General features: G+C 41.7%; 2 protein-coding genes across 11 annotated transcripts; one reads left to right on the forward strand and one right to left on the reverse strand.

Moving 5' to 3' along the window:
• The first annotated feature begins 11821 nt into the window (after positions 1-11821).
• Positions 11822-80645, forward strand: SHTN1 (shootin 1). 4 transcript variants are annotated; one of them, XM_081863726.1, is made up of 17 exons: positions 11822-11927; positions 17849-17901; positions 24067-24127; positions 32553-32647; positions 39632-39800; positions 40775-40872; positions 42248-42329; positions 43804-43898; positions 47783-47929; positions 51332-51485; positions 54457-54562; positions 59475-59557; positions 60777-60883; positions 61764-61817; positions 63973-64093; positions 64779-64950; positions 74555-80645. In XM_081863726.1, exons 1-17 carry the CDS (start codon positions 11870-11872, stop codon positions 74757-74759), a joined length of 1860 nt encoding a protein of 619 aa, XP_081719852.1. In that variant the 5' UTR covers positions 11822-11869; the 3' UTR covers positions 74760-80645. The 4 variants fall into 4 exon arrangements, with proteins under 4 accessions (XP_081719852.1, XP_081719855.1, XP_081719853.1 ...); XM_081863729.1 differs by lacking the exon at positions 11822-11927 and adding an exon at positions 12233-12283 and having other exon boundaries at positions 17848-17901; XM_081863727.1 differs by lacking the exon at positions 11822-11927 and adding an exon at positions 12318-12488.
• Positions 79601-110750, reverse strand: ENO4 (enolase 4). Of its 7 annotated transcripts, none has more exons than XM_081863720.1 (14): positions 110198-110745; positions 108318-108446; positions 104174-104364; positions 103102-103244; positions 99234-99403; positions 98490-98621; positions 92820-92885; positions 92012-92068; positions 89213-89380; positions 88810-88935; positions 85811-86000; positions 84968-85035; positions 83696-83813; positions 79601-82037 (listed from the first exon to the last, which is right to left on the reverse strand). In XM_081863720.1, exons 1-14 carry the CDS (start codon positions 110384-110386, stop codon positions 81925-81927), a joined length of 1860 nt encoding a protein of 619 aa, XP_081719846.1. In that variant the 5' UTR covers positions 110387-110745; the 3' UTR covers positions 79601-81924. The 7 variants fall into 7 exon arrangements, 6 of the variants coding, with proteins under 6 accessions (XP_081719846.1, XP_081719847.1, XP_081719850.1 ...); XM_081863721.1 differs by lacking the exon at positions 110198-110745 and adding an exon at positions 109870-110083; XM_081863724.1 differs by lacking the exon at positions 110198-110745 and adding an exon at positions 109931-110082.
• Between the last annotated feature and the right edge of the window lie 33429 nt (positions 110751-144179).

Consider the following 144179-nt stretch of genomic DNA (forward strand, 5'->3'; position numbering starts at 1 on the left):
CTATGAAGAGGGTGAAGCAGAAACAGATGTGCCGATAGAGTCTCAGATTGCTTGGGAAGGACCCAGGGACGGAGGACACTTAGAGAGTTGTGGGAAGGCAGAGACCTTCAGTCCTCACAACTGCCTCCTTTGGGCAAGATCTACCAAGAAGAGTTGCTGTGCTCACTAGGCCTGTCCTCCTAAGCTGTTTGTTTCTTTGAATATAGAGTTAACTTCACTGACACTGTGTGAGTTATTACTGACCTGCTTCCGGCAACCACCCCTGACATTTATTTATTTGTGTGAGGTTATGATGTTATATTTAGCAATTTTACAGGGTGAAGGTTGTGCAGCAGAAGTCATTCATTTTCAATATTATTACAAAATCTGTAATTCGAAAGAGTGGTGGTGGCAAGAAATGGGTGAAACTTGCGTGTTTCATTCCAGGTGGCCTAATTCTATATTAAAAGCAGCCACACAAATAAATTTCCCATTGTCTCTGACACAAAGGGAGTAAGAGTAGTAAGCACTGCAAGGCAATGTGCAAAGGTCATCAAAGTCATAAATATTCAAAAGAAAGCTGCCATTGTAGAGTATTTATTTTGAAGGCAGGCCAGTGGCTTTGCTTAGAATTTCTTTTTAAAAAAACAACAGCAAATTAATATAGTGGGATAATCTAGCATTCTTATGGAAACTACATAATGAGCAGGAACAAATGTTAACAAGCTGCATCATAAAGATCAAGACGAAGTGCTGGCATAATGGATGGTATATGGCAAAACAGTAAAGAATACCAAACAGACCTTGACAAATGTGCAAATCTGTATCTGCCTCTGTGAAGTTGAATTTACTATATAGTTTTATATAACTACAAAGACCCTGATGTTGGGAAAGATTGAGGGCACAAGGAGAAGGGGATGACAGAGGATGAGATGGTTGGACAGTGTTCTCAAAGCTACCAACATGAGTTTGACCAAACTGTGGGAGGCAGTGGAAGACAGGAGTGCTCTGGTCCATGGGGTCACAAAGAGTCAGACACAACTAAAAGACTAAACAACAACAACAGCAGCTCATCACAATATAATAAGTGAATCCTTATTCTATCCATGTCTGCTTTGAAGTAGGGATGCATTAGGCATTCAGTTTTCTTTGAATTCCAATGGGAATGGACATTATTCACACTTCATTCTAATGTACAGATCAGAACATAATTAGTCTTCAGATTTCGCACTCCTCTTAATTTTGTACTACCATTCTCAGCTCAAAAAAATGCACCAGAAGAGGTTAGAAATGTCCATTTTGGGACAAAATGCATTTAAAAATACATACAATGAGATACAATATGTAAGAAAACATATATTTTATGATAAAATATATCATTAAATAGATCTTTAATGGTGCAAATTTTCATACAGTTAAAAAAAAATATTAAGCAGATAAATGCAGAAATGGAATGGAACAAACTTACAGATGAACAATTGTGAAACTGACATGAGCCAGAAATGTACAGTACTGAGTCATCCAATGATTCGCTCATTGAATTCCAGAAGACCTGCTGTGCAGCTGAATTCAATTAGGCCTACAACACAATCCCAGGTGGGGCCAGGGAGTATGAAAAGTGGTGGATCTACCCCACTTCCAATATCCTACCAGCTTTCCCCAGGCCAGGCAAGAAGTGGGGCAGACTTACTCAGACTTACTTTTCTTTCCTGCATCATTTCTCACTCCCAGATTTCCTAGGGAGCAATTATTCACACCAAGTCTGGGAGTACGCCCTTAAAATTGTATTTATTTATTTATTTATTTATTTATTTATTTATTTATTTATTTGCGAACTTTTTATACCGTACCATCAGCAAAATAAAAGTACAATCCAATGAGAAGATATATATATTAAACAATATACATACAATCAGCACAAAATCATAAGATATACTGTATCTTATAGGATGACTTCCATAGCTCCTTATGATATATAAATGACATGCACACATACCTTGTATATATCTGATTCAGACAAACAGGAGCCACACTCTAGCTCAGCTTTTCTCAACGTTAGTTCCCCATATGTTGTTGGACTACAAGTTCCATCATCCCTAGCTAGCATGACCAGTGGTTGGGGGATGATGGGAGTTCTAGTCCAACAACGTCTGGGGACCTAAGGTTGAGAAAGGCTGCTCTAATTGCTTTAATGCTTATCACGTGCCATAAGTAGACAGTCACCTATATTTTCTGGCTGTGTGTTTAGTACCATCCCTTTGTCTTCCCCTATATCCAAGACTGTAATCCAAGACACACTTGATGGGGAATAAGACTCAACTTAACTCTGTGTCATTCACAGGCCTATGCTCTAAGAGGAGGAGTGATGATGCTGGACGTAATCACCTGGATACCTTCTCAAGCAGTTACAGGTACCACCACCTAGTATGCTTTTAAAGTTCCTGCCTACAACCCCTAATTGCTGAACAGTGTAATCCAATGAATGTTTACTCAAAATCCCAACTGTCTTCAACTGGGCTTATTTCCTGGCAAAAGGGCACAAACTGACAACACTAAATCTATCTGGCATAACCGTAAAAAGGGGCAAATTTAGAATATGTTACATGCCCTACCTTTTCAACAACGAATTTCCCAGGAATGGAGAATTTGTCACCATTTAGCATCATTATTTCTCAGGGATGAAGGCTTTTGCTCAGACTTATAGTCTGCATCTTTGTATTTCTATGAATGACTATGACATCATCATCATCATCATCATCATCATCATTATTTTGCCCGTATAGCTTTAAGACTTCTATCACCATTCAACAATGTTCAACAGAGAGCATGAACACAAAGGGGTTCACACATGAAATTATGACACAGGTCAGCAGCTCAGTTAAGAAATGTAGTTGCCAGGATGGATACAAAAGAGAAACTGTAAGGAAGGCACCCACCAAGTCACCATATTTAATAGGCTGGACAGCTTCCGAAGCACAAGAGAATTCCTGTTTTAGATCAAGATTCAAAGTGCATGTTCTTATGTCTTATGTTCTTAAACGGCTCAGGACCGCAATACCTCAAGGAATGAACCTACCCGGACCCTGAGATCATCTTCTGAGGCTCTCCTTCGTGTGCCTCCTCCTCAAGAGCTCCAGAGGGTGGCAACACGAGAACAGGGCTTCTCTGCAGTGGCTCCCTGTTTGTGAAATGCTCTCCCCAGGGACGTTTGCCTGGCGCCTTCATTATACACCTTTAAGCAAAAACGTTCCTTTTCAACCAGGTCTTTGGTTGACCTGATCAACATTCCATACCCTTTTAAAATGTGGCTCTTTTGGGGGGGTGTATTATTGGGTTATTTCTTTTATTTTTATTTTATATACTGTAGGGCAGTATATAAATTAAAATAATAATAATAATAATAATAATAATAATAATAATGTCATATAGTTGGCTCAAAATTGCCTGGCAGAAGACTGACAATTCCAAAAGAAGAGGTCCTCTTAAGGTAGGGATGTCATATGTCCATGTCTTCCCAGACATATCCAGGATTCATTGTAGGATGTCTTGATTTTTTTGCAAATTTCCCTAAAAATAGTTCAAAAACTTCATAAACTTCATTTTTTGGGAGATGTTGCAAAAAAAGAAATGAATATATATTCATTGAATGAAGTACACATTGACACTTCCTTTACTGTATAAATGAAACATTTTTCAATTATACCCCCCCCCCCCCGCCGCCTGAATGATTCCTGGGGGAAATTCAGTTTACAGGCTGCAATTTTTTTTAGCAAGATGGTGTTTAAATTTTTGTGCCTGCAAAAAGCATTCTTGTTTAGGCAAGCCTACCCAGATGCCTAGAAGTGCTGACATGAATTTTAATGTTTTAGTGTTACAAATTTCTGTATGTTTTAAAGCAGGGGTCAGCAAACTTTTTCAGCAGGGGGCCGGTCCACTGTCCCTCAGACCTATGCCCCACAAATAACCCAGAGATGCATTTTAAATAAAAGGGCACATTCTACCCATGTAAAACACGCTGATTCCCGGACCGTCTGCGGGCCGGATTGAGAAGGCGATTGGGCCAAATCTGGCCCCCGGGCCTTAGTTTGCCTACCCGTGTTTTAAAGTATTCTAATTTTTTCTTGATTTTATTGGTTTATCTGTTTGTAAACCATTTTGAGGTGTTGTAGATTTTTTTACAACCAAGTGGTGTATAAATTTTATGAAATAAATAAATAAATAATTTAGGAAGGTGGTCTTCTTTCCAGATTTTGAGGCAGAATTTTTTCCCCAAGGGGCACATATGACCAGTGAGGTTTCTGAGAAGGATAGCCATGATAGCCATGCTCAGCCTCCACAATAGCTGGACCATAAAGAAGGCTGATCGCCAAAGAATTGATGCTTTTGAATTATGGTGCTGGGGGAGACTCTTAAAAGTCCCATGGACTGCAAGAAGATCAAACCTATCCATTCTGAAGGAAATCAGCCCTGAGTGCTCACTGGAAGGACAGATCCTGAATCTGAGGCTCCAATACTTTGGCCACCTCATGAGAAGAGAAGACTCCCTGGAAAAGACCCTGGTGTTGGGAAAAATGGAGGGCACAAGGAGAAGGGGACGACAGAGGACGAGATGGTTGGACAGTGTTCTCGAAGCTACCAGCATGAGTTTGACCAAACTGCAGGAGGCAGTGGAAGACAGGAGTGCCTGGCGTGCTCTGGTCCATGGGGTCACGAAGAGTCAGACATGACTAAATGACTAAACAACAACAATGCTTTGGAATACCAGTTGCTGGAAACCACCGGAGGGGAGACTGCTCTTGTGCTCAGATCCTGCTTGTGAGTATCCCACAGGTATCTGGCTGGCCATTGTGAAAGCAGGATGTTGAACTTGATGGGCTTTTGTCTGATCTAGCAAGATTTTCTTACATTCTCATGATATCAGTATATCAGAACTAGCCTCATACTTCCTGTGTGATGCTAATGTGAAGAAGGAGATACTATTTAGGTGAGAATTAGCAGGCAGCCTGCGTATGCTCCAACACTAAAGCGGAAGGGGATAGAGAATGTGCAACCCCCAAGTTCTCTGCAATATACTCTGGTTACAATAGTTTGTCATAATATCTGAGATGCTATAATGTCGGATTTAGCTCTCAGTACTTGAGGATAAAGAATTCAGTCTTGCTGGCAGCATATGGACATGTTTATTGTGTTTTATTGGTTTTGGCTTTGAAAAGGACTATATGTTACTGTATTTTTGTACCATTCTAGGAAAGAAAATCTGTAAAACCACCGCAGCGCTTGAAAATGTGGAGTCCAACTTGCTAGCCTTTATCTTGGTACAAAGGCTGAACATGGACACTGGCTCTTCTGTTGCAGAGATGTAGTGTTTAAAATGCTGTCATTCAGAAATAGATCAGCTTTGCCAAGGTTATTGTAATAAAAGGCTTCTTGTGCTGTTCTGTTATTTCCTTGGCACTTCCATCACCTAGTATTATAGAAATGCTGGTGACACACATAGATGAATTTATATTGCTGCCTGCTCATGGTCCCACAAATCCTTAGAGGAAAGGTTGGGTACAAATCAATAAGCAAACCACCACCTTCAAATTTCTTATGTAACTTCTAGGAGAAGCAGCTATTCTAGAAGCCTCTTGTGACACCCGCCATTCATAGCTGTACATTTCACAGACGGTATCGTTAATTGCATCGGAACAATGTGTTTTAAAACATTACATTATGTGTTTATTCTGGGCTTTCCCCCCTAATTTATCTTCTCATCAAGGTTGTAATTTATTTGCCTAGACAGGCAAAATCCGCCAGAGTGGGAGTGGCCGGCTTGCGAAAAATCATGTTAATGCTGCTAATCAAATAGTAAAGTTTAAAAGGGATTCATTGTCATTAGATTCTGCTACTTTAATCATAGAAGGTATTTGGTTATGAATGTGTTTTGATTAGTTAGTTTTCAATGTGGATAGATATACAGCTGACACTTACTCTCATATATTATGCTAGAGCTATTATTTGGTCCTGGCTGATTTGATAGGAAATTTGCATCCGTTAGCAACTCTGTAATAATATATGAGAGCAAATATGGGCTGCATTTTAAACTTATTCATGATGTTAATTATAGACTCAATGGTTTATTGCCTTTAATTCTTTATGGCATTTTGTATGAAGGTTTGTTTGTCTCTGCAATTATATTTCCTTACACCTACATAGATGCCTATGGGATTGACCTGCTATACAAATGATAAATGCTCTGCACTCATCCAACTTGTTGTGCAATGTCTCAAGTCCTGCACTTAGACCACCCCATGGACTGAATTAATAAATTATACAGTTTGATGTCTGTTGGACCATTGGCCTCCATTAAGGTTTAAGTCAGATGATCTTTGGCGATAGGAGTTGTAGTCAAACATCTGGAAGGCACCACACACTGCTGAAACTTTGTGCAAAAGATTTTAACTGTTACATACAAAACTGTCACATTTTCAGATGCTTTATTTGGGTGTCTTGGGTGACAGGCTGAGGAGTGTAGATGATGTAGAAAAAGAGAAAGAGAGTCTCATGACTTCTCTAGTAATCAGGGTATTTCAGTTTATGTGTATTAAACTTTGGTTCTCTAGCTAGTATGCTGGAATAACACTACTACATGACAGTTCTTTCTTGGCTTATTAAATGATCTATGGCCCTTTAAATGTGTCTGAGAGTGGGGTTATTGGGTTACTGTTATAGAATCATAGAATTGTAGAGTTGGGAGGGATCCGCAGGATCACCTAGTCCAACCCCTTGCAATCCAGGAATCTCAGCTAAAGCATCCAAGACAGTTGATCATCCAACCTCTGCTTAAAATCCTCAGACGAAGGAGAGCCCACCACCTCTCATGGGAGTCCAATCCCTTGTCAAACAACTCTTACTGTCAGAAAATCCTTCCTGCTGTTTAGTCACAATCTCCTTTCTTGACCTTGAAGCCATTGGTTCAGGTCCCACCCTTCAAAGTAGGAGAAAACAAGCTTGCTCCCAGGGGCGGAGAAAGGGGGGTGCGGTGGGTGCAGGCTGCCCCGGGTGTCACCACTGAGGGGGGGGGTGACAAAATGCCGGTCGGCACTCACTGCGGGGCCTGCAGCGCACCCGAGCCACGCGTCTCTCCTGGGAGAGATGCAGTGGCTTGGGCATGCGCAGGCTCTGTGCTGCCCAAACGGTCCGCCTGCTGCCTCCCGCCCAGCTGTAGGGCAGCTGAATGGGAGGAGGCAGGCAGACTCCGGAGTCTCTGCAGTATGCCCCGCCCCTATGGGCAGATTGCCCTGCCCTCGCCCCGCCCCTATGGCCGGCTTGCCCTGCCCCTGGGCACTCTACCCCAGGCACCTGAGCGGCTTCCTCCACTGCTGCTTGCTCAATTTTCCATGTTTCAGTCCTTTAGATATTTGAAGATGACTATTGCATCTCCTCTCAGTCTCCTCTTTACCAGACTAAACATAACCAATTCTCTCAACTGTTCTTCATAAGGCTTGGTTTCCAGATCCTTGATCATCTTGTTCTTGTGTTATATATTTTGTGTTTTTATACTGGAAACGGTCCTGGGTTCTTCAGATGATGGGCAGTATATAAAATTTAATAACAATAATAACAATAATAATTCAAACTACTCACATGTCCCTGATACAGTGTCAGTCCAGGGCATTATTGGGAAATAAAAACAGGTGGACCCAGCTGCTCAGAGTGCTGCCCACCACTGCTACCACCAAAGGGGCTCCACCCTCAAAGCTGGAGCTGATCTTGGAGAAAACTGGCTTAAGAGTGACAGAATACCAAAATGCAGAAGGATACACATATGGAAAGAAAAGGCAGCCTGAACCTTGCTTGTTGTCTCTCTCTTTAGTAATTTGGCTATGAAAACAAGTCCACTCAGGAAATCTAATGATTCTTGTACAAGGATGTGTGTGTGTGTGTGTGTGTGTGTGTGTGTAAGGGACACACAAATACCCATTTACATATAAATATATATTATGCTTCCTTCAACGGCCCGGAAGATACGTACATGTTATACTAATTCTGACATGGTAGAAACACAAGATCTGTGCTTATGCTGTGTAGAAGTATACATGAGCATCGCAAGTTGTGATTCATTTCAGAAATAATCTAGTTTTTGAACAAACAGGCAAGGGGGTGGCCTCTCTTCCGCATTTCTGAACCACATTCCTCTCCACCACAGTAGTAAAATGAATATGTTAAAATGCAGATGATGCATTACTGTTCAAAAATTACCAGTCATAGAATAAATATGTTTTTGGATAAGAACATATTTTAAAGCTGCAATCCTATATGCAGTTATGTGGGAATAAGCTCCATTGGATTCAGTAGAACTTACTTCTGAGTAGACATGCATAAGCTTGTGCTTTGAAACACCTCATAGATTGAATCACAGCCCTGTAATGCCTCTGAATGAAAAGAGATAGATACCATGCTGCTACATATTGATTCTTCAACAGACAGTGTTGTTTAAACATCATCAATTCAGTTTGTCTCCAGTGCTGAAGATCAATACAACAGACAACTCAGTAAAATGTGCTGCAAATTACTTTAACTCCTGTATATGAAGCTTGCCTTTTATTGCTGTTTGTTCCTCAATGTTTATTTTTTAAATGATTTTCTCCCTTAACTTGCGCAGTTTAGTATTCACACCTGTGGAATTACAGGCCCGAGAGGATTGTTTGTGCAATCTTTTCCAGTCCCTATTTGTTCTATATATGTGATCCATCGTGCAATGAGCATGTTTACTCAGATGCAAGTCCCACTCTTTTTAATAGGGCTTATTTCCCATGTAAGTGTGAAATATTGCAGCATGATAGTGTAATCCTATGCATGATTACCAAGAAGTAATCCTACTATGTTCAGTGGGCCTTACTCCCAGGTCTGAAAGTAAGCCTAAGTGCCTTTATGGACACCTACCTGGGAATAAGCCTCACGGAACATGATGGGACTTACAGATGTGAAAAGCAGTGTATGCCCCATTAGGAAGAGAGCTGGATCCCTGAATCCTAGGCATATGACCCTTCATTTCCCTCTAAACCCTCTCCCGCTCTGTTAAATGGGGGTATTTCCCTAAATCAGAGGTTTGCAATGAATACAAGAAAGATAGTAAATCATTTTGCAAACTTGAAAAGATTGCCACACAAATATGCAGCAGTGACAGCCTCTCCCCCAAGATGTTCTGCTCAATTAGTTACTGCTAAAATAATACTTAAATGGACAGACCTGGAAAAGTTCAGATGCCTTTGTGCCAGAACATGTAACAATTTGATGCTGTTGCCTAGTAGATTTTTTTAAAAAAAAATCTTTATTGGAATTTGTAATGCTAGCTCTGTGGGTTGCTTTCATATGTTGACTAATTGGTAGTCTGCCGTTTCATCCTGAAGTTGTAAGATGTCATGCCACGAGCTGAATAGGTCATGACAAGTCATGATTTGACCTTCTGATGAGTCAGCCACTCAGTAATCTTGAATGCCTTTGCCTCTTATATGTGCCATATAGTATTTAACTTACTACCACCCCCTTCTTTTTAAAAAAGGCTGTATCTCACTAGTACATCTTAGAGTCTATCAGTAAACATCACCCCACCTTTACACCCCCCACCTATGATCCCCCTGAAGCAAGCACACACTGCTTGTCCCATTAAGGCTACTTAAATCCCACTGAAGTCCTGAACAGCCCCAGTCAACCCTGCCCACCCCCATTTTTATGTTTGAGTAAAAATGCTTTGGATTGGACTTGGGCCTAAAACTTGCCAAAGTCCTGTATTAAATTCCCCCACAACCGGGAACATGGTGGCAGCTTCTTTTCCTGTGAAAACGGGTGAGGAGGAAAAGATTTCTCTGAGTTTATTGTCTGCATATAGGAGGGCTGGTTAATATATATAGCCTTTAATGTATGTTTGGTAGACCTGTAGGTGGTGTTTAGTGCAAAAGGTTTGCAATGAAATATGTGAGTTCATTTGTGTAAATCTACCATTTAAAATTCTTTTTTGCATTCCATACCTACAATATACATTACCATGATCTTATTTATGTCCTGTAATCACTGCTTTTTTTCTTTAAAAATGTTTAGGGGTACTCTCATTTTTACTCAAGAAAATCACCATTTTATGGTTCAAATCAGGAAAAATAAATACAGTAAATGGAGAAAGTACAGTGGTACCTCGGGTTACATACGCTTCAGGTTACATACGCTTCAGGTTACAGACTCCGCTGACCCAGAAATAGTACCTTGGGTTAAGAACTTTGCTTCAGGATGAGAACAGAAATCGTTCTCTGGCGGTGGCAGCGGGAGGCCCCATTAGCTAAAGTGGTGCTTCAGGTTAAGAACAGTTTCAGGTTAAGAATGGACCTCCGGAATGAATTAAGTATGTAACCAGAGGTACCACTGTACAAAGATTCACAAAATGCTTAGGGGTATGCGACCATACCCGTGTCCCCCGAGAAAAAAGCACTGCCTATAATACACTACAAATTTTCATGTACAGCCAAGATGTTTGCAGGTTTATTTCGGGGTTATTGTTTAGTATTAAGTGATGCATATAAAAACCGGCCCAATACATGCTCTTTTGACCCTCGCCCACCATGGCTTATTTGTGCCAGCTGGGAGTGGGGAGTTGACTACACTTGTGTCCAGGGAGTGGTAGTGCGACCATTTTCTGCTTGTTTGATATCTCAATGGCTTTTGATGCTGTTGACCATGTTATCCTCCCTTTTATTTGTTTTCCAGTGGTTCCATTCCTATGTATGGGACCAGGTTCAACACATTGGGTGGGGCTATGTGCATATCTCCTGTATGCTGGCCATCATTTGTGGGGAGGTGGAATGAGGTATCATGTTGATGACAACCAGGTCTGCTTCTCTGTTATATCTAAATGGGTAGAGGCCATAGCTCATTTGAACTGATGCTTGGATGCAGTGGTGTGCTGGATGGAGAACACAGGTGAGATGGACTCCTGATAAGATGAAGACTTTGTAGGTAAGTGGTTCCCAGGTTTGAGGGGTGCCTGTTATCAACTTAGATTGATATTCCAACTATATGCTTTCCTAATCAGGGATAGCTTGGCTACTGTGACTCGTGCTGATAACAATCTCATGAAAAACTTATGCACTTAATGTGGGGCTTTCCCTTGAGGTTGCCTGGAAGCTGTAGCTAGTGCAGAACACAGCTGCTGCTAGTTAGTTGAGTAGAGTACCTAAGCATGCACATACAGTCATACCTCTTCTTGCGAACGCTTCATGTTGCGTTTTTTCAGGTTAAAAACGCGGCAAATGCGTCGCTCTGATTACGGACTTTTTGGGATGCGAACAGCACCCTGGAACGGATCGTGTCTTTTCCTTTGAAATGATAGTAAGATTTCATCACACACTGTGTCCATGAACTCCCTGCCCTTTCTTTGTTTAACTGGGCTCATCCAATTTCATTCCACTGGGACCTTGCAACCACCACTGGGAACAGTGCGTGGCAAATATTTTGCAAGGGATGTAAAAGATGAAAGCTCATTCATTCCCAAAACAGGAGTAATGGCGAGGATAGAGCCATAACAGAAATGGTCTGGGCATGATCACTACATGTCCATGACTTGTTTGTTGTTTTGGGGGAAGCAAACTTTCTCTCTCGCTTCCTTAAAAAATAAAAAAATAAAAACCCAACCTGGCTTCCCTCCTGCCCTATACGAACGGGGCGAAAGCGGCCGCCAGAAGGCCGGGCATGTGCAAAAGCGGCGGCAGCAGCTGCAGCCGCTCGAGGGCTCTGCCCGAGCGCACGCGGCCAGCCTCTCCGCCCCTCTCGGCGCTCGCAGGTGAAAGCGGCGCCTGCCTGACGCGCTCGGGCGGCGTTTCCGGGTGCCGAGCCAGACGCTCTCGGGCGGCCCGGCAGCATGAGCGGCTCCGAGGCGGCGAGGCAGCTGGAGCTGCTCGGCGGCCTCAAAGACCAAGGTAAGCCGCGCAGGACGAGGGCGAGGACCGGGGGGCCCATTGCACCGGCCGGCCGCTCCTCCTGCAGCGCCTGGGCGCGAAGCCGCAAGAGGCTCGGGGAGCGGCTGGCGCGCCGCTGCCAAAACCAAAAGCACCCGGGCGACCTGAGCGGCGCTTTGGCCGCCCGCCTAGCGAGGACCCCCGGACCAGGGACGCCCCGCCCGGACCAGGGACGCCCCGCCGCCCAGTGTCAAAGGCAGCAGCCAGACGGCGAGACGCGGGGGGGGGGGGCGGGGGCGGGGGGAGGGGCCGCCGCGCGCGCGCGCGCGCTCCTCGTTCGTGAGCTCCGGCAACCGAATCCGCCCCGCATTGGAGCTGGGAGGGAAATGGGTCCCCCCCCCCCCGCGGGGAAGCGCTTGCTAATAGGGCTGGCGTCTCTGAACCCCGAGGCCTGGAGGCAGCTCTTCCACCCGCTCCACACACACACACACACACCCCCAACCGGATTCGGAAGATTTCCCGTTTGCCTCCTTGTTTCTCCCCGCAGGAAAATGTTGACAATCCCCTCTCCTCGGTTGCCGGGTAAATCGGGCGGGTTTGATTATTTAATCGGCTTGCGCCACCTCCTCCCATCGGCTGCAAAGGCTTATTGTTTTCTTATCCACCTGGCGCTGCAAGAGGAAAAGACGATTTGTGGGTTTGGGCGCAAGGGGTGATGAAATCCGTGGCACGTGGCTGGCTTTGTACGTCCCCTCCCCCTTACGAAAGAGCCTTATTCCCCAAAGTGAAACAATCCCTTTTTCCCAGTTGGAAGGGTTCCAAGAAAACAACGTTCGCCTGGTGTTTTTACGTTCCCCGCAGCAAAGCGCAAAATGATTCAGACTAGGGAGTCTCCCCACTAATTGAGCACAGAGCTGATGCTCATGTAGGAAGGCAACTTTTAAATACATGCCTGCTGCTGGTTAAAATTTAACTAAAGGAAGCATGGAGTAGTGGTTATAGTACTAGGCTAGGATTAGGGAACCCCAAATTTCTAAATCCCCATTCAGTGATGAAACTCAAGGGGTGGCTAACTGCCAGCTAATGCTCTCGCTGCATGAGCTACCTCGCAGGGTTGTTATGAGAATAAAAGAAGGGAACTGTACATGGGCGTAGCCAGGATTTTTGTGGGGGGGGGGGGAGGCCTTTTTTTAGCGGGGCCAGAACCTCAGTTTGCTGTGCATTTTTATTGATTTAGGGAAGCAGCTGCCCTTCCCTGCCCCCCTTGGCTATGCCCATGGAACTATATGAGGTCTTTGGAGAAAGGGGAAGGTTTAAAATATATATCATCTAGTAGAATTGGGTGGTGGTCAGCATGCATCCCTACTTCTTCCATCTATTCTTCCATTGCCTATTCAGGCAGTCAGCTCTAGTTTTCAGCTTGTTTTAAACTTCAAGCCATGTTACCAGCCTCCTGTCAGTTCTGTGCATGCTGATGGCACACCCTGGGCAGCTTGTGGCATCTGAAGGTTTTTGTTGTTGGCATCTGGCCTCATAGGGAGTCAGACTGTTGGCCTATCTAATTCAGTATTGACTACTGTGGTTGACAGCAGCTCTCCAAGGTTGCAGACATTCAAAATCACACAATATTATATTTTGTGGAGATCAGGGTCTTGCCTGCGGTCACATTTCCTACTGCCCTCCCCCTTCTGCTGTCCATGCATTTGGGGAAAGTTTGAAAAGGGAAGCCATGCATGTCTACAGAATGGTCATTCAGAACATGGTTGCAAATCATGAGGCGAAAGAGCAGGCTTGCATTTTCAGGCATTCCCCAGTGTACGGATATCACAAGGTGAGGCTCGCAGGGCATATGTGGGTGCCTGCTCTCCCACTCAATGCAGTGATAATAGAATGTGTGAACAGAGTTACTGTTCTAGGCCAAATTGACGTCATAGGTTTGAAATACAGTCGTACCTCTGGTTACGAACTTAATTTGTTCCAGAGGTCCGTTCTTAACCTGAAACTGTTCTTAACCTGAGGTACCACTTTAGCGAATAGGGCCTCCTGCTGCCGCCCCCGCACGTCTGTTCTCATCCTACTACTTCTGGGTTACTACTTCTGGGTTAGCGGAATCTGCAACCCAAAGTGTTTGTAACCCGAGGTACCACTGTACTATGATACCACTTTGAACAGTCATGATTTCCCACAAAGAGTTATGGAAGCTACAGTTTGTTAAGGAGAGCCCTCTTCCCCTCATGGAACAACCATTCTCAGAATTCCGTGGGAAGAGGGATTGTTAAATCACTCCGGAGGGCAGGAGGAGCCTGCTAACAACAGCTCTCAGAATTCTTTGAGGGAAGTCATGAATGTTTAAGGTGGTATAATGTGTCAGATGAATAGTGTGAATGTGGTCCTAAGGTACAGTGGTACCTCTGGTTACGAACTTAATTCATTCTAGAGGGCTATTCTTAACCTGAAACCATTCTTAACCTGAGGTACCACTTTAGCTAATGGGGCCTCCTGCCGCCGCCGTGCTGCCACCACACAATTTCTTTTCTTATCCTGGGGCAAAGTTCTTAACCCGAGGTACTACTTCCAGGTTAGCAGAGTCTGTAACCCGAAGTGTTTGTAACCCGAGGTGTTTGTAACCCGAGGTACCACTGTATAGGGAGTGGCAGGAAAACATTATCAAACACTTGATGCATTACAGTATTTTACACTTACCAGAGAATCTCAGTGGAGGAAATCATATCCAGGATAGAATGTGAAAAATCTACCCTCTCCTCCTTTTAAACTTTGGAGTCATCCAATGTCCCTTCAGCTCCAGCCATTATCACATATTTCTACATGTTCACACATCAGCTGCCCACATTTACTGCTGACATGCAACCCCTGAAGGTTGGTTTTTCCATTTTTATTTTTTTTAAAGACAGTTGTGAATAGAGAAGTAGCCAAGTATCTAGCCTTCTTTTGTGTGCTGGATACTTCTGACTGTTGTTTTTAACTGGATACTTCTGACTATTAGAGTTTAGTTCCCAGGTCCTTTTGATTTCGGGGAGATGGAGGATGTGAGTCATAAATTCATGGAAAATAAATCAATGGTTGATAGAAGATAAACCACAGGCTATTTGTCTAAATGACTATTTGGAACGTTCATGTTCAGAGACAGTATGTCACTGGCATACCATGAATGAGCAGCATGCTGGTGGTAAATAAATCAGAAAACCTTGACTTTCTATTGCGTATGAACCATGGTTTGTTGCTTCTTATCTATACCCTAAACTGTGGTTTGCTGCAGGCTTATGGAAGTTTGTGTTTTAGGGAGCAACAAACCACAATCTGTGCTTTTGACATAATTATGAACACAAAGCTTCCTGATTTGTGCACACTGCTTTTACTAGGAGGAGCAAAGTGAGAGCATTTGAGCAGTTAGTGTCAGCATGCTGCTTGTTCAGGCAAATCAAAGCCTGACTTCTGATTTGGGAATACCTAAATGGCATGGACACTAGTAGTTGCCTTTGCTGGCATTATAGCACAGTGTAGGCCAAGCCTACCCAGATGCTTAGAAAGTTGATGCTGTTTTAGTATTATAACTTTTGTATGCTTTTAAGTGTGGTTATATTTTTGTTTTGTTTTATCTTTTTGTAAACCATTTGACTTTTTTGTTTTGTTTTTTTACAATAAAGCAGTGTATACGTGTAAATAAATAAATAAATAAATAAATAAATAACATTAACCCTTGTTTTCCCACGTAAAGAAATCTCTTGCTTCTGGTGGGCCTCCTAGTACTTATTTGGTTGCTGGGATTCTTACAAAGAATGTTGGACTAATTAAACCTTAATCTAACTGTGCGTGGCAACTTATTGTGTAAATAGCAGTATATTCTTTGTATCAGTTAACCCAGATTACTTCGTGCGTGCTCCAGCAGATCCTGTATAGGCACTTAATGCTTTATAAATTTAAAACACAGATGAATGAGACCTTGTGGATTCTAGGCCTCACAAGGCTGAAGCTACCTCACTCCTTTTTTAAAAAACAAAGACCTAAGAGGCTATTTGTACTCTAGCCACAGACTCCTAGGCATGGCTTCTCAGAAGTCAACCCCATTGAATTCAAGGGGATTTAATGCGGGTGGCGCTGTGATCTAAACCACAGAACCTAAGACTTGCCAATCAGAAAGTTGGTGGTTCGAATCCCCGCGACGGGGTGAGCTCCTATTGCTCGGTCCCTGCTCCTGCCAACCTAGCAGTTCGAAAGCACGTCAAAGTGCAAGTAGATAAATAGGAACTGCTCCGGTGGGAAGGTAAACGGCGTTTCTGTGCGCTGCTCTGGTTCGCCAGAAGCAGCTTTGTCATGCTGGCCACATGACCTGGAAGATATACCCCGGCTCCCTCGGCCAATAAAGCGAGATGAGCGCCGCAACCCCAGAGTCGTCTGCGACTGGACCTAACTGTCAGGGATCCCTTTACCTTTTTAATTCTAAGAATCTGTATAGGCTTGCAGCCTGAGTCCATGAAGTTTAGCACTTCTGTTAGCCTTTTATACTTCCAGAACTTCTGACTTTTCGCCTCACACTAAGGTTACCTTTATAAATACTTTAGAAAGTGCATCAATAATTAATAGATGTTCTGAACATGTTGCAGACGAGACATTGTCAGAAGGAACAGTTTAAAGCTGGGCAGAAGACATGGTACAGGAATCATCTTGGGCTCCGTGACAACTGGTTAATCTTTCATGGAAAATGTCTCCACATAATTTGCTAAGCAGCAGGTTAAAGTCTGACTCACTTTTTTATATAAAAGCAGATCACAGAGTGATACCCAGTTGTGTGTCGTGATCAGAGTAGACCCACAGAAATCAATTGACAAGCCCAAGTCGGGCATCACTCATTGGGTTCATAGTGCCTCTATAGTTCTAGAATTACACATGCCTGGCAAAGACTTTTCTATTCTTTAAACATCTTTTTAAAACGTAATCTCAATATTATTTAATTTAGGCTCTTCTAAACTGATAGGGATTACCTGGTTTTAGGTTGTGTCTGGGTGTTTTTGCTCCTTTTGTATGATTAAATTGTTTGATATTTTCCCCTTGACTTGAATATTGGCTGAATTGTTTGTATTTTTTATGGTTTTATTTCTGGTTTTAGATATTAGTGTTGTATGTTGCCCAGAGACCTCTTGTATGAGATAACAAATAAATATAATAACTAAATAAATAGATACCTGCAATTTCTATGCAAGATTGCTTTTAAATGCTGCTTTTATTTGTTATTAGTTTTAGTGTTTCTGTAATTTTGTTGTTGATGTAAAGCTCTACTGGGAACATTTTAAAGGGCAGCTTATAAATGTTATAATAAATAAGCACATGACTTGCAGCTGGACATGTGAACTGAACCTGCTAAAAAGCATTTTGTTTGTGGTAACAATATCAAAGTTATATGTATACTGTCATAACTGTGACTGTGTGTGTGATGTTGTGTGAACCATCCTACAGTTATGCACCGCTATGCACACCTTGTGGGAAAAATTAGAAATCAGTAATTAAAATTAAGTTGAGGCTATAAAGTCAAAACACCATATTTACCATTGCAGTTACTGAAGATCTGACTTCACTCATGATGTGATTATACCAGCTAGTTTGATTGTGAGAGAACATGAGTTCAATAATGCAAAATTTCTAAATAAAGGGTATATTCTGCACGAGTAACAAAATGACTGGATATATAGCATCCTAAATGTCTTTTAATTGCTCAGATAATGTCTGTGATGATTCTGTGATATTACCTGAACACTCATTTAAAGTCCTGTATAAATGCTATGTGTTATTCCAGTAAGCAAAGTGATCTTTATTATAGACTTGCAACATGATGTTTGCAGCTGTAAAGTTTATGGATGTGTGAAAGTTAATGAGATGTCTATGAAGAGCACCACCAAGGTAACTTTTTATGTATCTTGTTTTTGTAGCTATTGGTGAATATGAAGATCTAAGAGCAGAAAATAAGAAAACAAAAGAAGAGGTTTGTACTTGTTTTCATGTGATATGAAATATTATTGTAACTATTGATTTTGATGGACCTTGGCACAATCAGCATTTCCCCTTACAAATATTTTATCCATATGAGGGAGTATTTGCAGCAACTTCCATAACCATAGTAGTACTTTGGTACCACTGTGATGGTGGAAATTACTGGTATGTATATCTGTGTATCACCAATTTGCTTAGTAATTTTGTCCTTTATTTACTTATTTGATTTATACAATGGACGCTCGGGTTGCGAACGTGATCCGTGCGGGAGGCACATTCACAACCCGCAGCGCCGCGTCTGTGCACAAGTTGCGATTTGGCGCTTTTACATGCGCAAAGCGCGATTTAGCACTTCTGCGCATGCGTGAGTGCCAAAACCTGGAAGTAACCCATTCCGGTACTTCCAGGTTTGGCGCGGTGCGCAACCTGAAAGCACGCAACCTGAAGCTTCTGTAACCCAAGGTATGTACCTGTCTTCCGCAAAAGGAGCCCAGAGCAGCAGCACTAAAACAATATTATTTAAAAAGTTCTAAAAACAGTTTAAGAATATTATTTTAAAGCATTCACATTCTCTCAGTCAATGATTTCCTTTTGCCAGATTCAGTGTTGTTCAGTCATCAAATACCTGGCTAAACAGGAATGCTTTTAAATTCCTCTTAAAAGTCAGTAATGAGGAAGACAGATGTACCTCTTCAGGGAGCCACCACTTAGAAGGCCCTGTCATGAGCCAATGCCAACCAGCAGCTCCCAGCAGTGGCACAGTGTATAGTCAAACTGTATATGTATGTCCCAGTGGATAAAAAGGCCATAAACGTCTACTTAGAAGTAAGCCCCATTAAGTTCAGTGGGACTTTCTCCCAGGTAAGTGTATCTTGGATTGCAGCCATAGAATGAGAACTGCCAAACTTGATATGTTGATATAAGAGAATTCTCATTGTAGTTAGCTATAGTTGACATTGCCCGTATTTAGTTCAGATAAGAAAATTTCTCATGCAAGTTTTCAGCAGAAACCAGTAACAAAACTACTTCCTTATTTACACAGTAATTTCAGACTGTCACCACCACCACAATGTGCCTCTTAGATCATGATTCCTATCCTAATCCTGGCCTGGATGCAGTCTGCAAGCCGGAGCACACACTGCAATCATTTTCTTCTCCTGCCTGTTAGAGGTGCAAAGCAAAAACAAATATCAGGTTTCTTGCAAACCCCTCCCTACCCTCACACACAAAGAAATGGATAGAAACCTAGTGCTCATGGTGGTTACTACAGCAAGTGAAACAGTGAATTATGTGGAATGACTCCCATCACCATTCCTCCCCTCCATCTGAACCCAGTGCCCTGGTCTAATTTAGTGGGAAGGTCTTTACCTCATTGGGAGAACATCTCCTTTGTATGCAGAAGATCCCCAGCATCTACAGGTAGGCTGGGAAAGACTGCAGTCTTGAAATGATGCAGAGCAACCTTCAGTCAATGTAGACAGTACTGAACTGGATGGGCCATTAATCTGAATGAGTATAAGGCAGCCTCCAACATTCCATTCCTAAAAGATGGTCTAAAGTTGCCTGTGGATTGGATGACTGTGAATAAATAGAAGCTTAATTTGGACAGGATGAAGAAATAGCTCATGGTGAGTGGTCCCAACGCCTGGGGAGTGATGGAAATGCCTGTCCTAAATAGGATCACACTCACCCAGAAGGGGCAGGTTGGCAGCTTGGGAGTGCTCCTGGTAGATGTCCATGCCAAGATAATGTCCACAATCACATTTTATCATATGCTCTTGATTCGTCAACCACATCCCTTCTTAGACAAGAGGGATTTGGCCACTGGTTGAGCATCCCTGGTTTGTGGTCTAAATGTGAAGTGCTATTTCTTTTAAGCTGTGATCCTATACCCACTTTACTGGTAATGAGCTTTGTTGAGCTTAATGGAACTTAAGTGAGTAGACATGTCAAGAATGGCACTGGTTTAGGTCTGGTATCCTTGAGGAAGCATCTTCTCCTATACGTACTCTATTGCCTTTCGAGATCCAGTACTTGATGGGCCATCAGAATATTAACACCCATCAAGCAAGTTTCCCCTGTGGTCTCCCAAAGTTGTGACAGCTGAGGGCAGATTTTGAGAGCTCGTCTTTTTTAGATCAGTTTAAATATTTTTCTTTCTTTTTAAACAGGCTTTAAGTTAATGTGACTTGATACTATTGAGGCTTTTATTGCTTTTATTGCTGCTGTTGGGTTTTTCCATTTACTGTTTTTGTGATTGCCTTTATTGTGTTGTGAAACTTGTACTGAAAGGTGGGCAATTAATCTTCTAAATGAACCATCGTTTGACCAACAATGCCAGTAGGTGGATCTTGCTGTGCTCCCCCTTGCCTTTACTGATGCATCGTGGTTGGGGCTTTCCAGGGTTGTGGGTTTTGTCATTGCAGCTTCCTAATTCATAATCTGTACTCTGTTTACATGCCATGATAATCCATAAACCTTGGCTTACCACCAACAAGCACTTTGCTCAAGCACACTGTTGAATTGTTCCTGTGTCACTCCACCCTTCATGGAGCTGGGAGCAACAAACCACAAGCCTTAGTTTACTGCAGGGTTTGAAGGGCTGTCAGGAGACATTCTTCTCTTTGCAGGAGGCCATCATCTGAAGGGTCATCCAGTCCTGGTCCAGTTTAAGATAAGCTCTACAAGAAGGGAGAGGGCCTTGAAGTTGTCCATTATCAGTTGGCACCTGGACAGAATGCACTATATTTCTGTTTGAATTACAAATTTGCACCTGTAAATATAAATTAGCACATTCAAAGGCCTTTTGTGTGATGAATTTTTTTGGCAGTAAGGAGCTACCCTAGACTAGTGTACTAATTCCATCGGTAATGTCGCAGATAAAACTATGAGAGGAGGCTACAGTGTTGTGTAGTCCTCTCCCCACTTTCCAGCTCAAAACAACTTCTTGTAGACTGCAGTACACCCCTACATCATCAAGACTAACGATCATCAACCCTATCCAGAATTGCTATCTGAATCAGATTTTGAAATTGATGCAGATTTGCACTCCCTAGCTGAGACGGAACCTGACAAGCGAACGTTGGAGGAAATTCATGTTGCAGGGCTTGGGAAGTGAATGGACATGATTGTGACTAGCTCCTGATCTTTTAACAATGAAACAGTGGCATTAACAAGAAAACAGTGGCATTAACATCTGCACTGAGACAAATTTTAAGAAAGTCAGAATAATAAGTCATTGGTTATCTCTAATCCATATTTCTGAACTTTTTTTTTTTTTTTTGCACATTGCATGTTTTTGTTCATGGAAACAACCAGTTTCTGTTGCTATAAAGCTATACATTTGCACTGGTTCCTTTTCTTTATTTCCACTCACAGTCTTCTTCCCATAAAGTAAATACAACATACTATTGATTTACAGCAAAACTATCCATATATTCAAGTCTCTGAGTCTGATCAATGTGAACCACTGACATGAATATTTCATCTTCTCTTCCATACCCTAAGAGGGTTTATCTTTTTGTGGATGTTTTCGTGTGTTAAGATTAGAGAAAAGAATACTACTTTGGAGGCAGGGGCAGCTGGCACCTCCAGAACTGCTGTCCTTGACCATTCATTAGCATTCTAAGACATAAAGGGTTTCTTTTTTAATATATTAAAAAACATGGCAGGCAACCCCATTGTTGTGGCAGGCATATCTGGTTTTTCAATGAGACATTTTAATTCTACAGTTGCTTATCATTTTGCTTTATTTCAATGAATGGATATGCAGGCTGCAGTCCTGAAATTTCAGTAGAATTTGGATTTTGCTAGGTTGAAATAACAGCTAACGTTTTCCAAACTCAAGTATTTCTATGACAGTTACCTTTCTATAACAATGCCTTGAAAAGCTGCAGAGCACAAATTAGATGTGATATGGGAGATCTGTGATTTTCTAGGTTGTCTTTCACTGGCCTGCCAGTAAGAACTACGAGGCTTGTGGGTGCTAGGGGCAGGGCCTTTTCAGTAGTGGCCCCACACTTTTGGAACTCCCCACCCAAGGAAATTTGTATGGCTTCATCATTGCTTGTTGTTATTCCCTTAAATGTGCATAGTTGATGGCATGTGTCAAAAGAATGGCTACTGATGTCTATTAACTGATTTTTAGTTTAATTAGTGTGTGTGTTTAAAATTGTAAGCCTCCCAGGTGATCTGTTTAACGGAGAAGGGGAGGAACTTCAGAAAGTCGTTTGCCAAACTGCTCTCTGAAGTACCTGCCCCTTCCATTAAACACAGCTGCAGTGAGGTTTAATGGAAGGGGAGGAGGTGCTTCAAATAACCGTTTGACAAACTTCTCTGTGAAGCCCCTCCCTTTCCTTTCCTTTGGAAGGGATAGGGAGGTTTGTGAGAGCTGTGAGGGGGTGAATGTTGTGTAAAGGGAGGAGGGGCTGGCCAGGTGATGTGAAAGGGCACTAGCAAAGGAGATGGTGAGTTGGCAGAGTTGGTGAGCAGAGCAAGCAGGGTCAGGAATCCTTTGTTAATAAACAAACAAATAAAGGTAAAAGGAGATATGAGCATGGTTCAATCAAACTTGGAAGTTGCATTGTGGAGATAGGATAGACATTTCTCCACACTAGTATTCCAATCAGCTTCTCCCCCTGTGCACACACCAAACAAAAGCTGTTGTTTTTCTGGTGCAATTCCCCCCTGTAAGGCAAATACGGTAAGTAGTTTGATTTATATTGTGGAAACTTGCATGTGGCAACATGTTTTACCTGCAGAATGGCCTTGATCCAGTTCAGCCCCCTCCCCCTATAGCTGCTTATAACTTAAAAGAAACAAGAGAGCCTGATCAAAGATCTCCTGCATCACATCTTGCTTGACTTTTAACCCTTAGCATCTCCTGTATGTGCACATACCATATATGTGTAGGGGAAGCAGATCATGTTGCTGGTCCTGCCCTGTCCTCTGTGCATTTGTCAGAAGGTGAGCATGGGACAAGTCAGGAGTAGGGCCAGTAGGCTGGTCCCCTTCCCCTTTCACTTGATCAGTATATATGCATATAGAAGGTGAGGATAGGTCTCTACTGCCTGATTTGTTTACCCATTCAAGGGATTAGTTGAACTTGGAAAGAAAAGGTGAGATACCCTAGGACAATTAGTCATTCTTGAATAGCTTATGACTGACTGAATAGATGTCATTCAAATGAAAGCAGGGCCATGGCACGCTAAGGTGGGTGTAATACTTTGTGATTACAAGTAACCAGAGATGGGTGTAGAGGGAGGAGGACTGAATCACCCAAGAATTTGTCTCTGTGGGCAAGGAAGGCTTGTAACAGCAATTCTTAACCATCCAAGTTTGATGAGTCTGAGCATCTGTGATTGTATAAACAAGCCCTAGAGCAGTGGAAGAATATGCTTTTTAAGGGCTGTACAAGAATCCCCTTGGCGTGCTTTGTGGCCCTGAATCAGGGCTACACATCCCACCCTGGATTCTTCTGCACAACAGTTGAGCGGGTGTGCATTAAAAACTTTTTGAAAAGGTTTGGATGCACATCACCATGCAGGATCAGGTCCTCTTGCTTAACTAAGCAGGAGCATCCGATCCTGCATGGTGCTGGCTGATCCTCCTTCATGAGTGATTTCCCTGCACATAAAGGAAGCTGCTCAAGAAAAAGTGACCAGCACCATGCAGGATCAGATCCTTCCACTTGACATTTGTTAGGAGGGAGGATCTAACCGGCTTAGTGCTTCTTCATAAGTGGCTTTCCTTACTCCACTTACACTAGCTGTGGGAAAGGAATTTCCTCTGAGATAAGAGCTGTTGAAGCTGTAATATTAAGGTGGAACGTTAAGTTGGGAAATATCAAGGTAGTCTGAGCTGCTAATAACATCTTTAGTGGAAACCTGTCCATTTTAACTTGCATGTCCTCTCCGCAATTGATGGTGCAGCTTATGAATCTTGTCATTTGAACCTTGACGCTTTTTGTACTGGAGTTTAAAAACCAAAAGCAGGAATTGGCTCCAAATTACCATTGGCCTTTCTTTAAAATTTAGTTTTAAGTTAAATCTGCTCTTTTAGCTTTACCCTAATTCCTGCTCGTTGTTTTGCTTTCTGTTGATTGTGGAAGATGATTTAATTATTTAAATTCTGAAAATGCCATTGTATCTTCCGGCAGTGTGACAAAATCAGGCAGCAGAGAGATGAAGCAGTCAAGCAGTTGGAAGAGATTCAGAAAAGTAAGTCGTGTTTTCCAAAGGAATAAGGGTTCTTTGCTAACAGATTTCTGTTGTGTTGTGACTCAGATCTAACTTTTGGAAATCTGTACAGTAATTCAGTTACTCTGGGGTTTTATCCTCACAGGTTTTTTAAAATTATTTTTTCATTTTCAGATTTAGCAAGGAAAGAAAAAAAGAAAAAAAGATAAAAGATAAATTGAAATTTAAAAAGAGAGTGAAGATTAGTAATAATAATGTACAAAAATACTACTACTAACAGTAGTCCAATTAAACAGAGTAAAATACATTACACAGAATGATTATTAAAATCAGACATTCTGTCAGATAAGAGTTTGCTCCCCTGAGGAATTCAGCTTACCATCCCTGCAAACTTTTCTCCTTACTTGTCCCCTAATAAAAAGTTAATCAGGTACCCAGTCAATCTCTTAACTGGGAGATTTAAATCTTTGAACAAGGCTGCTCTTAAGTCCTTGTGGATTAGGCAAACCAGTAAGTAGTGTGGTACTGACTAGGTGTAATATGCTTGGCCCAGGAGTGCCAACGTAAAATACATTTTGGGAGAGGGGGAGGTGGTATGCCCTGCTGCACATAATTGATCACATGACACAGTGCACGCACACCATTTGAATGGCAATGCCCATCAAACGGAAGGGGGGGGCGGCCCCTCAAATATTTTACTGAGCGGGCCGAAGTAACCTTGGCCCCTAGGAGTTGGCTCCTATGGCTTGGCCCCACAAAAGAATGGGTAACTTGGAGGAGGTGATCTTTGTTTTTGCTTTGCATTACCATCTCTGCTTCTTTAAGGTCATGCTCAGGAATGGGCAATGCTAATATTCTTATTGCCTTGGGCTGGGTTTTAGTGAGGGGTAGCAGCAGTGGGATAGACTTGCCCACTTCTGCCTTCTCTGAAGCCTATTGTAAGACCCCTTTGTGTCCCACAATTCCTTTGGCACATACAGAGACCTCGAGAAAGGGGGTCACTTTCTCCCCACTTTGCATCATATTCTTTCCCTCCTCAAAATACTACATTAAATAGTCCTAATAGTCCTCTTGTGGGATTTCCATTTCCCTATTGCAGCTGGTAAAATTTTCCAGATGTTGAACCGCCACGAAAATGTGTAGGAATGAAAGCAAAAGCTGAGACAAGTTGAGAGGCAGTTTTATGGCAGTTCCTTGAAATTATCCTTTCTCTCTACCCACGAAAAATGCGGAAGATAAAGGTTGACAAGGATGACCTTTTCTGGCACATTAGGCACAAAGTTTTTCCTAGCAGGGATTCTGCCAACCCTCCCCTGCTTAAATGCCTCATGAGAAGCATAAGTTGATGGAACTACAGTTAGGAGAAAGATTTTATTGTATAAGTTTTAAAGGTAATTGTAGAGCTTTGAAAGCATCATTTACTTCGTTCTAAATAAATAGGAAGCAAGCTGCATATTGTTTTTTTAAAAAAGTTATCGTAGGGCACAAATGCTGTTAAAAGTAGGCAGACATTCAAGTGGTATTGTTCTCCCTGTCACAAAGATGCAGCGATGAGGAATTTCTGCCTATTTTGCAGACTTTTGAAAACAATAAACACTGTTTTTGTGATGTAATGCCAAAAGCATATGTCAATATGCTTTCTAGGCACTTGCAACCTCATAGAAAACCTACATTTCAGTTCTGACATGGTGAAAGCATCACCAGTTCCATTTACATTTTCTGGTCAAAGAATCACTTCTGTTTACTGTCTTATTGCAAGCTTCCATCCTTCCTTCCTTCCTTCCTTCCTCTTTCTTTTCTTTTCTTTTCTTTTCTTTTCTTTTCTTTTCTTTTCTTTTCTTATCTGTACAGGGGAATGAAATATTCCTTTAAATACTTCCATTTGGATAGCATTACTTGGGTTGAAAAGTGGCAGGAGTATTTGTTCTCCAAAAGACTTATTCTTTTATAAGTAAAATTGCTTGAAACGAATACACTAAATGCCAGCTTTTGCCTCCTTACTTTCAACATTTGTCAACTGCTGAAGTATTATTATTTTTTAATTTTTGGAATACTCAGAATGCTAGCCAGGGGCTGATAGACAGAGAACATCTTCCTTAGTTCAAAGAATTGCAAGGAAAAGAAATCTCTGCCCTTGCCTTCTTTTATTTACATTTTACGTTTATTCATGTGTGCTTTTGCTATTCTTGCCCACATATGGAGGATTCTAATTGGAACTGGCTGTGACGGCTGTGTGGAACTCTTCCTTTGAATATCTCTGTGGTGGGAAATGGGGTGGGGACCCAAATTCAATATAGTGGAGAAGGCTTGTTTGCTTTACGTCTAAGGCTCAGGCTGCTGACTTCTTTATGAAGGATCAAGCACATCTACATAACCAAATTTAAAGTGGGTATGATGATGTCTCCCACTGGCGCAAGGAATAAATATGCTAACAACTCTCCACTCCCCCACCCCCTCCACCAAATATCCAGTTTTCCCTCTTGTGTGATAATGGTTCTATTGATGCCATGTGGTGTCTGGAGGTAACAAAGCACAGCTAATGGGAGTGGAAAGCCCTCCCGTGAATAGCTTCTCAAGAGAGGAGATGACAACAGTATTGCAGCCTGTTATGTTAGGTCTCTGTCACCATAGTATGTTTTGTTGCAGTATTAGGCATTAGCAATAGAGGGTTAAAAGAAAGAACCTGCACCTCATACATAGATGACAAAGAAATTTACACGGCTTGGGTTTGCATCGGTTCATAAATGCAGTAGAAAAACCTCCAGTGAAATAGTCCTAAACTTTAAGCTGTTTTGAAATAATCTGGTGGAGTGGCTATATGTTGAGGGGGGAAAAGGCCTAAGAAGTCAAATTCCTGTGAAAAGAAGTGGAAGGAATAGGGCAGGCACACACAGACACCTTGTGACTTGTTAATATGTGCTAGTGATACTGGGAATTCAAGAGCCTGGCAGAAAATGTCAAGGAGTGGAGTCTTAAAATTTGAAAGTAATATTTGCTCTTGTAAAATGCCGTGGGTTTTCCTTTATCTTCCTTTTCATGTGCTTCACCCCCTCCCTTTTAAAAAAAAAGAAAGGGGGGGGGGAGACATACCTTGTAAACATAGCAATAAAATGCCGGGAATATTAGGATTTTACAGCAATAATGGAGCCCATTATTTAAACGACAATATAAAAGGCAATTATATTGATGAAGAGCTACATGGGCTTTGTGTCTGTGAATAAACTTGGCCTGCGCTCAGCTTCTATTTGTTCTCCCGGCATAAACACATATTGTGTGTGATTCCTGTTTAATGGGGCCCAGTCTGTATGCCAAGCAGCTGCATTTTAGGCCCTATAGCGTGATTTCATAGCTCTCTGAAAATTGGTTCTATTCAGCAGAAGAGATAGGAGGTGGTGGTAGGGGGGGAAGCTTCAACACACAATCATTTCTTTTCAATTGGAGCCAGAAAGGTTGATGACAACATGACCATTGTGTGATAATGATAAGACCACTAAGGATCTGTACTTCTCATCAAGGCTTTCACACAACAGCAGATACAATTTAATTCACTGCTCTGTCAGCAGTGCTGATACCATTATGCCGTCTGTCTCCACAGTTATAATCACTGTCCTCCGAGAAATGCAGTTGAAATGATCTTGAGCAGTCAAAGAAACTCTCAATTAAGGCTGCCACTTCCAATGTGTCAGATTGTGTCTTATGCACTTGGTACAATTTTCACTTCCAATCCTGTTTATTTACAATGTCGGCCAGTAATTACGCTTAACGTGTCATTTAGTGAGGGTGCCCCTGCCAAGGAGATTGTTGGGTGCTGCAGTGCCATTGAGGGGGAGTTTCTTGCAGTCAATGCCATCAGCGGCTTTTAGTCCCTGATGGGATGCGGTAGTAATGTTGATAATGCAAGTATCACGCTCATCAAGTCATAATTAGATGCCACTCAAATGTGCCACTTGTAATAACAGTGTTGATTCATGTTTTCTCGGCGACTGCAACTACTAATTAGTTAAGTGGTTTTTGGTTGGCCTGCATTTGCTGCATATTATTATTACCCCTGAAAAAATGTTGAGGTTGGAGAGGTTTTTGGCCACTTAGTGTTGCTTTATGAATTTTAATATCAGCATAATAAGAACTTTGGACAGTCTTAGGAAGGGGGGTATATGTATGGGTGTGTATATATATGTGTGTGTGTGTTCAGATACATTTTACCTTTGGAATTTAATCATAATTGCAGGTTAACTAATCTTTAAATGAACCATGAGGTCTTAAAAAAAAACCCTTTATATTTTACATGAAAAATCTAGTTAATTTTCACCTCCTACCATTAATGTAAAGTGACTCTTTTTTTTTTAATGCACTACTCCTACCATTTAATGTAAAAGGAATCAGAACTTTCTTGGCTAACTTTATGAAACAACAAAGCAGCTTTTTGGACAAATGCCATGTAATCACTTTTTCTTTTCTTTTGACAGTGGATTAGACAGATGTCACAACTCGGTGACACATTAGCAATAGCTTATTTTTTCTGTTTGTTGTGATTCTTCAGGTTGGAATGCATTCTACGCTACCATACAGCCGGGTACCAAACCTAAACTACCTGGTCTGTGTATCTGCATAATACACGCTGGGTGAAATTCAGTGGCATCTATGTATGGACAAAACGGACATCTGCTTGCACAATGGGACTTCCCTTTCCTCTTCTCCCTAGTGCAGCTCCCTGAAGCTGGGGGTGCAGAAGCCAGCTCACTCAATGTTGGATTTTTCCCACATTTCCAAATGTACATTTTACACATTGAATTGTACATGTAAAACCTGTTTTGTATACACTTAGAAAATTGTAACGTGCCAGGTTGATGTGGTAGAAGACTACAAAATACCTTCTTTAGCAGGATCCAGCCTATGAGCTTTGCTTTCTTGGCTCAACATCTTTAGATTTCTAGGACATTGAAGTTGGTTTTCCATGCAGCCTGATCCTATATGTGTTTATTCAGAAGTGATTTGCACTGAGCTCAGAGGAGCTTCCTCCCAAGTAAGTGGGCGTAGGATTGTGGCCTAAGAGAGGTTGACTGATGACCATTTGTTTTATTATTCTTGCCTTCCACTGCAGCATGTGGCAGAGATTATTTGCGGCATTTCCCCACGCTTTGCTCAACTCATTCCATTTTCTGACAGTATGTCTGCAGCGCATGCAGTGCTTAGCCCTGTTCTTGGCTTATGACACGCTGCCAAATAGGTAGCCTGGGTTGACCTAATAGAAGATAAACCTCTTAAAGTACAGGGCTTCTGTGTTCTTTTGATTATTGGATCCCAGGGCTGAGTATTTCCCTTGGTGTCTCTGTGTTTCTACCTCATCTACATGGGAAACTACTGCCATGTGTTGGTTTTCTAGGCCCAGCTATAACAACACATCTAGGCTCTTGCGGTGCGTCTATGTATATCTCCTTCAGTTAAGGCTGTTTTCTTTCATCTTTCTGGTGGTACAGTGCCAGATGCTGACAGAACACGAAACATAAATAACAATTATAGCAAACAAGAGGGAGAAAGCCATTGGCTTCTTATTCATTTTCGAGCCATCGCTCACAGCACTGTTTTCCCACCACCACCAATAAAGCCCCAAAAAGCTTGGATTCAAGTGTGAAAGAATCATAAAACTGTGCTTCTTAAATTGTGGTGCCCAGAATTGGACACACTACTCCAGGTGTGGTCTGACCATGGCGGAATAGAGTGGGAAGAAAACACATCAACTCTAGTATCCCATAACGATAGACAGTACACATAAGAAGAGCACTGCAGGATCAGGCTGGTGACCCTGTGGGAAACCCGTAAGCAAGACATGAAAGCAGGACTTGTGATTCCCAGCAACAGATATTCACAACTTCATAACAATATTATTTATATGCAGTTGGGTGACTGTCCTACAACTGGAGGCTGCTTTTATTCTGAAGTTTTCTCATTTGGTTTGGAAGATGAGACAGTGAGACTTCTGTATTCAAGGCAGAGATGTCAAGGTTATAGCTCTGCCCTTGGGCATATACAAGGGCAATCTAATGCATTCCTACTTGGGAATAGGTCCTACTAAACGCAATGAGTTGCATTCAACCTAGTGCATGCCCCTAAATCTGTTCTGTGGGATTTCTACAACCTTCCCAAGCGGATTTGGGGATGCCGCAGGACAAGGAGAGGGTGAAAGCTCCAGTACATAAACATACTGTTCTGCTTGCACATTTTTTAAGTTAAATACCATATTTTTCCATGTATAAGATGCCCCCGTGTATAAGACAACCCCTATTTTTAAAACCCAAAATTAAGAAATTAACTTGTTTAGTTTTTTGGGGGAGGGGGGGTGAGTGAAGTCACTATCGCCAATCGCTCACCCGCCTTCCCGCCACTGCCAATCGCTTGCCACAGCCACTGCCGATCGCACACCTCGCCTCAGCCACCAATTGTCCGCCCCGTTACCGCCACCAACAGCCCACCCACCCACTTTCCACAGCCGCCAATCACCTGCCCAATGTCCTGCTTGCTGCTGCCATTAATCGCACGTCCCCCCCCCCTCTGCATTCACTATCTGTGTATAAGACGACACCCAATTTTTGTCTTTTTTTTTTTTTTTAAGCAAAAAGCATCGTCTTATACACGGAAAAATACAGTACCACCCGGTGGAACTCCTTAGTAAACATGTAAAATATTGCCATGTAAATTGGATGGCAGTGACGGCAGTTGTTTGTTTAAATATTTACACCCAACTTTCCATTTAAAAAATGCTCATGGCAGCTTGCAATAAATTTGGAAACAAAATTTCACCGAAGAGTTAAAGAATTCTTAAAGGCACTTAGAAAGGTTATATTTAATGCCTCAAAATAACTCAAGCAATTTTATCAAATATGTGTAAAATATCATAGACAGTAATGGGAAGTCAGGTTACAGATCCAGCAGTCTGGCCAGAAATATGGGTGCTTCTGAAGAATAGTCATGTGTGACCTTCTATGCCAAAGCTTCAATCTCCAAGTAAGGCTGGAAGAGAACCAGAAGCAGCTCTTTTTCCATTGCTTTCCTGGCTTCCCAACTCTGTCGCTGCCACTTATGGACGGGGTGAGGGGTGGGGAGCTCAGTGTGGTGCAGTGCTTAGTGGCAGGAGTTTTGGTTGGCTGCGTAGCTGCCATGCCTCACCCCCCCTCCAATCTCTCTTGGTAAGCAGCAGTGTTGAGATGCTGGGGGGGGGGCAACACCCACTCTGTGACACTGGCCACTCCTAGAGAGAACCCTGCCTGAAACCTCAGCAGGCTCAATGTAAACATTACTGAGCTAGACGGGCCAATGGTCTGACTCAGTGTAAGGCAGCCTCCTATGTTATGTTCGTATGAAGGAAGAGAGTCCACCAGTGTCACCCCTGAATCTTTGCATCTTGAAAACTCTGTTGCACCTTTCAGCCAGCTTTGGGGACGGGAATTAAGCCGTTTGGGACAGAGTTTAGGCTTTAGGAAATATTAAGCTTTGAAAAATATATATAGAAAGCTAAAAATGTATTAAAAAACCTTTATTTATAGAAAATAATTGTTTTCCCCGCCCTTCCAATTCCTACTGCGGTGTAGTGGTTTGACAGGGACCCGGGAGACACGGGTTCAAATCCCACCTCGGCCATGTAGCTTGGGCCTCGTCACTGTCTCTCCGCCTAATCGACCTCACAGGGTTGTTGTGATGATAAAATTGGGATGGGGGAGAACCATGTGTGCCAGTTTTGAGTGCTTGGAGGAAAGTTGGGATATAAATGTAATCATAACAACAACAGCAATTAGGATGATAAAAATTAGTTTGAAATTATTTTTGTGTTTGCTGTAATATAAGCTATAGGAAGTGGGAAGAGGTAAGTAAGAAAATGTGATTGTTATAAGAATGGAAGGCATGAGTTTTGAAGGGGTGGTGATTTTGGGCAGGGAGGATGAAGGCAAGCATGCAGAAGTAGAGGTAAAGTAGAAGGACTAGAAATAATACAGGATGCACTTTGGGGAAAGGTGAAGCACTGGGAAAGAAGAGTTAATGTTTAGTAGGTTCTGTTAGGAATTTCAAACTGCAATCCAGTGCTTTCTCTCTTGGTAATAAGTCCCATTAAAACAGTGGGCCTTCCTTCCGAGGCAGTCTGATCAAATAGCCATAGGATCAGATGGGAATCCTGTTTCTCCTTGTATTCAAAACTTTGGAAATACTATGTATCATTTTTGACCTTAATGTTTAGTTCTTTTTTTTAAATCATTCATAGACATCTGGTCCTTTTATATATATGTTTTGCTTAATATGGATAAAGTGTTAGCTTTAAAGAAGTAGTTGACGTGGAAGTTGAATTAGATTTTCATAATCATAGGATGAATGATCTGAGTAAAATAAAAATCAGAGTGAGGGAAGGCTTGACTCATTAAGCACTGTGTGAATCAAATATTTTCCCCTTATGCTTTAGTTTCTCACATGGTCATTGAGGAAGTTAGCTGCATACAGAGCCACCTTGAAATTGAGAAGACATGCCGTGAAAGTGCAGAAGCTCTGGCCACTAAGGTAAGAATATATATTTTATTTTTCCTCTGTGTGGAACACCTAATCTGAGGGTTTCTGAAACACTGATTCATCTTTGGCCTAAGTTGCATAACAATGATGCTGATCCTTTGTAGTCCACTTGGAAGGCCCGAGAAGCTGTAAGGTCAGCAGAGGAGACTGAAACCACAATCCTTTACACACTTATTTTGGAGTAAGTGCCTCTGAACAGAATGATCCCCCCCCCCAAGTAAATACGCAAAAGATTGCTCTCTAATGTTGAGATCCTACTTGGCACTGAGGCTCATGAAGAATGAGGTTTAATATCTGAGTTAATATGCATTGTGGGCACATTCAAATGTGTAAGTTAGTGTATTAGATCCCCTGACTAAAGTGCTACTGCTTCTGTCCATTTCCTTTCCTTTCCTTTTCTTTTAAAAATATACTGTTAAAAATTATTATTTTTTGCATAATACTTAGGAGAGGCTGCAGTTATAAAAACAATCTAACAGTGTACGTCAATTGCCCAAAGAGGTGTAAGAAGCCATGTCCAGACAAGCACATTCACACATATGTTTTCCTTTCACGCTGCAGTACCTATAGCATTGTGCAACTGTGGCTTTTTAACCGAGACACCAGCATGTTGTGCTAAATTTCATTCTGTGTCACTACTCCCCCACCCTTTCTGCGCATGTATGTGTCTGTTCCTGCACAATTCCCCCATGAGACCAACAGGAAAGAACTGTATGCCAGTATACCCCCCCAGATTTTGTCACCTGACTCTCTCAATTTTCTGGGTTTCTGGCTGCAAATGATTTGTGGTTTTTTCCCCTGGAACCAAGTAACACAGAATCAAGCACTAAATAGGTGCCATTAGTTTTCCAAGGGACACGGGTGGCGCTGTGGGTAAAACCTCAGTGCCTAGGGCTTGCCGATCGCATGGTTGGCGGTTCGAATCCCCGCAGCGGGGTGAGCTCCCGTCTTTCGGTCCCAGCTCCTGCCCACTTAGCAGTTCGAAAGCACCCTTAAGTGCAAGTAGATAAATAGGTACCGCTTTATAGCGGGAAGCTAAACGGCGTTTCCGTGCGCTGCGCTGGTGCCGGCTCGCCAGAGCAGCTTCGTCACGCTGGCCACGTGACCCGGAAGTGTCTCCGGACAGCGCTGCCCCCCTGGCCTCTAGAGTGAGATGGGCGCACAACCCTAGAGTCGGACACGACTGGCCCGTACGGGCAGGGGTACCTTTACCTTTACCTTTACTAGTTTTCCAGTAGTGGCTTTTACATTGTGTGAAGGCTCAATTATAATATGGAAATTAACAGTTAGGGAAATGCCAGGGAAATGGAATAAACAGGTGTGTGGATGCAGCCAGTATGTCTTGCACCCAGGAAGGGTGTGCCCAGCCCCTCCCAACCTGACACCCCAGTATATATGTGCAATCAGTTCCATACGTGTCAGTGCTGAAGGATGTGCCCTCAGACAGATTCAGTGCATGACAAAATTCCTACATGGAAAGCACTCCAATGTAGAATGTGGCCTGCAACTTAATGAAAAATAGTCATATTATGATTATAGATGCTTTTGTCGCATATACATATGCAGGGGAGTTGTCATTGTCCAAATATGTGTGTGCAGTCATGATATGTGACAATCTTGAGTTTTATGTTATTCCTGACAAAAAAGAGCTTTATGAAACGGCCCTGAATTTGTTTCCTTAAGTCAGGAAGCGGAGGATGGGAAGTTGAATGTTTACTTTTGGACGTAATAAAGGATTTTTTGCTTTCTTTCTTTCAAGCAATGCAATATGTATCTTAGTATTTTATTTGCTCAATATGTGCAGTCTGCTAAAGATAGATTTGCTTGACTGGGTTTTCAAGCTTTTAAAAAAACAAAGCAAAAAAAGGATAATTCATTGAATGTTTACTTTTTTATTCTGCCTCCCTTCACCACTACCTCCCACATACCATTTTATGCATCTGGGTTAACTGATAAACAAGTTTAGAAATGTCCTGAGTGTCTGCGACATGAAAGAATAATGAGCATTTCAGTGTGTGAATCAAATGGAAAAGTCAGCCAGAGTATTACATTTCAGGTGATTGTTTATGAAAGCAAACCGTGGAGCAAGCAAAAGGTGACCTGTACTGCTCTGTTGATTGCATCCAGGTTGATGAATTTACCAAGTATATAATTTTCTATATTCCATCTCATCAGAAGTGCATTATTATTATTACAGAATGTTTTTATCTCTTCATGGACACACACACACACACACACACACGGTTGTGAATAACACATCTGAGCCACTTCATAATCAGAAAATGGATTGTGGCAATTTTGAGCCAAATTTCATTAGCAATGCTGGCTAGTCTGTGTGCATTTGTGCATGTGCCCCCTCCCCCTGCAAAATCTCAAAGTACTTCTTCAGATGTAGCAGAAATCCCACCAGTAGGAAATCTTTTTAAATTTAGATTCATTAGCAATGTACTTTCTGGATATATTAACTTAATTGTTTGCATAATGATACTACATTAGGATTCATAATATAGTCAATCAACATATAACTAAGAAAATGAATTTATGACTGTAACTATCCTTTCTTTCCATTCTTTGCACGGAGTGACACACTCTGACAGCTAAGAAACTAGCACCTTCCTATGTCAAAGCTGACTCACTCTTTGACCAACCCTGGAAGGGTTTCTCACATTTTCTGTCTAGATCTTTAGGAGTGAAACACACTTAGAGGAACTAGCAGTGCAGGGTGACTGGGAAGATCTCCCTCTTTCAAACATCTAGGTTGAGGATTTGTGTTTGAGGACAAGAGTGGTGATCTCTTCTTACTATGTGGCGTCCCTTCCCAGAAAAAGAAGATCTTGTGTCTTAGGGCTCGTTCATGCTCCCACTTGCTCCCGTGCCTAGAAAGAATGGGTCCAAGTGGTTTTCTGCTTGTCCTGTGCTTTCCTCTGCTCTTTAGTGCTGAATCAGAGCAAATGTCAATCTGCAGAAAACCAGATTGACATTTCAGCGGTAAAGGCTGAGCTTCCTGAGGGGAAAGCAGCAGGACAAGTGAAGTCTGGATGACTTTTTGCTATTATAAATGTTGGACAGGGGATGTTATGAGAAAGCACAAGTGCCTTGTGTCCCCTTGGTGATTCTTGATATAATTCAAAATAAAAGTTGGACATCTCCCATGGTCAGATCTGAAAGCTGTCCTTGTGTTGTGACCTTGTGCACCCCAATGGGGGTGGTTCCATTTTTGATCATACAGACAGAACAAACACAAAAGGAATGGAGAATGCCACCTGTTATGGATCATGTGGTCCATAACTTTGTAAGATAGATTCATTTTCTTTTAGTTGATTGCCTGTATAGCTTTACATTGCTTGGCTGCCTTGCTTTGATGAGTTTAAAAGAGATTTAGACAAATCCATGGAGGATAAGGCTGTCAGTTGCTACTGACCCTGATGGCCATGTTCTAGACCAGAGCTTTCCAAACTGTGTGTTGGCTGCAGTGTTTAGGTGTTTTGTACAAACACTCCTTCACTCCTCCCAGGGCTGGAAATGGGTTGGCTTAACCTCTGGTATAAAAAGTGTGTCAACAATAGGAAAAGTTTGGAAAGCTCTGTTCTAGACTGCTGGAGTTTGCTTCTGAATACCATTTGCTTGTAGCTGCAGGAGGAAAAGTGCTGTTGTAATAATTTATTATTATGGTCAGAGACCAGTAAAGAGTGCTGTTGCACTCAGGTCCTGCTTGCAGGCTTTGCATGGGCATCTCGTTGGCCACTAAGAACAGGATGTAGTACTAGATGGGGCAGTGGCCTGTTCCAGAAGGACTCTTCTTATGCTTGGATAGAGGATATAATTGATGGGAAAATGCTCCTCTGAGCGTCTCCCAGTGGGCACGTCTCTAGAATGGCATGTCCCTTCATCTCCAGAGTGCCTCTCTGCGACACTTTTCATATGAAAAGTGCACACAAGTCTTGTAGCATCATACAGCAAGAAGAAAGAAACATCCGTAGATCTAAACTACATTTTATTTACACTCTATACACACAATCCATAATCACGTCTGTGTTCTCCAAGCTCTGGCAGAACAACTGTTGCATACTGCAAAAGTGAAACCACAGTTACAATAACACGCTCAGACAGAAGAGATAAGACAGTCTTCCGTTCCCACACTCTTCTCAGACATCTCATGTGACTTACACTAATCACACTAGCAGCATCGGTTGCATAAAATATCCTAACAATAATTGCATTTGTTCAGCTATCTATTTTATATATCCTCTACACTATACTACAGGGACGCGGGTGGCGCTGTGGGTTAAACCACAGAGCCTAGGACTTGCCGATCAGAAGGTCGGTGGTTTGAATCCCTGCGACGGGGTGAGCTCCCATTGTTCGGTCCCTGCTCCTGCCAACCTAGCAGTTCAAAAGCACGTCAAAGTGTAAGTAGATAAATAGGTACCGCTCCGGCAGGAAGGTAAACAGTGTTTCTGTGCGCTGCTGTGGTTTGCCAGAAGTGGCTTAGTCATGCTGGCCACATGACCCGGAAGCTGTCTGCGGACAAACGCCGGCTCCCTCGGCCAATAAAGCGAGATGAGCGCTGCAACCCCAGAGTCGGGTCACGACTGGACCTAATGGTCAGGGGTCCCTTTACCTTTACACTATACTACAGAGACAGGCAAGCTTTTTTTTCCTGCCAAGGGCTGCATTCCCTTGTGGGACAGCAGTAAGGGACCACATATAGCAGTGAGCAAAAAATGGGTAGGGACTAAGCAAAAGGTGGGCTAGGTCACTCATCTATTATTTATTTTTATTTTTATTTAATTATATTATTATTATTATTATTATTATTATTATTATTATTATTATTATTATATCTGACTAGGTTGCCCCAGCCACTCCAGGCAGTTTCCAGCAAAATATAAAAACTCAATAAAACATCAAACATTACATGTCAAACTGAGAAGGCCCTCTGCCTGGTTCCCTGTAACTTCACTACTCACAATGAGGGAACCACCAGAAGGCCCTCAGAGCTGGGCCTCAGTGTCTGGGCTTAACGATGGGGGGTGGAGGCGCTTCTTCAGGTATACAAGACTGAGGCTGTTTAGGGATTTAAAGGTCAGCACCAACATTTTTGTTTTCTGTCACCTCTTTTTCTCTCTTTCTGCAGCCCCTTTCTCTTTTTGCTGCCACTCTTTCCCTTGTCTCCCCATCATCTTCCAACCTGCATGAAACTGATTCACCCATCCCTAGCTACAAAACCAGATCCAGCTATATACTGTGTTTCAAGAAACCGGAGGCTGCCAGTCTCTCCCCCACCCTAAGCAATCAATCACTATTATGTGAGGACCTGTCCAAGAAATCAAAACTAATGTAACCCCTGCCTGCTACAGACAGAGATCATGCCATGCTTGCTGCTATAGCACTGTCCATGTGTGTGGCAGAAATTGTGCCTACATTTCACAATTCAAGGGTTTCCAGTGTCACATGGGGTACAGCTAGGAGCAGGGTAGTTGTTATGTCTTCAGGAATGCTTTGAAACTTTTCAGATTTTTCAGAAGTGGATGGGGAGGGAACTGTCCATCAGCCTATTCTCTGCACCTGCACTGATTTTTATTATGCATGCTTTCTGCATTATTAGGTCTATGGCAGCCTCTTACACATCTTGTAATACAGAATAATTTAGGGGGGGAAAGCTATGCAAGCCACTGAGCCCCCTCCACACCAAGTTGCAGGATTATGATACTTGTCTCTATCTTGCATAGATCATGGAGACTGCCTGCTATGATTTTAGCAGGTTTTTTCAGGGTTGCCCTAAGTGAACAATGTCCTCATTTGTAAGGCTTGGCCATGCTAGTATGTAGTGTTTTAGTGCAGTGCATATTTCAGAATATGACAAAAGCATGGCATATTATAAGGGCTCCCAATGTGCAAATGAGCAGGATAACCTTGTCAATTTCTGCTCTTTTGGTTTTATTAGACTTTGGAACTTGACTCCATATTTATAAAACCTCTTCCATTGCTGATCTAGAATAATCATGGCTGCTGTGAACACTTTCCTTCTGTTAATGAAAATGTACATTCAGGGGCAAAAACAGTAGAAATGAAAGGAATGGAGAGTGCTAAAATAAGCATAGTGATTGTCTAGCATAGTCTTTCTGTTCTCTCTCTTGTTCTGCTGACCTCCTTTCAAAATTGATTTTTCAGACTCTTTATGAAAACCTTTCTTTTTCTCCTAACCCCCACCCCACCTCCATTTCTGCAAAAAAATTCTTTGAAATTCAGAGAATCAGTGCAGCTTTCTGTGGTTTAAGTCAGGTAAGCCATTTAATCTTGAATCAAGATGCTTACTAGACAACCACCCTACCATTAGCCCTACCATTAGATATGATGGGGCAGTTGCCTCTGGTGGCAGGTGCTGTGAGGTGGGGAGAGCAGCATTATGAATATAGAGGATAGAGAGGTGTGTTCCATGTGGCCTGCCTCTGCCCCTCTGATCTTACCTGATGGGTGGAGGACATTGTCCATTCCCCAAAATGGCCCACTCCAGAGTTTAAGAAAAGCTAGGTAGCATCTAGAGCAGGGCTGGGCAACCTTTGGCTTGCCATACATTGCTGAACTACAAATTCCTGACCATGGCCATGATAGGTGTGATTGATGGGAGTTGGAGTGCAACAACATCTGGTGGGCACCAGGTTCCCCAGCCCTGACCTAGAGGTTCACTTCCTCTGGAGTAACTTTCTGTTGGACAAAGGGAACTGCTGGATACAACCCATTGCTCTGCTTCTGAAGTCTGAACATCCCACTCTACTCCAGCCACCAGAAGCTGATTTTTCTTTTTTTCTGAAACGCTTGCTTGATACAGTCCCATCTCAGCGAGTGTTTCAGATTCGTATCATTTATGCTTGGTGGCCTTCGGATGACTGACATGTTCTATTTCACTTAAGAAAGGAAAGAGAAAGGGCTTTTTTGTTTTAAGCAACAGAGTATGTGCTTGGAATTTTGTAGCTGAACAAAGAAAACAAGACTCTGAAAAGAATCAGCATGTTGTACATGGCAAAACTGGGGCCGGATATAATCACTGAAGAAATAAACATTGATGATGAAGAATCGTCCACAGATACGGAAGGTAGTCCAGGGGCATGTGACTCAGTGCTTTGCCAGCAGATGATAAAAGGTGGGTGCTTCTGAATTAGGGTGAGGTGCCTTTTCAAAAAGCGAGCGTGAATCAAGTTGAGTTGTACTGCAATGAGTAAATGTTTGTCTAGTTGTATAAGAGATTTTAGATGCAGTTAATGGGCATCCAGTATGATTTGAAACCAACCAATAGGGCCCGGACAGAGATGAAATTTTCATCATTCATGGGCTCTTATTTTGGACTGGGTTCAAAGCTGCCTTTTACTGAGTCAGCCACTGATCCATTATATTATTATTATTATTATTATTATTATTATTATTATTATTATTTCAAGTATTTTATGTTTTTATACTGTAAACCACCCTGTGATCTTCAGATGAAGGGCTGTATAATAATATATAATAATACTCTGGCAGCAGCTTTTTGGGATTTCAGACGGGAATCTTTTGCAGCCATACCTGAACACGCCAGGGATTGAACCTATGACCTTTTGCCTTCAAAGCATGGGCTTTACCACTGAGAACTGCAGCCCTTTCTAAGGGATGCCTGGTCTCTAAGGCAGGCTGAGAGATGCATTGTGCACTGCAGAACTGAACTCAAAACAGTTGAGAGCCTGCTGCATCAGGCCAATGGCCAATTAGTTTAGCATCATCTTCTCTCAGAGGCCAGCCAGATGCCTGTGGGAACCCTGCAAGCAGGATCCGGGCACAAGAGCGCTCTCCCCTCCTGTGGTTCCCAGCAACTGGTATTCAGAAGCATTACAGCCTCTGAATTTCTGGCTTTTCAGACTATGATGTCTCTGCAATGAAAATCAAACTAAGACAAAGGACCAGACAAGGCAAACTTGTAATGGAATCTGCATGTAAGGCACCTGCCTTCTTAATAATTTAAGAACCTGTTGATGACCGATTCTTCAGCTTTTCCTGCCGGTGTCTGTCTTTGTGTGCTTATTGTGTGTGTTTTTGTCTCAAATGAAAAACGAACTCTTCCCACCACCGCTCTTGAAAATGTAGATCTGCGGGATCAAATTATATCTCTTCAGGAGGAAAAGAAGGCCTTAGCCATTGAGCTGGAAAACCTGAGGAGCAAATTAGCAGAAGAAATTGTGGATGTAAGTATTGTGTCAGGAAAGCAGAGAGTTGGTGAATGTGACGTTGACTTTTTGTGCCTAGTTTTTGGTTTATGACTGTCCACTGTGAAGTTAATTGGATAATACCTAATCCCACAGGTTCATCAGGATTGTTAACTGCTTTTTTTTTTAAGGGTGGGAGACTTTCCGTTGTCCGCTCAAATCTATCTGTTTTCTTTTCGACAAATCATTGTCTATTGGATCCTAGAAAAAGGAATGTGGTAAATAATAATTTGTATCAGCATCTGAGTGTTTGTGCACTCAGATGGATTGCCCTGATATTACAAACTAACCAGACTCCAGTGCAGTCCCACACTAGGGCGGAACACTGGGGCTTTTATGGTAGTTTGGGAGGGGTAACCTCTCCCAACCAGCTTCTTCTCGGGTCCAGTGTCAGGATTTTGGAGCTTTGTATCGCAACCATCAGCTGGCCTCCAAAATCCATAAGAGGAGATGAAGGTAGAAAGTATGACTCAAAAGCACTCTTAACTTCACCAAAGTGGAGATCAGCAACCCCCTCATTACTGTTTGATGCTATTGTATTACCCTGTACAAATCTGCAGCCAGAGAGAGACTTAGCTGTGTGTCTATTTGACTCCTGCCCCCTCCATCTCCCACAAGCGATCTTGCTAGCTAAGATTCTACATCCTTGTATACAAGGGCTTTAAAATCTCCTTGCTGTGTATGAAGTACTTATTGCTACTTCTCAGCTCTCGGTTATTATTCAGTAAAGCACTTTAAGGTATTCTAGCTGTTTCTTTGGAGCTTTGGTTGGTATGCTGAGCAAACATATTAAAAAGTACGGTAAATTCCTTTGAAACCAAGGCATGTGTCAGAGTAACTTAAGATTTCTCGGTTAGCTAGAAAAATTATGAGCAAAAACTTCTTACAGGCACATCAGCAAGAGCAGAAAAGAACACGGAAGAACTCTGTACAGGCCAATACCTAAATGAAATACCAGTGTTAGCATATTGGTTGAGTTACAGCCAAGTCTCATACCATGTAAATCATTAAGTGTTTTTGTTTTCCTGATGATCTCTGTTATGTTTTATGCTCAGTCAGTAGAGCAGTGTTTCCCAACCTTGTGCCTCCAGCTGTTTTTGGACTACAATTCCCATCATCCCTTGCCACTGGTCTTGCTAGTCAGGGATGATGGGAGTTGTAGTTCAAAAACAGCTGGAGGCACAAGGTTGGGAAACACTGCAGTAGAGCATGAGACTCTTAATCTCAGGGTTGTGGGTTCAAGCTCCATGTTGGGCAAAATATTTCCTGTATTGTAGGGGGTTGAGCTAGATGACCCCTGTGGTACCTCCCAACATTTCAGTTCTATGATTCTATGTCTCCCCCTACTATGCAGGTAAATAAAGTCAAGGAAGAAAATGCAGTCTTGACAGCTGAAGTTCAGAAGCAGCAGAAGGTGTTGGAAAAATGTAACCGAAGTACGTATGTTTGCTTCATAGTCATCTTCTCCTCCAGTTTGCTTTCTCAGCACTGCCATTTGGAGAGCCTTGTTACTGCAGTTCCTCTCCTCTATAGATGCAGCAAGGCCCAAATCAGAAAACATATCATCTAGTTTTTTAAAAAAGCCTTCCTGGTTTTATTTGAATATTATTTATAATTGTTGTATATTCTTTTTATGTACACTGCTTAGGATTTTTAAAAAAGTAATTAGTTTATAAATTATTGTAAGTAAATAAAATAAAAGCCAGAATCAGGGGAGCAAGGCTGATCCAACAGACTCTTCTTACGTTCTTACCTATAGAACAGGTTTCTCCATTACTAAACATTATCAATACATAGCTCCCAGCCCCACAAGTTGATTGCAAAACACTGGTTCATGAAATTGGGGCCAAGCCTGCTGGCTAAAATTACCCAGAATGTGCACAGATATTGTGCAGGCTCTTTCGTATTGTTCTGCCCACACAGCTCAACCGGGACTTGAAAGTAGTAACAATCAACTCTTCAAAATCTCTTAATGACTGCTCACAAGCCCTGATTTCACAACATACTTCAGCTCTAAGAGTCAGTTTTCAGAATAATGGCATAGAATTTCAAAATTTATATACTCAGTAAATCCACTGTGTGCTTGGAAGCACTCCCTCGCCAGAGCCAAAACAGTCAAAGCACCATGAAAAGGCCCTTTGCAATATGAATTAGAAACTGCCAAGAGGCAACCCATTTTCAACTTGCATTTCATAAGGAAAGCTGTGACAGTGAGGAAGATTTAAAAGAGATTTGCTGGTCACGGCCAGAATTATGTACCTGATCTGCACTGCCAGAATATTGCAAACCAAGAATCAGGCCTAGCTGCAAAACTCAGTCCTAATGACCTGCAGTGGGCCAAAGCTGGAACTGGTTAGGACGCCCTCTCCTTATTGTCTCAATGCCTTTTTGCCCCTCCCCATCTACCTTCCAATAAGCAGCAGTGATGCTACGAATCAGGTGAGCGAGGCCAGCCCACAATGCTGCTTTGTTTAGATTGGGCTTAGATTGTGTTTATCTGGCTTGGGTGAAAGGCAGATTACAAATACTTCTAATAAATAACAACAACAAATCATTGTTTTGGGAAAAAGGCAAGACATGTTTCCTTCCCCCCAGCGAAGCTATTTGCACAGAAGCCAGTCTTCCACCCCACTGCACTACATTTCTGGGATTATTTATTCACCAATGCAGTATTGCAGCTAAAGCTTTTATGGTGGCATGCAACCATAAATCTTGTGTAATCTTGTTTCATGGCATGATACAACATGTCATTTTGAAGTTTATATATTTGATGCACTTTGTATGTGAATTGCAATGGCTTGCAGCTGATGGTCACTTTTATTTTGCTTCCTAATTTGTTGTTCATCTTTGTGTGTTGTTATGTGTTGTGGTGTGTTTGGATTTGTTTTGTCTTTTTTGTGCTTTAAATAGTGTCTGTACTGGCAGTAGAAGAATATGAAGAGCTGCAAGTAAACTTTGAATTGGAGAAAGATCTGCGGCAGAGAGCGGAATCCTTTGCACAGGAGGTATGTAAGCCAACAGAATCGACAGATCAAATCAGGTTTTGAAACATGGATTTTTAAAAATGACCTAAGTAAGGAATGAAGGTTATATATGCCACAGACATTAAATATGTGCAGCACACAAACAGTCTAGAATAAGGTGGGAGAGGGATGTATTCATAAGTAAACAAAAGCCAAGACACAATGGTCATCAGTTGGGGGAATTTTTGTTATTATTATTTGTCCTTTGCAATAATGGTCAATATTTTACAGAATATTTTTTTTTAATGTAAGAATACAACATTAAAATCAGTTAAGACCATTTGTATGTATGTGTCCAGTCAATCTGTCAAGGTTCATATATATGCCACAACTGTAGTATTTGTAGATTGTATGTCTACCCAATTGTATATTTTAGCTTGATACAGGTTTTCTGAAGTAAAGGGCCATTTACTCCATAGCGGCTTCTGTTTATTTATAAATAAATACTGTCTTCTTTCCACTCTGCAGAAGGGTGTACATTTATCATGCTCATTTTAAGAGTGTCTAGTCCCAGAATTGGACTAGAGTGCATCTGTGGCCTTGACCATATTTCTGTGACACTTTGGTGTCCTTTTGTGTAGTGCATGCTTTTAGGTATGCACAAGGGCTTGCAGGAAACAAATTATTATGTTAAATTGGAGGCCAGTTATGAAGTTTGCCATGTGGCTTACCTATCAGCATTGAATGTGGCTTATCTGTAAAGCTGGGGTTTCATGTGGTATATACTATATGCTCTCTGGGTTGTGGGTTGGGGTCCTAATCTGTAAAATGCACTCAGCTTTTGCTTCAGGGAGGGGCCATGACTCTGTGGTAGAGCACATGGCTTACATGCAGCAGGTCTCAGGTTTGATTCTGCATGTGGGGTTGGCAAAAACCCCAGGGAGGTTCTTAAACGAGCAATGCAAAGAAATAGAGGAAAACAACAGAATGGGGAAAAATATCCGATATCTGGTGCAGCCTGACACTGAGAGTGTATGTGGGTTGGGAGCTAGGAAAGTTCCATTGACCTGCCTATCATTTTGCTCAATTTGACTGCCTATGTGTAAGTAATAAAGGTTCCATACACAATTTAATATGTGCATAATACAGTTATTTTTAAAGTGCAATGCCTTTACTTATCTTGGTTACTTAGGATGCCCTTGTCATTGTGCAACACTTGGCAGACATTGTATTTAAAATCCAGTATTGAACATTTGCATACAAAAGGTCAAATGCTGTTATCTGCTTCCTCCACCCCCCTCAACAGTAGAGGAAAACGCTTATAATTTCCGACAGCCATGACCTCCTTGTATAAGAATGTTGCTCCTCTCATGAGATTGCATGCTATTGATTCAGAGATATCAATGGGCTTTTTTAGTGACGAGCTCCACAATAACTCTCATTTAGATGCATTAATGGCCTTTGGGTTATTTTGTAATAACTCTTCCATTAATATGTGACGTGTCTCTAAATGGATTGAAAAACCTGCACTTATGAAAAGATTCTTATGTATAGCCTAGTTCGCAAAGGGTGGGAGCAAGGGGACTTGCTATATGACTATAATTAATGTAACACCCCATAGCTTCAGTTGTCATATACAGGAATTGGGTGAGGTCAGGGGACAAATACATTAGCCTTAGAATCTGAAACCTGTCACCTGCAGAGTATAATGGAAGATTCAGCTTATTGGAGGGAGAGTGCCAAGGAATTCCATTGTAAAGGAATCTAATATTTGTCATACTATGGGGCCAATCAGATGGCAAGATCTGCTGGGTTGAGAAGCTTAGAATGCAGTTGATCTCCTGCTCAATCAGCTGATTTTAGTCTCAGCTGTCATTAAGTCCCCAATTGTGATTCAGCCGAAAATACATCGGTGTAACTTGCTCATTCTGGCTTAGCCAGGTAAGCCACAGCTGCCTGTCTCGAGGCCAGTTTAAGCTCCAAAAAGGGGTGTTCTTGGGGGCGGGACCAGAAAAGAGGAATTTAGGCTGCATCCTAAGCCCGTTCAGCTTGGTCACATGACCTGGTGACCTGGCATACAACACTGTTCTTTCTGTGTTTATTTCTTTCACTACATTTTTCACGTGAACTAGTTTCCGTGTAGGTCCTTGTCTATGGAACTGTGATCAGCACTATCCATCATGACAGTGTTGAAACACCTGTTAGGTTGAAGGGTGTAAGCCAATAAATGCCAAAATCTACCACTCAGCTATATTTTACCTCATTTGCAAACAGGTGATTGACAAAGGGCAGAGAGCACTGGTCATATTTCAGTAGATTTGGAAATATAGTCAGTTCAAGTGGTGCATGGGCTGTTTGTAAAAACAAGCAAGTGTCCAGATATCTGATTTTGTTTCCGTTTTTGTTTAATGATGTGTTAAGATTCTTACTATCCATTATATAACTTATTATCAGCCACCATGCTGTGGTTATTTACTGTGCTGGTAAACAAACAGCATGGAATTTGGACAAGAAATAATGTGGCATTCTGTTTCTAATACAGCAATCCTAAAACACATTTCTGCTTTTGCTGCACTACAAATGAATTTCTTAGTCATTTTTAAATAATTACTTTATGGAAAGAAAAAGTAAACAGAAGATCCTACCTTGTGCAGAAGTAGGCAATATTGTCTTTCATATAGATTTTTTAAAAAATCCCTCACCTTCTGATACCAGGCTTAGTGATACATCTGTTGTTCATTAAGAAGGAGTCTTAATGAAGTAGGAAAGCAACTTCAGCATAAGGAACGAAAGGAAATTGTTATCAATTTTGTTATGAGTGCTCAAATAGAGAGACACCATCTTTTAAATATAAAAGATTAATTTGAAATAATATTTCAGTACAGCACATATCCCAACTACCGTAGATTCTGGTGTATTAGGCGACTGGGCTTATAAGATGACCCCCCAACTTCTGCTGTTAAATTATAGAGTTTAGGCGCCCGCCAAGTGCCGCCAGGGGCAGAGAGCGCACCCCTCCACTGCCTCTGCCGTCGCAGCAGCAGCAGCAGCAGCAGCTCGTGGTGAGGCGTTTAATGGGCGGAATTCCCTCCCTCCCGGCTCCCTCCCTCCTTCCCTCCCTCCGGGAATCTGACAGTCCCATGGTGGCAGGGCCGGCAAGTCCCGGCCAATGCTGCTCACCACCTCGCCGCGGGAAGGGGAGGCTGCCGCAGTTGCTGCTGCTTCGGGAGGCGGCCAGGGATGGAGGTGGGGGCGGCTCTTACCATCCTTCTGCCCGTCGCCATTCCAAGCCAGCCGCCGCCACCTGCCACAACCATACCCAGCGTATAAGACGACCCCTGACTTTGGAGAAGATTTTCCGGGGTTCAAAAGTCATCTAATACGCCGGAATCTACGGTAATCTGAACTTCATTTATCTATGCCTGATCACAGAAACGTCCTTCACATATTCCTGTGCAGACCAGTGGGCGGCTCGCCCTGCCGCTCTGGGTGCCGGAGCAGCTAGCTACGCCCCGACTTCTCTGTGCCCAGAAACAAGCCATTCGAAACTATAAAAAAGGGGCAGTGTTTGGGAGTGAGTGGGGGACAGATCTGAAATTAGATAGTTCCATAAAGATTCCTAAGAGGAATGGGAAGCTTCTTTTCCAGCTTTTCCACCACTGTAAAATAATGCCCCTTTCCTTTGGAGCGAATCTAATAGAAGACTAGGCAGCCTTTGGGGTACAGTCCAGTCATTTGCTCTTAGCATTGACCTGCTGAGATCCTGAAGGTTCCTAGATAGAGGAGGTGACAAGATTCTGGTGTGTGCTTGTAGATTTTCCTGATGCCTGCTCCATCTGGATGCTAGATTACCAATTTCCCATATACCCGGGTTTGAATAAATGCTGGGCAAATGATCTAATTTGAAATTTGGTCATGTTTGGTAGATGTTTATTGAACAAAAAACACTGAAGCGGCAAAGTCAGCTTCTCCTGCAAAATGCTGGCCCCGACGAACAGCTTTTGAAAGCTCTGGATGAAAATGCCAAGCTGAATCAAATACTGGAGGAAGAGAGGCTGCAACACCAGCAAAAGGTAAGCACTGTACTTTTCAGTGACTGTGGTGTGGCTTTGTTTCTGAAACCTGTCTTCCCAAACTGAAGAATATATAGTAAGCAGAAGTAGCTCGCTGAGGGGGACAGAGCTTTGGGCCACTGTTGCTTAATGGGAGGGAGAAGGGGAGAGGTGAGGCAGTGGGGAGGTCAGTGCAGTGCAAACACACCAACTAAGCCAGGCATCCCCAAACTCGGCCCTCCAGATGTTTTGGGACTACAACTCCCATTATCCCTAGCTAACAGGACCAGTGGTCAGGGATGATGGGAACTGTAGTCCCAGATCATCTGGAGGGCCGAGTTTGGGGATGCCTGAACTAAGGCAATCTAGCACCCCTGCTAGTGTGTTCGCACCATGGTTCCCTTTCCCCAACTCCTCTGTTTCTTCTTCCCAGTAAGCAACAATGACCCACCTGCCAGAAAGCTAGGGTAGTGGCTCCGACCCACCTTGCAAGCCACTTCTGATTGTAAGTTATCAAGTTGGTTTAATTTAGTTTAGTTTATCCCATTGACATACCACTTCACACATCCAAAGGGGTCCTGAAGCAATTTACAATAATAAAATTTGAAATGCATTAAAAAGCCAATAAAACATTACAGATATGAAATACTAAAAGCGGTCGTCCAACTAAAAATTTGTCTAAACCAGTGTGAAATATCCATCCCCTTCTGCACCAAGACATTGTTAGTGAGATTCTGGACTGCACAGTGAAGCTGTAACAGTGTAACAGCATCACAAATAACTGGGGGGAGGTTCTGACCATCCTCCCAAAGTGGGTGCTGAAGGGGCTAAGCCAGAGGGGCAACGCAGCCAGCCGTTCTGGGGCTGGAAGACCGAGACTGTGATTCCTGCGATGCAGGGGGTTGGTCTAGATGACATTTGGGTTGATTCCAAATCTACAATTCTGTGATTCTTTGGCTTAATGAGAATGCCTGGGTCTCCAGAGAGGAGCTTGTAATTGTTTTGTAAACTCCCTGGTCCCCCCCTTTTTTTTGTTGCTACTGCAGCAAACTAAGGACCCATCCACACTACCATTTGTACTGTAATTTCAAGTCATGGGTCCAAGTGCTTTTATTTGTCCCATTGCTTTCCCCAGGGAAATCCATTTTTTCCTGCTGACTCAGAACAATCCACAAAAAGCTCAGCTGACATTTGTTCCAATTTAGCGGGTTCTCCCAAGGAAAGTGACTGCTAAAAAGAAGAATGTCTTGGACCTGTGACTTGAAATCATGGGACAAGTATGGATGGACCATAAGTCAGAGGTTTTCCTTAGTATGTACTCGAAACCCAGAGTCATAGTTAAGCTCTCTCCAGACTAATCAGGTGCTGTAAGTAAGAGCAAATTTTGATGCAGGTTGGCACAGTGCAGTAGTAGAAAGAACTGGGCCATGAGCTCTTCTCCAGAAGCCCCACATGCTCAGACAGTTGTCTAAGGCAGAGATTGGCCTAGCATAACAAGTAAAGCAGACCACTGAGACACCACACTGTGGCCTTTAAAAGGAGGAGGGAGCTTCTGGGTATCTCTTCAAATAAACAGGAAGTGTGTTCCCTTGTCTTTTAAGTCCTGATGAAAGAAAGCAAGCTAACAAGTAACATATGCAAAGTAGGTGATACACACATGAACAAATGGCACCGGAAGTGTTTGGAATATTCTGGAGATGAATTATTTGGATTTCTATTGGTTTGAATTTGGTGGATATTTTAGCAATCTACAGTACTGGAAGCAATTACTAAGTTGTTTGGATAATAGTTAAAATTGAAGCCATGTTATTTCCCCCAGTTTTTAGGAATAGTTAAAAAGAAAGCAGCGATTGCTTCAAAAACATAATGCACACATGTTTGTGTATTTATACATTGGGAGTAATTCCCAGATTCTGGGAGAGGATTGTTTTCCAAATTTGTTCAAATTGTGTACAGGGGCAGAGAGGTCTTTATTTTACCGTGTCTCAGCCCTTCAACTTGACTATTCTATAATTCACCCATTGCAAACAGCAGGGGTTAAAGAAAGAGTGTGCAAATAATAACATTTAACAAAGGCAACCATTTAATAACTTACATTAGTGTTTTATTGCTTGAGATAAAAAAAAAAAACATGTAAGAAGGTGTATGCTCCCCTCTTTTAAATCCTCTTTTAAACATTTAGGCATTTCAGAATTGAAGTGTTTTGTAAAATAATAATTGACAAAACAACATTCTAGTTGAATACAAACCAAATTATGAGGTCTTCATGGCTCTCCAAGGGGGAGATTTTTGTCCTGTTCTTCATATATTTTGATTAACTGCTTGTGCCAACATTGGGCTAGATGAATGGATTTTCTGATTTTAAGCAACTGTCAGGCATCTCAGGAAATTAACCATGCTGCAGGTATAAAATCTGGCTTGTGAAATGTGTAGTCCATGGTTTTCAGTAGTAGTTATTCCCAATGCTGTAGCCACAAGAGTGGAGTATACAATAGTTCAGACTGTAGCTTCAAAACAGAGTAATATCCAACTAAGTCATACTAAGAGCAGACCTGCTAAAATCAATGAACTTGAGTTTCTCAAGTCCAGGCATCTCCAGACTCAGCCCTCCAGATATTTTGGGACTGTGGATGATGGGAGTTGTAGTTCCAAAACATCTGGAGGGCTGAGTTTGGGGGTGCCTGCTCATGTCTATCGAGTTCCATGTGTCTACTCTATGATTAATGATTACTCTAAGCCTGGAGCTGATGTGAAATGGAAGGAAAAAATGTCAGTTCTCTTCCTCCGTTGATCTGCCCTCGGAAGACTTAGGATGTAGTCATGGATCCCACTCTCCCCTGACCACTCTTAGGATTGCATTATAAAACTTGGAAATTCTGGAGTAGAACAGATTTAAACAAACAAACAAACAACCCAATACATCCATAAATGCTACAGATGCTTCCTCATTTTGAGCATGTTTTTTAAACCTTGAACTATTAAGCACTGTGTTTGAATAACAACGTTTAGAGTATGGTGGTACCTCAGAAGTCGAATGGAGTCCATTCCGGAAGTCCGTTCAACTTCCAGAACATTCAGAAACCAAAGCACAGCTTCTGATTGGCTGCAGGAAGCTCCTGCGGCCAATCGGAAGCCCCGTCAGATATTCGTGTTCCAAAGAACGTTAGCAAAACGGAACATTCGCTTCCGGGTTTGTGGCGTTCAGGAGCCAAAACGTCTGAATACCAAGGCATTCGGGACCCAAGGTACGGCTGTATTCCTGTTACATATTGTCAGTATCCCAGTTTTTCTACTGTCAGATAATTTTTTGGGTTCTGGGGAATCATTAGCTTGACTTGGTTGGGTGTGCGTCTTTGTTAAGTTGGTGGGTGGGACAAAACAAGATGTTGATTTTCAATGCAATTTTGTATTTGTCCATAACAGGTTGAAGAACTGGAGGAACAATTAGCTAACGAAGTCTTGAATAAGGAAATCAAATCCCTTAAACAGCAGCTAGAACTTTTAGAAGAAGATAAAAAGGAATTAGAGGAAAAATACCAGAGTGCTGAAGAAAAAGTTAAAAACCTAAAGCATTCAGGTAAAATATTGAATAAATTTGATACCATGTTCAATCTTAGTATGATGGCTGTAAAACAGATAGAATTAAATGTGAACTCCAGTTAAGACATAACCATGTTGTTTCATGATAATCAGTGCTCGGAGTTTTCAAGCTTTATTTGTGACTTGAACTTCATAAATATGTGTTTTGTAATGTATGTTTACAAAAGAAAGCAATCCAACTGCCCCATACACCAGGCTGTCTCTCTCTGTGTGTTTTGGATTGAGTAGAAGTATCCCACTGCTCATTTCACCTGGCTGAGGGGCAGAAAGGCCTGTTGGTGGTATCCCCGCCATTGGAAAGTCCCCAAACAGGGTGTTCTAAGGGCAGTGAGGAGCTGAGCCAGCCCGGGATTGGCTGGATCTTGATCCAGTCCTCCAATCCTTGTGGCCAGCACTGGACTTGATCTGCACCCTATCAGTGCATCAGCCTGGAGCTTGTGCAGGGCTTGGTTGCCCTCCCACCACTTTCTCTGTGGCCACCGTGAGTGGCTGGGTTGTGGATGTAGTTGCTCCACAGGCAGGGGTGAGTGAGTTTGGATTGCAGCCTTAGCTAGGTGCACTTATTCCCCATTCAAACCAGCAGGACTTAAGTTGCATCACGACCACCTTGTCTAACCCTTTTGTATTCACTCAGTTGGTATTCTTTCTTCCAAATGCAGAAGTCACATAGGGATTAAAAAAAATATCCTCACGACATTCTAGTTGCAGAAGTTATTAGTATATTCCAAGAAATGATTTAGCGCTTTGCAGTGAGAGTTGGGAAGCAACAACACGTTATGTGCCCTTGTGCGACTGACATTTTAAAAAGTAAATGCTGTGTCGAAGGCTATGCAGAAGGAATTAGCTTTGCAACTCCCATGGGTGTTAATGGCTAAAATCCATGGGAGCTGCGTGGCTAATTCCCTGCACATCAGGCAAAACATTTACCCCTCACTATCTGACTGTAGAAACTGTCTGACTTGCTGGCTATTATTTGTCCAGTTTATAGGCTAAAGCAAGACATCAGGAGCACTGACAAAACCACTTAGAATGCATACAGTATGGATAAACTACTGTAATTTAGTTGTTACCAAAGACTTATTTGCCAGGATGGTGCCTGACCAGCTTACAGCATCGTGACTATTAAATGCTAAAAACTGTAATTTACTACTCTTTATCTAAGATTGCCATTTCTTAATAAATTCAAAATACAGTTACCAGCAGGGGAAGTACTGTTTAACTATCCTAAAGCAGCTGGATTACGTGGATGGAAAATGTCAAAAGAAAAACATACTAATGCCTTTGTGCAAGGTCCTAAAACTGTTTTACAGTGTTGTGTGTTAAATTAATCACAGCCTTGTAAAGTGACTGGAAAACCTATGGAAATTACCAAGGGAACCCACTCAGGGACCACTATAGGACACGAAATAAATTACCTGAGTATATGTATTGACTACATTTCAACTTGATGGCGTCCTTTAATGGCTGCCACATTCAGCTATTATCTGAACGATAAAAATAATGGTTGTTTACTGTATCAAAAAGAGAGAAGGAAGAAGCCACTAATGATTCTTCAGGGATTTCAAAGTGGTAACATGCCCACCAGAGCTACGTATTATGAAATACGAGTAAAGAAAACCAGTTATCAGTACAAAAACATTTAGTTTTAAGAGCCAAAGCTGGTTGCTTTTCCCAGCATGCAATTGTGTGTCCTAGATTTATCTTCCAAGTTTAGCAACAGAGACCAGCCGAAAAGGACACTATTAAGTTGGACCCATGAACTCAGAAAAAAGAGAGAAATGATGCTTCTATGGAATCCATACATTTTCATTTGACTTCAGTGATCCTTTATTTGCAAAGAACCTGTATCTAGATTTTTTCATCCCTCCTAATTGTTACTCCAACACGCCATAAACATTGAACATGCAAAAGGGAAACCATAGACTATATATTTAGGGAGTGCTATGGTCAGAGAGGTGTTTTCTCCAAGAAAACTAAGCAGACGGCTTCTTTACCTTCAGGAGCAAAAGTCTGGCACATGATGGTGACAGCCATCACATTTCCTCTCATACTTCAATAAAAAAAATTCTTGCTTCCTCATTAGGATAGCACTTGGAACTGCTGTCCCTGCTTGTGTTGCTTACCAAGCCCACCTACAGGAGGAAGTGGGTGGCAGTGCAGGGCAAAGAAGGAAAAGACTTCGTCTTCCTCATTCCCCTCTCCAGTGCAAATGGCAGTGGGCTCTTGGATTTGGGGGCAAGCTGTGAGGGGGGGAGTTTTGGGTGAACTGTGGTGTGTGTGTGTGTGTGTGTGTGTGTGTGTGTGTGTGTGTGTGTGTGACAACGACAGGGAGCGTGTGAAAGTCTGCCTGGACCCAGCCACTTGGCTGCCTGGACACTTGAGCAAACAGGCAGGTGGCAGTGGTAAAATAGGGAACATGGGAAGACTTGCCTGGGCCACCTGGCTGCCTGCTCACTCATCGACTTGCTCTGCCATCCTGCTCAATCGAGTCGTCTGCTTGCTTTTCTTGCTATTGGTCCACTTGCTATCATGCTATATACAGTTTGCATGGTCGCCTGTTGACAACCACACAAATGGCAGCGTGATGACATTTTCTCCTCACAAAAATACTAAGATAATAAGAAAACAGACAGTGATAGAAGAGAGAGGCAGTGATATCTTCATCCTAGATATTTTAATAAAATCTCCAAAATGCAGGGGGTTTTTTTGTTTTTTTTTTTTTTTTACAATGTGAAATTATTTCTGTATAGGATACTTACTTACTGACTCTCAGTACCTAATTGATTCTGACAAGCTGTATCTGGGGTTTCAGATAGTCCATTGGACTGTTAATCCATGTGCATTTTATAGGACTTGCTTTTTATTTTGCCAACCCCCTGCATGCATCATTTAAATACACATGGATAGAGGAGCATTTTAGCTGAGGACTCGATTTTGTTTCTGTGCAGTTGAAGAGCTTCAAAAAAGAATACACCAATCAGAAAATGTTATACCACCACCACCACCTCCTCCTCCTCCTCCTCCTCCTCCTCCTCCTCCTCCAAATCCAATAAGGTAAGTAAAATTATATACTTAACTGATTCTTAACACTGTTTGCTTAGACAGAAGCATGAGTGGCCAGGATGAAGGGGTTGCATTACAGCCCTGGCCTCCTGATAGTGACATTGCAACCACTTACCCAGGTGGCAGGGAGGTCAGAGCTGTGCAGGTGAGTGGCGGGGGAACTGGATTGTCTCCACAGGTGCCATGCTCCTCACCACCTCTATCCTCTATCCTCTCCCTTTCCCTTCTGGTAAGCGGCAGCAGTGCTACTGCTGCATTGCTGTGATCCTCTCTGCCCACTGCTCCTGGTCAGAAGTATGTGATTTTAGGACAGGGGTCGGCAACATGTGGCCCATGGGCTGGAAGCAGCCCATGGAGGCTGTTTAACCAGCCAACGAACCGCCACAGAACTGAGCCGAGTCCTGGCGCGCTGCGGTAACCCGGCACAGGTCTCTTCCACGGCTTCAGAAATTGCTTTTGTGCATGCGCAGATGCCCAAAATCGCTTCTGCACAGGCGTGATTTTCGGCATCTGGGCATGCGCAGAAGCGATTTCTGGCATCGCAGACATGCACAGACACGATTTCCGGCGCTGCGCCAGTCCGACCCACAATCTCCGCAGGAGTGATCCGGCCCAGGTAAGGTAAACCTTGCCCACCCCTGTTTTAGGAGTTAATTATAAGCATATTGAGGATAAACATGCACTTTTGCCTCCTAGGAAGAAAAACAGGTTGGGTGACTGGATGAAACCAAATTCAAATACATATAATCAGTTCATATGTAATTTCTACAATTTTAACCTGTTGCATAACCCATTCTCCAGGACAATCAGGCTGTTAATACCTGTCTGCTTTGGGAGTTGGTGAGCTCTTTGCTGGAGGTGTTTGGTCAGAGGCAGGGCAACCATCTTTCAAAGATCCTGCATTATAACAGGAAGCTGGATTAAATGACCTCCAAGGTCCCTTCTAACTCTAAAATTCTATAATTATATTAATCATCCAATCTACTAGCAGTATATCCCGCTGCCCATATGCAGGTGATCTCAGGAATCAGCCATGTACTGCCATTAAGAAGTTTGGAGTTATTCTCTTTGTCTCAAAGCAAAATTATGGCAGATGGTTTACAGGGGTCCTAGGACATTGCATGAATCCAAACCCATTAAAACATAGTAATTGTTAGCTGCGTGTGCTTAGCATTCAGCAAGAACAGACATTATAACATAGGGGGGGAATTGTAAGGATGAATGCTTCCTTGCAATTTATTGTTCCAAACTTTCTGAACAAGAGTGGTTTTCAATGCATGTATCAATGTGTAACTTAAATATGTGCAGTTTTAATGGAAACCTAGCCTGCCATAAAGCATCCAATTCAGTCACATGAATTCCCAAATAGCCCTGTTTTGTAAGCCTCCTGTTCCTACCTTCCTTTTGCCTCATGTGATTTGCTTAATCTTTTTACTCAGCCCAACTGCTTTATTTACTTCCAGTGCAATTTAGGTCTATTTGAAGAGAACAGCTACTCCGTTGATTCTTTGCATGCCATGCTCCCAGTGTGCTCAGTACTGTATCTCTTAAAAGCCTTTCTGTGGTATTCCAAAACCAGGCAGGAGTATAATCCGTTTTAAATCTATGAAGTGCTTAATGCAGAATAATATTCACACATGATCTAAAGCCCAGATGAAGGCATACTGTAGGTTCGTGTTTTCAACAGCTGAATGAATGGTATCTTAAATCATCATTATAAAGCTATTTACTGTCTGTTTAAGATATTCTGTTTTTTAATGTTTGATGTTTTATTGTGTTTTTATAGATGCTGTAAGAAAACCAAGCCAGACGGGTGGGATATAAATAATAAAATTGTTGTTGTTGTTTATATGCTGCCCATCTGACTGGGTTGCCCCAGCCTCTCTGGGCGGCTTCCAGAAAAATATAAAACACAATAAAACATCAAACATTAAAATGTTCCTCCGCCTTCAGATGTCTTCTAAAAGTCATATAGTTGTTTATCTTTTGGACATATGATGGGAGGGTGTTTCACAGGGTGGACGCCACCACCGAGAAGGCCATCTGCCTGGTCCCCTGTAACTTCACTTCTCACAATGACGGAACTGCCAGAAGGCCCTTGGTGCTGGACCTCAGTGTCCAGGCAGAATGATGGGGGTTGTTATTAGTTATTAGTTATTTTTATTATTTTTTTGTGTAACCTAAAACATTCCACATCTAAAATTGATAACAGATTATGGAAGATTTTTTGCATGCTTTCTTACATTTGATGAGCACAGTTACTAATATCTCAGAATAGTAGCTCTGTATCCATCAGATGGTCTGCTGGACACACTGATTAAACTATTATCGTAAAACTTAATTAACCCTTAACTCTTGTCTGGTTCCTGGTAGTGAGATTGAAGTTGAAAAGGGGTTTGATTCTAGCTTGGTATTATATACTAATAAAGAAGATATTAAGTGTTTAATGGGGGGGGGGAATCTCTTCTACTCCCTCCCCACACCCTAAACTTAGTCTTGTGTTCCTCCAACCATCTACCTTATTTAGCAATTCTTTTGTATGCATCTTCCTGCTGGTCTTTTAAATCATTCTGAACTTTCATGTAGTTGATATACAAGCCATCTCATTTCTACACAAAACAATGTCCTTTAATTTTTTTGAGGTTAACACTGGTGTTTGTGTTTTCATTTTTAGTCTCTAATACGTCTCTATTCACAGGTCAAGTGGCTGTCTTTATGGGGGTGGGGGTAAGCTGAAAGGAATTCTGTTTATTCTTTCTCCTTCCATAAAGTATTGGGTCAGCTAAGTCTTATTAATAAGTCTAGTATATATATAAAAAAATCACACCAATTACACCATTTCAAGGTGTTAAATTAACAAATTGTAAATTTGTTTTTGTAAAGGTGTTAAATTAGGAGATTGTAAAATTGTTTACTCATAATAAAGGATTTTTTTAAAAGTGATCCATTAAACAAATTGAGTAATGTCCTGTTGTAAGTGCAACACCCCATCAATTGCTCTCACTTGCTATGATAACATGATTGGCCAAAGAAACAGGAGTTATCCAGTTAATTGCAGTTGTTTCTTTACATGATAGAAAGTTTTAGGTGGCAAAGCCCTCCTGCAGACCAAACAGCCTTTTGCTCATGTACCTCTCCTCTTCTGTTGCCTTGTCAATGTGTTAACGTTTTGGTTATGTTGCTTTTGTTTTTGTTTCTGTGGGATCAATGGCGGAGCTTCATGCTCCGGCACCAGGGGGCGGAGAGCAGGCAGAGGCGGGGCTTGCGTGCATCCTGGGGGCGTGGTGTGCTGCCCGTGGGGGCGTGGCGCCCAGCGCGGGCAGGGGGGCAGCCGCAATGGCACCCCACCAGGATCGCGCAGTCAGGGACGGGGCGCTCCCCCTGCACGCCTCTTCCTCCACCAGTGTGTGGGATGGGCTTACTTAAAAAGAATAAAAAGAGGCCATATGCATGTACATATATGTTTGGAACAACGGTACTTGAAGAACCAACTTGTTTTGTTCAATCCTGCCCAAGAATTGAGATCTTCCAACTGCCTCTTCAGTGATTCAGAAGCTGATAGTGTGTGAAAGGGCTTTTTCTGTGGCGGCCCCACCACTTCGTGGCCTCACGCTTTTCTCAATTTGTTCATATTTTATAGTGTGTGTGGGTGTGGGTGTGTGTGTGTGTGTGTGTGTGTGTGGGTGGGTGGGTGTGTTGTTATTTTTGTTGTTTTACTGTCAACTTCTCTGATCTCATGGAGGGAGAATGGAAAATAAATAATTTTAAATAGATAAATAAATGCATCTAGATTCCTTTTAAGAGAGACAGGGATAGGCATCCTTTCTGTCCATTATACTTGTAATAGACATTGCACTATTGTCACTGGCATTCTTCACAAAGGATAAAATATGGTTGGGGCACACTTTGATCCTTTTTAACACAGAGAATGAAAATTGGTCAATTTCAATTTAATCAGCATGCAACCTGTCATGCAGGTTAGCCTTTATGCTTTGGAAGTGTTCTTGCCGTTCTCAAATGTGCTTATCCTCCAAACATTGCAGGCAATTGTGGTGGCTGTTTCAAAGATCACTGGATTGATTTATTCATTTGCCTGCCATTTAGCATTTTAAAAGGTGCTCAAGACATCCAGGTACAGACACATAATAATAACAACAGCTCCCCCTATTCCCCCCTTTAAGGCATGTTGAAAGCTTTTTGTATTAAAGTAAAAGGAAAGGAGGAAGGAATGACAGCAAACCTCTCATATTTGGTCAAATATTGACTTGGCAGTGCCTGTTTAAGATTAATATCATGCCTTGCAGATTGAACCAAAAGCATAGATAATGTGAGGGTTTTTATTTTCTGTTCTCATTTTGTTTGTTTACCAGTAGCCCTATTCCAGCAAATACATACTGTCGAAATGAGGGGACAATATAGAGGCTCCCTGCTGGGTGGCATTGTTCTCTGGAGTGTAATGCGTTATGTTAACGGTCCTAACCCTTCAATTTTTTATTGTGTGAGAAGGCTTTATTTTGTCACACATGTCACGGTGCCATGTTACCTTTTAATATTCAGATCTTGAGTGTTTTGCACTATGCCTTGTCAACAGCAATCGTATAACAAATAATACGTTCTGTGTATTTTTTAAATCTTTTTTTTAAAGGAGGTGTGACATTTCTGCCTCTGCCTGGAAGTGTTTGAACACTCATGTCAATTAGAAAGCTTAGCTGTTTGTCGGTTAATGCCAGCTCTTTCCACAATGCATGTCATAGGAACAGGCCCCGATCCTACGTGTGTTTGTTATGCCTTTTCGTCAGACGAGACTACGGGCAACTAAGCGTGCTAAGTTGGTTCTGAAAGTGCAGGTGTCAGGTTCAAGAGAAAGCTTGAGTGACTGTCTTCCATCTTTACTTTGTGAAAGGTCGCTGATGTCAATGATTCGTAAGAAGTCTCATGCAAATAGCAGTGTGGCGAAGAAAGAAAAGGCATCTCAGCAAGGCTCAGGTACAGCACATTTTCTTCCCAGCAAAATGAACCTTGTTCCTAGTTCAATAAGGTGATATCTGAGCTTTTCATTTCACTTCACACAGTGCATCATCGGAACTATGGAACCTTTTTGCGTTAGAGGTAGTGATGGCCACCATCTTGGATGGGTTTAAAACAGGACTGGGCAAATTCATGGAGGATAAGGTTATCAATGGCTGCTAGCCATGATGAATATGCTCTGTCTACATGATCCAAGGTAGTAATGCTTCTGCATACCAGTTGCTGCAAACCATAGGAGGGAAGAGTGCTCCCATGCTCGGGTCCTGCTGAAATCTGGTTGGCCACTGTGAGAATGGGATGATGGGCTAGATCAGGCATCCCCAAACTCGGCCCTCCAGATGTTTTGGGACTACAATTCCCATCATCCCTGACCACTGGTCCTGTTAGCTAGGGATGATGGGTGTTGTAGTCCCAAAACATCTGGAGGGCTGAGTTTGGGGTGCCTGGGCTAGATGGACCACTGGCGTGATCCAGCAGGGCTATTATGCTCCTATGTTCTTGAATTGTAAGAACCATCTTTAGCCCTTTTCAGTCATTCAAGCAATGAGGAGGAGATCAGGGTTGTGTACACTAGCTCCATCCATATCCCAGTGCCCATCTCCCGTGGCCTTCTGCATGTTGGACGACAAATGTGTGCAGCAGGGAGCCAATTTAGGACTGTAGCTGTGTGTCTTCAGGTTCTGAACCACCATCTCCACAGGCTTCACTGTGGCAGCCCCTAATCTGTAGAGCTCCATCCCCACAGAGGTGTATCTGACACCTTCATTATACAGCTTTCAGTAAATGCTGAAGATGGCACCTGTTCACCTTGGCATTTGACACTTCAGATGTATATTTTTTGGACCCACCTTATTTTTGTAAATCAGAAACTGCTAGTTCAATTCCAGGTTAACTTGGTAGCAAGTCAAAGCATTGAGTGAGTAGTAGCACGAGCACCTAATATGAGCTGGCAAAGTAATATGAAATATATTAAAATAATAAAATAATAACCATTTCCCTTCCAAATCCCATCCTTAATTCTAGCTTTATAACTTCTGTGGTACGGTTTGGAAATCAATATTCTTAAGCAGTGTGAGTCAGGAAGGCTCTTTCTGGCTCTTTGTTTTCCTCAATTTACAATGAAAGGAAGGAACCTCCTGAAAGAAAGTAATTTGACTTTTGTTTTGTTTTGCAACAGGAGAAGTATCGGATCTGAAGAGACAAGCTGTTGAAGAAATGATGGATAGAATTAAAAAGGGGGTTCACCTTAGACCTGTTAATCAGACCAACCGTTCTAAGACAAAGGTTTGTTAACAACTTGCATGTAAAACATGCCAGGGGGAGAACTGTGTTATAAAATACATGCTCTGTTCCAGGAGAATAGAAGGGTCCTGAAGCTCCTCTAGTGCAATGTGCTTCAACCTTAAGTCCCGAAATATTGTTGGACTACAACTCTCATTATCCCTGCCTATTGATAGATAAACTGTAGGTTGCTAAAAAGTAATCAGAGGGGCAGGCTCACTCTCCCAACTATCTCTTCAAACTGACCCCTAGCTAACGCCTGTGAAAGCAAGAGCTTGCCATAATTTGTCAGAAGGAATGGGGTTGATTATGTTGGGCAGGAGGAAAGGAGGGTAACAGCCACTGAGACACTCCAACCTGGATTGCAGAGTCAATGCAGCTAAGTTATGACTAAGTTATAAGACCACACTCATTTCTTTTCCCTTTCAAGGGGAGATGACCCAGGCAGATAGCAAAATAATAACTTTTTTGAAAGTTTCCCAAACCATTTTCTACTATTAAGGTTCATCTGATTTCTCTTACTTCATTCAGAAGCAGTCACTGGGTGAGATCAAATTTCTGCGCTAGCTTCCTGCAAGGTAGGTCACTGCTGCTTACTGAGGTGGGGGGGGGAGGTCAGTGTTGTGCAAACACACCAGCAGAGCCAGTTCAGTGCTCCTGGTCAGCATGTTTGCACCACAGCAACCTCCCTTCCACCCCACCCCACTCCCTCCTAGTAGGCAACAGGAACCCACCTACTGGGAAGCTAGCATAGTCTAGTGTATTTCTTTGTGGTGAAAACCCTCTTCCAATAGCCTTGCCTCCAGTTTTCCTCTTTTGCACGCCTTAAGTCAATGTCTGCAAAATCACATTACCTAGATGGGTGTTTTGTTTTCATTTACAGCCAGAAGTACCCAAACCCTCTGAGAGTGCAATGAAAGAGTTAAAGGGAATTCTGGTAAGAAAAAGAGAGAAAACAACTTTGCATTATACTTTGTGTCCTTGTGTCATTGCTGAAAAGTGCCCCAAGGGAAAGAAGATGGGCGGATTTAGACAGATGTTCAGAATTATGTTTTCTTTTTCTTACTTAATTATGCAAGCTCATGTGACATTTCAAAGATTTCACCTAGGGATGGGGAAGAAATTCAGATCAGATCACATTTAATGGTGAACCTACCTAATTCTCACTTTCTGAAACATGCCCATCATTCAAATTTTGTGTTTCTCCAAATTTTACAGTGCAGTTATCCAGCCAAGCAATGGGTATAAAAATTAATATACTAGGGTAAAATGTGTATATAATGCATACATGTGTGAAAATAACATTAAAAATGCACTATATCGGGGAAAATTGTATGCAAAAATGTGTACATTAGGAGAAATTGGCACTTACATGCCGGGGAGACCTTTTTTAAAAATCACAAAGTAATATGGAAATGTGGCGAACCTAATTTAAGATTGGGAAAGTGAGAAACTGAAATTGACAGATTTACGCCTGCCTAATTTCAGCTGAATCTTAGTACCTGCTCTAATAGATCTAACTGGTTCCATGCAAATCGCTTCACTATGAAAAGTAAAAGGAACACTCGATAAAACCAACTTCTAGTGCATTCGCCAGGCTAGTCATTAGCACAGTGAGACAGGAAAAATAAGGTTGGGAGGTGTAAAGCTAAATCTTTATATGCATATTGTTACTGTGCTAATTATGCATTTTGTGTAGGTCTCCGTATAATTGTTGTAAACAAAGTGATATTAATTTGTTCCATTTCAAGCTTGATGTAAAACACCTTACTTTATTTCCTTTGCTACTAGATCTGTAGCATGAGCACAATACCAAGGAGTTACGTGTTAATAATATGCCTCCTCTGTTAAATTCAGAATACTAACAAAATGCAGGATTTAAGTTAATTGAAGGAAACATTGGGAATTAAGTGCTGTTTTGCTGAAAACTTGAAAGATGTGCCAATTTTAAGAATTAATGTGTTGCATTTTCCATTTTCTTCCCAATAGTCAAGAGAAGCATGAGCACAATTGAGGTTTTACATGTGCAGGCTAGGAAATGCAGTTTAGTATTGGCCCCGCACCAGTTCCATGGGGAAGGAGACTAACTCTAAAAGGTGTTTGAAGAATTTGCAGTTGTGTGGCTTAATACATGCTCTCAACACATGCCCATTGGTTGGTTGGTGCCTGCCATGGAAGGTTAACTGGGTAGATCACACTTCATTGTGTGATAGAGTGGTTCCTACTTCCTTAAAGGAAGCAGTGATATGGCCATTCCTGAAAAAACCAACCCTGGACTCAGAGGTTTATTCCAGCTGCTGCCCAGTTACCAATAGACCTTTGTTAGGCAAGGTGATTGAGATGGTGGTAGGGATTCAGTTACAGATGCTTGTGGATGAAGCTGATTATCTTGACCCATTCCACCCCTGGGCTCAGACCAGAATTAGCCTTTGTATTCCTGATAGAGGAAAGTCTTCAGGAGAGGAACAACGGTGTGTAACCCTGATGATTCTGCTGAATCTGTTGGTGGCTTCTGATGCCATTGATCATTGTAACATCTTGGACTATCTCTATGAGTCAGCAGCTGAGGGCACTGTTTTATGGTGCTTTCACTTCTGCTTACAGGGTCGGTTCCAGAAAGTAGCATTAGGTGAGTGTGCCTTAACACTCTGTTAGTTGATCTCTGGGGGACACTGCACAATTTTGCCTCCAGTGTTATTTGATGTCTATATGAAGCTGCTGGCGGTGGTCATTAGGAGAATTGGGGCAAAGTGTCACCAGTATGCAACAGTATATCCTGGTGCCAAGCCATTCATAGGTTGAAAGCATCATCTTGAATTGTACATAGAAACAAACAGGGAGTCAGTGAATTTATTACTATTATTATTAATGCTGTTGAGATAAGTTCCAAGTGACCAGTTCCAGTCAATAATCAGGCTACTATATTCTGAGCCAACTGGACTTTTTATGTAGTCTTCAAGGGCAGCCCCATGTATGAATAATGTTTGGTAATCAAGTCAGGATTACATGCTTTCCAGCAAATTTTGATGTATGGTTATGGCATCTACTGACTGTCACATGGCCGACCATTTTACTGATATATTTTATTTTAGGAAACGATGAATACATCTGCAAGTTCAAGAAGCCTAAAATCCCTTGAGGCAGATAGTAATGAAACAGAATTAGAAAGAATTTTGCGGCTCAGGAAGGTGACGACCGATCAAGATAATAGCAGTGAGTTACCAAGATATTTTCTGATCCTGCAACTGAATTATGTTATCTCTTCAATGCTGTTCCAAAGGCCTAATTGCCTTCCTTTTGAAACCTTTAACATTTCAGTCCTCATTAATTGAGTGAGCTCTGATTGCTTTCCTGGCTGATCTATGGTCTCATAAGAGCTGCACTCTAACATCCCCAGCATTGTTCAGTAAAGCCATTCTAGGCAACCTTCTGCTCTGAAGTTCAGACACTGACACTAAAGCCATTGTGATCCTTTCCACCGATATGCTTTCTTTCCAATAGGTTCATAAATTAACACCTGTGTATCATAGGAACAATAACTGATAGTTATCATATAAGCTTGTGCATCAGGAATATGATTTCAGACTCATAGGAAATAAGAAAACCTTATTCATTGTTCCAAGAGCAGTTGTATGTACAAATAAAATTCTAATTATTTTCCAGAGTGAGCACAGCCAGATAATACATCAGGGAAGAAAACCTTGAAAAAGTGTGTGTGTGTGTGTGTGTGTGTGTGTGTGTGTGTGTGTGTGTCTTAAGTAGCACAGTCTTCAATAGAAAGTGGTGCATATAATGATCAAAATTGATCTGGACTAATTAATGCTTTGGCACAATGCCACTCTATAAGTATATAATAGTGTAATTTAATAATGCAGATGCCGTATTCTTTGGGTTTTAGATCCAATTGGAATCTTGGCTTCTTCTGAATCCAAATCTATGCCAGTGTTGGGTTCCATTGAAACACAGTCTGGATTGAACAAGAAAACTCTGGCAGCAGAACTTGGTCCCAGTTCTTTGGGGTCAGATGAAAAGTGTCACAAAATGGTTGAAAGCACAAGTTCCGACATTCAGTAAGTAGTTTATGTTTGTTGATGATTCCCCTTGCAATGAGATCAAAAGTCATTAGGTCTTTCAAAACCCCTCCATTCAAAAATAGGGGTTGACATTGCAAGAAGATCTAGACGTGTATGACACAGCAGGTGTAAAACTATGACTTCCTGTTCCTGCTAGCACTTTGTTTTTAAATCCTTCTCAGTGGAAAACACTAAGCACAGTGCAGAAAATAACATTTGCATTTTTAAAAAAGATTGTGATTACTGCTCATATTCACTTGCATGATTTCTGTTCCTGACCTTGTACGAAGATGAGAAGTGCAGCAGTATTTTCTCTCTCTCTCTCTTTCTCTCTCCCTCCCGTATCCCTTTTACACACCTTAACTAGGAGTGTCACTTCCAAACTCAGATCTCCCCCCCCAAAAAAAAATCTTCTAAAATATATATTCCATTGTTGAGACTATTAAACAGCAACCTGCCAACAAACAAATTGACAGATGGAAGCAGATAAAGACCATTGGGAGACACTTCCCTAATTTGGCCATTAGCCTTATGGACAAACCAGGTACCAAAGTAGACTGAAGCACTTGCATATCTCAGCTGTGGAAACTGGAAGCATGAGAAATTATTCCAGTGCTGGATCTTAGAGCCTTCTAATTAATGCCCCAAGTTTAATCTAGTTGAGGTAACAAAGGGTTTGGGCATTACTCTCTGTGAAGATGGAAAACTGAAATATCACTCTTTATATCATTAAATGTCATATTATGCTGTCTCTTATTTGTATTTCATTTTTCAGTGTTTGGGATGTATACATGATCCCATTTAAATGACAGCTGCAGTTCTTGGGTTGCCACAGTCCTGAATAACTGAATTATACTACTGCAAATTAGCCATTAACTAATTAGACAATATATCTCAGCAGCAGCAGCAGCAATGCATATTCAATTTTGCCAGGTATGTGTATTTTCTTAGCCTAAGATGCAGCTGGCGATGCAACTTTTAATCAGCGGTAAACAGAATGCTGAGCTACCTGGAGGTGTGATCAAGAGCTTTGAAGCTTCCATCTGTTTGGCTGAATAAATCCGCAGTTTGGTTTGCCCAAGGTATTACCTGACTGTACATTTTCTTTCAAAGTGCTGTTTAATCATCAAAGAGTTAATCCTGCTTCAGAAATGCACACTTCAGACAGATCCGGTCGAGGGTCAGTTTGTTTTATAACAATCCCCAGCTTTCTATAAACTTCTCTGATGCTTTCCATTTGGTCCTCTTTCCAGGATGTTAGGCAGTTTATTACTTAAAGAGGAAAAAAGGAAATAGGTGAGACAAATCAGATCAGCAAAATGTTATAATCATGGTTAATTAAACCTCTGATTTCCTGTTCTATCAGTTGAAAAAGGAACACCTATTCTCAAACAACTGCATCTCATAGTTCAAAGGGGTAAATCTCAGCAAATGAAGTGGAAATTCAATTCACGCCTATTTTTGTGTGCTTCCTTTATCATTCGTAAAAACAGGCTAAAAACCTTATTTCTTATTTCTCTTGCTTTTATGGTTTTCATTTCATTCTGTTTTAAATGTGTGTTTTTTAAAGTATGTTTTGAAAGGAAATAGCTCTCTCCAGTTGTATTTTGTTTCTTCTCATTCACACATCCCTGATAAAAGATTACCGAGTTTCTATCTTTCCGATTAAATGTGTTTAATTTGACATCATTATTGTTGCATTTGTGAGCCACTAGTGAAACACAAAGGCAATTTAGTTCAGGGATGAGTTGTTGTTTTTCTGTGAACTACAGCTTTGTTCATCTGTGGATTTCCACTGCTTTGGATGGATAATGTTAATCAGAAGATTCTACTTACTCTTGCTACCTTTTTTGTCTACCTTTTATTCTAGTAAACTAAGTGGAAATTGCATTTGCAAGGAAGGAAATGAAATAATTGCGGGGCCCAAGGTCTCCCAGAATGCGTGATGAATTGACCATGAAAAGGATCTTGTATCGACTGTCATAGTTGTTAGGAGCTGTAAAAGCATACGTGAAACTCTGTTGATTATGCAGCTTGCCTATTCAGCAACAACCAAAAAGGACACCTTCTTATTTAAAATTATATGCTTAAAAAGTAAAACAAGTGTCTTTTTTTTATAATAATATTTATTAATTTTATAAAACAAAAATCAACATACATAACAACATGATCTTACTCATTAACCACGTTTCATTCACATCTTTGGATTTCTAGCAAATTATTCACTTAGTTCAGTTTATATCATATAATTATCCAATATTGAATCTCAAATCTTAGAATTTAAATCACTCTTTTTTTAAAAAAAAAAAAAGCCTAATTCTAGCATATTGTTCATCCAAAATTTATCTTTTCTTTCAGTCACATTTAAATTTATATTCTTTGTTACTAATTTGTTGGAACCATCTTATTGCAGATCTTACATCTTTCTTAACATTCATATAGTTTACAGTATTTTTGTAAATAGTCCTTAAATTTCTTCCAATCCTCCTCCACCAATTCTTCTCCCAGGTCTCGGATTCTGCCAGTCATCTCTGCCAAAAAAAGTAAAACAAGTGTCACTGGCTTTGTAGAGGCAATGTAGTCTTGGTGTGACCTAATCATGCAGCCAGTAGACAATGGCCAATTTATGAAACTGCTGAATTGTGGGTCCATTTGGCAATGTTTACCTGGGGTAATCTGAGCAGCCTTTCAGAATCTACTGCTAACTAGGGGAGTACCCTTCTGTGGGGGCTACAAAGAGCAACTGCTACAAGGGCCACTTAGGTGCTGCCAGAACAAGAGGACACTGATCAGTATTTTAAATAATTGCATAGTCTAATTTATATTTATAGATACACATTAGAAACAGTCTGTTGCAGAGGTGCTTAACGTTGTTGGACAGTTTCAAGACCTGATTTGCTTTCAGCTGAATGTCCTTAGATGGCCCCTTTAGGCTAAAGTAGCTGCCATACATGGGAATTTTGGGGTTAGGGCTTGCTTTCTTGTGGAACCTTTGCCAATTTAAACCCTCTTGGGTTTGCTCAAATGCCTTATAGTCACATTATCTTGTTTTGTACTTGGCTGCCCTGTTTATATGAGCATTCCCTGCATCTATGTTTGCATGAGTCACTGTTTAAATATTGTAGGCGTGTATAATTGTACAAAACTCTGTGGCACTTTTTAAAGAGTGGCAAAGAGAAATTGTTGACATCCATCTACCTTGCAAGACGATGGATTATGCCTCTGGCGTCACCCACTCAATCTGCAGAGCTTGTCATTGTAAGCAGGAGAAGTCCCTAACCCACCAAGGGTTTGAGACCCATCAGCTACTCTCACCTGGCTTAGCTGGCCAGTCGAAGCTGTTCCCAGGGTGTGGCCACTTTCAAATGCTGACAGCTTCTAGGAGCCACAGGTGAGAGCTGTGTGCAGGGTGGGGACCAAAGGTGGAAAGACTTCCCCAAAAGAAGCACAACATGTCCCCCACCAGAGGTACTACTGCTCCCCTAAGACCCCATACATCCCAGAGAGAGAGAGAGAGGGAGCGAGAGCACACAATGATATTTAGCAAATAAGCACTGTAGTAGGATGACAGAACCATTCTGACAAAACATGAGTCAAGCTTTGTGACGTGAGGACAAGGGACAGATTCCGCATTACACTGAACACATAGTTTGGTGTTCCATGATTCTTCAAATAGCAGTGGTGTGGGGGCAGTGGCGTAGCAACAGACCATTGTTGTTCAGGTTTTTTTTAGGGCAGCCGCTGATTTCAGGGATGGGAAGTGGCTCCGCTGCCCTCAAGCTCCCTTGCTGCCCAGAATCCCAACCCCCAACGCACAGTAGCCACCGTGCCGCAACACAAACCCCCGTGACACCCAGTGGACCACCCCTCCCCCCCGGCTAGCTACACTACTGTGTGGGGGTGATCAGACTGTAGTGAGATGGGTGAGATTTTATTTTCACCCTTCCTCCTTGGACTGTGATCCTGATAAAAATTTGAACCAGTGGCAGTGTGTCCCTGTCTCCACAGTCCTGATTGTTATCAGATTGCACTGCAGCTGCTTTTTACAAATAATTTTAAAAACAATTTATTTATTTTTTAAACTATGGGCTGGTTTGAGATAATCATTTCCTTGGTTTATGAAGCTGACCAGTTTAAACAGGCCAGTGTGTTAAACATAGCATATAGTTTGGCTGTTAGATATAAACTTCAGAAGGCTTATTTCTAATTCATTGTGACTAAAATATACAAAGGAGAAGCAAAGGCTAAAGGAACAACCATGTTTAATGGCAAATTTGTGCCACTTATGTATACTTAAGCCAAAGAAGAGCAGTCGGATTAATATGTTACAGCATGGAATTACAGCATGGAGTTGATTAAAGAGCAGCATGCTATAATTTAAGAAAGGCTGTGGTGAAGTCAAACAACTTTTATTACTACTACTTCTGTGAGAAGGACAGTGGGTTAAAGTTGCACCAGAACAGATTTAGCGTTCATTGTAACAAATATTGTAAGAGTACTTGGTCTGTTGTCCCAACAGCTTGTACGATCTTCTCCTGGGTGTTTTTCCAAGAAAGACCAGATTAGTGTTGTTGCATGTTGCTGTCATCATATTACTTCAAAGCCTTGGGGGGGGGGAGGCATTTCAGAAATTGTCAAGTGCTTTGTAAACAACAACAGGAATGAACAAATCATGTGCCGTGTCATTGTATTCCTCCAACAGCCCATTTATTTAGTGTTCTTGCAATTTGCTCTATTTTTCAGTGCCTAAAAAAACTTGTAATGCTTTTGCACTGATTTTGATGGCCTGGAAGAAACTGGTGGTTATTGTTATATTATAAAAAGAAGGCTAAAAGATACAGTTTGCAGTTGAAGAGAAGGGTTAAGACATTTCCCAGTTGATTTATGCATCCCAAAGCATGAGCACTGCCAGTTTAGGTGCCTGCCTTAACTTTCACGCCTCATAAGCAGCCAAACAGTCTTGTCCAATTCTGCTTGCTTACAGCTTAACCGCTGCAAATCCATGGTTTCTCTTTTGGTCTTTTGGCCACAATGTGTTTCCACCTACATGCTAAGAACACTGAATGAAGCCCTCCTTTTGTACTGACCACCCTACCTTTCCATTATGCTTTCATTTAGGTTAGAGAGAAAGCTTACGTAAGTAAATTGCATATTTTGAGGGGAGAACAAAGTTGGTTGATGGAGGATGCAAAAGAAGGAGGCAAGACTTGAGGGAGATGGGCACTGGAACATGTATCTGTTTCATAACAAGGTGACATGCAAGTCAATAAAGGAAGAGATCTGTTAAACCACACATACTCTTTTGCAACAGGTTGGCACTATTTCAAAATAAATGAATATTTCAAAATAAATAAATTCAATTTTTAGAATTTAAAAGTAAAGTAAGTCTGCTAGTCTTATATGTTCAGATATCCAATATCATTTATTTACAGTCCACTGTCCACTAACTCAAAGTCACAGAAAGTGAAATACTTTTAAAAAGAAAGAAAGAAATCAGAAAACAGTCACAGAACATCTTAGGGAGAATTGTATTGGCTTGAATAGTTACTTAGCTATTTTTTCATTCATACACAAGATTGAATTTTGCAGCTTAAGATAAGCTTTGCATGAGGTTTGCTGTCAGTATTAAGAATTTATCATTAAAGTCCGCTGTACATTTGAACCCATGCTCAACTCAAGTTGCAGCGGAAGTGGTTTAGGGATGAAAGACCAAGAGAAAATACCAGTGGATGGAGGCTAGGTTGTGTATAATACGTGAGACCTAATCCAATTGTTCTCTGCAAAATTAAACACAGCAGGAGTTTCATTTAGGCAGTTTCTTCAGAGAAACTAGGTGCTAATTTTGTTCAGTGTGGAACAGTTCCTGACGTTCCTGTGGTGTATGTACAAGGACGGGAAAGTTGCTGTATCTTGCTCTTCCAACCTTCCCCCTACCCCCTTCCTTTTACTTAGTATGTTCTCTGCACTTAGTAAACATTTCCATGTAGTAGAGGACTCGGTTAACAGAAGAAGCCACATATTGGGTAAGGTTTAATCTGATGATTTTATACAATTAAAGGATTTTCTCTTTCCCTCAGCTGTAATCTTAGCACCACTGAATTGTCTACTGGCACTGCAGGAAACAGCTCAGCCTTAGAGAGAGTCAACTACAAAGGTTTTCTGTGTGCAGTTTGTGCATGGGCAATTAAGCTTGAACAACAAATTGGAAAGAACAACAGGATGTGCTGGAAGTTGAGAATCTTCTTCCTTAAAAGATTGATGCCTTGTGGATGGCGAAAGAAGGGTGCATAGATACATCAGAAACATGCTTGAAAACTGAGCAGTTTCAGCATCTTCTAGCTGCTTTTTATTGCATGCCATATAATGGCTAGAAGAAATCCTAAGAATATTTCTAAAAAATGAGATCTAGCACAAGGTCTCCAATGTTGTGTCCCCATTCATATCCACCTTTCTATGCTGCAGGAGCTCTTAGCATTTCTGCTTAGTATTTTGTTTATGTATCTAATGTGTTGTATAAGTACTGCTCAATGAGATTACTCCCAGGTAACCCAGGAGCCTGTTACTTCAAACAGTAATACCCTGATGGTTTGTAATTAGTACTAAGGATAGAACTCTATGGGTCTGACCCAGGAGGTCTAGCTGGTGCAAAATGTTGTGGCTAGACTGCTGGTGGGGACAGACTATGACCAGCACATAGTTCCAGTACTCAAAAGTCTGCACTGGTTGCCAGTATGCTACCAGACCAGGTTACAAGGCCATTAACAGTTTGGGTCCAGGGTGCCTCAAGGACTTCCTGATCCCCAATGCCCCTGTCCAATCATGGAGGTCTTTTGGGGAGGAGGTCTTTGAGGGAGTCACTAATAGTGGTCTTCCATGGCTCAGATGCATGATTCATATTCACCAGGAGCAATGTGTTTTAATAATTCCAAGGTGACAAATTAGTTTCTAGTTCCCTTTGTAGGATTGGAATTAATGCAGTCTGGAGGCTTTACATTCAATGGAGATATCCCATAAACTTCAGATAGAGAACGTTGCTCTAGACTCTACAGCAAGATATGACAGTGTTTCCGTTACTTCTACAAATTATAAAGGCCATTTGTCAGACTGGTATGTATTTTGGAGAATCGTTTCATTTTTTTAAGGTTTCAGTTTCAGATTGTAGTAAAGCAAATGCTGCATCAAAACCAAGAGGATTTGAGTATGATGGGATGCCACATGAAAGGTTGTATAAAAATACCTAAATAAATCAAGTTTCAATTGGAGATCAAAAAATCTAAGGCACACATATTCCTTAGCTTATGCTGTTGTGTTTGCTGTTTGGATTAATACTTTTTGTCTGCATGAAAATGGTGAACAGGTGACCTATAACCCTGATGCTCATGCGGAGTACTGTCCTATCACTTTTCCTTTTCACGTTTAATGATTTGTGTTATCTTTTGTGATGTATAAGTCCTTGCACTGAGAGTGGCAGCAGGTGTCTGAAATTCTTGACTGATAGCAGTTATTATTAGAATGTTTGTGTGAGCTTACACAATAAAACCCCAAGCTGTTACTGTTTATCTTTTTAATTATGTCTTTAGTTCTTAATTCAAAGGTTAATAGCATTTAGCTGATGTTTAAAATCTGGACTGAGTGCTGCTGCCATTACATAAACAGGAGACTATATCCAACCTTTCTTCAAAAAAAAGTTTGCTTTCTTCCTGCACAACTATTAATTTGCACATTGACTTTCAGAACCGTGTTATCAATATAGTTTGCACAGAGCTAGAAGTTAAGACTCTCCGTCACTTCATATCTGCCTTTACAAAGACTCTCCTCTCTGAAAGAGAGGGGAGTGGTTGTGGGCGGGAGCCTGAGCACCGCCCAGCAGGGGGCTTGCCCCCTGCCTCCAGCTTACCTGGCTGGCGCTCACGCCCCCCCGGTGGCCACCCAACCAGGTGCCGCGGAGGGGGCGTGTTCAGCAGCCTTTTGCTGCAGCGCCAGCCTCTCCCTGGCCTCATTCCTCGTCGTCGTCCCGTCGCGAGTCAGTACAGCGCAGACTTATTTTTTCTCCTCCCAACTGCCCTCCCCACAAAAATAGTCTGCACAGATAGCATTTTTAAAAATGAGTTTCATTTCAACTGAAACTTATTCCAGAGCAGAAGAGCAAAGTTTCACCAATGCCGCTGAGATTTTTCTGGTCTGAAGTAAGGGCTGAGTGCAATCCCACTATGATCTGCTCCTGTATAAATTGTGTTCAGAACAATAAAGTACCACTGACAGTTACAATACAGCTGAGCGGATTGTACTCTTTTATACAGAATTCAAAAATCTGTTTTGCACTGTGTCGTTAAGCTGTGCCAAATTTCAGCTCAGGATACAGTGTGGTAAGTCAGCAGTAAACACTTGAGAGAGATTTTATGGTTTTTAACAATAATATTGCACCGTAAATAACAGCAGTTGTGTAAAAAGGGGACTTGGGGGCGGAGATGCACCAAAGGAACCCTGAGCGGCAATTTCTTATTTTGTGCTAGTACATAATCACTGGGTTTTGCCATTAAACTGTGTTATAGTGACAGACTTTAATCTCCCATTTTTCTGTCCTCAAAGGTGATAAATATGATTGCTCTGTTATCCTTTTTTATTATTGTAAATGACACAGGCTTCACACTCTTTGGCAGTGCATCAGCCGTTGGATTGCTGCCATCCACTAATGCAGGCCCCCTGTGGAGATCCCAATGAAGAATTATACTCTGATTCACCAGATTGTGTTAAATAGTCCAGCTGTTGAGATTTTGAAAGATGGTTACCTCTAAAGTGATTTATTTTTTTAAAGACCTTGGCATTTATGGCTTTGACCATTTTGATAGTGTTGGGGCAATCAGCTTTTCAGAGGTAGCATTTTCTAAAATAACTCTTCTTGTTGTTTGTCACTTCCAAAGTTTCATTCACGGTGATGTTAAAGGGGGGGGGGGACCTGTTCCACTTTCAGCAAAAAAACAAAATAAGCACCAGTCAGAATCTGCATAAAATAAGACTTTGGGATTTGAATAATGACCAAATGGACTTGCCAAATGGATCGGCTAGAGCCAGGTTCTGAATTAGTTAGTCTCAAGTTCCAGTGTTTGGTGTGATTGTGGTGTATATAATTTGAAGTATGAAGATCACAGAGGAAGAACAAGGTTTTGCTGTTCTAAAGTAGCACTTTATTGCTGAAGAAATCTGGCACCTGAACATAAAATTCTGCAAGGATGACAATTTGTTATTTCTGTGATCTGGCTTTCTTTCTTTAAAACTGTAGGGCTTTACGGCTTTCCCGTCAAATCAAATACAAAACAGTTGAAATGGCAGCATTTCTATTTCACCTTGCCCTTGCTGAGTTACCTTCCTTCCTGAACAATTGCCCAAACTGCTCCAATATAATTGGGCCAATCACATCAATTTCGTTCTCCCCAAAGGATTCTTCTTGTTCTTTCCAATACTTATAGCTTCTTGGCAGCTACCATATTCTGCCCTCAAAATAGCCAAATAATCTGTACTTAGTGCTTTTGAAGTTGGGATGCAAGCCAGTTAGTATGTTAATGATTTGTTCCTATATTTACATGTTGCTTTGTGCTTCCAGGTCATCAACCAACATGGGGCTTAAAAATAAGGCTGCTGGTACAGAAAAGGAAGCAGAATCCATGGTACTACTGAATCCTGAGAAAACCAAAGAGCACACGCCTGGACATCTGAATCAAGACAAGGGGACTGAAGGAAAAGGTCAACAGCTTCATAAAGATGCTAGCGTTGGGAAAACAAAAGAGACAGACAGCTCTCATTGCTAATTGATGTGCTAAAAGGCATTAATTTCTGGAAGTTCCTTTCAGTGAGCGTCAGTTGTTTCATTTGTGTGTACTGGGAAGGGCTTAATTCTGTAGGGTTGTATCCAATTTAGTTGTACTCAGAGTAGATCCTTTGGGTTGGATTCAGCTAAGTTGTTGCAGTAGCAAAAACCAATGCAATAAGTCTCGCTAGCACAACAAGGACTTCTCCCGCTGTGTGCCCCCTGCTACCTCCCCAAATCTGCTCAGGTCAGGAAACCCCAAGAACAGCACAAGGGGAGATCATTCCATCTGGCAAGCAAAAATGCTTGCACTGGAACAATTTCCATAGTGCAGCCTGGAATTCTACACATTGAAATTAATAGGTATAAGTAACTTACGTCTATTAATTTCAATGGGACTACTTGGAGTAGTGCTTAACTGAATGCAACTCCTCCTAGTTTCTAATCATGTAACCATAATTGTTTATTGAAATGACCTTAAGTTATATACAATTTGACTTTCTCCTGTAGCAGCAGGGAAGTTTTTACTGAATTGGGTTTTTTTCTTAAATTATGCAGTACATCAAAATTTATTTTGATATTATTTTATATTGATGCCTTGTTTAGGACTGAAAGCTCACCAAAACTGATAGATTGAGCTTTATTTAGGTAATCACAGAAATGCACTTCTACTGATAGATGCAGCCACAAATCAGTTTTAGAAAAGGAAAGATGAACATAACTCACCTTAATAAGAAAAGATATAAGTGAGCCTTTTGGCCATCTATGTAGTCTCTTCACACAAGCAATCCAACCAACCAGGAAGTCTTTCCTTAATTAACAGATCTGGTTAACAGATTTGGAACAAGCCAGGGTGTTGAGCCGCATTTTGATGTTGTTCATTGAGGATGTATGTGCAGCCAAAAGGCTTGTCCCAAATGTACTGGGGACTTCTCTGCAAGACTTATGAAATTTTGAGCTACCACCTGATTAAAAGGGTCTTCAGCTACAGTCTTGTGCATTCACTAGGCTGTAAGTCCCATTAAAAATAGTAGAACTGAGCACAAATGTTTAGAACTGCACTGTTAATTAATTGTATTGCTTTTAATAGATCACTGTTTGCATATATCTGCATATGCCGAAGAGGCACAATTTTTAAAAGAAAAGGTAGATTCTCTTGGTTATTAGGTTATATACAAATATGTTGTAGGAGATATCATCATAAAAGACACATTCCTCCTTCTGTTTCATGGGGAATGCCAATGGTGCTTTTTAAAAGTTCTGTACTAAAATTAGTTATTTTTTTAAGCTGTTCCCTAATTAGGGCACCATTTTCAGTCATTCAACAATGCAATTCTGTGCATGTCTACTCATAAGTTTTTCCATTGATTCATTGGGCTTTACTCCTAGGTAGGTGGCTACAGAATAACAGCCTTAAAAAAATGCACAAGAGTTTATGCAATTTCCATTCGTTTCAAAGAGGCTTCTACAGGAAAAGTCCCCAATGGATTCATACCCACATAGCTATACCTCAGTAGCCCAAACGAATTTTATATAAGGACTATTTTATCCATCTTACCCATAACAGCTGTACTTTGATACTTTTGAAAAGCAAAAACTCAGTAGTTCTGCCTTATAACAGGATCTTGTCAGCAGTGTCCCCTTGAGTATTGTTTTGCTGTTGGCAGGATCAGTCAGAGAAGTTGGCAATAGCAAGCTGATGCTTCCAAGGCATGGCTTTCAATGCCACTGAATTCCTTATGGAAAAAAAGTAAATGAGGCCTGTTCCCTTTAAAATAATCTACCTGTTCAGACATCATACAATCCAGCTAGGTTTTGCACTGCTATCTATATAAATGGCTTAATTTCTCACCTAATTTCCTTTCAACTGATATTTAATAAATAATAATAATAATAATTTTATTATTTATACCCTGCCCATCTGGCTGGGTTTCCCCAGCCACTCTTTCTTCATGCTTCTGCAAGCTTCATACTTAGCACCAAACCTGTCATTAATCCTGGTTCCATTTTCACTGCAGAGGGAACCTGGAATTCATTTTTATGCCTTAACATAAAATGGTCTGATTTTGCTTGGAAGCTGCTCCACGCAGAGGGCTCTTAATGTGTGGTGGTTCACCACGTAGACCGTAATTTCTACAAGAACCATCTGCCAGGGATGTTTTGTGCCATTTTAAGACAGGCAGCATAGTGAGCTGGCTCATGCAAAGAACTGACCATACGGATGCTGTTTCATATGGATGCAGTTTCATGCAACTTCTGCTTGGTTGCCATTTTGTTGCTTAATTCTGTCCCCACCTGGCTTCATCTGTCTTCCTGGATGAAATAAAATAAATACTTGCTCAGGGAGGCAGACTAAAGCAGCACCCCAGTTCTAAGACAAGGAAGGCAAATCTGACCTTCCACCATGGTTTCACCAGTGGTACTCATACTACGTAAGGCACTTTTCGGCCATGGGCAGAAGCTGGCTAAAATCCTGAGTGTCATAGTTTTCACTTATGAATCAAAATCATAGTTAACAGATGGACATTGAACATTGTTAAGAAACCCAGATTCATTGCATCTTTCAGTTCTTATAGTTCCTATATCCATAATGTTCAAAATCTTACTCCTATTATAGGTTTGTAGTTTCCTGCATACAAATATTGTAGAATTAAGTGCATTGCATCTACCAGAAGTAGTTTGCCAGTTATCTTATACCTGGAAATGAGAGGCAAATTGTATTAAACAAAAGCATCTAAAATACATACAGTAGCTGCTAAACTGCTCTAAACCCCCAAGCAAATATGTTTGTCTGTACACTCAATAAAAACAAACCAGTCATCTCTCTGGATAAGACAGCTGTTGTTGTCCAACTAGGCCTTGTGGCACACCAGGCAAGGTGTTAATGGAGTTAGATAAACTTAGGAAAACTAAAAACCTTTCTATAGTCAGAGTATCATTTCACCACCCAGAACATTCATGGTGCTTCCTGAGAGTTTAGACCATGTTGTGTCTCCACACAACTTACGTTAACCAGTACTTAGCTCTCATTATGCAGCCATGGCCTCTTCCCTGGAAAGCTGTGGGCATCATAGTAAGTGTGCCAGTTTATGTGGCATTTTAAAGTAGCTGTGATCTTCACTAACACCTCTGTGCTGCATAGGAGAAAAGTGGTGGTCATGGTTTTGCTATCTGTGGCAAGAGGATAGCCTACAGTTTCTTGCAGTCTTAGCCATGAGTGCTGCCTCAAACGTTCTGCTCTTTCAAATAAGGGCTCAGCATTTCTGTTGCCTGCATGCACTTCACTGAAATGTCTACTTCTGTGCATGTTTCTAATTTACTGTCAACCATGTGCAGCTGTGACACACTTCATCAACTTCTTTGTTTATCAATAACCCAGGAAGAATGTTGTGTGTAGGCACATCTAGAACATGCCTCCAGCTCTCGGTGGTGCTCCTCTAATGGGACTTTGGTTGCTAATTGCTGAGACTTCCATTATTGTTTTTATCAGCACTTTGCACATTTTGGGTTTCTACTGCGATCAGAAATTAGTATATTTGACAATTTTGAGGCATCTCTTGAGGAAAGAAACCTTTCCCCAACTGTTTTTTCAACTAAACATTCAGGCTACCAGTATGACATTTCTTGATTGTTCTGCCAGGCTGTGCAAACCCTGTGCGCATGTTACTCACATGTAGAGAATACATGCATATGGACCAGAGCATTTTTTTAAAAGCCAGCTTTATTTTTAACAACCACACATAAAGTGTGGTTGTTGGTAAAAGAAGGCCAACGCCCAAGCACCTCCTCATGTGTAGGGCCTCCATGCAGTTAGGACGCCCAAACAGCCAAGTGTCCAAAATACACAAAGCCTTACAGACAAGGGGGCGTGTTGCTCTTCCTGTGCAGACTGTGGCTGGGGTGCTGTTTGGGGGGTTTTGTTGGGGAGAGTTGTTGCTGTGGTCCTATTTTAGATCCTGTGATTTATGTGAAAATTGTTTGTCCTGCTTGTACATTTTAATATTTTCTTTATTGTTTATTACTCCTTTTGTTACATTTTTTCATGTTGTAAGGCCAGAACTGTGGAAAGGCAGCATACAAATAAAATTATGTATGTTTGTACTGACAACCACACTCAATGCACAGTTCTTAAAAATGCTCTGGTCTGTACTAGAGTATGCCTTACGCATGAGTAACATGTACATGGAGCTGCAGGCAGCTGAATCATTTCACAAGACCAAGTCTATAGAAATCTTGTATTGAGCTGACCTTCTCTTGTGGCTCCATATTTAATAAATGTAGGTATAGTATCTAGGATCAAGTATAGGTAGCAGCTTCTGTCTGTTTTAAAAGGCTTAAGAGCAGAGTAATAGAATCTCATATGGAGACCACCCAAATTCCTTTCTCCATTAATTCCATTAATTCTCCATTAATAAACATTTGCATGTGCTGTTCTGCTTAAAGAATATTTACTTGTAAACCAACATGTACATGGCCACAAAGCACCAGCCTATATATCAGGCATGTCCAACCAGTAGATCATGATCTACCGGTAGATCCCTGGCTGATCCTGGTAGATTGCGAGATCATCCCCAAAAGCTCAACAGCTCTGCAATCCTCCCCCCAAAAAAGCTCAACAACTTTGGGCAATTCACCCACCCACCCCCTCCCTCCAATGACAATGGGTAGATCACTGCCAGGGTTTTTTTTAATACTAGGAGTATATCGCAATCTCTTGGGAGTTGGATGTGCCTGCTATATATGTTGCAGTTCTTCAGTGAATCAGCATCAGGCTTCTTTTATTCTATTGTAAAATGACACCTGAAAACAGTAACCTGTCAAAACATCATGGGGTTGTTGTTGGGGGTTTTTTTAACTAGGTGAAATAGCTTACATAGCACAATTATGGCATCACTCATTTCCCAGTGAAGACAGTGACAAATGCGTTTTTTACACAGTTTTCACGTTTCCAAAATCAATATACTTTTTACACTACAGTGAACGGGTGCGGTCAGGACTTTCTCCTTTAAAAAACAAAAAACACTTGAGCAATTTAATGTTAGTTTGAAATTGGGTAGTAATGTTCTTGAATGCACTGTGAGATTTTAACGATAGGAGACAATGATCAGTAATTAGGATTAAATGATGAATGTGTTTGGTTTGTTAGCTTGGCTTTATAGTAGTTGTTCAATGCTTATCTCCTGAAAAGCAAAATCATTAAAAGCTATAATCCTTACACACTTCCCTGGGAGAAAGCCCCACTGTCCGAGTCAGGGCCAGCCCTGCCATTAGGCACAGTGAAGCAGCAGTCTCTGGCAGATTTTGGATGCCATGAGAGGACTGCAAATAATTATTTAATTTATTATTGTGTTTTTACTCCCAGGAAGAGGTGGTTGTGGGATTTTCTGCCTCAGATGTCAAAGTAACTTGACCAGCCTAAGGTACATATGCACCATGACCAAAGGTGCACAATTTGCTTGCACTGCCTCAGGCAGCAAAATGTATTGGTCGAGACCTGCCCTAAGTAGATACATTTAGGATTGCATTGTTAGTGTGGTAACAGTGTGCGTAATTTTTATTTTTATTTTGCATGTTTGTTAAGCAAATAATGGGATCGATCTAATCAGTTAACTGTTTCATAAATATGGGGAAACATGTCCATTTGCTTTCCATGAACTTGCCCTTCAGTAGGTTTTGTTTCCTACTAATTGCTTTTGCACTTAGATATCAGTTTGATTACAATGAATTTCATATGACAATTTCTAAATGTATTTTTCCTTGAATTCTTACAGGAGAATATGCAAAAAAATGAAAAATGTATTTCTTTCTAGTTAAATTATTTGTTATACTATGATATAAATTATTTATCTTTTTAATGCTGCTTATTAAAAAAGGTTTTTGACTTTTTTCCCAGATATTGTGGCATTTTGTTGTTCTTTCCAGCTTTAAGACAGGGGTGGCCTGTTACATCAGTTTTTAGTCTGTCATGTAGCAAAACTGGTGACTGGCTGTAAGATACAGGAACCAAAGACGGGTCATTATGACAGACAGAGCCCCAGAAAAAGCACAGGGCTCGCAGACAGTAATGAAAGCCAGCCCAGTCAAGGTCATATGTATGTATGAATGAAACTCTTTTGTATACAGGTTATATCATACCAATTAATATCCATGGAAGGAGTCAAATCAAAATATGCATTCTCTGTGTGCAAAGAATAGATTCTGTTGAATGGGAAGCATTTGCTGAGAAGGTTACTCATTGCATTTGGTTGCACAGCTGCATTTGAAAATGACCACTGTAGACTCCAGGGCTGGGACATGTTTTTCAGACAATGGGCAGTGGTGGTGGGTGGGGTTAGAGCCAAAAATGAGCAGAGTAATGGATGTGACTTTTGCCTTGTACAACAGGGTATATTCCTGCCACATCAAGCATGCAAAAGGCATTATAGTTCAAGCATATATAGTCAAGCCAGGCAAAAGCACTTGAGGGAGAGTACAGAGCAGGACTGGTGAGGAATGTGGCCTGGAAAGAGTCTCAAAGGCCAAATAAAGAGGCTTGGGTGGCCACACTCAGCTCTGAGTTAGTTTCCTCACCCCTGATCTCTTCAAACTTTCAGAGAATTTTACTTCAGAGATATATAAACCTGAATTGTACTTTGACTGCTGACACTGTTAATGGAAAGGAAAATCAGCTTGGCAAAGTGATTTTTAAAATTGTGTGTGAAAATTAATGTCCTAAAACAAAATTATGGCAAACATTTTAAATTATTATTATTATTATTATTATTATTATTATTATTATTATTATGCTTTGGAAAAAAGGACTCAAAAGTGAACACTGCATAAAAAAACACATTCATAAATGGAGTAACAGACTAGTAAAGCATGCATTACTCATGGATTCTGTGGTCCTTCTGTCCTACACTGTTTCCCCGATTCAAACAGAGTGCTGTCATATCTTTATAGAACAAACAACTGTTATCCCATATGGTAAATTCCCATTAAGCTGTGTTAAAGGATGCATAGCAGAAATATAAACATTTTAAAGGAAAATAAAACCAAAGGACTGACTGTGTCATGCCAACTGTTGCCCCATTGTGGTAGTCCTGTGGGAACATGTTGTTGGCCTCAAAATGAAGAATTCAGGGTCAGTTCTGGGCCAAAAAACGCCAAGTCTGAAACATCACTTTCTATGTAGCAGAGCGCTCTGTCCTTGCAGTAATATAAGTAGACTCAAGTTCTTCCTCCTCCTCTTCTTCTTCCTCTTCAGTATAATCAACAAATTCATGATCTTCTCTCTCACCTGAAATGGAATATTTGTGTCCTGAGTATTTTTTTAAAAAAAGCATACATTTACAAAAGTCTTTCAGCAAAAGCAATGTGATTTAAAAGTGCTTAACTTTAGCAGGCATGTACCTATGGAGATTAAACTGGTATGGCTGGGATCCTGGACATACTTAACTAGGAGTACAGATGTAGAATTGTGCTGTTAAGTCACGTGCAGTGTAATGCCAGGCCTTCTTGCCTCACAGCTCACACTCGTAGCAAATACACTACACTGACTCTGTAGAAGCATGGACTGTTATTCCATTCGTAAACAATTCTATTCTACTACATCTGTGAATCTATGAATACAGCATAGTTCTTTGCATACGTGCATTTAAACAGGCGACATCCAAGTTGTTTCAGGTCAATCTAGGAGATGGGAAGCATATGTACTCCTTGTTTATTCATCCAGCCCTCCTCACTCTGCTGAAGGAATGTGAACTTCAAACTCATGTTCCTTAGCTTATAAGAGAGGCTATGGAGTTATGCGCACATACACTCATTCCCTGTAATGGCTTGGCACAGTGCCTGTATCTGTGTGTATGCACAAAGAAAGAAAGCGGGAAAACCAGGCCTCGGCTATGCCATTTGGGGATTCCTGCATAGGGATTGTGCCCATAGATTTTGCACAGCCTAGGGAACAGCTGACAAGTATAAAATTTCAATGACATGCCATGGGAAATATACAAGGAAATACTGTTTTCATTTGGGTTGATGCCACTGGCGGAATGAACTGGAACATAGGAAGCTGTCGTACACCGTGCCCGATCATTTGTCCATGCAACTGCTCTTTCCAGGGTCTCAGGAAAAGACCTTTCCCATTACAGTGGTACCTCGGGATGCGAATGGGATCTGTTCCGGAGCCCCGTTCGCATCCTGAATGGAACGTAAGACACGATGACACATCTGCGAGTCGCGTTTTGCCGTTTCTGTACATGTGCGTGACGTCATTTTGAGCGTCTGCACATGCACAAGAGGCAAAACCCGAGAGTAACGTGCTCCGTTACTTCCGGGTTGCCATGGAGCGCAACCCGAAAGCGCTCAACCTGAAGTACATTCAACCCGAGGTATGACTGTACGTGCTATCTCCTTTTAGTCAGACATGCCACAGATTGAACCTGGAACCTCCGGGTGCAAAGCCTTTGACCAATCTCCAAGCAGGTCCCTTACCAGGACTGCTACCACATCTGATATTCAATATGAAGTTGCCATGTAGCTTTTTCACACAGCTATATTTCTGCATCTTTATATGGAATGCTACAGAACAATTTTCAAAGCATCATCTGCAACATGCCTGCCTCCAGCTAAAATTCTGTGTGAACAAAAAAAATCCCAATAACATTAAAAATGTTCTCCATTGGCCTTGAAGATTCCAACCAATTAATTCTGCTCATGAAAAGCTTGTTGTAGGCTGTGCCTAAAGGATGTCTTATTTTAACATTCAGGTAAACAGACAACTCATTATAAGGACAATGTACTTTGTGGCAAATGTCATCCTGTTTTCTGCAAGTGCTTATTTATAGTCTTTTGATTCTCCTTCCCTCCTGCAGAGTGTTTTCAATCACTCCTTTTCCAATCTTTGTATTCTTATTCATTAAATACCGAAAACAATGTAAGAAAGAGGGTTTTTTTTACCAAGTCTTCCATTCTTGCCGAGTTCTTCCTCTATTGCAAGAAGACGGTTGTATTTGGCGACCCTCTCGCCACGTGAAAGACCTCCCAACTTGATGAACCTAGTTCTCAGTCCAACAGCCTTAAACAAAAAAATTACCATTTTAAACCTCCAGTGTTGAGGGGGGAAATGAATCCCCTTTCCTGCTATTTACATAACTTGGGTGCCTTAGAACAGTGTTTCCCAACCTTGTGCCTCCAGCTGTTTTTGGACTACAATTCCCATCATCCCTTGCCACTGGTCTTGCTAGTCAGGGATGATGGGAGTTGTAGTTCAAAAACAGCTGGAGGCACAAGGTTGGGAAACACTGCCTTAGAAGCAGACTTCGATTATGTAACATTCATATTTCCCGTCTCTATGTGGAGGCCTACAATTCAGCATTTATGCTTGTGTTTGTAACACTGCCATATGCATGGCCGGAGCATTTATTCCACAGGACAGTGAGTGTGTACTGCAAATGTCCTTTGCTTTGCAATGCTGTGCTAAAATTTGGCTTCTGGTTAATTTTTTGCTTCCTACATGTAAACCCCATGACCTTCATGTAAACAGGTCATTGACTGGACTGCTGTAAGGTCATAGAGTAAGAGTCATGCATGGCATTAACAAATACCTTGGCTACGATGTGTCAAAGGAAAAACTCTGCTAGGAGGGAATTTCATGCAAGCTCTAGCATTGGTGGGATAGGTAGGGAGAAAGAGGTATCCAAGCCAGAGAAGAGGAAAGGGAAACCACATTGAGCTGAGAGTCAAGAAAACAGTATAGTGCTGAAAGGAAGGGAACTGGAAGCTCAGGAGACAGCAGGAGGCAGGGTAGGGTGACTGGGAGGGGGTGGACTAAAATTCACACATTAATTTTAAATAAGTGGCCAATTTTTAGTGACATCCTCTATGCAATTATGCTTTAACACAAAGAGACTAGCCTGAGTCCATTAAGACCTGTTATTCAAGAAATACTGTCAGTGCTCTATGTTTTGAATAATTTGCTTAACTTTTCCTTAAAATGTCAGCAAGAGACAATACATATTTTCACTGTGCTACCATTGCCCACTGTTGTGCATCTCTCCCCCCCCCCCTATAGTTCAAAGATTAACTCTCTTTAAAAGGCGACTCTCTCAAAAAAGCCAATTTTCTAAAAGGTTACCTGTGTTTCAACTACAGACAACATTTCTACTGCGGGCCATGTCAAGATAAAAAGCAGTATTTGAGCAATTGAACAGCTTTCGCTACTTTACTTGCCAGGTCTACAAGACTGTCATCAGAAGTCTCTCCATCTGGACTGCCTAAAATGGAAATGCGCTTTCGACCTGTATAGGATGGAAATGAAAAGTTCTTTTTGTTTCTTTATTTCTCTATCCGGCCAAAAGACTATCAGTTTTCCATCGTTTGCCTTTGGCTATTACAATAGTTTTTTTCTTCGTTTTTTCTATGTCTTCTCTTGTTCTGTTAAATCCATGGTTCATAATCCATTTGAGTTTTGAGAATTTAAGCTCACTTATTTAAAAGGGCTTGAACTCATTTAACTCAGTGTTGGATTGTGGGCATTCTGTATAACAGCTGAAATACTTGCTCTGTCACTTTCTACAACTACTAATGACTGAACATATCATTTTGGTAGCATATTCAAGACAAAAGTGAGGCACTGAGGCATTTAATTTAATATAAACTTATACAAAATATAGCTGCAGATTAAAGAAGAAAGGGGGGAAACCACTTCTCTAGCTAGTATAAATTAAATTCTGAAGCTTAGAGTTCATTTATTTCAGCAGCTTTGTTACATTTTGAAAACTTGTAAAATGTCCATAGAAATATACAACAGAAACGATTCATATGAGAGATACGCCCTGTTACCCTGGCTCTATACAGCACTTTGAGCGGAACTGTATTCCAAGAATTCATTTAATATATTTTGAACATGAGCCCACAACTCTATTGTTGTGCCATGATGAGAGCCAATTATGTCTAATAAGCATTTCTAACACTGTCAATTACTGTATTTAAGTATAACATGTTACATCCTTTTACAGATCGTATAGGCAAACCTATAGTGTATACTTCATTTTAATTCTGTTCTTTCCTCACCATCTAAAAGCTGAGTTATTTTACAGAGGTCAGAAATTTTAGCTTCATTGGTATATTTTAGGACAAGACCACTGCATTTTGGTGTGTTGTGGTTCTCCATAAGTTTAGATACACTCTTGCACAATTCTTCTGCAAAAATATAGCATTTAGATCCCAACGTGTTGCGTAATGTGATCCACTGCTGGCAGTCCTATACAAATAACAAAATAACGGATTAAGAATTTCAGAAGTTAATGCCAGAAACCAGATGGATACTCTGTATTTTCAGTATAAACTTCAGTAGGTGCTGTTTTAGAGAAGGCAAATGGGCCCCCACAACTAATACCTGTAACCCTACAGAAGTGCTTCTGTCCAAGGCTCTAACCTGCTTGGAATAGGAACCCAAAATATGCATTTTTGGGTTCCCATTCTTCCCTCGGTACTTCATATAGCTGGGACAGCCAACAAGGGACCCTCCAGATGTTGCTGGAGTTCAATTCCCATCAGCACCAGCCAATTGGTGAACGGTCAACCCTTCTAATCAGATATTTATCCCAGTTGGTAGTGGGTTTGAATTGAGTATGTGCTGTTTTTGTTTTAAACTATAAATATATATACTCGGTGTGTGTGTATCTTAAACATGATTTTACACATGTAACTGTTTTCTCTATGTTTTTATTATATTGCAAATCACTTCGTGAATGAAACAATTATAACAACCGCCATATATTTGATTGCTATACAGGAAGATGGGTTGTGAGGGTTCTCCAAAAGTCACACACCCTCTTTACAGGCCAGGCCCTGCCCCCTACTGGCCCCGCTCTGTGCCCTTGAGGGATCTTGTTTTGCTGAAATGTATTCTTTAACTCTGATGTTTCTTGCAGGTCTGAGGATGGAAAGTGTGTATATGTGTGCTGTGCATATAAACCGCTGAATTTTGTCAGACTGATACGGACCCAACCATACAAATGTTAAGTCATTGCTTCCCCCACTTTTGGCCCTGTTCACCCTTGGCACACAGTCCCTGGAAAGTTGCCCACGGGGACATGCAGCTCTCGGGCTGAAAAGCGGTCCCCATTTCTGCGTTGGACCTTTTCTTTTCCCTTTCCCACTTGGCTGGAAGGTGTATGGGAAGCTGCCTACAGACTTTAGCATAGCTATTACTGAGCAACAGCGTGTTCCCATCCAACAAAGGTAGCAGCAAAGGCAGTCTCTGGCATTCAATGTAAACTCTGAATTCCCTCTTCAGACAATAAGAAAGGTAGTTTATCTCTAAGCCATCAACATTCTTTGTGGTACTGGAAGCTCACAGGACTATATTGTGCTAATTATTTAGCCATTTATTTTCCTTTCCTTTTCAATACCCAGAGAGGCATCAAGTAAACAGATGAATGTGGTAAAGCCATAGTCATCTTTGTTCCTAATAGGAAAAAAAAAACCCTGCCATCTTCCCTATATTTAAATTTGTTCTTGTTACATTTTTTTATACACAAAAGAGAACAATTTATTTTAAAACAATGCATTTTTATATGACATTAAAGCAGAATTAATAGTTATATATTTAACCATATGTAATGTTTCCTGTTTCACATTCCCCCCCAATGTACTTCACAACACTTTATCCTTTTTTTAAAAAAAAGTAAATGTGTTTATATTTATGTGTTACAGTTTTATTCCTATTGCAGTTTGCAACAGAAGGCTGATTTTTTAAAAGAAATCAATAGAGTGAATTTTCCCGTCTCATTTAGGTCTAAAGGAAATCAATGTTATCCATTATGCTTTGTCTGCCAACATTTCCTTATCCATACCTCTACAACGGAAACTAGTATATTTTACCAATATTTTGCTAGTAATTCTAAAGCAGCAAGATATGTATTTCCATCCTCTCTCGTATGCCTCCACTATGATTTCTGAGAAAGACTGACAAAACATTTTCTCAGTATACAATCTGTATGCCATGGGCATGTACCGCTTCTTAATGGCTGCTCCACAATTACAGAATTCTCTCCTTTTGGAGACTTGCCAAAATCACAGCCTGATTGTCTTCCCAGAACTATTGTAAGACCTCTTAGTTTTGTCTGGATTTTAATGGCCTGCATTAAGAGGGGACTGGAGGCAGTTATATTGGGGAGTTCAGTCTTGCTCAGATATGAAAGCATTTATCCTATTTTATAGCAGTTAGCTGGCAACTAGACTGTCTGACAGTCCAATCGAGGATCAATATCACAAATTTAAAACTTTGAGGCTCTAAACTGCTTGCCAATTCTTTGGCCATTTGGGCTCTGATGGCAATCTATGTTGTCATGTGACCTGGGATAGCTCAGCTGGTAGAGAACGAGACTTGTATCTATAAGCATATATCTATTAAATGTCTTAAGTCTACTGAGGTAGACTTAATTCAAGGTAATGGCATTGCCACTGATTTTTACTTTAATGTATTTATTTATTATAGTCACTTATAGCCCTCTTTTCAGGATACAAATCCTTCTAAGGTAGTTTACAACAAAACGCAAGTCAACAATATATAGAGTTAAAATATCAAATAGCTGAACACAGAAATGTGGCAAATATTCTCATCCTAGTTAATTGTGCTGCTGTATTTTGCAATCCTCTGAAAATGAGACTAATATGATGCATGCATCTCATACATTTCATACAAACAGGCCCTCAGCCATCTAAAGTTTGATATCAATGGGAATTAAGCATTATAATGGAGCTTAAGTTACAACAAAATCCTATTCTTGTCTACTCAGACATATCCCGATACAGGATTGTCATCTTAGTCAAAATTCTGTCACATTGATTTCAGTAGGACTGAAGTGTGTCTAACTTTAATTGGATTGGGGCCACAATGCTGAGGAATGAAGCTCAGTGAAATTTTCTTTCCTCTATGACTTCCTCTTTTCTATAAAACGTACCCCTCCCAAAGTTTAAGCACGTTTTATGTGTTTCTTTTATTGTTGGGTTCTCCTCAAGGACAGTGATAAAAATGCCAAAACAAAGAGAGAAAAAGCTCCTACCTCTTTCCTCAGTGGATCTATTAATGTCATAATAGATGGGAATTTACGAATTAGGTCCACATACACATCCACCATTTCATCAGGGCTCTTGAATGTTCCAAGTATCACTTCATATTTTCCCTTAGACTAAAATTAAAAATACTGAAAGGTAAAAATCACTATCAGAGTTGAAGGTGCTCACTTTTCTTTTTAATAGATAATGATAGGAATAAAGTACGATAATTAGAAACATTGAGGTGCCGCAAAGGAGCCACTGGTCTTTTGCATGAATGAAATCTGTTGATAGACTTCCTTCCCTTTACAGAGCCCACCCCCTTGATAGATCCCTTTTGGGGAGAGAGGAAGAGGTACTGAAAAAGACAAAAGAATGTTGAAAATAAAGATACAAAAAATTAATGCTTACACAGTCGATTAGTTCATGAGCAGCACAATTTATTCCCAAGTATACATCTATTCCTAGTTCCAAGGAAAGGTGTGTACAAGCAGACTGGATCAAAGCCAGAGGTTGTTCAAGACTTTCAAACCCTGTTACCAGGCAGCCTAAGTGAGACATCTTTTTAAGAACAGGAGACTGTAAATGAATTTAAAAACACTGGTATTAATTTCATATAGCCATGTACAAGAAGTGTTCTGCCAATCTCCGAATAAGACCCCTGCTGCATTATATAGGTACCATACTGTCCTACAACCTAACCAGATAGGATATTCTCTCCCTGTATAGCTATTTTATAATTCAGTTTATGACTGGATTATTGTTTTGTATGTGCATCAACTGTATATAAATTATCAGCATCTACATGAAGGCAACCAGTTTCTTGCAGATGGCCTGGCTAATGTTCCCAGTTTCTATGAACAAAGGACACATAGAGATAACAATACTATTTCCAAGCATGCTGTTTCATACATTCAGATTTGACATACTTCCACAAAGTTGAAAAGGGAGAAAATAGAAATATATTGTAGTCCTTAGGCAATTAAACAAAAGAAACAGGATGAAACAACTCTGTTGCTTCCAAATGATGCAATATTCCTATGAAGTTTAATAAAATATGAAACAAAAGTAATGGACATAATTCACTTAAAATGAAGCATAATTAATCTGATTCAGTTGGAGAGATTTAACCATGTGCCGAACTCTTCCACTGAAGTCAATTTAAAAGTGGGCAATTTGTGCCAATGACAATAGAAACAGAAGCCATCTTGGCCATAGAATGCAAACAATGTAACACTGAAGGTGTTGGCAGAATCCTACCAACACCAGGTGTTGTAAAATCCTACGCATATCAACCCAAAAGGCTGCAATTATATGCATGGTCTCATCCCCCAATCCTACTAAATCAGTTCTATGCGGGGCTGCCCTTGAAGCTGACCCAGAAACTCCAGCAGGTACAGAATGCCGCGGCAAGGCTCCTCACGGGGTCCTTGCCACAGGTTCACATTCATCCAGTGGTTTACCAGCTGCATTGGCTCCCGGTGGAGTACAGGGTCAGGTTTAAGGTGCTGGTTTTTACCTTTAAAGCCCTATGCGGCCTAGGACCCTCATACCCACGGGACCGCCTCTCCTGGTATGCCCTGCGGAGAACCTTAAGGTCCACAAATAACAACACTCTGGAGGTTCTGAGCCGCAAGGTGGTTAGATTGGTCTCAACTAGGGCCAGGGCCTTTTCAGTACTGGCCCCGACTTGATGGAATGCTCTGTCACAAGAGACCAGGGCCCTGCGGGACTTGACACCTTTCCTCAGGGCCTGAAAGGCAGAGCTGTTCCACCTGGCCTTTGGTTTGGACTCAGTCTGACCCTTATGTTTCCCTCCGCTTATGGTTTTGATTTATGGGCTACTACTAAAATGAGGCTGCATTTTAAATTGTATTTTAACCCGTATTTTAATTATTTTTGTTGTTGTTTTCTTTCCTATTACGTTTTATTGTAATTTTATTGGTGTTAGCTGCCCTGAGCCTGGTTCTGGCCGGGGAGGGCGGCGTATAAATTAAAATTTTATTATTGTTGTTGTTGTTGTTGTTGCAAGAAAAGTCTATGTAATTATCAGTTATGTGCAAGTAAGTGCTACTTAGAGTAGACCCACTGGAATTAATAGTGCTAAGTTAGTCATGTTCATTCATTTCAGTGGGTCTAACTCAGAGCAGAACCAATGTTAAATATGATCCTGTATATTTTTATTTTTCACACTACATTTTTCACACAATATTTATTTAGTTTCCTCTCTTACCTTATAAAAATGGTTTTTAGCAACGGTTTAAATAAAAATACATCCATTTAATGTAATCATTTATTAAACATTAAATCTAAGAGTATTACAGAGAAAACATTTTTAAAATGCAATTGTACACGTAAAAATATCCACTTAAATTTACCTGCTCTTCTCTCCCTATCCTGGAGAGCATCCGCTCCTCACCATCCAACCTACATAACCCATATTTGTTCATACATACATCCTCACAGGGGCATTGCTAACTCCCAGTCTAATTAATAAAATACAATAAACATGTTCTACATTTTATGCTTTTTATAATTTTATGATGTTTTAATTATTGTAGTGTGCATCACTATGATATTTTTATTGAATTGGTTGTTTTAGGAATGCTCTTATGAGAAATAATTTTTAAAAAATCATTCCTATCCAAATTGGGCTTCCAATTTGGCTCTCAATAATAAGTAACTCTTACCGGTACTGGATGGTTTCATATTCTGCTTTTGAACACATGACTGAACCTAGCTCATAGGCAGTGGATGCACCACATTTTGAGTCACTAGAATACCTAGGAAATCGCAACCCGTGGACTGATACAGATCCAAGTAACAGGATCTAGAGACAAAACCAGCATGACTTATTTGAGCACTATGCTGCCATCATCACAGGAGTAACATTGGTTCCAAGTTTAAGAGACAGTGTATGCCTCCATTTCCTTCTTCAATCAGTGTGAAGTGCAGTAGGAATTCCTACAAACCTGAGCTTCTAATGGTTGATATAATTATGTCAGAAAGGCTGATTGATGGAAAGCAATCTTCTGTTCTATTCACAATATAGTATAATATAAATCCCTCCCAACAAATAATGGTACACAAGTCTCAATACATCAAGGGCCATCACACTTGCTAATAAACCTATCACCTTATGATTCTAACAACTGTTTTCTGCAATAATCCACTCCTCAAGTTGAAAACTGTATTGTTATTTTTTCTTACCGGAGCTTTTTTTGCAGCATCCCGTGAAGTCTTTTTACCTTCTCCCACAGAACTAGGCTGTTACAAAGGTTTTAAAAAATTGTTTAGAAACACCAACATTATATATTCAGGAAAAATAGTAACCAAAAAATTAGCCATCTTTTAAATACTGTAATAGCTTCAAAGATATTATCCAAGATAAAGGTTGGGTATAGTACAGAACACAGAGTTTGATACAGAATGTATTTATTGCAAACTGACAACAGATATCCAAAACATCACTATGAATAAACCTCCCTGATTTTGAACAGAATTTAGGCACATGAAATATAAATGACATATATAATAGTACACCACATCCTAAGGGCATCTGGAGAGGTTGTATTTGTCAAAGCAAGTAACAGATATGTGTCAATAAATAAACGTGAACCGTAAGCCAATGCAAAAGCAGCTAATCATTCATTCTATTGGAAAAAAATTAATAGACAACCTGGCACCTGCATAGAAATGTGAAAAACAGACACAATATTAACTTGAGTCCCTAATTAAATGGGTCTCTCCATGAGTTTGAGGTGGCGTTCTTGTTTGGTCTTCCTGGTGCATAAATGAAATAAATGATTGCCATACTGTATAAAAAGATAATGAGTTTGATTTACTTCTGGTGGCTTTTACTTGAAAAGTTAACTTGTCAACCAGGGCAACAGACTGGACTTGTGTATACCTTCTGTAAAGCAAGGTATATATGCACACAAACATACACATAAACATATACATAAACACACACACACTCCTGAAAATACAAAAATGATTAATTTATAACTTATCTTACCATGTTAGTAGTTTGACTCAGCAACTTCATTACTTCTCTCTGAATATCCACACATCTTTCTACACCCTGCAAAATAAAAATAAAAAAAATCCCACAGAACCACAATTTTTTTTCCTATTAAAAGTAATTGCCCTGGCTCCCATCCCAAACTCAGTGACAGTATGTGTGTAAGTAAGCTTTATTCAGTAATTTAGGCCACACTACAGCTGCAGATCACCAAAGGCAGTCCTAAAGGTTCATGAGTGAATGAAAGCTAAGAAGTCTTTAAAGGGGGGGGGGCACAGCCCTCTACCAGTTTCTAAAAGTGAGACATGGTCACTTGCGACACAAGCCTCTCTCCCAATGAGATTGGTGGCACACACTTCTCCAAATGGGGCATGGGCCTGTTCCCAGTGGTGCAGGCAGCACTGAGTTCTCTGTGAGAGGTCAGAGGTCAGACCCTCTGACTCCTCCAGCTGTCCAACCGCCCCTCCTGACTGGTTGATGCCTTCCCCCATTGCTAGGGAATTCCTTCCCTGTTTGTACGGGCTTGACAGGGAGCTAGGGGCAATGGAGCTCGCGGCATCACGCCCCTTGGTCCACTCCATGCTGTTGACATGCTTGCACTCTCCTCTTCCTCTGACAGCAACTGCCACCCGTCCCAAAGTAGCCAGGCTCACAACAATTACATTCTGAAAACAAGTGACCTTTTCCAAAAGTTACTAGGTAAAGGTAAAGGGACCCCTGACTGTTAGGTCCAGTCGTGACCAACTCTGGGGTTGCGCCGCTCATCTCGCTTTAATGGCCGAGGGAGCCGGCGTACAGCTTCCGGCTCACATGGCCAGCATGACTAAGCCGCTTCTGGTGAACCAGAGCAGCGCATGGAAACGCCGTTTACCTTCCCGCCAGAGTGGTACCTATTTATCTACTTGCACTTTGACGTGCTTTCGAACTGCTAGGTTGGCAGGAACAGGGACCGAGCAACGGGAGCTCACTCCATCGCAGGGATTCGAACCGCCACCTTTCTGATCAGTTACTAGTATGCTCATTAAACTGCAGATATTCACTTTAATAGACATGTTCCAAGTTGAATGAGAAGTTTTGGAGAAACCGCAACACCAGTGGCAATGTTCTGAGTGGATTAAGAGTATCTTAAATCCTGCCAAGTAGGTAAATCCAGGTATTAGCAGGAGGGAAAGCAAGTATGAGCATAAAGAACACCTTGCATGGTAGGCAGGGTATCAGGACTACAACCAGCGAAAAGTACTAGCCAGGCACCTACTAACTTCTGAAATAATACTGCTTTATTCAGGTATTATCATTCAAGCTCCATGTCCTTGAAAAAATGGTCTTGTCTTTCACTTTATTATTATTATTATTATTATTGATTAGATTTATATACCACCCTTCATCAAAAGATCTCAGTGTGGTTCACAAGACCTTGAGTTGTGCCTTGATTTTGAAGATACAAGATTATCATCAGCTGTGCCAACATGCATAGAATCATAGAATCATAGAATCATAGAGTTGGAAGAGACCACAAGGGCCATCGAGTCCAACCCTCTGCCAAGCAGGAAACACCATCAGAGCACTCCTGACATATGGTTGTCAAGCCTCTGCTTAAAGACCTCCAAAGAAGGAGACTCCACCACACTCCTTGGCAACAAATTCCACTGTCGAACAGCTCTTACTGTCAGGAAGTTCTTCCTAATGTTTAGGTGGAATCTTTTTTCTTGTAGTTTGGAACCATTGCTCCGTGTCCGCTTCTCTGGAGCAGCAGAAAACAACCTTTCTCCCTTCTCTATGTGACATCCTTTTATATATTTGAACATGGCTATCATATCACCCCTTAACCTCCTCTTCTCCAGGCTAAACATGCCCAGCTCCCTTAGCCGTTCTTCATAAGGCATCGTTTCCAGGCCTTTGACCATTTTGGTTGCCCTCCTCTGGACACGTTCCAGTTTGTCCGTGTCCTTCTTGAACTGTGGTGCCCAGAACTGGACACAGTACTCAAGGTGAGGTCTGACCAGAGCAGAATACAGTGGCACTATTACTTCCCTTGATCTAGATGCAATACTCCTATTGATGCAGCCCAGAATTGCATTGGCTTTTTTAGCTGCCGCGTCACACTGTTGGCTCATGTCAAGTTTGTGGTCAACCAAGACTCCTAGATCCTTTTCACATGTACTGCTCTCAAGCCAGGTGTCACCCATCTTGTATTTGTGCCTCTCATTTTTTTTGCCCAAGTGCAATACTTTACATTTCTCCCTATTAAAATTTATCTTGTTTGTTTTGGCCCAGTTCTCTAATCTGTTAAGGTCGTTTTGAAGTGTGATCCTGTCCTCTGGGGTGTTAGCCACCCCTCCCAGTTTGGTGTCATCTGCAAATTTGATCAGGATGCCCTTGAGTCCATCATCCAAGTTGTTGATAAAGATGTTGAATAAGACCGGGCCCAAGACAGAACCCTGTGGCACCCCACTAGTCACTCTTCTCCAGGATGAAGAGGAACCATTGATGAGCACCCTTTGGGTTTGGTCAGTCAGCCAGTTACAAATCCACTGAGTGGTAGCATAGTCAAGACCGCATTTTACCAGCTTCTTTACAAGAATATCATGGGGCACCTTGTCAAATGCCTTGCTGAAATCAAGGTAGGCTACATCCACTGCGTTCCCTTCATCTACCAAGCTTGTAATTCTGTCAAAAAATGAAATCAGGTTAGTCTGACATGACTTATTTTTCAGAAATCCATGCTGACTATTGGTGATCACAGCATTCCTTTCTAGGTGCTCACAGACTGTTTGCTTAATGATCTGCTCCAGAATCTTCCCTGGTATTGATGTCAGACTGACTGGGCGGTAATTATTTGGGTCCTCTCTTTTCCCCTTTTTGAAAATAGGGACAACATTTGCCCTCCTCCAGTCTGCCGGGACTTCGCCTGTTCTCCAGGAATTCTCAAAGATGACTGCCAGTGGTTCTGAGATCACATCTGCCAGTTCTTTTAATACTCTTGGATGCAGTTCATCTGGCCCTGGAGACTTGAATACATCTAAACTAGCCAAGTATTCTTGTACTATCTCCTTAGTTATTCTGGGCTGTGTTTCCTCTGCTGAATCATTTGCTCCAAATTCTTCAGGTCGGGCATTGTTTTCTTTATCGGAGAAGACTGAGGCAAAGAAGGCATTGAGGAGTTCAGCCCTTTCTGTGTCCCCTGTTTGCATTTCACCATCTTCTCCTCTGAGTGACCCCACTGTTTCTTTCTTCTTCCTTTTGCTACGAACATACCCATAAAAACCTTTTTTGTTGCTTTTAACCTCTCTAGCAAGCCTGAGTTCATTCTGTGCTTTAGCTTTTCTGACTTTGTGTCTACACGTGCTGGCTATTTGTTTGAATTCCTCTTTGGTGGTTTCCCCCCTTTTCCATTTTTTGTACACATCCTTTTTTAATCTTAACTCAGTTAAAAGTTCTTTAGATAGCCACCCTGGCTTCTTTAGGCACCTTCCATGTTTCCATCTCATTGGTATTGCCTGAAGTTGTGCTTTTACTATCTCCCTCTTAACAAACTCCCAGCCATCATGAACTCCCTTTCCTTTTAATATTACTGTCCATGGGATCTCACCCAGCACTTCCCTAAGTTTTATGAAGTCGGCTTTCTTAAAGTCAAGAAATTGAGTCCTAGTATGCTCGGTTGCTCCTTTCCGCTGTATAGTAAACTTCAGAAGAGCATGATCACTCGCGCCTAATGATCCTTCCACTTCTACCCCACTAACCAGGTCATCAACATTGGTTAGGACCAGATCTAAAATGGCTGTTCCTCTTGTTGCTTCTCCCACTTTCTGGACAACGAAGTTGTCTGCAAGGCCAGTGAGGAATCTATTTGACCTTATGCTCTTGGCTGAGTTTGACATCCAGCAAATATCCGGGTAATTGAAGTCCCCCATTACTACTATCTCCCGTCCTTTTGCATGCTTGGCCATCTGTTCCAGGAAGGCATCATCTATGTCCTCCATTTGTCTTGGGGATCTATAGTAAACTCCCACAATGAGGTCCCTGTTATTCATCTCTCCCTTAATTTTGACCCAAATGCTCTCACTTTGGCTTTGAGGTTCTAAATCTTGGATCTCTTCACAGGTATACACATCCCTGACATATAACGCCACTCCTCCTCCTTTCTTGTCTGGTCTTTTTCTCTGAAATAGATTGTAACCCTCCATTATTACATTCCAGTCGTGGAATGTATACCTGAGTTAATTTTGTTCACACACATGATGTGAAATGGAATGAAACATTTGCTTTAACCATTTTTTCCCCATTTAGGAACTGGTAATTGGAGATCTCTGCCAATTCCCACCTGATTCAAAAGAAGATTACCATATTTAATTAAATCTCTTTCCCATCTCACCCACTTCATTGCTCTCAGTTGTTCTATCCATGAGTGTACCATTATACATCCTTAATCTGAGAGGAGTGAGGTGGGATTGAACAAAAGTTGCCTGGGAAGGTGATTTGACAAAAACATTAATCTATGAAAGTGAAATTTAATAAATTAAATAAATAAAAAAGAGACCAACCTTAGAGACCAACTACCGTATTTTTCGCCCTATAGGACGCACTTTTCCCCCTCCAAAAATGAAGGGGAAATGTGTGTGCGTCCTATGGGGCGAATGCTGGCTTTCGCTGAAGCCTGGAGAGCGAGAGGCGTCGGTGCACACTGACCCCTCTCGCTCTCCAGGCTTCAGGAAGCTATCCGCAAGCCTTGCAAGCCTGGCGGGAGTTCCCGTGGGCTCGCAAAGCTTGCGGGCGGCAGCTTGCAGCCCGAAGCACAGGGCGCCTTCCGGGGGACACCCCGTGCTTCGGGCAGGTGTCCGCAAGCCTTGCGCACCTGGGGGGAGTTCCCATGGGCTCACAAGGCTTGCGGGCGGCAGCCTGCAGCCCGTAGCACGGGTGTCCGCAAGCCTTGCGAGCCCGGCGGGATTTGCCACCGGGCTCGCAAGGCTTGCGGATAGCAGCCTGTTCTGGGGGCTGGGGTCGGGGGAAGCTTGGGCTGGGTGGGGGGAAATATATATTTTTTATTCATTCCCCCCCCCCCAAAAAACAACAACGAGGTGCGTCCTATGGGCCAGTGCGCCCTATAGGGCGAATAATATGGTAAGTTTATTCTGGGCATAAGCTTTTGTGTACATGCACATGAGGTATCTGAAGAAGTGTAATCATATAATATATATGATCATATAATAATAATAATCATATAATCATATAATAATAATAATAATAATAATAATAATACCACCAAGAACAGAGACACCAATGAGACTTTTTCCTTGTGCTAATTGCCACATGGAGTGGATGATTTTCACCTTTATCGCAACTGGAGAGAGTAGACTGAAACCACATACTTTATTCCTGAGGACAATGCCCTCTTCCCACCTAATGCCTGGTATTTAATATGTGTAACCCCACATAATCAGAAATTATGCCACAATTGTAACAAGTAGTGAGGCACTAAGGCTTCAGTCCTACACCCTGTTCACTCTTACTCCAATTGAAGACAGCAGGTATAAGCATAGAGAACGGGAAGTTGGATTATGCTGTAAAAAAGCAATTAACTTCTTACAGGTTGATTAAAATATGGCCAAGTGCTTTTTAATATTGTGTTTTGTTATAAACAAAAGGGAAAACAGTTGCACATGGTACCTGTTTAACTGGTAACCAGTGTGGAGGTATAACCATCACTTCTTTCAATAGATTCAGTTTTCCGGGTGATGATTTTCCACAACTCAAAACTGTTGCCATTGGAAGTGGCAAAGCCAGTTCTTTAGGCGATTCCTAAAGTGGAAAAAGTCATGTGGGAACTATTTTAGGCTTCACTTTGAAAATTATCCGGAACAGAAAAATGATTACATATATACTATGGAGTGCTGGAACTGTAGATGCAGCTTGATTGCTCCATATTATTTATTTACTTAATTTCGGCATTTACATGCCATCCCATTCCATGCAGTTCCCTGGGGGGCTTACTTGTTGTCAACAGCACACCCCCCCCCATTAAATTAAGTAAGATCACACTAAGCATGGGGCAGCATTGACTACCTGGACGCCTTTAGAATTAAAACAAAAGGAATTAATTGCTATGTCACAAAACATGACACTTGCATGTTAGTGACCAAGGGCACAAATTTGCACAGCAATACACCAGGTGATGACTAAGCACAGAGATATCTGCCAGATTCATTATGGCCATTACTATGGATTCTGGTGGAAGAAAGAGCACAGAGCTAAGCCATACTTGTATAATAAATGTACTAGAATATGGTTGCGATACAAACCACATCAACATTGAGCAAAAGGTTCCGCAGAACTTAGGCTGCACGTATGTCTGGATTACTTCTTATTCCTATCTTGAGTGAGAATTCTGGATGCTAAAATCCAGACAAGTACCTGATCATGTTTCAGCAAAGCGATATGTAAGTACAAAGGCATGTCACGAAGAGTCGCAGCAGTCTTTGCAAAAGCAAGAGATGTACACCCAATAGCCATGCTACCCATAACTACAGGTTCCGTGGGTTCTGCAGGAGGGATTGGCTTCTCCAGCACAGACAACTTCTTTGCTGAGAAAACAAAAACATGTTTATAGTTTTCTATTGACAATATCAACATCATAGGGTTAAGTAAAATATGGCTATGAAGTCAATTAAAACAAAGAATCTGGACTTCTTATTCTAGATCAATTCTACTGGCGTCAAAGACACTGCTCCAGAGATAGGTGTTTTGAGGACTGTCATCTTAACCCCTTATATTAAGACACTTCTTCTAACGAACTTTCTAACACTAATCTCCTGTTGTGATGGAACAGGACTTTGAAGCATTTTGTTTGTAACTAGGCTGTAAAATGGTTGCCCTTTATGTTGAAAACTCGTGTATATAGGGTTCAAAAAATTGCAGGAAGGTGAAACATGCAAGGGATACTAGTTCGGGAAGTTTTGCACGGGAACCTGGTAATTAAGGAGAAACAGAAACCTAACCAAGACTCTTGTCCTCAATGGGAGGGGGTAGTTAAAATATTCCATATAAAAGTTGAAGAGTTGCAAGAAAGAAAAGGGGCTTGAATTAAACTGTAAAATTAACTTTTTTTCTAAAATAATTCCCCCCCAAAGTGTTTAACTTGATACCTTTAATAAAAGCATAGCTTATTCGGGAGCAGGGAATTTGGTCTGAGACCTTGCTATTCAACTCCCCCCTGCCAATTTGCTACCAAGCTAGATTCACGACTTTGCTACTGGTATAAGAATCCCTATACAGGTGGCGACCATTTACGCATGTCCAATTAGCACTCAACTGCCGACACACAGGTCTTTTGCACCCAGAAGAGGGAGGAATGGGGGCAGAACAGGGCAGGCTTATGTGCGCTCCGCAGACACGTGCTTTGACCCAGAATACAACAGCTGTGGAAATGGTAATTGCCAGTGTAGTTCTGCATCTAAGAAACCACCTCTCCCCCCTACATCCCATGCTGGTCACTTAGATCTGGGAATAGAGATCTGTTGGTGTTTATAGCAAAGCATGTAAACCATGCTGTGACTTAGGCACATGCTCTGAGAACTGTGGCACCAGTTGTCTGGAATTCATCTTCCACAGATGGGAAACAAGCCTAAAGTCAAAAACTTTTCGCCCAGCCCGTCCCAAATTTGTATATGTCTGCAGTTTTCAATAAATAAAATTTATGTTTTTTTATCTGCTTTATATTTATTTCTCTACACCATTTCCACACTACTGAATATAGGAGCAGTTTATAAACCAATTAATTAAATACCACTCCTCCCAATATAGACAGGAGCTGGACTGCTTAAAGTGGTCCAACAGAAAGTTGAAGCTGTTGTTTAGTCAGGGAGTCAGAGAAGAATAAACGTCATCCACAGTGGCAATGGTGAGAGGAAGGTGGGGTTGGTTTGGCTGGTTGGCTTGCCTTCTTTCCCTCTCATGATGCAGGCTATAACCCATGCTGTCACACCTAACCTCTGGGCTTAAATCACATCTGTTCTTAGACATAATAATCTGATATTTTGACCTCTGCAATGAAGGCTTGTTTCAGTCTCGGATAGAACCCTTCTCTTTTATTTCCTTTTCTATTCCATTGCTTATTATTATGCCCTTCATCTACCAGCACCCTTAGATCCAGACTTTCCAAAGAGCGTTTTATATGCACAAAACTTAAGAATCCAGAGTAGATTTTGAAAATTACTTGGCTCTCACTTGGAAACCTTAATAATGGCTGGATTTTTGAAGCACAGAGCTTAGCAACCATAAACTCCCACTGTGACATTTATGTCCTCAAGTCCTCAAATTCTTATCATCCAATGGCTTGCTTTGACTCTAAAATAGGAGCTGGCATCTTTTGAAAATCCAGCACTAGTTGTGGGTGCTGAGTGCCTTTGAAAACCTGACCTTTTAATCCAAGCACTTAACAGAACTTTCGAACAGCAGAACATGAAAGCTGTCAGGTGCAGCTATGGAACTCTATGCAGACACCCAACTTAAGTGTTTGAAGCACATCATATATTTGAAGCACATCATATATTTGATCTTCCTTAGGTCTGGAATGCACAGCAATGAGTGCATTATGAGTGAGGTGTCAGGCATGAAGCAACAGGCTGTTCTCCAAAGTTTCTCAAAAATCACCTTTATTCTCCATAAAATGACAAATTCTACTCTTCAGAAGTTCAACTTCTCTATAACGGCTTCTATTGAGACTACTGAAATTCCAGTAATTAAATATTTTCTCCCAGAAAAGTAAAAATGATTTTGTTATATTTGCTAAGAAATCAAGAATGGCAATTAAAATTATCAGTGAGGCAAATGCAGCAATACAAACTTCTGCTACAGTACTAATTTTAAGCAAATTTAACTCTGAGCAGTGTTTTTGGTACAAAATGGGGTGCCAGTACTCATAATCTTCATAAAAATGCCATGGATGCTGGCATAAAATGGCTGTCATGAGCTGCTACAAAAGGGGTGATGGTACTCCATACTGGTGAGTACTGTCAGACAAAAAAGAACTGCGAGAATCATGAAAGATACCAAATGTTAAAGAGTATACAAATAAGAACACTTTCTTCTTATCATGAACAGGTCACTGCAATTATGTAAAAAGCCAATAAGAGGAGAAACATTCGACACATTTCCCTCGAGTTAAACAGTCAATGGGTGTTGCATCCTTAAGACTCTTGCTCTCAAGGGTCAGTATGATCTGGATGTTGTTTCCATTAGTGGAACGTTACTGAACGTTACAGATAACAAGTGGCATGGCCCTGGCTGGCAACTAGATCACCTAGCAGTTCAATTTAAAGCCAAAGGGTATGGCTAGGAGACACCCTAGCCCCCTTCCACTGTGCTGTTTTCCTGCCCTGCCAGATCCCATTAAACAAACATAAACTTCACAGCAGGTGTGCTGTCCCATGTCCCTCTATTAAACTGATTCCTAATAAAATGAACAAATCAACATGAGACAATGGAGTGCATATTCACATGTCAAGACAAATAATGCAGTCTGATACTCAGATAAGGCATTGCCCAAGAAAAGAGAGCTAGGTATCCAGATCAAGTGTTTCCCAATCTTTTTCTTTTGTTTTGCCTGTGTGATTCCCATTTTGAAGCATCACATAGCAACAAAGGCAAGCAAGCCACCCACCCACACCTCAATCTACAACTGCCATGACTTTACTTGGGATCATTAAGTCCAGTATGCAGAGTGATATGGGGATATGTTGAAGGGTGGAGAATCCAGGAAAGCGTAACGGGTTATGTGCAAAAGTTTCATTTATTTATTTATTTATTTATTTATTTATTTATAACATTTTATACCCCTTCCTATAATAATAAGTGGCTTACTCAAAAACAATAAAAATGCAACATTGATAACATTTCAATAACATTTCATAAAAATGTGATAGCAGAAGCATGCTTTGAACTACCCTTCCCTTCCACAAGCTTAGGTAAGAAAGTAAATGTGGGTCTTTATCCCAGAAAGGACTCCTACTTGCAGAATAGAACTTCACCATGCTCTCCTCCCCAGGTGGCCTCCCAAATCTGTTCTGGGAGTTCCGCCAACCCTCCAGAGAAAGATTTGGGTGGGTGGGTGGGTGTGCAAGGGGCATGTAGGAAGAGAAGACAAAGGGGAAGTTCCATTACACAACCAGAAGTTGTAAGAACGGGACAACTTCATTGGATACAAACCTGAGAGCCATGATACCCATTTGCTAAATGGAACGAGATGCTATCTACTTTATAGATACAAGGTCTATTCTATAACCTGCTTTGTTTGGCTTTTTTTTCCCAGAAGGAGCTGGAGCAGCTGAAGCACCAGAAGCCTCTGCTTCCTGGATTTCTTTCTCTTTCTCCTTTTCAGCTTCCCTTCTTTCTTCATCTGCTTCTGCTTTCTTTGCAAAATATTCACTGTAATAAAAGGAAGCGCAGTAACCGCTGGTTGCTTTAGTACTTCAAGAATCTTCATGACACACGCAAGTCAGGATACACTGAAATTTGTTACCTTCACTTCTATAAATAGTAATACATTTCTGATAAAACACATAACACAAAATTAGAGAGGTATTTTGTATTTGCCAGGGGGGGTCTTTAACCTCCCCACTCGCACTTACTGTGTAGTTATATTTGCAGAAAATAACTTCTAGGGAGTACATGAACTCAGAGAAACCCACCACGGGAAAGATGTTTCCTGGTTGCTAGGTAAAAAGGAAGGGCAAACTATGGAGATTCTAAGGACTACTAGAAAATAAGGCAGAAGCAGATAAAGTACATGAAAGGGAAACAGCAACTCTTTCGGACCCAAGGTATTCCCATTGCCTGGTGTCCAAGCAACTCATCTATCACAGCTCTAATTTTACTCCTACCTATCAGTGGTTTTAGCCCATGAGTGATCATTTCACTAAAATTGCTTAGAAGGGTACCTGCACATTTTGCTTAACTTTCTAGGAGGGCTTAGAGACTTACTTTTTTATTTAAAATAAAATGGCAGCAGGCTCTGACACAGTAAAGTTTTTCATGGGTTCCAGGCTGGTATCCTCCAAGGTAGATGATAATTTTATTTACAGACTAAGCTTAAACTCAATCATAATCTGCCTCCAGACCACCAGACTGTTATGGTTGAAGGACAGCCATTTCAAATCCTCAAGTATGCCACATGCTGGTAAGCACAAGTACAATCCAATACAAGTCTGCTCAAAAGTAAGTTCCACTGAGTCCAAAAGGGCTTACTCTCAAGTATAGAACTGCAGCCTGAATTACAGTCTTGTAAGTGCAACATAATGGATTTTCAAAAGAAATGAATTGCTATATAACATGCAGAATAAATATGTGAAACTTACCCTAGAAGCTCATCAGCTTTATGCTGGTCAGTAGGTTGAAGGCCTATGAACATTTCATTCAGTGATTCATTTATCCATTCAATTGCTACCTTTATAGATTCTTCTCTTTCCCTTTCATCAGCATCAATTGCTTCTGGTGAAGCATTTTCAAGAATTTCAGCATGAGAAGAGATCATGCTGGAACAAATCCTCTGCAGAACAGTATTTAAAAATAGATTCACCATTGAAATTTCACATAATAAACACTACATTGAAATCATTTTGTGCTAAAGGTTTATTTAAGCTTTATTTTTGATGTATGGAGAGGGTTATCACTTTCACTGTCGAATGTTATAAATTCCACATGTCAAATCTTTTGACAAGGTATTTAAAAGAATTTTATTGCTAGAGTAGAATCCTTCACAGCTCCTTTCATTTCAATTTTGTTTAGTCCATATGCTTCTTTGACGATGTAAACTACACTGTTTATATGAACTTCTGAATAATGCAAATGCCTCTAGGTTATATTACAGTATTAGTCCAACCCCCTGCAATACAGGAATTTCAACTAAAGCATCCATAGACATCCAATCTCTGCTTAGAAACCTCCAATGAAGGAGAGTTCACAACCTCCCAAGGGAGACCGCTCCACTGTCAAACAGCTCCTACTGTCAAAAAGCTCTTCCTGATGTTAAGTTGGAATCTCCTTTATTGTAATTTGAAGCCATTGGTTTGAGTCCTACAATCCAGAGCATCAGAAAACAAGCTTGTTTCCTCTTCCATGTGACAGCTCTTTAGATATTTGAAGACGGCTATCATATCTCCTCTCACTCTCCTCTTTTTCAGGCTAAACATACCCAGCTCCTTCAACCATTCCTCATAAGGCTTGGTTTCCAGACACTTGATCATATTAGTTACCCTCCTCTGCACATGTTCCAGCTTGTCAATATCCCTTGTGGTGCTCAGAATTCTAGGTGTGGTGTGACCGAGGCAGAAGAGAATAGTACTATTACTTCCCTTGATCTGGATACTATACTTCTATTGCTGCATCACACTATTGGTGGTGGTCCACTAAGACCCCAAGATCCTTTTCACATGTACTACTAGTAAGCCAAGTGTCCCCCATCTTATATTTGTGCATCTGGTTCTTTCTGGCTAAGTGCAGAACCTTACATTTGTCCCTGCTGAAATTCATTTTGTTAGTTTAGACCCAGTTCTCCAATCTGTTAAAGTCATTTTGAATCCTGATTCTATCTTCTGTGGCATTAGCTACCCCTCCCAGTTTGGTGTCACCTGCAGATTTGATTAGCACCCCCCTCATGGGCATAGCCACATTTTTTGTTATGGGGGTCCCAAAAAATTATTGAGCTTTTTTGGTGAGATCATGGCTAAAATTCCCCCTAAAAGAGGGCATTACAGGGGGCAAGCTTTAGTTAAAAGGTAAAGGTACCCCTGCCCGTACGGGCCAGTCTTGACAGACTCTAGGGTTGTGCGCTCATCTCACTCTAGAGGCTGGGAGCCAGCGCTGTCTGCAGACACTTCCGGGTCACATGGCCAGCGTGACGAAGCTGCTCCGGCGAACCAGCACCAGAGCAGCACATGGAAACGCCGTTTACCTTCCCGCTATACAGCGGTACCTATTTATCTACTTGCACTTAAGGGTGCTTTCAAACTGCTAGGTGGGCAGGAGCTGGGACCGAACGACGGGAGCTCACCCCGCCGTGGGGATTCGAACCGCTGACCATGCGATCGGCAAGTCCTAGGCGCTGAGGTTTTACCCACAGCTCCACCCGCGTCCCCCAAGCTTTAGTTAGGGGGCAGTTAATTGAGTATTTTTTATGCTTTTCAATAATTTTTGAGGATTATAGGGGGGCAACTGCCCCCCGGCTATGCCTATGATTCTTCCCCCCACCCAATTTCTTCATCAGTTGTTTATAAAGATGCTGAACAACAACGGGCCCAAGACAGAACCCTACGGCACCCCACTTGTCACTTTTTTCCAGGGTGACGAGGAACCATTAATGAGTACTCCTTGGGTTCGGTCAGTCAACCAGCTACAAATCCATCTAACAGTTATTTATCCTTTGATTCTCTATTGAATATACCTTAATATTGAATACACCTTAATATACATTTTTCAAGAGCAAAAACATAGAAATACTGGGTGGTTTCAATCCATTTCTGTTACTCAATGTGAGGGATATGTACTCATGGAAGTGTAAACTTGGGGCTACCCCTCCCATGATCTCAAGTGGCACTCTGTGAGGGGTGGCAAATTTGCATCTAGGTACAGTCCACACCTCCCAGCTTCCTTCATGGAGCAATTTCTTCAGGAATGCAGAAAAGTCCCCCACCCCACACTTTCATTCTCCAGATCATACTTGTTTTCTGGCTTCCCTGCTTTCCCTCTCCTTCCTTGCTCTTTCCTTCTCTAGTTCACCCTCCCTTGTTTCTGGCATTCCCGTTTCCCTCTCCTCCCACCCCTTTTTATCCATCTGCATTTAGTCCCCCTTGCTTCACCACAGCACTTCTCTTCCCCATTTCACTGTCAGTATATGGAAACATCACAGCTGCAAACAGCCAGATTGTTGACATCACATGATGCGCCTATCTGTGGGAAAGAAGAATTTCCCAGGACATTCACAGGCTGGATAAGTCTTTGTGAAGAGTGTAACTTGAAACCTTCCAACTGCGCATGCTCAGGAAGTTTGTCAGACTTGCTAGAAGAACTGAACTGAAAGGACGTGTTTTTCTCTAGTGCTGTAATGTCAGAAATAAACATCATGTAAATAGAATTCTGACTTATTTTCTTTCCCCTGCAGAAGCAGGAGGGAGGGGTTGTGCATTTTACCCACGCTTGGGAAAATGTTGCCTATCAAAATTTCCCTGGTCTGTCTGGATATCAGCCAGAGGAGGTTACCGGTAAGCAAGCTCCGAGGACAGTGAGAGGGGCCAGCCTCTATGGAGGGGGCTTGCAAACAAACAAGTGGTAGCAGAGGATGGTTGCAACAACAAGACAGCTGAGCACCAGGTGGGAGACGTGTGTTTTTTTGACGTCTTCTTTTCCGTAAATCTATCAAGCCACTAACCCACAGAGTCCTGCTCAAGTGCCACGCTGCATGCGCACCTGCCTCCTGATGGACTAGCTCCCAGCTTTGCAAGAGAGCAGCCATGGTTTCCAGCTAGTAAGCCATGGTTCAAAGGCAAGGCAGAGGTCAGCCAGCAAAATGAAAAGAGGTAGTGGGTTTTGAGAGGGTAAGAAAGGGGGGGTGAGGTGAACCCTATCCCACAACCACAGCACCTTCTCTCCATCCAAAAACACATTTCAGTTAACCAAAACAAACAAACACACACAAAAAAATACCTCAAAGAGGATGCAAAGCAGGACTGAAGAGGACTGGCCTGGATCTCAACAGAAAGGCCTAGAGGGCTGCATTTGGTCTCTGAGCCTAATATTCCCTGCCCATGCCCTAACCCAGCACTCTTAACAGACCACAGTTCCCAGGGGCATGCCATTTTCTGCTTCACCTCAGACAGCAAAATGCCTTGGGCCAGCCCTGTGTATACTTCACTGTTGGGTGTCTCATCCTTATCCTTATCCTTATCCCTCAACCCTAGTGAAGACATTTTATAAAAAGTCACAGCAGACAAGACCCTTCCAAATTTCAAAAGGATGATAGTATGATGTCTAATTTGCCCCTAAACTTTTTTTACACTCAGGATCATGGTGCACAGGGAAAGGAAACATTACCACTTTCTACCATGCAGTGGTTCTGAAGAAACGTTCCACGAGAATTGCTACCAGCCCTAGGACACATTAATTAGATTCTGTTCACATTAATAGCATGAGGGGGGATTTTCATCAAGGAAAAAAAGAAGTATTGGAAACCCTTCTCCAAGCACCATGGTTCCAATCCTGACACACACATAACACACAGCAGCTAGTTAAGGGGGAAAACACTTAGATATGTTAAATGCCTTGACACATTTTAACATCAAACCTACTTTGGGCCTTTTGGTTTCATCATATTGAGGCAAAAATTGGCAGGAGTTGACCAGTGTCCATATAAGCTCACAGACAATGTTATTTGCAGGTTGCAGCCCTCAGTCTGGCAGTCAGATATCTCTGAATCAAATAGAGAATTAAGCACGTAACAGTTCATACCTTGACACAGTTCCTAACTCGGCATGACACTTCCACTTCTAACGTTGGCCGACCGATCCCATCAAGCACCTTTTTCCCAACTAATTTGGTTATCACTGGAGGCTTTGATAATTCAGAGAAGTAGTTTGCCTGGAAGATAACAATTATAGCAATTATTTCCCATATATTTAAAATGAGATTTCTATTCTCCTAGTACACAGTCGTCTGCAGTGAAACTTTTCCCTGACATTTATCAGACTGCTCATGGATCCTGCACCCATGGCTTGGGATCATACCTATTACCAACAATATTATCTCCTTTCTTTTTAAAATCCTAATGGTACCCTCTTGGCTTTCACTAAATCTTCTGGAGTATGGTAAACTGTAATGATACCTGTTCATCTGTGATGAAATCAAGGATGGATCACAATAAATTCTTGGATTGTGCCACTGACATTGATTTTACAGGATCCTAGCCTGCCCTTTTCAAGAAGTAATACAGGGACCAGCATTTTTCCTGACACATGCTAGTATAGGGCATACTGCCTGGCAATCAGGAGAAATGATCTATCAGGAAGTACTCCAAAAGGCACTATGGTGTTTTGTACTGGTGGTTGAATTTCAGAGGTCTTGGTAGCCTGCCCAAATGTGAGCTTGCTATGGCATATAATACTATTTCTGCTTCCAATGACATATGGTATCATAAAAAGATATGTTCGCATTTTCTAGTTCCCTCTTTTATTACCAATCATTTAAATCACATTTTCTAGTGGGCTTAGTGCATTATAACCCTTGTTTTATTAACATCCGAATCAACACTGAGATTATGTCATAAGATTACCATTTTACCAATGGGAAACTAAGGCAGATCATACTGTATATGCTACAGTATGTTGTTCAGAGGAAATTCATAAGATTATACACCATGTAAGTATACTCTGCCAACCTATACAGTTATGTGGCATGAATCTCATGAACGTCCTCTTTACAATAGCCTTGCATATTGTACAGGATGAGAACCCTTCTACCTCCTAAGTGTGCCTTGCTCATCATAAAGCAGGTGACAGTACAAACTATACTGATATGTAGCAATGTAAGTTTATTGGAGGGCTGTAGGAGCAGAAAAAAATAGAAGACAAAATACAGGTCAGTTCCTATTTTAAGAGTTATTTATTAAATCATTTTAATAATCTTACAGTTAATTCTGATGTACCAAGTGCCAGTCATCCACACTGAGAGGCCAGAATAAGAAAAGCTAGAACCAGGTTCTCAGTGTTGCTAGTTGAGAGAAAATTATGTACATTAGTAAGAATCAAAGCCTTTTACATGCCGAGAATTCAGGGTTATGCTAACCATTCCCTGCCCAATTTACTTCTATGTTGACCTGCATAGGATTGCTCTGCTAACAAATTTATTATGGCACGGATTTTCATGTACCAGAGTGCACTCTTCACATCTGATGATGCAGATTTCAATCCATGAAATAAATATGTTGGTGTTTAAGGTGCTGTCAAGACTCTCAGTTGCCGTTTACTTAAACAGTAAATTTACAGCCTCTATATACGGTACCCACTTTGCTAGGAGTAACTCTCGTTGGATTGAATGGGGACACACAGCAGCTCAGTGGGGCTTGCCTCGGAAATATCATGGAGAAGCTCTCCCTGTAAAGGGCCAAAATACTACCATGCAGATGCACACAGCAGCAACACACGACATGCATTAAGGTCATTGGGAGTTCTGCACTCCCACCCAGCCGGTCCCACACCTAAGGCGTCTCCCCCCCGCCCCCCACTCCACACTCCCGGTGCGCGTGCGCACCAGGCACACATCGCACCATCCTCCGGTTGGGGCCAAAGGCGCATGCGCAAGCGGGGGTGCCGTTACATGGGGGTCCGGCTTACCAGGTGCCCGTAGAAGTCTTCTGGGCGCTGGTAGAACATGGCGTTGAGCACCTCCTCCAGGCGCTGCGGCACTTCGTTGCTGCGGTAATACTCCGCAGCCTGGTGTTTGAGATCAGTAATGGTGAACCGCCGCTGCTGCTGCTGCTGCTGCTGCTGCTCGCCCGCAGCCCGGTTCCCGCAATACTCCATGTCTCCCTGGAGAAGCGCCGGGGCTCCGTTGCTAGGAGACAGGGCACGCGCGCCTCCCGCCCCGAGATTACCGTGTTCTCGCGGGATCGCTTCCCTCCCGTTTCTCCTCTCCTCAAGTTCTTTCCTTCGGGCTTCGGTCCTGTGCCGAATAGTTTAGCAGAGCCCATTCGGAATCCGTCAGCCCCGACTTCTGAGGGAGGGCGACGACGAGGAGGTTCCTGCTGAGCGCTGTTAACGTCTCGGGGGCAGCGCCGGCTGATTAGGTTCCGCTGGAGATTGAATAAACTTGGGACACGGCGGGTTGTAGCGCCACCTGGTGCCCAAAGGCGGGAAGCGCAGTCGAGTCTTTGTCAGCTCAGCCGGTTCCCTGTCTTCACCTGGGACAGACGCCTCTGTGCGCATGTGTGTGTGTGTGAGAGAGAGACACCCTCCTGTCATTCTGCTCAGGCTTGTGATTGCATTTTGGTCCCCCCCACCAACCAATTCTGTGGCCTTTTGACCAATTTTTCAACTGCTGATTTTGCCTCTGATTCTCTTTTCGTATGTGTGTCGCTTTTCCCTTTGCTTGCTCCCTGTGTTGTTTTTCCTAACTTAAAAAAACCCCAAAACACTTGTTTCCCTTATTTAGCCCTATTTTCCCTCCCTTGCCTCGGTGCTGATTTGTCTGGGACTCATGCCTTCTTTCATCAGTGCTTGCAGCCCATGCCTTCCTCCTTTCATTCCAGGCACTGCCAGGCATTGCTGTACCAATGGAGCCCCACTTGGACTTGGGGTGATAGGGGAGCGGCAGACAAAATGGCAGTTAAGAGCTCTGGACATTCTTTGGCTGTTTCTGCTATCACCGCAGCACACAAGTGTGTCTTTGCCTGTTGAAATCTTTTCCAGCATTGCAGAGGGCACATTATATGGGAGAGCTTCCTGATGTCCTTTCAAGGGGCCTCCTACATGGACAAGTGCGCTACAGAGCTCCTTTCAGAGGAGGATACTGCATCCCAAGTGCAAGGGGCCTTGTAGACATGACATCATCTTCCACCCATGAATTTTCTGGTTTTACAGCATCCCCTCTAGCTATTACCTTGCTTGCTTCTGCTGCTGGCCAGCCTAACATACCTGGTATTGGGCAGCCTCGTTTATTACCAGCAGCTCAGCCATTGCAGTTTTCAACCTGAATAAGGGAATCCTTAATGGGGGGGGGGGATTTCCCAGTACCTGCATGTGCTACCCATGCCAGCTGCTCAGCCAGTGATACAGCCACCTGCAGCTGCTGTCACACAAGCTGTTCTGTCATTCCTCACCATTAGCCATGCAGCCTGAGGCTCATGGGAATTGGACTCCCCACTGATATCTGCAAGACCACAGGCTCCCTGTCACTCATTTAGAGACACTGAGCAAGCCAGACAGGTGCCAGCTGGTCCTGCAAGGCTTCTTACCTGCTCTCTTCCTTTGGGGGACATAGCTACCCAGAGGAGGCTCAGTGATCCCCATGGTCCTTGCTGCAGTTTCCACAAGGAAAGGTGGTCCAAGACAGGAGCAGCCTCAGCATGACCTCTCTGTCTCCTGTGCTTTCCCTTTGGGTGGTGAAACAGCCTTGATTAGGCCCAGTGGGCTTAATTCTCCATGGTGCTTAGACTAAAGTAAAAACCAGCACAGGCAGTGGCTTTTACTGCCATTAACTCAGCAGTGCCATTGTAACAAGGCTCGTCACCCCGAGAGATGTGAAAAAAGCTGGCAGAGGCCTCGCTCTTTCTTGTTCCTCTTGTCTTTGCAAAACCTTTGGGTTTCCTCAGACCTCCTAATACTGTATGCCCTTTTATGCAGGGATGGTGCTTTGTCTTAAAAAAAAGTTTGAAAACAGAGGAACTGGTTCACCTGTATCATGAAAGCCCTCCTGCAGCTCAGCTTCCATAAATGATAAGTGGCCCACTCCAATTTTCCAAAGAAAGGATCAGATTAATATTATTATTATTAATACATTTTTATTTATACCCTACCCTCCCTGGCCAGGGCCGGGCTCAGGGAGGTTAACACCAAATATAAATTACAATAAAACATAATAGAGGGGGGGGGACAAGAAAAAAACAGTTAATTAAAATACAGCTTAAAATACAGCTTAAAATGCAGCCTCATTTTAGTAGTAGCCCATAAATCAAGACCATAAAGGGAGGAAACACCAGATATTCACCCAAGCCAGCTATCCATGCTGGTCCTACATAGGCCAGCAAAAAAGCCAAGGGAAAATTTATATACCAAATCCCATATAAGGTGTCAGAGTGAGTCTAAGCCGAAGGCCAGGCAGAAATGCTCCATCTTGCAGGCCCTGTGGAAAGATGTCAAATCCCTCAGGGCCCTGGTCTCTTGTGACAGAGTGTTCCACCAAGTCGGGGCCAGTGCTGAAAAGGCCCTTGTACTAGTTGAGACCAATCTAACCTCCTTGAGGCTCGGGACCTCCAATGTGTTTTTTATGGACCTTAAGGTCCTCTGCAGGGCATACCAGGAGAGGTTTGAGGGTCCTAGGCCACATAGGGCTTTAAAGGTCAAAACCAGCCCCTTTAAACCTGACCCTGTACTCCACCGAGAGCCAGTGCAGCTGGTAAAGCACTGCATAAGTGTGATCCCACAGCAAGGACCCCGTAAGGAGCCTCGCCGCAGCATTCTGCACCCACTAGAGTTTCTGGGTCAGCTTCATGGGCAGCCCCGCGTAAAGCGAGTTACAATAATCAAGCCTGGAGGTGACTGTTGCATGGATCACTGTGGCCAGATCAAGGCGAGAGAGATAAGAGACCAACTGCTTAATACGGCAGAGATGGAAGAATGCCATCTTTGCTGTGGCTGCAACCTGTGCCTCCATAGAAAGGGAGGCGTCAAAGGTTACACCCAAACTCTTGACAGAAGGCGCTGGCACTAATTGAGCCCCTGCAAGAGATGAGAGTTGGATTAGTTGGACAGATGCCTATTAAGAAAGAAAGTTTCCCACATTGCTGTAGGATCTGGCTTCATTCACACATCATGACAAACCATGGTTTATTATACAAACTGCTGTGAGTCTTGGACTCATTTGCTCCTCGCTCTCCTCTAGCAGAGCCACAGAAAGATCAGAAGCTTTCACTTCCAGTTTTGATTGACAAGCTCACTTCATAAATCATGGTTTGAATTTGGCCTATTTTAAACAAACCATAGTTAATAAGGGAGGTGGGGGGAGGGGGAGACACATTGTGCTCCTTCTGGAGTAGTTTGTCTACCTTTGATCTCCACCCTGCACTCAGCTCTCACCTGTGATTCCTAGAAGCTGTCAGCGTGTGACAGTGGCCACATAGGAATAGCTTCGACTGGCTGGCTAAACAAGGTGAGAGTAGCCAATGGCTCTCAAACCTTCAATGAGCTAGGGACTTCCCTTGAATGTGAAGACCAGCTCTGGCAGATTCAGTGGATGAGACCAATAGTGGATCCAACAGTCAAGAAGGCAGTTTCTGCAAGTGCTGTAGGGGCTCGTCAACCTGAGAAAGCAGCACATCTAGGGAGAAGGAAAACTGTGATCCTAAACCTCCACTGCCTTGCAGTCTCTTTGTGAGAAGAAAAGGCTAAGAAGTAAACCCTACACAAATCTGAAGTGAAGTCCCTCAGAGGGTTGGATGGTGCCTTGTGCGTCTCCTTCTGGCAATTCCTGCAGCCAAGTTGGTGCCAAACACACAGCTCTGCTTTCCTTTGAGCCACATCAATGAGGCCAAGGTTCTTGTCATCTGGGCAGCCCAGGAACTCCATCACACTGCCCAGGCTTGTACCCCGGGGAGGTCACTTCAGTGCTGCAAGTTAAGAATAAACAGATTTATTTGTTTGTCAGGTTGAGATGAAATGATGAACTGCAGTTAATCAAAAACAGAACTATTTGCAGATACCCACAGAGGGATAAGGAGGGGAATACACTTAAACCCAAGGCTCTCTGTGGGTCATTCTCATCATGATAAGTCATGGTTTACTACAATGTTCAAACACAGCCATAATATGTAATTTGTTTTACTATGTCCCTTTCTACATTTGCTCTGGTTCAACTGTGCAAAGAGGTATGCTATATCTGTATTTGAACATTTGCAGCTGTTTATACACATCACAATAAATTAGGCACTGTAATGTTTCCATATGAAAATGGTTAGTTCTTTCTTCTGTGTTGTCATTGAACCTTGATGCATTGCCTTTCTTAGACCATTTACTTGAACTTCTGCTATCTTAAACATTTCCATCTATAAAATGGGAATAACTTCGTAAGGATTATTTATTGTTGCATACAAGAAGGGCTACAGAAAAATCCAGGGTTATACTTATTTATGAAGCTTGACAATATTCATAAGCAAGCTTTAAACTGTTCTTTTTTGTATAAACTGCTTATTGCAGAAAGCTTTAGGCATAGTTTGGTTAGAGATGTGTATGGCCTTTTTTATTTTTGAACACAGAGTGTACTGTTTCTCAAGACTTCTCAAAGGTTGGTTATGATCTTTATTGCTATAAATTTTCTAGCAAGTACCTCTTAGGATCAAAAAAAGACTCTTTGAGCAACAAAATTGCTGAAGATTACCATCCTGAAAGGGACACAGATTACAGCTTGCAAAATGTCTAGGAAGGATAAAGCAAGCAAAAGCCCCACCTGACTTTACTTCTGTATTTAAAAACCCTTTACTTTTCATGAAAAGAAACATTTCACAATCTAAATGATCACTTTTAGCCTGCAATTTCCCATAAAAACTTTCACTTTGTTTCTTTTTTCATTCGTAATGTTGTTGAACTAACTGAAAATTGATACACTTAAAATGCTGTTAGCTGTATACTTTCTCAGATCTAAAATCAATGTTTGTGAACCTCCCTCATTGTGTGCTCACTTTGGTGGGCTGGGAAGTAATGAAGAAAAATCTTCACTGAATCATTTTCTTTTCCTTTCACATCCTTTCTGAAATATCACAGTATCTCTCCAGGGAGTTAATCCCTCCTCGTGTCTCTGTATTCACCAAAGAAGTTTCTAAATTGAAAAGACATTCCTTAAAGGAAGTGCGATTGTGATTGCAGTGTATTTCTACATCCCATGAGATCTGGCTAAATTGTGGAAAAGTCTCCTGCGACATCACTTTCAGTTCCATATGTGTCCAGATAAAGTGACTGTCTCAAACTTTGGTTAGCTTCATTTCCTCTAAATTGGGTTATCCTTAAATTCCTGCTAGATCCCCAATTCCAATTATATGGAATTCACATTGAATTGCAGTTTGGAAGGAACTGTTATGCTTCCCATTGGAAATTTCATTTCAAAGTTACATTTCTGATAATGTGGCAGCCAAGCAATGTGAGACTGCACATGTGTGACAATAATTTCTCCTCTGCCCTCTTCATGTCTCTCCTGGTTCTGGGAGACATGGGTAGCTTGTCACTGCAGGAGGGGAAAACATCTGTGTCTCTTCACTCATCTCTGCCTCTTGACTTCCCTCATCCCACTCTCCTTCTTCTTCTTCTTCTTCTTCTTCTTCTTCTTCTTCTTCTTCTTCTTCTTCTAGACTTCTCTCTGCCACAGACTCTCCCCGCTCACTAAGCCCTGTTACCTCTTCAGCTTCCGACACCTTCTATTTCCAGTCTTCTCCCTCTGACCACTCACTGTCATCCCACCACCATTCCCCGGGCTCTGAGCCTTCTTCCCTTTAGTATTCCCCAGCTGGTCCCATTCCCCCCATCATTCCTCTGTGTCCAACCAGTCCCTGACACCATTTGATGTTCTCTAGTCAGTTCAGTTTCTTCCCTTCCAGCCAAACTGGTCTGGAAAATCCAATAATCTGCAGGCTGGGGGACTGCACTACTGCTGTCTTCCCCTTTGATGCCTGCATGTGTTTGAGGAAAAGGTGTAACCTCTTACTGTCTGACTAGTACCTAGACAGCAGCATTTTGATTCGTTTTCTCAAGAAAATGAAGTTGCACTTAAACTGCACAGAAACAGCTCAAGGCTCACCAACTACAGAGTAGTCATACCTGTGCTGTTGCATTTAGTGTTCTTTTTAAAAATGATGACTACATAAAATTTATAACATGGGAGTGGTTTTAACTTTGATTCTTCATAGCATTTCTCCATAAAATGTTATCAGGAGTAAGGGGTATTTAAAGAATATGAGATGGCCTTCTAGCTGGATTAATACTCTGGGATACAAAAAAACTCAAACATAATTGCTTAGTGTTCAGTACAACTCCCATCACTAACTTCTTAGCTTATGGGAAACCAGCAGCAATTTCCCCCTAATCCATTTGGAGACTGTAGTGTGTACATTTGTATGTGCTGTACAATATAGGTTATTTACATAGTAAGAGAATGATCTCAAGTCTCACTAGGATTCTATTGTACTGACATTATGAAGGAGCTGTTGTAAGCTATCATGTCAAGGCTTACTTAAAGACTTATTAGTTCAAGGATCATTGACACAATAGACTATAATGACTCTCTTGGCAATGTTGTCATTTCTTGCGTTAATGGGCTTGCAGACTATAAGCACAAAATTTACATTTTGTGCATGTGTGTATGTTTCTATATCAACTATTGCTATGCCTATGCAAAACTCATAATTTAATCACAATTTCAAAATGGAAGATCAAGTTTAGCTTAATAGAATGACAAAACTTTTTGACAATGCTATGATGAAATATTAAGATACAAGCAGTAACAAATTTGGATGTTTGGCAAAATCCACGCTGTTTTTTTCAGGTGAACTCATGCTACGTTAAGGTAAAGACAATAAAATATTTTGCATCCTGAATTATTCGTACTGTGGTTTTTGAACCAGGTGATGTTAATATATATTCTAAAGGTTTGAATAGCCATTTAAAATAATTGTAGGCTGCAATCAGTCATTCACTTACCTGGAACCAAGCCCCATAGAACTCAGCAGAGCTTGCTTCTGAGAAGACACACCTAGGATTACAGTTGTGCTTATTGTAACCCAACTATGATAATATTGAAGTTGGTGACTGGCATGAGACTTGATACAAGTCTTAAGATCTCCAATAGACTATTAGTTCTGCCAAGAGATGTGGGTTTTCTGGAACATTTTTAATTTAAAGATATTCTGATATCCTAACTCAGTTGAGATATGATTTAGCATATTTGACTCAGTGAACAAAACTTTTTTAAAAAGCATATAATGTTAATTTTGCATGGTGTTAATGTCTCAGTGTTTTTCCTATTCCCCAAATAACTGAAGTTTTTAATTGGGGGGGGGGTTAATGTTTCATTTAAACAAACTGAGAAGTTTACTGGGACGTTATCTGTATTGGCATCCTCATAGTAAATATTTTAAAATATGACAGTTCAATAATAATACGGTAATAATAATAATTTATTTATACCCTCCCATCTGGGGTATAATATTCCCTTATTTTCTTTAACTTTTAAGGAAAATAAAGACTGTAATTTTTTTATATAAAAAAAGCTGAGATAGATATTGTGTTCTTCGATGACTACAACTATGACATATGTTGTTTAATTCAATATTTATAGCTGAGGTACCAAAGGTATATTTAGCTTAAGTGACTATAACAATTGTATTAGTAACTAGCCTCGCTCCCTATAGCTGCAATCAAAACATGGCAGAACCAATTTGTTTTGAATTTGTTGTCCATTAGTAGTTTTGGTGTTGCAACTATCACTAACTGAAGAGGTAATCCACTTAAAAAAGCACCTTGTCTCTTCTGTAGTTGAAAATTCCACAGAGAAAAACAATAGATGCACTGCTGATTTATTATATTGTATAATAATTGTATACTTTATATAGAGGAAATTTGGCAAAGGAACAATAACTTCACTATCGTAGGTCACTAGGGAACATGGGACAAAAAAATAGGTACCTACTTCAATTTTAGCAGTGTGATAGGAGTGGAAACAACTAGGGCTCTGGAGAGACATTTTACATGAAAGGTAAAAAGAACAATAACAACCCCCAATCCTAACACATCTGAAGAGAAGGAGCTGGTGTCAATAAGCTGCCACTGCTGTCTATTTTTGGAACAAACTGGCCTTTGCTTGAACTCCCAATACACAGAGAGTTCATGTGAAAAGTTTAGGCAACATTTTATGCAATTCTAGGAAATGGTTACATACAAGATGGGGAGAAAAGAACATGACAAGTGAATATATTGCTATAGTAAAAAAAACTAAAAAACAAACAATAAAACTCCCAACACTAAATATCAAAGGAATTAAACTTGTCTTTGCCCTCCCCCACCCCCAGCATATGCCAAAATTGACAGACAACAAAGAATGATGGAAAATGAGCAACTAGCAGGAGATGCTATCCATTGTTAGTCATCCTCAGAGTAGACCCACTTAAGTCCATTAAGTGGACTACTCTGAAGTCCTTAAACTAACAGGGCAACTTCATTGGATATAACCTTTAGTATAGTTCTTTCCTCATGTCAGATTCTTACCTGATTTGGTTTGAAATTACCAATGTCTGCTGAGATAGTGGTCCCATTAAGATGGTCCATTCCAGAAGATTGATGAATCCAGATGGTTTCATGATGAATCTTGGGATTTTTTTCTGTCACTCAATTTACAACCCTGTTGAAGCCCTGGTTGACCTCTGGAATAAGGAAACAACTCAGGCAGTTGATAGGATCGCTCCTGAACATCCTTTCCATGCTCATGCTATGCTAGCTTCTTGGTGGTCTAAGGGTGTGGCAGCAACAATATGGCAAGGGTGACAACTAGACTGTGGCAGAAAGTCTGGTGACAAATTCACTCAAATACAGGCTGCTGAACATCTTAAAACATTATTCTGTGGTAACAGTGATGATGTTTTATTTTCTGCCACCATTGTACCTGCTCTGAGTTGTCCAACAGAGTTGCTCCAAGTGGTCAGAGAGGTTTTGTATCTTAGTCCTTAGATTCAAGAGGTGAACAGCAGTGAAGTGTCTTTATTGCGGGGTGGGGGGATGTCTCCTTGTTGTAACAATGGCTTTGTATCTTTTTGCATTCTGCTGCTTTTTAGTGCTTTTGTTTTTGTTTTAACGTATTGTTAGCCACTTTGAGCTTTTTAAAGGAAAGGATCAAGGAGACACAAATTCAAAATTCTCAGTCAACCAAAATGCTTACCTTAGGCCACTTTCTCTCTGCCTAACCTACATCACAGATAACATGAAGTGGGGACAAGCATGTACACTGCCGTACATGAAATAATTTGCTTAGCCAATTCCATGGAGCCAACACGAACATTGCAATGAGGATATTTATGCGACTTTTCTTTTCTAGAGCAGGTCACGCATCTCTGAGGTGAAGACTTCAAGAGCAGGAAGGCTTATTATTACTTATACATTGATTTAAAAAAATAAATAAATCCCAAGATACCAAAAGTAAAAACCATAAAACCAAAATCCACATGCACAAACTGGAGTTCATAATGCAAACTGGGGTGAAGGAGACTCCTTGCCCCCAGTTGCAATCGACATTCCCTCAGGAGGAATTGTTTGGGGTTGTATCTCTGTGGTGGGCAGAGTAAAAAGACACAGACAGAGCCAAAGATGAGTATAATTTTCAGCATTATGCGATTTCATAGTGCTGTCATCTCTCTCTCTCCCTCCCCCTTTCTCTTCCCGACTCCACACCTCTTTAAACATTTTAGCTCTCCCCTTTTTTGCCCCCTTCATTAACACAGATTGGAACTGATCGCTTGCAGTGAGTTCCCCTCCCCCTACCACAATTTTCCTTATGTTTTGGTTCTGCCCGTTTCTGATTTTCCCCCTCCCACCACTCTATTTCTTCCTTGAACCCCTTCTCCTTTTGGGGGGACATTGGCAGCCGCATCTCTAACCATCTTTGAAACACAGTGCAGAAAAGGAAGCTATTATCAGGGGGAAAGAGTGGGTGTCTGGACGTCTGGACGGAGTTGGTCTGCATAGGACTTCTGGGCCGCTAATTCTCCACTCGTGATCTAAACCCATTAGCAAGCCCGCTGCACACACAAAAATCAAGCTAATCCCAATGCCATTCATGTTTCCTCTGTTGCAAAGCTCTTGTGCCCTCCGAACCCAGCTGTCAAAAGTAAGAAGTCAGAGCTAAATATATGAAATATTAAAAATGCCAGCAGGGAATCAACCAATATTCTGAATGTTCAGACATTTCTGCAGATATTCTAGCATTTCCCCTCTGTTAAAAGAACAACCCCTCTTTGTAGAGTAAATGTTACTGCTGTTGTATAATGTTTTTTATTTTTTAAATAAACAAATATTGAGCTGGGAATCCTGTTTAAAATTGCAACAGCTAAGTTGGTGTTTTGTTTCAGTTTTTGGGTTGTTTTTTTTGCAAAATCTCTTCAGTCTGAAGAAAGGTTAGGCATGAAATGGTAGCTCTCGCCAATTCTGTTCTTTTTCACACCTGTGGTGTAATAATTAGCTATTAACAAGATGAAATTTGATTTGAATAACTTGTTGGCTCACATAATATTCCTCAGGAAATGGTGGTTGCCTATAGCTACTGAGCAAATCTCTGTAAAACTGGAGATTTGCTGTGGGATTTTGGCGTCTTGTGTGTCAGTGCTGCCACCAAGTGACGGGCAGGGAGGACTTCATAGGATCTTGATAGGGCAGGGAGGACTTCATAGGATTGCTTGATAGATAGCAAGCAGTATCTGAAATTTCTGTTTGCTCTTTTCCAAGTTTTTCTCTGTTGTATCCCAGGGCTTGCTCAAGCTTTAAGGTGACCCTGAGCAAAGTGCCTTTTTATGCCTCTGCTCACACTAATGAGCACTATGTGGATAATGCCATCATACAACTTAGTCACTAGGTGGAGCTGTGCGTAGGTGTATCTGAGTGAGATCAAGAGTTTCCTGTTGCTGTTCTGTCTTGCTTAAGAGAGTGAAGTCCTTGTCCAGATTACCCACTGGCATGGCCTCTTAACCTACCATTAAAGGTCACTTCATTTTTACCTGACACTGGCAGAAGGGCGCCCAGGATGGCGGGGAGCGGCTATTTTCATTTCCCACAATGCTGCAGAGTGCTCAGTGTAACATAACTCCTGGGCACTGGAAAAATGAAAGTAGAACCTTGCAGACCCAAATGTTTGATATGGAGGCAGGGGATGGTGTTGACAGACTCAGGCACCAGGCAGGATACTTTCTATATATGCGTGATATTTCATATATATATTATGCATACATATATACATACATATATATATATATATATATATATATATATATATATATATATACACACACATGTGTGTGTGTGTGTTTTGCATACTGTTTTTCCGAGGGGCATGCATTTTTGTATGCTACATTCACCATGTAAGTGCACATTTTACCCTGGTATATGCATTTTTGTGCAACTTGCTTGGCTGGAGAACCACACTGCACTTTTCAGAGAAATGCTCATTTTGAAGGACGGCTGTGTTTCAGTTCGCTTAATGTTTTGGAATGTGCAAATCAGGGAGCTTTGCCTTTAAATGTGAACTGAACCAGTGTATTCCCCATCCCTAGGACAGAGTTCCATAAGCGAGGCCCCAATACCAAAACTCTCCTTGACTGTGTATGCATGTTAAATCTTGAAATTGAAGAGAATAGCTAATTCAGTGGCTAGGATTGCAGCCTAAATCACACAATCCTGGTTAGGATGCTTTGTTTATTTTTATATATATATTGCATTTGTATCCCTTTTTTTCTCCATGGAGCTCATGGCAACATACAGACGTCTTCTCCCCCTCCTCATTTAATCCCCACAACAACCCTGTAAGGTAGGTTAGGCTGAGAGTGAATGATTGGCCCAAGGCCACCCAACAAGCTTCATATTTGAATGGGGACTTGAACCCTGGTCTCCTGGTTCCTAGTCCAACACTTTAACTTTTCCACTACACTGGTTGCTTCCATTCCTGAATCTGGCAATGTAACTTCAGTCCTACGTGTGTATACTCCAAAGTCCCACTGAGTGCAATGAGACTTACTCCCCAGTAAATATGCACAAGATTGCAGCCATGGTCTTCTTCCAGGATTCATGTACCCTGAATTAAGCAGCATTAATGTACATTAACAGTTTGATTCTACACGTTTTCTCATAAGCAAGTCCCACTGTGTTTAGTAGGACTTATTTCCAGGTAGCAGAATAAAGATGATGATGATGATTTCCTCTTCCTTAAATTCTTTCCTTAAAATTCTTGTCTTTATATCCTATGGAAATTCCTGATTTGCGGAGGGAATGAAACAGTGAAAACAACTTCACTGTTATTCCCGGCAAATGCACGAAGGAGACATATCATCCATATGCAGAAACATCTTTTTTTTTAGCAACCTTGCTCTTGAACTGCCCTAAGAGCTTCCCAATCACTGCGACTTACATTTCCAGGAACAGTTGTTGCAAAGCAATGTTTCCCAGGGAATTGCTTTATCTGGTCATTGGAGCAGCCCTGTCTCCCTTCCCCTTTATCTGCAGCAGTGAAAGGAAGGAAAGCCGATCAGGTTAAATCATTACACAAAGACAAGATATGCCCACCGTGTGGGGAAGATGAGGGAGCTTCATCTTGTTAGCAGGTGCCTGAGCCACAGTGCTTAGGGTTGCGTTTAACAAGGCTGGCCCTTTAAGACAATGCTGCAGGCTTACCTCCTGCAGCTGTTGACAGGTTTGATTCATCTCTCCCAGAGCCCATTGTGGCCACAGTGGGAGGCTCTTGCGCAAATGTGCTAAAGCAAGGCAGGGAGCCAGAGCTTTTCAATGAGCTTCCCAGCTGGAGGGCTGCCCCCTAAATGGCTGGGTTGGGACGGGTCTGTGATGGGAAAGGGGTTAGGCACCTGAGCACCATTGACTTCCCAAGTACTCTGTGCTTAAGGTTACTGGCTTCCCTTTGCTGGTTTTTCTTCTTTGCTTTAAATGCTTGAGGTATTTAGCTTTAAAGCACTAAATGCTCCTTTATGATGGGCTTCTTATATTCTCCATGGTTACCCCACCCCCCAATCATCACCCCTAAGTGTATCTTGCAGAATTTCTGTTGACAATTCCGCCCTGGGAAGGCCAATGGGAATGTTATCTCTGTCAGCCTGTCATTTGCATGCAGAGTCAAAATAAGGCATCCCTTTTATTTACCCAGTTTGCAAAGCACAGACACAACAAGCATCCTTTGGATTATCTTGAAAGCAAGGATTTGCAGGCATTATCTTTTTAAGACCCATCTATATATGCACGTGCTACTGAATACTTTGGTTAATGGCTGGAAAAATGAAGATTCTGGTGTGAGTGACATGCCAAGACATTTTTAAAAGTATTTTCCTTAGGACTGAAATATTTAGCAAGTTCACCAATTATATCAAAAAAAACATCCAATTTCTGTAAAAGAATGGCAGATGAAGATGATGGACTTTTTGGAGCTAGCCACCCTGACCGGAATAGTCCGCGATCAAAATGAGGAGGAGTATCAGGAAGAATGGAAGAAATTTAATGACTATTTAGCTAAATACATAAAGTTAAAATAATTGGGAAAAGCTTGCAATTACCAACTAGGCCTAGGATTTAAATAAGCAATGTGAGGAATTATTATGTTTAATGCTGAAATGGGAAGATTGACTGATGTTAAGGGATTAAGTTAAGATTTTAAGAACTTTGATTTGGAAAACCGTTAAAATGATTTGCATTGAAACGAAACTAGGGGGACACGAGGAAGTCAGTTAACAATGTTAAGAAAATTAGTTTTAATAAGGATATGATTTATGTTTGTTTGTTTATTTGTTTGTGTGTTTCTTAATTTTGTGAAAACCCAATAAAAAATTTTGAAAAACAAAAAACACCCAATTTCCTAAGTGGTGGATATTATTATTTTTAGGACAAGTACTTACCAACTGTATTAAAAGCAGCTCCTCCCCTGAACTGATGAAGACATGGCTCTTATATGACAAAGTTTGCTGTAACACAACATCATTTGAAAACAAAGAAACCACATTTTTCTTTAGAAGTGTTGAATTTATAGTCTTATTATGCAAACTTATGCAGATTTGATCAATTGGCTAATGAATTAATCAACTAATAGGTTGTGGACTCTCCTCCTTTGGGGGGTTTTAAGCAGAGGTTGGACGGCCATCTGTCATGGATGCTTTAGCTGAAGACTTCTGCATTGCAGGGGGTTGGACTAGATGACCCTTAGGGTCCCTTCAAACTCTACAATTCTATGATTAATCAACTAAAATTTCTTCAATCAGCCAGTAACCCTATTTTTAGATCATTGCCCCATTAGGTTACAATTTTGTGTGGTGCATTACTGATAATCCCATGGGATGGGGACACAATCAACACTACATTCTGAATTTGCATGAGGAGAGGACACAGTTCCCCCTTAGGCTAGTCGGGGCTCTCTCACCCTCCATTACCTCAGCTCTGCTCCCAAGGCACAGCGAGGAAGACACTTCAGTTGTCTTTTGGTTCCTAGAAAACAAGTTGCACCTCTTCCCCTTCTTTGCAAATTAGCATTGCCTGTAATGACAGTCTTTTTTGCCAGATCATCCCCAGGAATGTTCAGTGTCACACCTCCAACCACACAGAGGATTCTAGCCCCCCACAGCCCCACTTCTTCCATCCTGGAAGGCTGTAGCCCATTGTCATGGAGGGACCTTCTCATAAGTGGTCCAAAGGCTGTGGGAGATGTTCTGGTCCATCTCTGTTGGACACTTATGGAACTGCTGTTGTTTCTCAAAACACTTTCTGAGACACTTCAATTTCTGGGTGATAGACCAGGTTTGTTAGGTTTCGTTGTTCAGTTAGTTATGATGGTGATGTTTTGTTTGAGAGGATTGTTTGGAAATTTCTTTTTAATACAACTGTTTCCCATATGTTAGTTGTTAGTTGCACTGGGGTTTTTTTGTAGTTGCACCGGGGATTTTTAATTGAAGATTAAATGCCTGTTTGAATGAATGAATGAATGGCACTCTTAATGTTCCCTTGAAAATCTGTCCAAACAACCCAAGGGATCTGAAGAGAAAATGAATATACTGGGTGCTCACTTTTTTGAAGGGAAGTGAATAGGGATGATCAAGAGAGCCCTCTTGGATCAGGCCAAAGGCCTATCCAGTCTATCATCCTGTTCTCACAGTGACCAACTAGATGCCCATGGAAAACCTGCAAGTGGGACCAGAGTACATGTGGTAATCTCCCTGCATGTGCTTCCCAGCAGCTGATATTCAGAGGTTACTACCTCCAAAAATGAAGACAGAATATAGCCATCATGACTAGCAGAATGCAGACTGCGCCAGCTGTTACTAGGATATATCATAGGCATAGCAAGCATGAGCGTAGTTGTTAGATGTGTAAGGACTAGAAATGGTGCAGGGTAATTTTCTGGTTGTACCTTGCAGGCTCATTTCTACACATTTCCACACTGCAAATATGTATACATCCTGACATGTCTTCTGCATGACTCATCAAAATACGTACAGGGGAAAAGTAGAATTATAAGATTCTCCCCTTTGGACCCAAATGAGACAAGTTAAGAAACAGATACTGACATGAACCTGTGCATGAACTACATAAACAGTAGTTCAAGTGCAGCCTTGGCCACCTATTTTGGAGGCACATGTGCAGTGCTTTTTTCTGGGAGTACGCAGGGGTACACATACCCCTAAAAATTTTGTGAATCTTTGTACTTTTGTCCATTTACTGTATTTATTTTCCCTGATTTGAACTATAAAATGGTGATTTTCTTGAGTTAAAATGAGAGTAGCACAAAACATTTTTTTAAGAAAAAAAAGCACTGCATATGTATAACATGTTTACACAGCTGCAGAGTTCAATATGTTTACTTCATGGTCATCCTTCAAGTATTTACACATGCTACAGCAGATACTGATGTAAAAACTGCACTAACTCCTATTCTCCCTCCCTGTCCCTCCACATGTAATTCCGTGTGTGATGAACAGACTTAACTCTTGGGAAAACACTGGTTTTGACTTCGCAGAAGGAGTGGTGCTATCTTTTAAGTTACTGTTGATTCCCACCCCTCTCCTTTCATCTCCAAAGGGCAGGAAGGTTATCATGTCTGGCCTTGCTTTTGCTCTGCATGTGTCTGGATCGGCTGGTGGATCCCTCTCTGCTGCACACACATCCCCCTGTCCCTGCTCCCCCAACTTTTGTGAGTACAAGCAAACTATTCATGAAAAAAATATGCCTGTGTGAGGTGGTGTGGGGAACGATGCCACTGACATTCCCTATTGAAATACTCTGGCTGTTCATTTACATTCACACTTTTAAAAAAAAGAAAAAAGAAAAAGAAAAAAATGTTAACTAATGATGTTAAATGCTTTGCCAAAGGTCTTAGCAGGTCAGTTGCAGAAGGACTATTTCGGCCTAATTAGAGCTCTTGGGGTAGCCTGGGGGCCTCCAGATACAGCGGGTGACAAGCTGGGAGATGACAGCTTCAATTGGCTGCAAGGGGAAGGTTGGACCGGTCATGTTTTCTAACTGAGCCAGGTGTTAGCTGAATGGGGGGTGAGGGGATGTGGCCAGCCTCAAGCTCTTGTTTGATCTCCCTTTCTTTTATTTGCTCTATTTTGAGTCCTTCCCCTTGCCTGTCCCATCTTGTGTCAAGGTCAAGAATGGCCTTCGCAAAATCAGGAGTTTCCCTCCCCCCCCCCCCCCGGGAGGTCATTAGCAGCAATCCTCCTCCTTTGCCAATAAACCCAGAGGCGTTGGGGCAGAAACAATGCAGAGGCTCCAGAAAGCCACCCACTTCACATTGTGAATCTGAAGCCAGATGAGATGAATGAACATGGAAGGTGGCAGAGCCCAGCCACCCCATGAGCTGTGTTTAAGCCACATTAGAAACCAAAGCTAATATTGTTAGTCATGCCTGCACTTATCAAATACCCTCTACCAGACCAGCCCTCCATCGTTCAAAAGGAAACTGCATCCAAAAATAAAGGCCCGGTTTGTCCTATAACTTTGCATTTCACAAGCACCTGGACAGAGTGACAATACTGATTGCCACACCGACTTTTAGGCCCCCATCCAGCAATGCCATCTGAGCAGCAAAAGTGGAGTGTTCAGAGTTTCCTTGGCTGCAAAGCCTGCCCCAGCCATGCTCACTAGTTGGCATATTCGGTGTGGAAGATTCTCACTCAGGTTCAGAGCAGCTATGCTGAAGAATAGCAGAGTCTAATCAAGTGTAACAGATAGCTCGATATAACTATAATGTTCAAATGGTTAATTTTGTCATGAGCCAGGTTCCGACACTGGAGGGGGAGGGAGAATTATGGGAAGGAACAGGGATCACCATTTTCCAACCTGACATCAGCAGCTTTGGAAGGGGGAGCAGGAGTGCTGCCTCCCTCCCTCCCTTCTTGCAGAGCAGAGAGCCTCAGTGGAGGGCCATGGAGGTGGGAGCAGGAGGCAGTAGTGACTGAACAGGAGCCTGAACAGGAGGGTGCAATCTTGTTGCCTTGAATCAAGCAATGCCTTCACAGGTGAGCAATGACCCACCCATCCTGACTGAGCATGCATCAGCAATCCTGACATTCCCACAAACCTCATGAGTCAGCAAGTCACTTCTCGCCTTTAACAGCTTGGTGAGTGGGGCATGGAAACCTGTTGGGATATCTTCATTGCTTCCATCTGGTTCTGAACTTCTTGCCCTGCTCTTGAACTCCTGAACTAAGGCTCCTGAGCCCTGTGTTTTCTGCTGGGCCCATACTGTTACCTATCTGAAGAAGGATCTCTTTCTTACTTACAAGTAAGAGCCTCTGCTAGCTCATTTTGGGGCGGGGGCCAGGACAGATTTCAATGAAACATTTTTTACCTGACATGTACATTTTGCAAGAGGATCCTATGAGAATGCAGCATACCTGTATTTGTTGTATACACACGGTGTTCACTTACAAAAACATACGAACAAGTGTAAGAAGAGTGGAAATACGTTGGGTCACAGCACAGCATTAACTAGACCATGTTCACCTCCCCCATCTCCACAGATTTTTATCCTCAGAAAGATTTACAGCATTCTGCAGGAATGCATTTCTTTTCTATTCTATTATTCCCAGCTAAAGATACACAATATTTCCAAACAGTTTCGAAAGATTGCAGAGAAAATAAAATGATTCAGCGTAAGGGGGGAAATCACTGAATGCTTTTAAAAAAACAACCTCACAACCACCACATACTGTACAGTATGTATGTGAGAACTAAAGCTGCCTTTAAACTCCCTGCTGGTTTAATGAGAGCACCCATTAAATGTTCCGGGTTTAGAAGGATAATTTGCCAAGCAGAATCCTCACTGCAATGCATTGGCTGCTTTGTAGGGTCTCCCCCTCCCCTCTTTCTACAAAATCCAGCTTCAGTTTAAATGAACAATTGATCTGTATGGTCACGGGAAGGTAGGAAATTGTCTTATCTGTCACTTGTTCAACATTGGCTTCTTTAAAGGAAAACAACAATCACAGTCAAAGATGCTTCACTGCCAGGAAGAAAATAGAGGCTGTAAGTGGGCAGATGAATTATGCTTTTCCAGTGGGTTTTTTTTCTCTCTCCAAAAGGAAGCATTTACTGAGGGTGAAAATTGTGGTGGTTTTTTTTTTTATCTTATAACAACTGAAGAGTAGAGCTTGTAAAAACATGGAACACCTACACAGACACTTAATTTTTGTTGCATAGGAACACACATCAAATAGCTTTCAGCAAAACTAGGTGGGCAATGGGCTTTTCTCATTGTTTACCTCTTACGTCAAGATCCTTAACAAATCCCTGTCAATCATCTGCGAGACCTAAATGCACCAGAGTTTAAGCCATTACAGTCATAAGGAAAGAAAAGAAAAGTAAAGAAAAAAGCACAGTACTTGTAGAATACCCCGTAAAATAGGAATAACAAATCTAAACGGCAGGTGGATGGAGTTTAAATTTTGCTTCACTGCTCTTGAAAATGGTAGCCTAAAATCAGATTTCCGAGGCAACTGCCATTTACAATTCAATCAGGAGTGCTTTAGCTTTGTATACACAGCAGACTTCCCTTTGGGGGGCCAGAGATAGCTAGGAAACATAACCACATTTGTTGCCACTTATAGCTTCCGGCTGAAACCCCTCCAATGTATTTTCAATGATCTACCACCCATGGGCGTAGCCAGGGGGGCAGCTTCTCCCCCCCCCCAGATCAAGTAAAGCAATAGAAATACTTAACTAACTGACCAATCACGTTGCTTCTGCTCCCCCAACCAAGTCCCCCCCACCCCCACTAACAAAAATACTGGCTACACACATGCTACCACCCATCTTGGTCATGGACAATGCGCCCTTCCCTCTCACAGGCCTTGGATGGTAGGCCCGTACTGGATGAAAGCATCTGTGGTGGTGGTGCCTCTTCAATTAGATGCCACAAAAGCATTAAAAAAAATATCATCCCACACTTTAAAATATAGATATACTGTATACCACATGTGCCACATTCAAGGCCCTTGAGCAGAGGCAGAGAACCTGTAGCCTTCCAGAAATTGCTGCACTACAGTTCCCATCATCTCTTACCGTTGTCCAAGCTGACTGGAACTCATGGGAGCTGGAGTCAAATAATGGCTGGGGGGCCACAGGCTCAAATCACTGCTCTAGAGGATTGTATTTGTGGCATATCCGCCCCGTCCCTTCATCCTCAGTGTGGTACACTTTCTCACACTATTGCTCCCTCCCTCCCTCTTAAATAGTTATGCAGTTTTAAATGGCTAAGAACAATTCAGTTCCCTCCTCCATCAATATGTGATAGGCTCATAAGGCTGACCCACCTACGTGCAAAAGAAAACGCAGAAGTGGAGAAATGAACACGCAGTTTCACCGAGGAGACACAATGAAAGAAAGATCAGCAGGCTAACAGAGGGAAAGTATGAAGTGATTAACAATATTGTACTATGTGAAATGTGTCCCTTTCATCATAAAGCCATTTTATTTTATTTTATTTTATTTTATTTTATTTTATTTTATTTTATTTTATTTTATTTTATTTTATCTTCTCTTCTCTTTTCCCTGTTTTCTAAACCGCAATCCTTTATTAGTTAAATTTTTCAGTACTTGGTGCAGATATAATATGGAATAAAAGCCATTTTCTAAATGAATTTAGTTCTACAAAGATTGAGCTGAAAGGGCAATCACAAGTAGTGGGAAAAAACACTGGTATCACAATATTCAGGACATTAAAATCTAGGCTGAGCTACAGCTTGCAGATGAGTCAGAATCCAGACCTTTGAATGCTATGCCTTGAGTGGAATGCCCCACAACTATCTAAATCCCACTGAAAAATGATGTTCTTGCACATAACATAATGCACATATTTCTGGCCATTTACTTTGGATTAGTGCAAGGCACAAAGAGCAACATATGCAAATTCAGTTACTACATCAGCCTAGGTAGGAAACAGCCTACAACTCATTTATTCTGCTTGAAGGAGGGTTGTTAAGTGCTCCGAGTTTGAGTCAATATAGAATATTCTCAAAAGCTTCATGTTTTGACAGCCCATCACCTCTGTGTGTGTATATAGAAATGTTCTTCGTGTGCCTGTAAAGCAGAGGTGCAAATTACACAGAGAAAATTATGGATCAGGAAGTGCTCTTCTTAAACGATACGACTGTGCACAGTCCACTGCAGGACGGCCTGAGCTGACACATGCACATTTCCATACAAATTACAGTATACTGCTGCCAAAAGATCAATTAGAATGTCTGAGACCACAGCCTGCCACTCAAGCAAAGGGTGGTGGGATGCATGCATTGGGGATAAAGAACCAGAATTTTCCCAGGCTCAGGGTAGAAACAGATGGGTGGTAGTGTTCCCTGCAGGGTGAGGCTTGCAGAATCACTGAGAGCAGCAGAGCAGAGGGCTTTTTTTGGAGGGTGGGGTCCAAGCAGTTAACACTTGGTTTCCAGCTGAGAGAAGAAATTACATCCTTTTAGCGGGGTCTTGTGCTGGGAGCCCAATTCCACCCCCGCACCCCCACTCTGAGTCCAGGCACTAACCTTGATGAACACAAAGCTGCCTTCTGCTTCAGAATACACAGTAGCTTGGGCTGCAAGATCATTTTGTTTTATCTCACCTTTACTTTTTTATATAGCAATGGCTTTTATAGCAGTGGCTTAGGAGAAATGGCCATGTTAAAACAATGTTACTGTGAGTAGGTGTAGAAAATATTTCTCTACGCCTCCCATTAGTTAGCATAAAAGAAAGGCTGTAGGAGCCAGATATTTCATTTTGGTTTGATAAAACCAATCCTTGTAATGAAGAGCCTGTACCGTATTTTTCCGTGTATAAGACCAAAAATAATGTCCAAAATTTGGGGGCGTCTTATACACGGGGGCCATATCCCCCCATTTTCTTAAATCAGAGTCCCCAAAAATAGGGGGCGTCTTATACATGGGGGCATCTTATAGACGAAAAAAATACGGTAATTAAAAACACAGCACTGATGTAAAGAGAAGATTCCTTTTTCCTAATTAATTATTCATAAAAAGATCCAACTAAAGGTCAGTTTAGAAAAATCTGTTTCATAATTTCTTCTTGAAACTTTTGGGAGGATGTGAACATTGAAGCATTGGAGTTCTAAATGTTTCACCCTTTCCTGGATGCTAGCTGAAGAACTGATCTTAATTAAAGTATTGATGCTGCAAGATATCTCTTCACCTGTTCTGGTGAAGACAAGCTAATGGTTTTATCATTTCATCTGTCCCTTAAGCAGCACTTTTTTTTTCCAGCCAGAACTTGCCAGAAGTCAATTCCAGCATCTTTCAAGTGGGTACCATTGCCATTATAAGAGAGCAAGGAAGGCGTTCATGGTGAGTTCCAGCACCTCTGTTTCAAGAAAAATAGCACTGCCCTTAAGGAGGAGTCATTGCTCATGAACTGTGCTAAAATGTTCATAACTCAGTCGTGATATGAAGTACAGTCCTAACAGTGCAATACTGTACACTTTTACACAGAAGTTAGTTCCAGTGAGTTCAATAAAGCTGACACTTATGTTAGGTGGGTATTGGATTGCAGCCTATAACAACTGAAGGATATCTGTGGATTTATTTGAATTGGAGATGCAATTCATCTAAAAAGATAAAGGACCCCTGGACGGTTAAGTCCAGTCAAACTTGACTATGGGGTGTGGCGCTCATCTTGCTTTTCAAGCCGAGGGAGCTGGTGTTTGTCCACAGACAGCTTTCTGGGTCATGTGGCCAGCATGACTAAACCACTTCTGGAGCATGGAACACTGTGAGGAGTGCCAGAGCGCACGGAAACAAGTGTTTCCGTGCAATTTGAAAGCATAGCAGTGCAAGTAGATAAATAGGTACTGCTGTGGCACTGCTATGCTTTCAAATTGCTAGGTTGGCAGGAGCTGAGACAAAGCAAGTGGAGCTCACCCCATTTTGGGTATTCAAACCACCGACCTTCTGATTGGCAAGCCCAAGAGGCTCAGTAGAGCCCAAGAGGCTCAGACAACAGCGCCACCTGCTCCCTAATTCATCTACGTGTATATGAGGGTGATATGCACATAGTTCCTTTCTAAATTCAGACGCTAGGGATGTGCCCCCCCCCAAAAAAAAATAGATCAGCTGTTCAGGATGCAAAAGATGTGCAGGAATGTAGTGGGATGGCCCCTATTGTGCTCTGTGAGTGCAGTCATTCCTAAATTCAACCGCAAGATGGCAGTGCATTGTAGAATATATAACAGCTGGCTGCTTTCGTTATGTGTAAGAGGTTGAGACATCTCCATGTCTAATTTTAGGAAAGGGTGACTTTAATAATTACTGGGATGAATGGAAGCCTGGGTTTTTGGATTTTGGCATTTGTGTAAGGTTAAACAAACTACAGACAAGAACAGAGAAAGAAAATTAATAGGCTAGCCAAGTAAGTCAGCACATAAAACCTCTTCAGAGGGATGTTTAGCTACTGGATGTTCAAGACTCCATTAGAAATATTTCTCAGGGGAGTTTTAGAAGATCTCTGACATAAAACTGAATGTCTGATTCTGTGCTTCCTGTTTCCTAGCCAATTCTCACCCTACACTTCGTTTTTGGATACCCAAATACAAACTCTATGAACCTCTCAAGTGTGAAGACCACACACATCAAATCCCTTTAACATACTTGGAACAGATGCTTGATCATTCCGGTACGTTGCCTTTCAAGAAGAGTTGGGAATACACGACAAATTTCTCTCGTATGGACAACTGGCCTATTTTGCTTTGTTTTCCTTGGGTAACTATAGTTGCATACAACAAGCAGAGTGAGCATTATGTCCTCTAGCATTTATGTACTTTTGATACATTGATTTATTAGGCTCTAATAAATTCACTTATTTGCGGGAAGTGTCCCTGAGATAATAAAGTAGCCTCTGTTTCTGAAAAAGAGGGAAATTGTGCAGTGCAAACCCATGTATGTTTATTCAAAAGTATATTAAAAAAAAAAACCACTGTCTTCAACAGAGCTTACTCCTATGTAAGCCTTAGGATTGTAGCTGTACAAAGATGAGAATCCTTTCAAGGAAGTCTTTGAGTACCATTGATCATTAGATGTGCTTTAACCTGTCTGGAGATGGGATTTCCAAATACAAATATTATGCCATATTTGGCATCCATTTGATGGAGTGCTATAGCAAGAAGAAAGCTCAGCTGTGAAAAATAAGTGTCACTTGTTACATGGTGCTATTACGAACTGGAAATTAAGTGATAGCTGCCTCCAAGATAAGGGGCATCTGGCAGGCAGTGGGGCATAAAGCTTTGCAAAAAGAGCTTAGCACTCAAGAAAAGATAAATTGCTGTTAGAAGCAGAAGAGGGTTAGAAAAGGAACCTATGAGCGCTCAGAACCTTAAAAGCATCAAGTAATAATATAACCATGGGGGAGATCATTTCCTGACAGTTAATGTCTAAACGATGACCTTTTGTCCTCTGCACCAGCTGCCAGGAAGTGCATTCCCTTCTGGTTACTAAACTTGGAACTGCAATGTAAATATTTTAGGGGAAAAGTGAAGTAGACTAGTAAACATGAAAATAGGATGTCTTGCAAAGAGATGCTGATTTACACCTCTTTACTAATCCATTCCTTCCCATCCCATATTTGAGTAAATGTTTATTGTATCGATCATTAAGCCTTCCCCTGAGCTTAGCTTATTGCTTCATTATGGAACGAGGTTCATCTTTCCTTTCAAGGGATTTTGCTGGATGTTGTGGCTTCTCTCCAAAGGCCTGCGTTTTTCTCCATAGAACTTGATAATAGTGCTAAAAGCCACGGGAACTTAACTTCTCATTTTCCATTGCAAAAGGATGAAACTGCTTTGGGTATCAATATGAGGGGAAACAACAACATCTGAAATTGTGCAGTATGAATGGCCACACATTTATAGATTAACCTCTTTGGAGAGCAACAAATTCATGCAACCTAAATGAGAGCTACATGTCTAAATGTCACGGAAACGCTGTTTACCTTCCCACCAGAGTGGTACCTATTTATCTTCTTGCACTTTGACTTTTGAACTGCTAGGTTGGCAGGAGCAGGGGCTGAGCAATGGGAGCTCACCCCGTCACGGGGATTCGAACTGCCGACCTTCCAATCAGCAAGCCCTAGGCTCTGTGGTTTAACCAGCAGTGCCACCCGTGTCCTGATATCTTGATATCTCCTGTCAGATGTCATGGGACAATATAGTGCTTTACCCAAGGTACTGGCCTTATTGTTGGGACAAGGGCACTGGAATTTGACACACCATAAAATCATAGGATTAAAGAGTCTGAAGGGACCCTGAGGTTCATCTAGTCCAACCCCCTGCAATGCAGGAATCTCTACTAAAGCATCCCTGACAAATGGCCACCCAACCTGTGCTTGATAGACTTTCTCCCTCCCATAAAACATGATGGCATTCTAACTGGTACAAACATCATTCCAGACCTATTTGGGAAAGACTGGCAACTCACAAAAGGGACCAAGACAGGAAATCACCACCACCACCATCAACATGCTGACTCAGGTTCTGAGATATTTTATCTCTCATTCCTACCACTTCTAGATCAGTGTATTGGCTTCCACTGGATGGTTCCTCACAACTAAGCAGCTCACATTGACAGCAGTATCCTCTGCTTCCTTTCCAGTAATTGCAGCTAGTTAAGAAAAAACTACATCTAGACAGAAACAGTTCAGCTTACTCTTTCCTAAGTGCCTTGCATTGTACTTGTTTGCGCAAAGTATTGATCAGGCATCTTATTGCAGTTTGTGCTAGGCTGGTGTAAAGCTATCCCTCAGACAGCAGCAGTGCCTGCTACTTACCGTATGGTATATTTTAAGGAAATGCCAAGTAGAAGACAAAGAGGCTGACATGAACGGTTTCTCCTAGATGTCCTCTGTAAAGTTGTATGTACTTGTTGGCTTTCTGTCTTTCGTTGACAATTGTGATACAGCAACACCAAATGTTTAAACTAGTTTTAGTGGGAGGTAACTTTGATTTCAGTATTTTATATATACATTTGATAAGGTACACTTGTGGTTGAATTTCTTAAACAGGTGATCACTATGAAACTCTGGAAGGGGTAGAATGAAGATACACACAGACACAAGCCATCTTCTCTGTACTGCTAGATATTTCAGAATTTCTGTGTAAAATCATGGGTACATCTGCCAAGTATTCTCGTTCAGCCTTGGAGTAATCATACATTGTAAATTTGTCAGCTTATCTTTGCTTATATTTCCTGTGTCATTAATCACATCTGGTCACATTTATGTAGAACCATACAGGTGGAGGGGACCCCAAATGTCACCTAGTCCAACTTCCTGGAATATAGGAATCACGATTAAATAATCCCTGACAGATGGCTCTCCAACCTCTAGTTAAAAACCTCCAATGAAGGTGCAGACCTCCATGGCAGCTATACCCTGGAATAAAGAAGAGAGACTCAGTTAACTGGGTGTTAAAAAGCAACCCGTTTAAGGGCACCACCCTCAGATTTACTCATGATGACTCAGGGCAAGAGAGGAGGTGCTGCTTAAAGCTGGCACATTGCATAAAAGAAGCATCCACATCCTAATTAAGAAATAGGAAGACAGCTGGCAGCACCTTAAACAGAGGCAAGTATTTGGAGAGGGACTAGAGAGGGATATTCCTGTCCTTCCCCATTAAGTATTTTCTGCTTCTACCTAGTCTCTTTATTCTTATTACCTTGCCTTTTCCCCTGATGAGACTCAAGGTGGCTTAGAGATAAATGTTGAGAATATAACTTGCTGCCCCCTCTGCACATGATGCTTCACTCCTCAGTTGGCCATTTGCCTCTTCTCTTTCAGCGCTGGCTGCAAAAGCACCACCTCAGGGAAAGGGAATCTGCTCTTTTCCATCCTTCCTTTCCTGTTGTTTGTTTTTCCCTTCTGCCTTGAGTCTTGATTGAAGCTTTCACACTGTTTTCTTCTCTCTCATCAAAAGCCATTCATCTCGATGCCGCTATAACCATATTTGACGGTGGTTTGTTTGAGATCATGAAAGCAGGCAAATTGGAAACAGACATTGTGGCTCTAAGCATTGGGATCCACGTGAAAACACTCAGCACCAGGTGTATTAGAAACTGAAGAAACACCCAAACCACACAGCCAGAATGGACACCCACGGTACATTTCATCCATGCTGATGTGTTCTTACATGACATCTGTCCCCAGATCCATCCCATAAATGTGTGAGGAGTCAGAGCATACTTTCCCTTCTCACTGATCTGCTGTACATGCCCCACCTCCAGGGATCACATCCACACCATATATTTAAATTAGATTGCTTCCCTCAAATAACCCTGAGAACTGTTGTTTGTTATGGGTGCTGGGAATTGTAGTTCTGTATGAGGTGAACTATAATTCCCACAATTCTTTGGGGGAAGTCATGTGGTTTAATTGTGTCTTGAATGTATAGTGTGGATGTTCATGTAGGGGGTATAGCATTAAAAAAGCCCCATTTTTTTTCCATCCAGGACCATTTTATCAAATGGACAAAGGGGGCAGTTGCTGAGCTTCCCACTTCTATCAGGGCTGACCCAGGCTAAGAGTCAAAGCTTGTGTGTGTGCGTGCGTGCGTGTGCATGTACATACAGAGTATATATATAACAAGTCTCTAGTCCTTGTAAATTCAGAGATATCAATCAAAATACGCACGCATTATCATCTAATTGTTTAGCAAGAAGAAACTAGCCGTTGATGTAGTTGATTTGCTGTAGTCAGTGAGAGAAGTCACAGCTAGGATTTGCATGTAAGAAGAACAGTGGTGTTCATAGTGAGTGTCTAGAGTCACAATTCAATTCTCTGGAAATAAAATTGCTTGTTCATTTCTCTACTATTTGAGTTGCTCCTCCCCAAGCAAGAATAAGAGCTGTCCATTTAAAAAAAAAACCATGGATTAGCAAGCAGCAACATGTCAACCCAGAAATAAAAGATAGGGAAAACAGTTATTCATGCTCTGAGTCAGGTTTTATTTTGTGCAGGGAAAAGTTTTGAAGGTCATTTATGGGTGTGTGTGTGTGTTTTAAAAAAGTTTTTAAGCATTTAAGAACTTGGGAAGGGCCCTGCTTGGTCAGACCACAGACACATCTAGTCCAGCACAAGACTCACAGGCGGGTGACACAAAGGAGGTGGAGGAAGTAGCAGCAGCAGCAGCAGCAGCAGCAGCAGCAATGTCCTCTTGCACAAAAAGACTCACTCTAACTTTTCTGGATCTACAGTAAGTCTGTGTCTTTTTCCCTAGTAGTAGTTATCATCTGAAAATCTCAGAAAACTCCATTTATGGTTGCTGATTTTCATCTCTCACACAAGCTAAGCCCCAAAGGTAATAATATTTCCCTTGATTTCCAGTCAGCTGAATGGACTCCATTCAATGCTTGAGCAAATTGCTCATTTTTATTTTTCTGTTTTAAACATTTGTCCCTCGTATTATCTTTACGAACCGTTCAAGGCCTCTATGAAAAAACACTTGCATGCCTGCTGTGAAATAACAATAAAACCACAGCATAAGCAAACAAACCAAATTACACAGCAGCAAAAGTGTACGCAAGGCAAACCATATAAAGAACCATCCAATAGCCACAGTGTAGGACTTTGATGCTACATATGCATTTGATGTGAACATGGCCATTAGCTGCTGGTGCTGCAGGTGTGGGGTGCAGAAAAGCCACAACAATGTGATGTTAGGATGTCAGCTGCACTTGATACAAAGAGAGGACAGATTAAGCAAGCAAACTGCTGTTTACAGTAGCCATTGGTTACAGGGCCGTCTTTAGCATATGCACCGCCGGGGTGCAAAGATCCGTCCAGCGCCCCCAAATTTAGTTTAGCTGCCCCCAAATTAGCTTTTATTGAGCTTTTTTGGGGAGGGGGGAAGCCAAAGTTGTTGAACTTTTTTAGGGGGAAAATAGCTCATCTGTAATGACGCATCGGAAAAAACTGCTTTTGTTTCCTGACTCGTCAGGAATATATGACACTATGGAGTAACAGAGCAATGGAGGAGGGGGGGGGATTTTTGCTCCATTGCTTTTCACTGCCGCCAGTTGAGAGGAACCAATATACAGTAGGTATACATTTGGTGCCCCCCAAAATTCAGCGCTCAGGTGCCCCACACCCCTTGCATCCCTGGGTAAAGACGGCCCTGATTGGTTATCTAGGATCCTTGAGACTGGATCACCAACCTAGACAAGAAAGACACACAGTTTCCTGAACAAACTGGGCTCTGACAGCTATCTAGAAGGAAAATGCTGTATTGGGATTCAGGGAGAAAAGAAAACATAGCTAGGCCTTCAACATACTTTATTCCAAATATTTTCCTATTGTTAGGAGACCACAGTTCCCTTCACAGAGCTACAATTCCCTGGGAAGAGAGATTGACTGATAAACCACACTGGAAATTGTAGCTCTGTGAGGGGAATAGAGGTCTTTGAGCAACTCTTAACAACTTTTCCCAAGGTTCTTTTTGAGAAATCCAGGACTGTAAAAGTGGTATAATAAATAGTGCTTTAAAAATCAATGGTGTGTGTTTCTCTAACTTCCATTGAACTCAATGGGGACTATTTCTGGGCATTTGTACATTTCTATTTCTGGGCATCTGTACATTTTCCTCAGCAAATGTCTACTCAGAACTTGGTTAGCATTTTGAAAAGTCAAAGCAAGCACCCACCACCTTTCCCTCTGGTCCCATGTCTTTGTTTTTCCATCTATGATGAATCTGATAAGCTTTGACAGCAAAGCACCTTGGTGAGGCAGAAACTGACAGAGAAATTCTACTTTTGCCAGCTCAATCCTTTTGGCTCCATTGGATATGAAAGAATACAAACCTAGCCTGGAATCTGAAACCTTGCCTGCAGTGACCTTGTTTTAGCAAATTCTATTCTTATCTTCTAGTACTCCTTCTTGTCTGTGCTGCCATTCTTCGCTGTTTCTCAGCATGTATGATTTCTACTTTTAGAAAGGCCTTTTCTACTTCTCTTCACTAGATGTTTGCATTTGATTTCTAAGGAATGGGATATGGCCATTGTTCACTCGTCTTCCCCATTAGCATGTATCATTACTACTCTTTTTATCCTACCTTCCTCAAAGGAATTCTGGGTATTCCTGTCTTTTATCCTGATAGCAATTACAGTGGTACCTCAGGTAACATACGCTTCAGGTTACAGACTCTGCTAACCCAGAAATATGGTAGTGCCTTGGGTGAAGAACTTTGCTTCAGGATGAGAACAGAAATCACGCAGCAGCGGCGGGGCAGCGGCAGGAGGCCCCATTAGCTAAAGTGGTGCTTCAGGTTAAGAACAGTTTCAGGTTAAGAACAGACCTCCAGAATGAATTAAGTACGTAACCAGAGGTACCACTGTATAGGATGTAGGAAAGACTGAGAGAGACAGCGTACCTAGAGTGCAAGGTCACCCCAGTGCTAGATTTATGTATAGGGTAAGTAGGCTGAAGCCTTGGGCCTCTAAATCCAGGGGGCCTCACCAGCCTGCCTGCTCCCCAGTGCCGCAGCCTCCCCTCTCCCAAAATTGCAAACCCAAGACTTCATGCAAAGGCAGGGCAACTTGGGCCTCTAAGTCTAGGGGGCCTCACCAGCCTGCCTGCTCCCCAGGGCTGCAATCTCCCCTCTCCCAAAATTGTAAACCCAAGACTTCATGCAAGGGCAGGGCAACTCAGGCACAGCAACTATTAGACTCAGGGCTAGCCAGTGGGGCCCAATTTGAAGCAGTGGGGCACAACTTGATTTTTTTTTTTTTTTTTTTTTTTTGGTAGGCCTGCAGTTCACAGCCAAAGTCTGCAAAATCTTATAGATATAAATAAAATCCATCTAGATTGTCCTGGTGCAGGGGCCCCCTTAGGAGCAGCACGCAGAGCCCAATTTGGTCCAGTTGCCTTAAGGTCAGGCCTGATGAGACTGTGCAGGGGTTGGACTGACAAGCCCTGCAGCTTCTAGGTTCCTGGTGTCACCATTCAGAGTACAGACTCAAGGACTTGTTATGGAAATAAAGGGGAGGGCACTTATTGGAAATCAGTTTTGTCATCTCTTCCCCCCAAACCCCGAGACAATGAGCCCAGCCAGCTTTTATTCACAATCACATAAGCACTACACTACAGCATGGCCATAAACTCGTATGTTCAACCTCTGAAATATACACCCAATATATAGCAATGGAGATTTATGTTACTGCTTTATGAATGAACACTGTGTTTTATGAATGGACTCTGTATTTTGTGAATTACATAACAGCCACCAATAGGGAGCTCTAGAATCTGACAGCTAACCAATTAGGTACTACCAAACAGTGACCCCTGTTGTTGAAAGCAGGTAACCAGCAGGGAATGCTTCAGCTCAGCCTTTGCATTGTTGACTGAACACCCCCTGCTGTGCAGATAATGGAGAAAGCTCATAAATTGTATCCCTTCTGGCATCCTGGCCGACTCTATTACGCTGGTGTAAACCCTGGTGCACCAGACGCCCAGAATAGCAGCAAATAAAATCTGCAAAATCCACAAAAATAAAATCCACTCATACATCAGCGACTGATAAGACTTGTCAACCAGTTCTTCCAAAATCTTCCAAAATTATAAAGCTCCAAAATACAGGCCAAAAGAGAGCACGTCTAGGAACAGCGAGGCATACAATGGGCACCACCAGTGAAAAGGCCCTGCTCCATGTAACTCCTGCCCTGCCATTTGATAGAGTGCCCACTTGCCCTCCTTCTTGACATGGGATGCTCTCTATTAGAGTTTCCAGGTCGAGTACAAAGACCATAAGAAGGGAGAGCAGGGATCTTGAAGTTCCCAACAACTGTTAAGCAAGCAAGCAAGCACACAGGTCACCTTTGTCACAGTCAGGACGCCTATGTCCTGGCCAGGCCTGCACCCAATCTTGTTTTTGTACAATCTTGTTTGTCCTCAGTAACCAAAATTATATTAGCAACATATACAAGCAGAAAAGTTGTTTTCCTTCATTTGCAAGGAATCATATAAAACCAAGTGGCACTAATAAATAAATGTTCCAGGGTGGCAACAGAAAGCAAACTAAAAATGCTTTTGCAGTTCATCAAAACTATTCAGCAATATCAAGTTACAGTATAGGAAAACTTGTGCTATTAACAGTAATCCTTCTAGTTGGTTCGGCAACTTCCATGCACATGATGTGTGATGCTAATTATTTCCCCCGAGAGTTAAATGATAACTATCAGAGGCAGCTACAGGAGAGCTATGAGATTCAGGTGAGGGTCAGATGCCTTGTCAATCCCACCAGGTATATAAAAGGCCTGCGGCCTGCCCAGGGACTTCTCTGTGGCAGCCCCCAAGTTGTTGGATTCCCTCCCCACAGAAGTGTGCCTGGGTTATTCATTATGCAGCAAATGCTGAAGGTGCACCTCTTTTCCCAGACCTTTGACACATGGGATGTAAGTTTCCAGGACCCACCCTGTTCCTATGATCTTGAATTTTAAATTGTTGCATGCTTGGGATCGCTTGGAATCATCCTCCAGAACATCTGTGGGCTGCCCCCTCACTCCGTATGTTCAAATCTCTCTTTGAAAATGTTCATCTGAGGCCTTTGGGTCTGTTTAGCTACTCTTATTATACCCAATGCAATGGTTTGTGAATTTTAATTCTTTTAAAATAGCATTTTAAACTATTGGTTTTTATTGCATTGTTTATATTTGTTGTTTTAGACAGCATGGCTCTTTGGGGTAGAATTTATTATCTTAAGTGTGTACAGAGCCATGTACATTGATGATACTATATAAACAAACAAACAAACAAACAACAAAAATAATAATTGTAACCCATTCTGGGACCTGTTGGTGATGGGCAGGTCATACATTTAACTACAACACTGACAGCAGACTCCAAGCTTCGCAAAGAAAGCAGGCAGACAGCGCATTGTGGTAGTCACCACTGTAGATACCGCTGAGGGGGTCTAAAGGCAGCTGTGCCATGTGTGAGTGGGTGTGTGGGTATGTGGGTGTGGGTGGGTGGGTGGGTGGGTGTGTGAGAGAGAGAGAGAGAGAGAGAGAGTCCCCTGCCCACAACAGCAGAGGTGACATCAACCACTGGAAAAAGCAAAATGTGTGCAGACTTCCTACTTCCAGCTGGCTTAGTAGTTCCCAAGGCTTAAACTCACAGCTTCCAGAGGCTGCTTTTAGGTTTAGCATTGGAGAAAAGTTACAAGAGGCTGTGGGCAACTTTGAATTGGTCTCCCAGTTTTCCAAACCAACTGCAATGGGTCTAAATGGTGGGCCATTAACCTCAATAAATATAGCAGTAATATTAAATTGGCTCTTCCTTCTTTTTAAAATGTTTCTCACCCGCTGCTCTCCCCTCACTTTAAAACTGTGAAATATTATTACCAGTAGCAATCTATGTGGTAGCCAGAAACAAGTGACATCCCTACTGAGATAAGGAGCAAACTGAAATAATGCCTTATAATCAGTATGGTCAAGGGTAGTGCATGGTATATAAATACTGGTTGCTAGTAACTCTTTATTTCAGTTTACTTATGCTATAGAAATAGGGATTTTTCTTGCCGGGAAGTAATCTATCTTCTGTACATTCACCCTATCCAAATATTGATTCTCTCCCTCTCCTCTTGCATTCTGCAGACAATTTCAGGAAGCAAAGATTTATGCTCACATCAGAAAACATCTATTTTGAAAACTATGGGAACCTTGGATCAGCAACAGTAGTTTGAGAAGCTCTGAGATGAGGCGCTGTGCTTTCAAGTTGTTTGGGTTTCCAAGTGTCCTTGCTGAGATCAGCAGCCACTGCAGGGTTATGAAGTCAATCTTGTCTTCTTTTTCAGCTCACTTCCTCCCTTAAAAACAAAACTAAACTCCCTGAATGGAGTCCCATTTCACATCAAAGCTAAAGGAAAGCATGTGAGTTGGTGAGCACGCTTCCAATGACTGAAAGCAATCTCATTGTCTACACTGAATGAAATGCCGTGACTTAATTCATGGTGATAAAAGTTGTGGTAAAGTAACATCTAGGGTGAAACAAGTGAAAGTAAATAGATAACAGATGAACTAGTTTGTAACTGTTACAACTAAATAATAACAACAATAATTTTATTATTTATACCCTGCCCATCTGGCTGAGTTCCCCCAAAGACGTTGAGTGGAAAGTTGAGGGAAATCCACTCTTCTGCTCTTGCTTAAGCAATGTGCTTAATCCACATTAAATGAACCTGAGAATGCATGCAGAAAGTACGGTACTTGTTACCTCGTATGATACAGTTTGCCTACCCCTATAGCTGAAATCCACCTCATTACATTTATACCCTTTCTCTGCTCCATGAGCTTCTTGTCTGAGTGGTGATTTGAGCGTTATTGGCTCTGAGTCCTGG

This window comes from Podarcis erhardii, assembly GCF_964252035.2.
Source record: "Podarcis erhardii genome assembly, chromosome: 5".
NCBI lineage: Eukaryota > Metazoa > Chordata > Lepidosauria > Squamata > Lacertidae > Podarcis > Podarcis erhardii.

Bases quoted from the DNA above. Each gene is read 5' to 3' on its own strand.
- SHTN1 (XM_081863726.1), top strand. From the start codon at position 11,870: ATGAGCGGCTCCGAGGCGGCGAGGCAGCTGGAGCTGCTCGGCGGCCTC. The intron at 51,486-54,456 runs GTAAAATATTGA...GTTTCTGTGCAG, and splicing joins TAAAAACCTAAAGCATTCAG to TTGAAGAGCTTCAAAAAAGA. The intron at 64,951-74,554 runs GTAAGTAGTTTA...TTGTGCTTCCAG, and splicing joins AGCACAAGTTCCGACATTCA to GTCATCAACCAACATGGGGC.
- ENO4 (XM_081863720.1), bottom strand. From the start codon at position 110,386: ATGGAGTATTGCGGGAACCGGGCTGCGGGCGAGCAGCAGCAGCAGCAG. The intron at 103,245-104,173 runs GTAAGTTTCACA...CTTTTATTACAG, and splicing joins AAAGCTGATGAGCTTCTAGG to TGAATATTTTGCAAAGAAAG. The intron at 92,886-98,489 runs GTACCATGTGCA...TTTATTTTGCAG, and splicing joins ACTGGTTACCAGTTAAACAG to GGTGTAGAAAGATGTGTGGA.